Here is a 144,179-nt window from a genome sequence, read left to right on the forward strand (position 1 = left end):
CACTTTAAACATTTCCGAATGTTGGCTAGTAAGACTGATAGTTCATCATTAAGGTTATCATTTGAGGCTATGCTAAAAGATGTGGTGCAAGCTCAGCAACATTTTCTTTACAAATATGGAGATCCAAAGTTTTACAAGAAAGTAAGGCTAAAGATTTTAAGGGCGGCCTTAGAGACTTGGGCCTATTTAAGAAAGAGAATGAAGATTCCATACTATGCAGCACAGGCCCAATCTAGGACTCCCTAGGTACTTCCGAATGCTTGAGAGACCAACTAAGTCAGACGTTAAGGGCGGGAGGTATAAATTACTGGGGAGAGTTAAAAAAGGAAGCTAATTTAGTAAGTTGGGAAGTGCTCAATAACTTAACAAGAGTAACATTGACGAGGTTTAAATATTATCAGATGTCCTCTTGGTGGGCAACACAAAGCTGGCCTCAGGAGGAGGAAAATCCGAAACTGGATCAAGTAACCAGAACAGACAAGTGGAAAAAAGAAATATCTTTCTGGTACTGGACCCTATTGGATGCAGAGGATAATGTGGAAAGTGAAACTATAAAACTCTGGGATAAAGAACACAGAGATGACGACATCAATAGATTCTGGTCTGATTTGTTTACCATGTTACAGACTGTAGTAAAACCAGCCTTGCCTAAGAGGAATCACTTGTATACAGCCTACAGAGTCTACTGGTCTCCACAAAAGTTATCTGAAGTTACAGGTAATGCCTATAATTGTCCAAGGTGCAAGTATCCCATAGCAGATGACATACATATGTTTATGGAGTGTCCAGGAATTTAACCCTACTGGATGGGGGTATGTAACTTTTTGGAAGAAGTGCTGGGGATACCAATGGAAGTAAGTACCAGTCTGATATTCTTTGGTAGTACGAATGACTATCAGTTGAATTCACCTAGATCAAAGTTTACGTTTTATGTGATAATTTTAGCGAGACGAGAGATATGTCGGATGTGGAAATCAGAAACTCCCCCAACCTGTGCTGAATGCTTAAAGAACATCATCTACACAAGTGAATCAGACATGGCGTGTGACCAAAGAAGTAAAGCTAGGATCTGGTCTGCATTGATGGATTGGAGGGAGAAGGCAAGTGAGTCCTATGATTAAGCCAAGCTTACTGTTGGTCTTGGCCTCCTTAGTAACACTCCGGGACTCCTAAAGTGAACAGGAGATGGAAATGGAAACTGTATTATTCTTCGTAGGGAAGCTCTGTTCTCTCTATTTCCTCTGAGGGTTGGTACAGGTTGATATGGAGAGATAGGAGGAATCCTAACAAGAGGTTTGGCAGTATGAGGACACAAAAAAAATGTAAAACAAAAAAAATACAACACTGTTGGATGTAACTGATCCAGCGTTTAGGGACAAACAAATTCCTGTCATCTGGACCCAATTTAATACCTACCAGTCCCTTTCACGCTGGGTGAGTTTGAACCAAATCTTACCAATTTTCTCATTACTTATTTATCCTCTTCCTTTACTGATGAATCTTTGATAGTGGTTAGGGATTGGTAAATAATATTCAGAATTCAAAGAAATATCATAATTTAGAAATAATCATTCAAAATAACTAAATGACTCTAATAAAGACAAACCGTTTATGAGTCAAAATGCTTTATCTAAATATGGGAATTTCTCATTAAGTACAATAAAGCTTGAATCATAGATCATCACACAAGAAACAGCAATGATAACAAAACAAAACTCAATAGTACATCTCAATTGTCAGCGCAATGAGTGAGTGGATAGGTGAAAACACAAAAGGATAAAGACATTTGCAAATAAGATTTATGCAAATTCAGAATATCATACTAACTAATCACACAAAGCTCTAAAAATCAGAAAAGCTACCCTCTGGCCATGAGAGTTAGCTGGGCACTTCAAGAAGAATTGAAGTGCAAAGATCAAAGAGTCAGGATCAGCAGAACATCAGCCAGCCAATGAATTTAGGAAACAGCAACACAGCTCTCTCCTCTCACAAAGTAGGAAAAAAATGCACCCTCTTTCTACTAATACTTATACCCTAAATTCACTTAAGATCAAACCCCTCATGTATCATCACACATAGGAACCTCATCTTTCATTTGTTAAAAACAGGGGGTGTCTAGTCACTCCACTCTCGATGTGCCTAACTTTTCAACAGTTCCTTTGTCTTTAGCAGCTCACGTCGTCTGTCATTCAGCAAAGGAAGTACAGTTATTGTCTCTTCCATGGCTTGTTCATTTCGCCATCTCAAAATGTTATTAACCCTGCAGTACAAGTGTCCACAAAGTCTGCTCCGCAAAGAAGTTCCATTCAAAATGTTCATTGTTTCCTCTACGCAACCTTGGGGGGAACAGCCATTACAACGCGGTTTTTACCACACGCAGCTTTTACATCGCATGCGTTACAACGCAATGCCATTACATCGACTTGCGCTAGATGGCGTGCTAACATTACAAATAGTGTAGTGTACTATCCCAACACCTTCCCTACTGTTACGTGGACTGGAGTTGGAATAGTAAATTACACTTTTCTAATGTTAGCACGCCATCTAGTGCAAGTCGATGTAAAGACTTGCGTTGTAATGGCATAGCGTTGAAACATCGCATGCGTTGTAACGCATGCGATGTAACTGCACGCGTTGTAATAACACGCGTTGTAATGTCATACATCCTTTCCTCTACGCAACCTTGGCCATTCTCAGGAACTCACGAAGGACAAATTACAATTTATTTTTCAACATTCTAGTAAGCAAACTAAACCTAAAGACTTTTGAAGCCTTCTCTGCAGAGCAGAAAAATGCACTCTAGTAAAACAAATACAAGTATGAGTATCACAGTTTATTTTTATAAAACTCCACTATTAAACGCTCTAAGAATGCTTTTTGTTTAAATTTTCTAACGCTCTGCACATTTATTTTCAAACAGTTAGTGAAAAGAAACTTGCGGGGTTTGGTTGTTATTCTTCTACATTAATTATGTGCATTTTGCGGCCTACATTAACACTCCCAGCACACGCTAGCGCAGTTTCATTTTTACCCCTTTTAATTTTACGCTCTTCATTTTCACACCATTTTATTAATAATTCACATAATGAGGAGTTCAGCTGAGCAGGTTTTATTTAGCAAAAACCCTGCTCCATCAATCCCCCTTTGATGGTGTCTTGAGTCATTGATCCAGCGCGAGACTGGGGAGGAAGATAAAGAGAGAGAGAAGGAAGGCAAATTTACAACTATCCCTTCTTGCATAGCAGACCCGTCGTCACACTAGATCATTCTCACACGCATTCATTGGTGGGGCCCATAACACCAACACTCACACATTGTCCACTCACGAGTCTGCACACAGGAGGGATGATGGTTTCGCGCTGGACATGTGGGGGGGTACCTTATTACCTATAGGGAAGAAAGGTTATTTTACAGAATATACATTAGCATTCACCACCTATAGATTCCTAATCCTAAACATCAAGGCACTCCACCACTTGGTTGACGGACCAATTAGTTGGATTGGTTGAAGACTCAGAATCCTTTACTCTTTTCATTGAAAAACAACAAACTCGTAATTTCTGTTATTCATATTTGTTTATCTAAATATTATTTGCAATTAATATCAACATTTATGGTTAATCAAAGTTTAGAATTTTATCCAATTAATAAAAATCGCAGGACATTTATATTGACCTATTCTTGATATCTGGATTTTTCTCTAATTCATTTGGCTCTGCATGACCGAATTTAGCTGTTAAATTGTCCAAATAAAGCAGACCAAAGCTCAAAGTCCAAAAGTTCTTTGCTCAGCACGTTACAGTCCCAAAGATCTCCAAATGACCAGATATCGTGCAAGCATCTGTCATCGTCTGTGGGGTCGATAGAGGCGTGCAGTCATCGAAACCGCGGAATGCCTAGAACGCCCCTCCCTATTCTACTACTCTTTTTATAATAAATTTCGGGATAACATGAAACATTTTTAGGCTAAGAAAGACGGTGATTGGCTGGTTGGGGAACGTCTGATTTTTATTCTATGAGGTTCTCATGGATTTTGCTGGTTCATTTCCTCTGTCGGTGTTGCCCTTATGCAACATTGTTGAAGATTTGCTTGTTTGTCCCAATTGTTCATTTAGACCAGATTTTACTGACTGAAGTTTGGCAGTCTTCCATGTTCCTATCCTTGACCAGGGAACACTGTGAATTGGGGTCGTCGGGAAGTTCACGGAGCCATCCGAGTCTGCGCAGAAGGTATCGCACTCACGAGACGGTGGCCACTTCTGAACTTCATTTCGGACACCATATTTTGGTAGGCCCAAATGTCAACTTAAGCGAAACAAACACAAAAGAATAATTAATACAAAGAAATGAAGATTCTAATGTTAAACCCTCACTAATCCCTTTATGTATTAGTATTCTTCTAGCCTTTAGCGACATTTAAAGCGATAATACTCACCTTTAGGATCCAAACAGGAACGCAAACGTCACATAAGCAACATAAATCATGCGATATCCTATTACCACATTTACTACTATTAATATGCGTACATATTTAAGTTATTAGAATTATTTTGCCATGCAAATAGCAGTAAGTCCCACGTGTAATTGGTGAATGCAAATGGTTGGTTTAGTTTAGAATTAATACTAGAATAATCACACATGTTACTGGAAATATTATCTTACCATAAAGGTACTACCTAGTTTTAGTAAAAAGTCTTTAATAGTAGAAAACTTTTTTCCAATCTTTTCCCAAATACCTTCAACCTCCAGTGGAACAATCTCCTCATGCAAATCAGTTATATTCTTTATGTACGTCTTTAAATCTTGACTTTCGTCAGGAATATAAGTACAACAATGTTAAACTTTCAGCATCCTATAGACTCCACCCTTCTTTGCCAAAATTATATCAAGGGCAAGTCGATTTTGCATCACCATGGCTCGCATGGCAACCATTTCAGTATTTACCAATAAAAATCCTCCAGCAGTGCTTGTTGACAAGCGATCTACTACTGTTGATAATTTTCTAATTTTATGTGCATTCAGAGATATTCCAACTGCTGGTATCAACGCTCCAAAAATGTCTCCTAAAATTTCTGACCAAGATTATCTTCCTCTATGTGTTAGTTGTCTACCTATCTCATTTGCACCATCTTTTCCTCTTCCCACATGAAATATCTTTGGGAAAACCAGGCCTAGATAACATGTGCCATACCAATGGTCAGGTAATCAATAATAAGCTTTGTTCCCGCAGATAAAATATAATCCAGGAAAAACCGGATAATTTCCTCCTTTAAATCCCCATCCACCCATGATTCTATAAGTATCATGGTAATCACTTGCGCCTACAAAATAGTTATCATATGCAGTTTGATTTCTTCTAATACACAACTTCCCTTTCTGAGGCCAATCTAGAGCCATTGTTGGACTAGCTTCTCCTTTCAAATGTTTTTCTCTTTCAACATCCCAAACTGTCTTTTCGTCTTTTCCCTCAGGTACCTTCTTTTGCATTTTTAGTCTCCTTTCTTCTACCATATCTAAGAAAGTCTTTTCCTCTCTTTTCAGACTACAAGTTAGATTATTTCTGAATATTGACTCTAATGTTAATTCTTTAGTTTCTAAGAAAAATTCACCTAATACTTTAGCAGGTTTTACTTTATTCAGTTTATTGACTACAGGTACTTGTGAAAATATGTTATCTACATCTGAAAAATAATATTCTAGTTCCCCTATTTTATAAAGCAAACTTGCTAATACACTACATGTTATTCCATATGTCACTGGGAGGTGATGGTATGTCGCTCCCTCAGACACCGATGCAGGCAACTGCATACATACGTAGCAGTCTCTCACATCCATTGTTTTAACATATTCATACAATAATTTTGAAAAAACATTGTTAGAAAAATCAGTTATGGACCTATCTTTATTTAAATAATTTCTATCTATTTTAGTTGGATAAATCTTCTGAATCTTTTCTACATGAGTCTTATTCTCACTATGACCTTCTATTGTTTCTAATGTAAGTTTAAATGAGACCATTAAAGCTAACGCACTCCACAAAAGCATTAGTAATCCTGTACAACAACACATTTTGCATCATCTTCGAAGGAACACACATGCTGATTTTCTACTTTCTGTGTTTGCCATTTTGGAAAATGATCAGTGTCTTTTGACTTAGCCTCGTCTACTTCACAACTAGTTTTGTCTAAACCCAAAGCTCTAAGCACCTACTTGGTTCTTTTTCTGTTATTTCTTTTATTTAGTAATTTTCAAGTTTCACTTTCTAGAGCACTTTCATCCTCTTCAGTTTGGCATTTGATCGTCTTTCACTTTTCTTTCACAATCTTGATTCAGAATTTCCTGAATATCCGTCTCTTCCCCGATGTCGGACAAGACAACTCTCAGGATTTCCGATTCTTCGTCGTCCTCAACCACTTCTGGTATAGTCACCTCTAGATCTCCTTGGCTGTCTGCCGCTTCTCGTACTTCAGGAAGTGCCACATATGATCATTCTGGTGACTTATACTTCTGGTTAGGTTTTCTTTTTCGCTTGTTTTCTTCTGATGGTGTCTGTTCAACGTCTTTTGATTTCTCTTGGCTAGACACCTCATTCACTTGTTCAGCTCTAGATGAATTTACTCGTGTCAATCTGTATCTCAATCTCCTAATCTTGTTTGGCCAAATTTCATCCTTTGCTGGCCTTTTTTGCTTACTTCCCTTTTCATTTCTCTCAGTTCTCCATGCTGTTTTCCTCAGGACTCGACCTTCTGGTACTTCTTCATCACTGTCCTCCGATTCGGTTCCAACTTGACTCTTACTTTCAATAATTCTTCTTTCCACCACTTTCTTTTTCTCATCTACTTCTGTCCCTCCTCGTGGTTCTTCCACACAATCTTGCTGCTGACTAACTGTCCCTTCTACCTGGATGTATGGTTTCCCTACATCCCCTCGGGGGTCTTCGGCAAAAATCTTTACCCCACTCTCTGTATCTGGTACCTTACCATCTATTTCTGTTATTTCAGGTGGAATTTCTCTTGATTTTTCATTCGGAACTTCTTTATCAAGAATTTCTTTGACAGTCTCTTCTCTATTTTTATTTTCACTCTCATGTGCTTGTACTGGTTCAGTGTCTGATTCTGAGCTGGTGTCAGAAATCTGCAATTTTCTTCCTAATGGAAGATTCTCTGGTGCTATAGCTGGACTTGGTTCCGACTCCCCCCTTTCAGGAGTTTGTCTTGCTCTTATTTCTTCAGCATCTGATTCGGAACTTGTATCTGATTCTTCAAAGTATTCTCCTTCCTTGTTATCCACTGGATTTGGAATTCACAAGGTGTGGCTAGCATGAATCCAGTTCTTCACTCCTGCACATTTTACAGCTGTTGTCGTGGTCAGGATCACCTGACGTGGTTTACCCCACCTTGGGACCAAACAATTTCTTCTTCTATGCACTTTTATTCTCACTCAGTCACCTGGGCTTAGATCATGAGCTGGCTTCTTTTCAAGGGTGGTGGCATCCGATCCAACCTGATGAAACACAGAATGAACGGAATCAGCCAACCCCTTGCAATAATCCAACACCAAGCCATCAGATATAGGCAATAGCTTGTTGACTGATATGAAAACATGTCGCATTGCTCTCCTCATCACAATTTCATGAGGACTCAAGCCTGAATTCCTATCTGGAATAGATCTTATAGTCATGAGTACCAGAGGCAAGACATCAGGTCATTTCAAACCTGTGGCTAAACACATTTTTCCTAATCTGTTTTTAATGGTGCCATTTACTTGTTCCACCACACCATAGGCACAATGTAGTTTCTGTTGTACATTCAACGCTTCACAAATTAATTTCATGATTTCATTATGGAAATGTTTTCCTCTATCTGACTCGATCGTGACTGGAAAACCAAATCTCGGAATGAACTCTCTCAATAGTAGCTTGGCTACTGTAATTCCATCACTCCTTCTAGTTGGGTATGCTTCCACCCATCGAGAGAACAGACAAACCATCACTAGAACATACCTCAACCTGTTGCAGGGGGGCCTTTCAATGAAGTCAATCTGCATTCTTGTAAAAGGCCCTCCTTCTCGTCCTATCGTTCCCAGACTTACCACTGTTTTTCTTCCAGGATTGAATTGCTGACATATATTTATCTTTGACAAAGGCTTTCAGCTACAAGTCTAAATTTTGCATTATACCATGTCTGTTTGAAAAGTCTGATCATAGCATCTCTTCCTACATGTGCTTGTCCATGATACATCCGTGCCATGGTAGAAACCATGCTATCAGGCATAACTGGTCTTCCATCCTGATAAACTCACACATAATCTGTTTCCCGTGGTGCACATCCTGCTTTTACCCACTGTCTCATTTCCTCATCTCCTGCTTCTTCCTGCAACTGCCTCACTTCTTCCCATGTATTCACAGTGTTAGTAAACAACAAGGGACATGAATTCATTTCTTTTTCTCTCCCACGATTCACTGAGTTCTGATTTTGTGCACAATACTGAGCCATGTCGTTGACAAACCAGATGCCCGCTGAAATATAATCAGCGGACTTGGAATGCGCAGCACATTTCTCCACCGCTAACTGCTTAGGTAGCTGTATCGCCTCAAGCAATTTTCCAACCACTTCAGCATTCCTTATAGGAGTTCCACTCGATGTCAAAAACCCGCTTTGGGACCAGATTTGCCCAAAGTCATGCACTACACCGAAGCCGTATTGACTATTGGTTATCACAGTCACTCTCACATTCTTCCCCAACTTGCATGCTCTTGTAAATGCTAAAAGTTCAGCAACTTGGGCTGATTTTACTCCTTTCAGACAAGATGCTTCCAGTACAGCTGCTACCGTACATACTGCATATGCTGCGCTCAGAATTCCCTCATCTGTTCTCAAGCATGATCCATCCACGAATATCACATAGTCACTTTCTGTCAAAGGTACATCTTTTATATCAGGACGTGGTTTGGTACAGAAATCAAGTACTTCCAAACAGTCATGATCCACATCATCTCTGACTTCCACATTCTCAGCGTCAGGTAATAATGTTGAAGGATTCACATTCAGAAATCTCACAAGGCTCACATTCGTTGCACCTAAGATTACTTTCTCGTATTTAGTCAGATGACTATGCGTCATGAACTGAGTGCGGCTCCTTGTTAAAAGGATTGCCACATCATGAGGTACAAACACTCTGACAGGATATCCCATCACAATTCCTTCACTCTGTTCCAGACTCTTACAAGTAGCTGCTACAGCTTTCAAACAACCAGGCAATGCTACAGCTACAGGGTCTAACATAGCTGAAAAATATGCAATTGGTCTCCTCAATTTTCTATGTTTCTGTATTAACACAGAAAGTGCACATCCATTTCTTTCGCTGCAATAGAGCTCAAATTCTTTCTCATAGTCAGGCATGCCAATAGCTGGTGCTTCACGCAACCCATCTCTCAATTGTTTAAAAGCCTTCACCTCTTCTTTATTTAATTCAATGGGATCTTTTACATCACTCCTTGTCAAGCGTACCAAAGGTTTTGCAATCAAGGAAAAATTACTAATACACTGCCGACAATATCCAACCATTCCAAGAAACATTTTCACTTCTGTTTGAGTCATTGGGGCTCTCATTCCTTTTATTATCTTGATTCTACCTGCAGTTACTTTTCTTAATCCTTTTTCAATTTTGTGGCCTAAATATTGTACTTCTTTCTGACAAAATTGCAATTTCGATGAGGATACTTTAAGTCCTCCATCTGCCAAATGATTCAACAATGCAATGGTATCCACTACACAAGCCACAAGTGTCCTACACATGCCACAAGTAGGTCATCGATATATTGGACCAATACCGAACTTTCAGGCATTTTTAAATCTTCTAAAGACTTTTTCAGAATCTGATTAAATATCGAGGGACTCTCTGTATACCCCTGTGGGATTCGGCACCATGCCAAAATACGTTCGCCAAACCGGAACGGAAAAATCTGTTGTCTGTCAGGGTGCAATGGAATGGAAAAGAAAGCATGACACAAATCAATCACTGTATACCATTGTGCATCATGAGGAATCTCATACAAAATCACAGATGGATTTGGTACAATGGGACAACATGATACAATGATTTTATTTATTTTTCTTAGGTCTTGTACTATTTTAAAAGTTCTGTTAGGCTTTTTCAGACCCATAATTGGTGAATTACATGGACTGCTCATTATTTCCCTCAAAATACCTTGTTCAATCATTCTCTCTATTACAGGAGTGACTCCTGCAATTATCTCGGGTGTCAATTTGTACTGCGGAATATTTGGGTAACTTACTCCTTCCTTTACAGCAATTTTTACGGGATCTACATTTTTCATTAATCCCACATCTTCTCCTGTGAAATTCCATACCTCCGTTTTTACTGTTTTCTTCAATTCTTGAGGCAATTCCTCTGGGTCAAATACAGCAAATACCTCGGTAATTTCAGGTTCCATATTAGCTATAGTCATTTTATACAGTACGTCCTCATCAGGAGTCTCAAAAGCTATACCATCCGTAGTACAGAATATTGTGCAGTTCATTTTGCACAGCAAATCTCTCCCTAACAAATTTACAGGGCTTGAATCGCACACGACAAAACGGTGCATTTCAGAAAACTTCCCTATGTTAACTTTAACGGGTTCAGTGAGATACGTTTTTATCTGTCTCTTGGATACTCCAAGTACTTGGATCGTTTCATCCGAGAGAGGAAGATTTTTGACATCAGCTGACCTAACAGTTGAACGAGTAGCACCAGTATCTACTAGGAAAGTAATGTTTTCGTCATTTACCTTTCCATCCACAAAAGGGCCTGTCTGGTCTACTTCTAGAGTTGCGCCAAGTACACACTCTTCTTCCCCCCCTCGTCACCGCCAATAGCTTTCTTCTGACTCACGCTCAAGTTGAAGCCAATACTGCGAAACAGCACTAGCGCGTGGCAGCTTAGTTACCTGTTCTTCGTTGTAGAATCCTGTCTCATTACTGTATTTCTGAGGATTTACGCTCTGTGGAAAAGGCGGTTTTGGTGCCTGACACTGTTGGGCAACAACCTGCTGCTGTCGCTGCGGTTGACAACTCACCTCATTCTGCACCTGTGGATTCAATGATGCATTATCACCATTAGCACTTGGTGGAAATGTACACTCTGTTCTCCAATGCCCTATTCTTCTGCAATTATGACATGGCCATTTCTTTTTGGCCTCTTCTAGACTAATCTGTCCTTTCCCTTTCCCAATGTTGGGTTTTTGTCTCATGCTCGTACCATTTGCTTGTTCAATCAATTGAGCTTCCTGTCATTCTGCCACTTTTACTTGAGCCCACATGGCTTTTTCTTTTAATTTACGCTGCTTTGCTTCAATCTCATCACTAAAATATTTTGCATGTCTCAGTACTTCATCTATCTTTTTATTTTGCCAAGCTACTGTATGCTGTTTAATCATTTCACTTACTTCAGGAAGCAACCCATACACAAATCAATATACAAAATGACTTAAATCCTTCTCACTCAAATTTTCATCACCACTGTATTGCTTAAAAGCTAGTAACAATCTCTCATAATATGCGTGTACAGACTCTTTCACTTCTTGATGAGTTCTATTTATTTTTATCCAATCAGTTTCTTTAGGAGGCACTTTATTTTTCAGAAAGGTAACTACTTATTCATATTTTCTCATTACTTCTGGATCAGGAGCACCTGTTTTTGGATCTCTAGGGTATTCTTGAGTAGGCCAACCTATTGTAATTTTACATTCTGCCCATAGGTCTGCGGGTACAATTATGTCAAATAAACTATTCAAATCAATCCATAGTACTTTTGATAATTTTACAAACCTGTCTAACCTGCCTGTACCATTCAACCGGCTTCTCGTGCAAGCGAGGAAAGTCATTGGTGAATGATAAAATATCTTGTCTGGTCCAGGGAACATGCACATAGCCTCCACCTGGAATCTCCCTCATGGGACATACAGTCACCACTTTTTCTTTTTCTCTTACTGGATAAGCTGCAAACGTTTTGTCTGTTGCATCGTCTCATTTTTGAAACCATCTACTTTTCCATTTGTCTACATCGCCCCATTTTCTCAGTAAAATAATTAAGTCTTTATTCTGAGTTGTTCGTCCTGCAGTATTCAAATTTTCAATATCTTTTTCAGAAAAGTCTACTCTGTATGGTTTTTGTAATTACTTTACCTTTTCAAAGTCGATACCCATTTCACTTGCTACTTCTTCTAATCTTTCATGTAAATTCCTTGCTCTCCACGTTATACTTTTGCATAGAAACATTAATTCTTCATCCTGATAGGCTTTTAACTTTTCGGTTGGAATAGTTCCTACTATTAATTCTTCTAAAACTAATTTTAATTTGGACACATCTAAAGGTCGAGGCTCAGCATGTTTTTGCTGTAAACTCCTTAACCATTCACTTAATTCATCAGAAGTAGGACCTACAGGAACCATTTCATTTCGTGTTTGTTCTAAACTTTTTGGTGACCCTGGTACTGATTCTGTCATCATTATTGCTCTATTCGCTAGACTCTGATTTATTGTCAAATTTTTAGGAGTACTTAGTTCAGAAATTCCTACCGCTTGTCCCCATGGATTTTCTCTTGAACCTCTTCTTTGCATTTCATTTTCTTTATTACTGTTATAAGGAATCGTCAGACAATGCTCACTATCCTTTTGTTTATCAAAAATAGGCATTACAGGTCCTATTGTTACAGGAACAGTTACATCTTCCATGTTTTTAGTCAATTCCCTAATCTTTTCAGTTAACTCTAAAGTAGTTCTGGCTAATTCAGCTGAATTTTCATTTGCCATTTTACCAGGTTGTGTATTTTCTGTTTCTCTAAGGGGATTATTTCTTCCTCCCTCATGTGGTATTGATTCAAATTTTATATTCTGTGATGATTCTTTTACTGGGGCACTTGGTGTCAATAATGTGGAATTTGGTTGATACAGGGGTGGATTTTTATAAAACATGTCCTCAAGAACATCATCCTCTGACTCATGCACACCATACTTATAACCTTCTTATCCTGTATTATTTCTCTTTTCTGTACATTTTCTGCTATTGGTCTCTTCGGCACTTCTCATAGGGAACATACCATCAGTCATATTTGCACTTCGCCATCTCCTCATTCTATCATCATGATTCTCTTGTCCACACGGTCTACCAAACATATATTTGTACCTTCCGCCACTTCGCTGTCGTTCTCTGTCATACATCTCATCTTCCCATTATGTCAATGCTTCAAACTGAGTAGGTCTAGCTCTCGGTTCTAGTTTCATCATTCTTTGTCTCAAATTCCTCAATACCGCTAAATGAAATGAACCTTGTTCCGGAAATGCTAAAACTCCATCATCCTTTGTATACTTTGCCCAATTGTCTAACCAAATACATGTATGATTGCCATATTTCGCAACCATAAAGGATGCAGGTGATTTCGGTGAAGGAAGCAACTGTCCCTCTCTAGTCACAATCGGTTTGTCCTTTTTAAATAAGTTCTTGATCTTTCCGAACCAGGACTTTTTCTCTTTCTCTGGTGGATAGTAATATATCATTTTCTCTTCTCAGTATCGCTAGATTTCTCCTACGACTATTGTGTTGTCTTATCCAATCTTAGCGCGACTCACACTAACGCACCAATCCGGAGCGTCTATGTCACTTTTGCAATTCTCCAATCCCAGCGCGACTCTCACTAACGCACCAATCCGGAGCGTCTACCTCACCCTGTAATTCTCCACTCCTAGGGTGGCGCACACCAACGCACCAATCAGGAGCGTCTATGTTTCTTACTGACTGGCCAATCCCAGGGCGGTCTTTTCTGACATCAGCTTTTCTCGCTACTCCTGCTTCTGCTGACCCCTCCTTTACAAAATTTATCGGCAAACTTTCTTACATTCTCTTTTACTCAAATTCTGTTAGTAACAACATAAAGAACGCCACCATTATCTGTTTCGCTAACAAAAGAGATAGTCTTGACCTTTTTCACAAGAATTCCGTCTTTCCTGAGAGCAGCGCTTACTACGGAATCATTACATCTGTCGATAAAGTAGCACTTCCCTCTACCTTACCCTTCTAGCAAGCATTAACTAACCGTTTCTCTGGAAATAAGACACCTGTTGGAGACGCACTGCTCCTGAGAAATAAGACCAGAGTTTCACAATTAAGTTGAATGCTATTTCATTTACACACATTCATACAGAAAATGTAGTTTATTCACACAGAATACTGTCTTTCCCGAGAGCAGCGCTTACCTCTGCCCTACTACTGAATTATTACATTTGTTAATAAAGTAGCATATCTACTTTACCCTTCTATCAAGCTTAGGGAACACCTATTACCTTTCCAGTGATAAGGGTAATCAGAGGTCACGTGGACTCCTGTTACTAGAGACCAAAATTTCACAGGTAGCCTTCGCTACCCATACACCTCTTTCACACAGAAATGTCCCTAACGATAACACACGATGATGTTACCAAATCGAACCCAGACAATGCGTCGTGCAACTTCAATCGTTACACGTTTTCCCCGTGTACCAACAGGGCAACAAACAATTCACCATGTGACTTCACTTGCCACAAGGCATCCGACTTCCTACATCCCAGAAGTCTTCAAAAACAACATAGAACGCAATGCGACTCAACATAGAGTGTTAGTACATAAACCAATACTCACCCAAACATCCGCAATCAATAATTAATATTCAAAAATAGGAAATCAATAAGCAGTGATCAAATCTATAAGCAATAATCACCAAACCAATGCAATAAAACCATCATTCTGCTGCCAGAAAAACTGAACCAGCGCGAGACCGGGGGGGAAGATAAAGAGAGAGAGAAGGAAGGGACATTTACAACTATCCCTTCTTGCGTCGCAGACCCGTCATCACACTAGCTCATTCTCACATGCATTCATTGGTGGGGCCCATAACACCAACACTCACACGTTGCCCACTCACGAGTCTGCCCACAGGAGGGATGATGGTTTTGCACTGGACATGTGGGGGGGTACCCTATTACCTATAGGGAAGAAAGGTTAATTTACAGAATATACATTAGCATTCACCACCTATAGATTCCTAATCCTAAACATCAAGGCACTCCACCTCTTGGTCGACGGACCAATTAGTTGGATTGGTTGATGGTGATTTAGAACCAGCTAAAACACATTTAAGACTCAGAATCCTTTACTCTTTTCATTGAAAAACCACAAACTCGTAATTTCTGTTATTCATATTTGTTTATCTAAATATTATTTGCAATTAATATCAACATTTATGGTTAATCAAAGTTTAGAATTTTATCCAATTAATACAAATCGCAGGACATTTATATTTACCTATTCTTGCTATCCGGATTTTTCTCTAATTCATTTGGCTCTGCATGACCGAATTTAGCCATTAAATTGTCCAAATAAAGCAGGCCAAAGCTCAAAGTCAAAAGTTCTTTGCTCAGCACGTTACAGTCCCCAAGATCTCCATAGGACCAGAAATCGTGCAAGCATCTGTCATCGTCTGTGGGGTCGATAGAGGTGTGCAGTCATCGAAACCGCGGAATGCCTAGAACGCCCCTCCCTATTCTACTACTCTTTTTATAATAAATTTAGGGATAACATGAAAAAATTTTAGGCTAAGAAAGACGGTGATTGGCTGTTTGGGGAACGTCCGATTTTTATTCTATGAGGTTCTCATGGATTTTGCTAGTTCATTTCCTCTGTCAGTGTTGCCCTTATGTAACATGGTTGAAGATTTGCTTGTATGTCCCAATTGTTCATTTAGACCAGATTTTACTGACTGAAGTTTGGCAGTCTTCCATGTTCCTATCCTTGACCAGGAACACTGTGAATTGGGGTCATTGGGAAGTTCACGGAGCCATCCAAGTCTGCGCAGTAGGCATCGCGCTCACGAGACAGTGGCCACTTCTGAACTCCATTTTGGACACCATATTTTGGTAGGCCCAAATGTCAACTTAAGCGAAACAAACACAAAAGAATAATTAATACAAAGAAATGAAGATTCTAATGTTAAACCCTCACTAATCCCTTTATGTATTAGTATTCTTCAAGCCTTTAGCGACATTTAAAGTGTTAATACTCACCTTTAGGATCCAAACAGGAACGCAAACGTCACATAAGCAACATAAATCATGCGATATCCTATTGCCACATGTACTACTATTAATATGCGTAGATATTTTAGTTATTAGAATTATTTTGCCATGCAAATAGCAGTAAGTCCCACGTGTAATTGATGTAGGCAAATGGTTGGTTTAGTTTAACACAGCAAACCATTAGTAAAATTATAATAAGTGGGTTATATAGTTAGTATTTTCATGCAAAATAGAGGAGTTATACACATTTTTTTCTACCTGCTCCATCACCATCATAAAAAACCAACCCTTAAATCTGATTGTCATCATGTTTATACTATTTAGAAAGCAGTAGTCTTCTTCTGTTTCAACATAACTCCATCTATATCCTTTACTATTTCATTTTAATTCTCTCTTCTCTCTTCTAATTTTATTTCTTCTCTCTTTCTTGCTCTATGTTTAGTATCTAGTGTTTGTATCTTGCACCTGCAACACTCATATATTAATACGAGCATTAGTATCCCTGTAGCAACAGCAACTATTGGTGTTAGTATTCTTCCTAACAAGATATTACCAAAAATAGCAAACCAATTACCTACTGAGGACAAACCCTTACCAAGTCTTCCAAGCAACATCAACCTTCAGTTCAGTTAAGTCTTCCCATAAATGTGTAATATTCGTAATATATCCTTCTAGGATCTGACTTTTGTCAGGGATATAAGTACAACACTGTTGAATTTTCAACATGCTACAGACTCCGCCCTCTTTTGCCAATAATACATCAAGAGCAAGTCTATTAGATCTTATAGCAACCATTTCTGTATCAATCATTAAGAACCCACCAGCAGTGTCTGTTGATAATCGATCAACCACTAAGGACAATTTTCTAATTTTGTGTGAATTTAAATTTACCCCAACTGAAGGTATCAATGCTTCAAAGTTATCACCCACAATTTTTGCGACACTAATTCCCCTTTTATTTTGTGTTAGTTCACTCTTCTTTTCATTGATTCCATGACTTTTATCCAAATGGTAGACTTTGGGAAAGACTATCCCCATATAACAACATCCATACCAATGTGCAGGCAGCCTATAGTAGGCATTCTTACCACACACATAATATATATTTCAGGAAAAACAGGATCCGTACCACCTCTTATTCCCCAACCTTCCGTAATTAGGAAAATATTATCACATTCACTAGAACCAATGAAATAATTATTGAAATCAGTTTTCTGTCTTAGTAAGCAAAGCTTCCCCTTATGGTGCCAGTCCATAGTCATTGCAGCATATGTCTCACCTTTTTTGTAATCACCCTCTCTAAAAGCCCAAGGAAGTATATGGGACTTTTGCTCGGCAGCTTTCTTCTTGAAGCTCTGTCTCCTATCTTCCACTAGATTTATAAATTCAATCTCTTACTGACACAAACTAAAGGTTAAATGATTATGATGTGCATACACAGTACCTATTGTTTTAGTAGTATGAAAAGTATTCAGCATTTTTTGCACTATTCACCATATTCATATTCTTTCTAATAGGCACTTCAGAAAATACTAAATCATAATTTGAGTACTAATACTGCAAATTTCCAATTTCATTAAACAAACTTGCTAATACACTACACAAAACTACATAAGTTAAAGGCAGGTGATGATAGGTCACCCCCTCCGACACAGACAAAGGTAATTGCATACACACATAACAATTTCTCGCATCCATAGTATCAACATTCACATACAACAATTTTCTAAAAACATTTAATGAAAAATCATTAATGGAGTTATCCTGGTGAAACATATTATCATCTGTTATTTTCTCAATATTAGTTTGTGGTTCCTCTTTAAGACTTCCCACATCTACCTTTCACTTAACATACTATTAGTAATATTATGCTTAGTAGGGTACTTAAAATAAGGCACAACAACAATCAGTGTTGACTAAATTAACATTAGTAGTAAAACACTTATAAAGCAAGCATTAATACATCTACGTTTATAGCTTTGGTTATGATATCCAGTCTCTAGTAAATTTGCCTTTTCCATTTACTCGAAAAATCAAAAATTTGCAAAAAACTAAAAAACTAAAGTACTAAAAACAGTGAAAAATGTGTGTATGGTATGTCCAAGCAATTCTTAAGCCTTCTTGCTTCATCCCTCTCCTTTCTTTATATATATCTTTACAGCCTTTATTTCAATTCCAGCTTACTTTCCTGCGCTCTTCAGAGTGATCTTTTCAATCTTCTGCACCCCAATTTTGACACAGTCCATTTAGGGTGCTCATAACAGTTCTTTTGACTCGACACTGCAACAGTCTTTTTCCCGCACTGCTCTGTGTTTTCAGCTGCTTCAGCCACCACATATGTCCATTCAAGTGCTGTGTACTTTCTATTCGGAACTCTTGCTCTTTTTTTTCTCCATCCTGTATCTTCTTCATGTTCACTTTATTCTGTTTAGCTAAATACCTCAACTATTGTGTTTCCCACGAGAGTGTATTTCAGTCTTTTCACTCTGTTCACAACTTCTTTTGTTTGCTTCTTTTCTTGTTTGCACTTCTTCTTGAATCAAATTTTCTCCATCAGTGACATTAACAACACTCTCATATGACCCATTAGCTGGTGTCTACTTTATTCGACTTTGTTCAGGTTCAGGCTCTCCTTGACTCGCAACCTATTCTCACTCTTTTTCTTCATTCATTTCTGGTCTTTCAAGTGGGCTTGGGACTCTTCTTGTGTACCTTGCGTATATACAATTCGGTAAGCCACCACACTTCACTGTTGGCGTCGTCACCAGTATCACCTGGTATGGCCCATGCCAACGTGGTTGCAAACACGACTTTCTCACATGTTTCTTCACCAGAATCCACTAACCTGGACTTGGGTCATGTGCTTGTTCTTGCTGTGTTGTGGTTGCACCTTCTCCAACTTGATGAGGCACAGACCGCACCACATCAGCCAATCCTTTGCAATAATCAAGCACTAGATCATCAGTTATATTCATCAGTTTATTTGCTGGAATTATTGGCTGCCTCATTGCTCTCCCCATAATCACTTCATGGGGCGATAATCCAGTCTATTTTTATCAGGAATACTTCTCAGACTCATCAAAACTAAAGGTAAAGCATCTAGCCATTTCAGTGCTGTAAATGCTCATAATTTTGAGAGTCTTGACTTAATAGTGCCATTAATTTGCCCGACCGCACCATATGCTTCTGGTCGATAGGCACAATGTAGTTTTTGCTCAATTTGCAATGATGCACAAATCATCCAAATTATTTAATTATTAAAATTAGTATCCCTATCTGTTTCAAAAGAGACTAGAAAACCAAACCTTGGTATCATCTCTCTTAATAGCAATTTAGCAACTGTTAGACTATCATTTCTTCTTGTTGGATAAGCTTCTACCCAAAGAGAGAACTCACGAAGGACAAATTACATTTTCTTTTTCTACATTCTAGTAAGCCAACTAAACCTAAAGACGTTTGAGGCCTTCTCTGCAGAGCAGTAAAATGCACTCTAGGAAAACAAATACAAGTTTGAGTATCACAGTTTATTTTATAAAACTCCACTATTAAACGCTTTAAGAATGCTTTTTGTTTACATTTTCCAACACTATGCGCATTTATTTTCAAACAGTTAGTGAAAAGAAACTCGCGGGTTTGGCTGTTATTCTTTTACTTTAATCATGTGCATTTTGCAGCCTACATTAACTCTTCCAGCACATGCTTGCGCAGTTTCATTTTTACCCCTTTTAGTTTTACGCTGTTAATTTTCACACCATTTTGATAATAAATTCACCCAATGAGGAGTTCAATCCGGGCAGGTTTTTTTTCGCGAAAACCCTGCTCCATCATAACTAAAGAGAGCTATATTTAACCAAAGTATAATCCAAATGTGAGACACAACTTTCTGCCATCCGGGTCCATGATGGGGGTATATCACTGCAGTTAAGGACTCTCAGACCTAATCAAAATGCCTTTTGCCAAGTTTGTCAGAATTATTTGTCAGTGGAAGAGTATGAATTGGAATTTCCCCTCCAGTGCCCAGTTCCTGCAGGTCCACTTCGTAATCCTGAATATGGAATAAATTCAGATTAAACAACCACATTAAGCCAGATGTTTAAGAATATAGTATTCGAAACGTTCTCGACCCGCCAATGCACCCCTAGTTTCTACCACTACTTTCCTACTAATGTGAGGCCATTTAGTAAACTGACTCTTTAAGAAGCACTTTCCTTTTCCACAAATGCAAAGTCTTCAGTGAGGTGATGTTAATGTCCAGTGTTCCTAATCTGAAAATAGTTCCAGCACTGTAGGCTCTTGGCCCCAGGGGGGCCTTCTCCGCTATGGCAGACGAACATCGCCACACTACAAAAATAAACTGATAATAAAACCAATTTATTCTCAGTTTATTTTTCTTACCTTATTGCCAGCCGAGGTTAGGGTGGTGGCGGGGCCTTGCTGGCGAGGGGACGTCAGCAGTAGGAAGGAGTGGTAAGCACTTATAATTGCGCATGTCAGTTTGGCCGGCTGTCTTAGGCTGGCCAAACAGAAAGGCGCACTTAGGTTACTCCAACCCAGCTATGTTGTACAGCTGGGTTGGAGAAAATCTGCAGGCTCCCTGTGCCTGAGCGAGCATTAAACAAGCCCGCTCAGGCCAATCTAGGTGCCGCTCTTATGCTAGGTATAGCATAAGAACAGCATCTGGATTGGGTGGGGAGCCTGTGCAGTGAAGCCCATCCACTTCCGGGATGAAAGGAGTAATGAGCCGGGCGGAAGCGGAGTGGCAGGTAAGTCTTTTTATTTTTTTTTATTTTTTTAAAGCCAACCCCAAGTCCTCCCCTTCCCCAGCCCTATCACTTTACTATAGTGGCGCTACTGCTGGGCCCATTTTAGCCAGTGACTGCAGATTTTTTTTTAAATGTGGGAGGCCCATGCCACGGTCTGAGTGAGGTTGAGGAAAGAAGAAAAAGTGAAAAATGGGAAAAGTTTACATAGACTGTCATTGGTTTTTTTTTGCATTGTGTTGATGGTTTGTTTAATTGTGTTTGCAGTTATATGGTATTACCCGACTGTTCCCTTCACTTTGCCCGTACCTCAGACCTTACGTCCAGCTTTCCATGGAGTATGGCCCTTAGAATCTGTTTACAACGTGCTAGAGTCTGGGAAGCATATTGCTTAGTAGTAAATAAGGCAGACACAGTCTCTGAAACGTAGGTCCAGAAATGAGACCAGCGATTAGTTGTAATTTTCCTTCATATGGCAAATATTGGAGTTGGCTTGCAAGCCAATAAGCATTTTCTGTGACAAGGTGGAAGGATTTTTATTTGTATGTCTTCAGTCACCAAGATGCAAATGTAATTGTTATTTTCAGCAGGGAGAACAGTGATAGAAACTTGCAAAGACTAAAGGCAAGCTTATTTACCCATACAGGGGTCTATTCAAAAAGCCATACCTCATCACACATTAGGCAAATGAGTTACCAATGGATTGAATTGAAGGCTGCACTATCCAAAGCCTGAGAATGCTCTGCCGTGTTTAAATACTCGATAATGGCAAGTTGTTACCTCAAGGGTTGCTCTACCATGTACGGCAGAGACTCTCGGCAGGTGGGTACTTCAAGCTTCATGCGGTGTTGAAATAAGTCATTCATTGTTTGGAGGCCATTGTGCGCTGTGTATGCCTTGCTAAAGTATGAGAAGATCATGTGAGCATAGATTAACATTTCTGAACTTGCAGCGTTCTTCATCTGTCACAAACCAACCTCCGTTGAATGCGGCTGCAGCCACTTGCTTATCACACAATACAGCTTAAACCTCACATATGAAGCCTTGTGTATATGCAAACAGATAGTTACCTGATAGCACAGGCTGCTGCAATGGGATGAGGATGCACCATCACTGAGTGTGCTGTGACTGTCATGTTGTCCATGCTTTATATGCTGTGTTTTGTAGTTTGCCCATATTGTCCATGTCCATGGGCATGGGCACCAAATCTTGTTCCTGGTTGCTCTTTGTACACTGTGGCTTCTTCACCAACAGTTCATAAATTTATGGAACTACCATGCTGTAGAAATAGTGGTGACTTGGTATCTCTCATCACAGGGCCAAGACATTAATCAGCAGTCAGAATCTTCTGAACTCCACAGTGAAAAAATGGCAACAGGTCTGTAGCCAACATTCTTTCAGCAGGGCAATTAAGATGACATACCAAAGGATGCATTTCTTTTATAATGTGTCCAGCAAGCTAACACTTTGTGCAAAGTTGGCTAGGACGAGATTCCAGGGTTTTTCAATGATAGTGGTGGTGGTGAACGTAATGCTGACTACTTTTCTTGCATTATCTCCGATGCTAACCTCCCCCTTCCCCATCATGACCTGTTGCCTTGATCATTTTCCTGTTCTGGACTGACATGTGATCATGGATGTCTAAGGGCAAACTACATTCCTCATAAGTCCACTGAACCTTTACAATGTTTGAAAATTGTGGTGGCCATTTTGAAAATACAGGGTATGTTTCCTCATGGTTCAGAGCCTCTTTGATAGTCAGTCAAAATATTTATTCCAGTAGCCAGCAGTGGCGGCTCCTTTGCTAAGGTGGAGGAGCATCGCCCCACTGCTCGTTGAGCAGTGCAAAAGAAAAGTAAAATGATAATAACAACAAGAAGTTATTATCATTTTCTTTTTCTCTGCCACTGAAAGCCATGAAGGTTCGGTGCTGGTCTGGGCTGGGCTGGGCCCCCTGCCATCAGAGGGTTCAGGACTGGTTTGCACTCCCCAAGTGTGCAAGACAGCCTGGCCGGGTCTCCTGGGCCATCCAAGCCGTCATGCACCCTTAGCATGTTCTCCACTGGGCTGTGTTGCACAGCCTGGTGGAGAGCATGCCCTGGGAGCCTGAATGGACCAATCACGATGCTGCTCATGCAGCGTTGTGATTGGCTAGGAGATTACGTTAGCCTGGGTTTTTTCTGCGCTGCTGGCAGCGTGAGGAAAGGGGGCAGGCGTGCTGCAGGGAAGAAGGTAAGTATATTTGTTATTTTCTTTCATCCCACCCCACCACCCCAGTTCCGAGGCAGCCACCACTAATAGCCAGGATGTTGTTGTCCGAACCTAGGAGTACATAATTTGCTATGTCTTGAGAAGAGGACTCTATGCAAGGATAGGTCTTAAAGAAGTCAATTTTTCATTTAAATATCACTGTGAACCAGTATATTCACATAGTGGATGCCAGTGCGCAACTCAAAGTGGCAATATCCAGTGTTTCATTCTCTTATTCCATTCTCCTGTCTGCACAACCACTGCGAACCAACAGAGCATTTCTGTGTATGTTTGGCTGTAGATCTAGAGAAATGTGGAAAAGTTCAGTGCTCCCTTTGGCTCCTGAATTTACAGTTGTGCATTGTGACATCCAGCAGCCAATATTGTGCCCATTGCTCCAGTTAAATTGCTTCTATTAGCTTCATCTCAAACAGACCTGTGGTGATTTTTGCAGGCGGTCAATTTGTGGTGATATGCTTAAATGTCCACCTAACATACCAAAATGCCAACAGTCTAAAAACAAAAGAAGCAAATTCTAATAAAGGTTTGCTTTTGACAATGGTAAGTTAGTTCCAGACTGGGGATTTGCCAGAAGAGAGGGCTGCAGTGCCCCGCCATAGATTAGAGGTGGTATGTTCCTGACCTTCAGATTGGACCAAACACATTCACCATAATTGACATAAGCAATGTACAGTTTTCTGAGAAATAGGACAGAGGTGCTAACTTGAGAATCAATTTAGCAATTCTAATGCTGATGTCTTAGGCATCATCATTTTCTAAAGAAATGTTCTTCACATTCTAAATCATCAGTGCCCTTTTTGTCATGTTGCTGACTTTCGGCTGACTTGGGCACCCACTCAGAACTTGAAGAGCAAAATGTTTGCCTCACTTCTTCCGTTCTGCCAGCAACACCATCTGAGCCCACCTCCTCTGCTGACTTTGATTTGGAATTGCATCTACTTCTAGAGTCATTGCTCTGGATAAGCAAAGCAAAAGAAGCAGCTGTTGAAAAGTTGAAAAATGTGATGGCATGGATCCTGTGCTGACATGCAAAGGTAAAAGGAAGTTCACAACCGAGGATGACAAGAAAATATTTTATTGACTCTTTTACCACAATGTGAAGTGATGAGTATGCCTTAATGTTTAAACTGTAATGGATGGATAAGGGTTCAGCTTGGATCACCGCATATATTTCCTCTAACATCAATGTTTACATGTCATTCATAAAGGTTTCACATTGGTTGAGTTTGGGTGTCTCAATATTCTTCCCCTAAAGTATATGTGTACATTCTATCACAAGGGTTTTATGAGTTGGTTTCCTTCTTTCATCTTCTTCCTTTCTCTTATTCTTGAGGCTTTCTACATGGTTAAATAAGACAATGAGTCTCATATTCTCTGCATAAAAGAGGATCTTCCATCAATTCTCATCCTGTCCATTCCGCATTGCCTCCTTTCTCCCAAATTAACTCCTTCCTGAGGAACACTTCTATGGCTCCACGCATGGAAGTGGGTGGAGTGGCACAAGGCACGCATTCTGGAAGGCAGGGAGGGCAGGACCCTGTGAAGTAGAGACATGGAGATAGCTGGTGTGGTGTGTCATACTTCTACCACCTGAGTTATAGGCGTCAGGCCACTGGGTTTGGAAGAGCCCCACTCTAGTTTCCTTTGCTGTAATCTCATTAGGGCTCCTACCCGTTGGTTGACCCCTTGCCCGATAGAATAAAAATACTGGGTCTTATCGGTCAGGAGGCAAAATGTTTGATTTATTAGAGATATGGGATATTTAATAGCTGTTATTGCTTCTCCTTTGGCATTCTCATTCTCATTAGAAGCTGAAGTCTTCTTCTACAATAGCTCCCAGAACTTGCCTTTGGCCATGGGATCATTGTGTCGAGGTGCAGAGCATCCTCCTGTGCTCTGGGACTGCCGTGGGTAACGACAGCAATTGGCTTCTCTCTTCTGGCATTTTATCTCTCCATTGGACTCTTCGCCACGTTGGATCCCGGTCCAGTATTCAGGATGCAGTCTTCCTCTGTCTCACCGGTTTATCGAGGCATCAACGGATTTGCCATTCACGTGTATTTTTTTCGGTACTTCTACCGCCTTGGTCCCAGTACATGAGACTCTTTGGCGGCTGTACCCTATTCCATTGGTTCTCCAGCATTTACTTTTTCCGGACACTGTCGGGCAATGTGTTCCTACTCCCTACAGTGGAAACATTGAGGTCCTTGAATCAGCCCAGTCCCTTGAACTGGTGGTTTGACTGAGCTTTTCTGTGAGCCACATCCCCTACAAACAAACGGGGTACAACTCCTTCTACCCTGAAACTTTGAACTTCCCCCTATGGACCGGGGAATAGGTGATCTAAATTCAAGTGAACTATGAAACACGCAGGCTAGATCCACTGCTGATGTTACTGTGAGATTGGGATATTTCTTCACCCAGGCTCTAGTTTGCAATGGTAAAGCCTCAAGGTATTGTTCTAAATATATTTTTTCTGTGACTTCTTCCATCATGGAGGTAGTGGATTGCAACCACTGACTCCCATGGCCTCTTATCCTATGATATAATACCCTTGGATTGTCACCAGTTGCCCATTTCTCTTTGCAAGATTTTCCCCTGTAATATTCGGGCTCACAGTCCAAGCGTTCAAGGATAGCCAGTTTAATCTCCTGGTAGGGAGTAGTTCCATCAGGGTTTGCCACTTGATACGCGGCCCCTAGTTCTCTGGAAAGCAATGGTGCTAGATATTGACCTCAGCGTTCCCATGGCCATGCCTCGGTTGTGGCCACCCTTTCAAAGTTAACAAACAAATAGTCCAGATTATCTCCATTCTGAAGTTTCTGTAATACTGAACCCGTGACATTGGAATGCACTCTGGTGACGTTGATTAATCTTAATAATATTGCAGCATCCTGGACATTTTGTTATGTAGTTAATAGAGCAACTTGTTCCTTTAGGGCTGCCTGAAATGCCTCTCTTTTTGAGATTCCTGGGCCTGTTTTGCATAACCAGCTAGAGGTGTCTCTGTCCCTCTGAGAATTGTGCTACCATTGCCTCCATTGTGATGTCTTGTTTCATGATGGCAGACACTATCTTATCCCACTTCTGGCACCACTGTAATCTAGTCAGGGCTCCCACCCATCTTGGTTGACCTCTTTCCCGATAGTCAGAATAAAAATACTGGGTCATAGCAGTCAGAAGGCAAAATGCTTGGTTTATTAGAGGTTACTATACAGGATATTTAATAGCTATTATTTCTTTTCCTTTGACATTTTAATTTGAAGCTAAAGTCTTCTTCTTTAATAGCTGGCAGTACAGGAGTACGCAGTTACCCTCTGGAGGTCCCGGCCCAGGTGTAGAGTGACCCTGTAAAGCAAACAAAACAGTTCTTGTCAGAGTTAATGACAAAGCTTCAAAACATGAGTTATCTTATTAACTACAGTGCCCGTCACCACCAAGCTTAGTGCTATGTGTTATGGGTACAAAAAAATTCAAACACAAGTGCTGGTGTTTCCATTACTGTATACTCTCAGGGCTCGACTGAAGCTATGACCACCACCGGGGCTTTAAGTTGAATGGAAAAACTAAGGGATCTCTCAAATGGGCGTGGCCAATGCAATTAAAAGTGTGGCTTAAAATACACTCGCTAAAAATCTGTGCTTAGCATATTGTGCCACCCGGCTGGTATTTTGCTGCTTCTGTCATTGAATACAGATATATAATACAACAAGTAACATTACACCTACAACAAGTCAGGGCTATTGGCTTTGCCAATGGTTGTTAGTTGCATAAGATAAATAAGCAACAACTATGGCTATGCTGTATATACTAATATTGAAAATACTTTATTGCTGAAGTGATGAGACTGTGAAAGAACTATAGAGAGTTTCTTTGAAGTTACCTCAAAGGCAGGGAAGGGTGGCACTGCTTCAGAGGTAAGATTTTTATTTCACCGTAGGGGCAAAAATGGAGAGCCCGATAGGGACCCGTCTCAGCACCTGCTTTTTAGAACTGCAGGGGCTGAGCACCGGCAGGACCCGGCACACTTAAAGCCCTGACCACCACCTTCTTAGCACAGTCGCGGCAGGCATCACTCGGCGGTGGGGGGCAGGGGGGTCGCGCAGGAAGGGGGGGTTAATTAAAAAAAAGAAAAAAGTAAAACTTATCTTATCTTCGCCTCCCATCTCATGTCGAGTCTCCTTCTCTCTTTGCTCCGAGTCCCAGAAAGCAGGCAGCCTCCCTCTCCTTCCCCAAGACAATCACAACGCTGCAATGGCAGCGTTGTGATTTGCTGGGATGCCGACTGTCAAACCCAATGGATGGTAGCTGCTCCTAAAGGGGGAGAACTCTTCAATTGTAGTTGAGAGGTAGTGTTGTCGTAGTCCCCAACAGTGAGACCGGTGGGATCTAGGTGAAGGTGGAGGAATTCCTCCTTTTGGAATTAGTGCCCTCACTCACCCTTGCGGGTGTCGTGCTTTATCATCGGGCTGGCTCCTCGTGGGGGGGACGCTGCTGTCCCCCATGGGCTCCGCAAGAGGGCTCTTTATCTGAGATCTTTTGTAGGAGGTGCTGCAGTTGTGCATGCGGGGGTGTGGGCCTAGTGAAAAGGTGTGTGTGTGAGGATAAAATTACCTAACCGATACCCGAGCACAATTTTATTCAGGGGTCCAGAAGGTAAGGTTAAAAACGCTAGAGACTGGAGCCTATCCTTAAAACAAATATGTAGGAGGGATAAGTATACTCCCACTGCTCTCAGTCCGTGAAAGTGCAGTGTGGTCAACATGTTTCGCGCATCAAGCAGGTCCCTAATGGATCTGTGTGCTTTTTTTTAGGACCGTGAAAGACAATATTAAAATAATATAAAAAGTGGAAGACACCCTGTAATCCCATCGTACCTATAATAAGGTAAAGTGCGTCTTAGCGCTAGGAGACACGTATTGTCCGTGTTCTAGTTATCCCAACCTGGTGCAGACACAGAGAAAAGACAGAAAAAATACCAAACAAAGAAATTAAAAAGCATTCAATATGAGCATTAGCTGAAGGTTCATGGTCACACAATACTACAGAGCATGCTCATTGTAACATGCCTTAGTATTTGTGCTCAGGCACTTATGTGCGTAGCAGTGGTCTGCACGCAATTGCGGCCAGTGTGAAAACATTTTCCCACAGGCAGTTGTGTCACCATATAGCAGCGATATAATGGTGACATGTAATAGCATGCATGCATCATTTGTGGACAATCAGGCTATATGACAGGATAAAGATGGTGATTTAAATGAAAGGTAGGGATGCCTATGTGGTAGGGGTAGACCGTTACCTTATACTGATATCAAGCGCGGCGTGGTCTATATAATCCCCCGGTAAACGTGTGCTCAAAGCGGTACATGGACTAGTGACAGAGGAATGATGAGGACTGGAGTCTCTGTTAAGGTACCACGATTACATGCAAGTGTGCTAATAGCCACTTGTGAATGTCGTATGTTCTGTACCAGCACCTTTATTCACCTTTCCACTCTGTCATCGTTGCTTTGACCACCCTAACCAGCCGCTACCGGTCGGGTTGTATATATTGTTTTGACATTCACGAGCTGCCATTAGGGGGGTTATATAGACCCCCCCCCCCCAATGGCGCTTGATATCAGTATTCTTGGGAGCACTGGTGCTGGATCTTTTTCTCTCTTTAATCGCTCCCTGTCCCTCCCTCTCTACATTGTGTTACGATGGGATGCCGACTGCACAGGCGTCTATGGGGAAGCCGTTTTCTCTATGCTGTCTGCATGCAGCCTACAGGGAGGAAACGGGAGAGTGCGTATGATGGATTTGGTCGGCCCTGGGGCAGTCAGCGCCAGGGCCGGCCTTAACACTAGTGACGCCCTGTGCGGCAATGTCTTTTTGCGCCCCCCCCCATGACCATCTCTGCCACGGATTCCTTCACTAGCACCCTTTAACAGTGCCCCCTCAAGTCTCCGTAACCACTGACTCTCAGATTCATTTGGTTTTATAGCACCACTCATACCAGTGTAAGGTGTCAGAGCACTTTACATCACACACACATTGCACAGAGACAACCATATGTGTGTATATTAGTGTATAGGAAATATTACATCAGACAGTAGTACAAGGTGTAGTGTAGGAGTGACATGTCATCGATACTGGTAGGCAATACAGTTTAAGAGTCCTTATTCTGGTAAAGCGCAAATTCAGAATGTAAAACATAACATCATTGTTAGGGGGTCTCTTTAATAATAAGAAATGTTTTCTAACCAAATGAACCCTTTTGGCAAGATTAGGATAATGAAAGACTGGACAAAAAAACATATAGCTTTAACATATACCTTGCAGTTTGCATGCAGCTCTTTGATGACAGTTAAGAACTCAACGTTCTATATTAGAATTTTGACTTTTAAACGACAAGTAACAAACAAGCTCTCTTACAAAAGCAGAAACCCACTGACCTATTTACATTATATGCACTTTATCTGCATGGTACACGTTCTTAGAAGCAGGCATTTTAAACCTCTACGCTACCTTAAGACGAGTCAAAACTTCCACTAGACAAACCTCCCGTCTCTTTTCAGGAAGACGATGTGATCTTGACATTTTAATTGTTGCCTGAAAATGGCTGGAGGCCAGGAATGAAGCAGCAGGTGCAATGATAATATACTTAGGAAAATGACGCCCCACCCCAAGTCAGCGCCCAGTGCGGTGGCACCGATCGCACCACCCTCGAGCCGGCCCTGGTCAGCGCCCACAACAGTGGGCAAGCCACTTTTCCCCTGCCCTGCAGCAGGACCAAACCAACCAAACCCTTCTTTCTGCTTTCTCGCAGTGCAATAAGCAGAAACATAAAATGGTATTCATAATACCATTTTATGTTTCTGTTTCTCGCAGTGCGAAAAAGCAGTGGGGTGAAGCTTCTCCGCCACATGGAGGAGCCGCCCCTGCTTTAGCACCCGGTCCCTTCCCGGTACTTGCTTTAGCCACTGTCCCCAGGGATTGTGGCGTCGGGGTACAGAGCGTCGTCCTGTGCTCAGGGACTGCCACCGGTGACAACAGCATTGTGATTCTTCCTCCTGGTGTTTTCGCTCTCCTGTTGGACTCTTCGCCTCGTTGGATCTCAGTCTGGTATTCAGGACAATGTCTCCATTCCGCTGGTATCTTGAGCCGCAGAACAAACTTCCTTCTCTTCCCTTCTGTCTTTTACTGGCACCATATCTGGTGTGTTTTGCAGGATGTATTGCGACGGCCAGCTTGGGATTCCCCACTTCCATAGAATCCGGATCATACTTGCTTTCTCTTGTGCTCCTCCACTTGCTGGGTTAGAGGGGACCCACATTCCAGAAGGTGGGCCTAACAGCTAGGGCAGTCGACCTCAAATCTGGGTAACTGCGGGTTCAAGTCTCGGCAATGACACTGAACATCCTGTGATTCTTGGCAAATCACTTAATCTCCCCGTGCCTAACAAAAATGAATGTGTCCTCATGAGCTCTCTGCTACCCGATTCGCGTCAAGTTTGCGCTATATAAAACACCGTTAATTTTTTTTTTTTTTTAGTGGGAATGTGTGGGGAAAAGAAACAATACGTAGCACTGGCTGGGGAAAATAACCACAACCACCGCTTGCACAATCACACATCCCCACCCACCCCACTAAGGTTTCCAGCCGGTTGTGACAGCAGTGTGCTTCTCTGCTTTTTCCTGACTTTGAGTGTTGCTCCCAAGGTAGGGTTTGACCTGACAAGTGTCTGCTAAGAAGTGATCATCTTTATGTACTATTCTACGGCTGCTTAATTAAAAAAGAGGTGTTGCATTCTGCAGATGTCAGTGCATAGCAGAAACAGTCCCATCAGATGGAATTATTCTGTCAAGGGTGATATATTCAAAACGGGCACGTTCTCAAATGTCCCGAGCCTTCTTCACATTCCACGATTGTTTCCAAATCATTTCATATCTGTGCGAGCTGTGTTAGCTGCTAAGCAAGAGCTCCTACAAGGGAGGGCTGTATGGGAAACAGATTATTGTAAAACTATTCCAGGCCTTTCCCTGAAGCCGTACCTGTTCACACCCCTGTAAATAAGTGAGGTGCAAGAGGGATCTGTGCATACCAGTTGTTTTAATAAAAAATGTCATAAACCCATCATTGTGCTGAAATCTACTGCACCTTTTAGAATAACACGTTCAATCTGAGGCTATTATGTGATTTGGGTTAAGTCAGTCACAGAGAACTCAAAACAGAGATTCATAAGTAAAGTTTTTTAATGGTTATTCTCTTGTACAACTAAAGCCAACATGTGTTTCGTGAGTTTTTAATTGTAATGCCGCTTCCTCAGACCAAAGTCACGAGGTTTTGCTGCTTTAATGCAATTTCATTGCTTTGTTCCATTGAATGAAAAGAATCTTAACGCAGTCAGTTGGACCAACAATGTGAAGGGAGCTTTTAAAAAAATCCAACTCGGGTCAATAACTAAAAAGTAAACGAAAAACAGCTGAATCATTTTGTAGGTGGCGGGCTGCATCAAAAGCTTTTTTTTTTGTCTCTAACCATATGACACAGCACAGAGATGCTGTGCTACATGGCTACAACCATTGGAAAAGCCAGTAGGCCACAAAGGCCTATTACATTTGTCAATGCTTGTTTTACATATTTATTTTTGCACATTCGATTGCAATTTTCCCTGCTAAATGCCTTACAGAGAAATCATTGACCAATGTTGTTAGGTAAGTGTTTTTTGCTGAACGGTGTTTGGCAGGCAGTGATACAACTGCACTGCTAGCCACTTCTTAACCATGCTCACACTGGGTTCCTTTGCCTACTCTCAAAGGAGGGGGTCCCGGCAAGCAGCAGAAGCTTCAAACATGAACTAAACAGTGCGATGACCAGAGACCCTTGTTTGCCTTTTGAGAAAAAGACTCCCAGAGCAGAGTTACTAACATTTTGCATAGAGATAGTGTCACAAATGTGACACAAACCAGAGCAAAATGTTTATTTGGATTTTACATTCCAGAGTAAAACATAATTGGCCCTGTAAAGTATCCCTAAAGTAATGCAAAGTAATGCTAGCATTGCTTTGCCTTGGTTTGCATCAAGGGGCAGTACTATGGGTGGTACATGGAAGTTCTCATACAACTCCATAGTTTTTTATGCAAAACCCCAGTGGATCCCTGCTTGGGGATCGTCCCAGGAGGGTGATCCCCAAGCAGGGATCCACCCACTAGACACCAGGAAGGGGGGAGCGGCCCCTTGGGCAAGGGCCTTTGCTCCCCCCAAAGAAATTTGGTATCATTTAGTTTTTTTGCCCCCCCGGGGGGCAAAAAGCCCACTATACGCCTGGGAATTTTTAGTGCCACTTTTTTTGCGCATATATTATTAGGGTGGGGGCTGCCCATAAAGGGCATGTCCATGTCCCCACCCCCGCAAAATTTACAGCCTTTCTGCTCCCCCGGGGGGGGGGGGGGGGGGGGCAAAAAGCTCACTATGCGCCAGGGATTTTTTATTGCCAAATTAAATTAGGTTGGGGGCTTCCCAAAACGGGCATGCCGATGCCCCCACCCCCGGCCTAAAAAACTTACAGTCTTTCTGCAGTAGCCCCCAATATGCCCCCAGGGGGGCAGAAAGCCCACTAGATACCAGGTATTTTTAAAAAAAAATTATAATTAGTGGTGGGGGCTGCCCAATATGGGCATGCCCTCACCCCCCACACAAATTACAGTCTTTCAGCCCCCCTGGGGGGCAGAATGGGGCAGGAGCCCACTAGACGCCAGGGATTTTTTGGGTCAAATCTGAATTAGGGTGGGGGCTGCCCAAAATGGGCACGACAATGCCCTCACCCCTCCCCCCCAAAAAATAACAGCCTTTCTGCCCCCCCCCACGACAGGCAAGGGCCCAAAACGTATCGAATAGGTGACATCAAAATTGCCTATCACAAAACGACCTGGTTTTGCAAGGGCGGTCACCTGGATTTATGGCCCTGTGCTCAGCAGCCAGCTAGGGAAACCTACCAAACCCACACCTTTCTGATAACTAGACACCCCGAGGATTCCAGGGAGGTATGGATTGCATGGGAATATCAGGCCGCTATCAAAAGCTACCACAAAGCCATACGGCTAGCCTGTACTGCCTTCTTCACTAATCAGATTGCATCCAGCAATAATCCCTCAAAATGTATATTCAAGATCCTCAATGATCTGAAAAAGAGGAAAGATCCACTCACTTCGCATATTACTTCCGGAAAACAATGCGATGAACTGGCAACCTATTTCGTTCAAAAAGTTGCAAATATCTACAAATCTTTCTCCAACTGCCTCGGGATGCCAGAACATCTCTCAATCCCTACATCCTATTCCTCCCTGGAGAGCATCCCTCCTATCTCACAAGAAGAGTTCCTTGCTCTCAGCACCAAAGCCAAATCAGGGTCTCCTCTCGACCCTATGAGACCAGCTTTATACCGAGAGTGCCTTTCGGTTCTCCTTTTGCCTATACTCTCGACCATCAATTCCTCATTCAGCAAGGCTCTGGTTCCCCTGGCTTGGAAACAGGCCAAGGTGCTTCCACTGCTGAAAAAACCTCTTCTGGACCCCACCAAGCCCGAGAATTTCCGACCGATCTCTCTTCTAACGTGGGTGGCCAAAGTAGAGGAGGCACATGCCAATAAAGTTCTTTCTGAACATATAACCAAAAATAAGATTCTAGACCAATCCCAGAATGGCTTCCGTGCGGGCTGCAACACCGAAACCGCCCTTCAAGCTGTGAGCGAAAACCTACGTTCCATCCTTGACAAAGGCCAAACAGCGGCACTCGTATTGCTCGACCTGTTCGACACGGTCTCCCATCGGATCCTCCTGCGCCGGCTAGAAAAAGCTGGAATAAAAGATCTTGCCCTTGAATGGTTCCACTCCTTCCTGACAGACAGATCTTTTCAAATTTTTGCCCCCCCTTTCGCTTCCTCCATCAAACCCATTGAGCAGGGGGTTCCACAGGGCTCGACGTTAAGTCTGGCCCTGTTTAACCTCTATGTACAACCCTTAGCTGCAGTCGCCCATCACCATGGTCTTTCCATGGTCTCTTACGCGGACGACACCCAGCTTATGGTAGCTCTCTCGGACGACCATGTTCACGATGCCTCTCATTTCCGGATAGGCCTTGAGGCTATCGCGGGCTGGCTGACAGAGAATTGTCTCCAGCTTAATGCCAGTAAATCCGAGGTTCTTTTGGTAGGCAGGGACAGGGAGCTTTGGAACTCCCATTGGTGGCCTCCGTCCCTGGGGCCTGCCCCCTCCCCCAAATTGGTGGTAAAGAACCTCGGGTTTCTGTTCGATTCGACCCTGAGCTTTCAAGAACACACCAAAAAAATAGCTGGCACTTGCTTTGGTCTTCTACGTGCCTTAAGACCCACGCTCCGGTTCTTCGACCCGGCTACACGCCAACTTATAGTCCAGGCCACTATTCTCTCGAGACTAGACTACGCCAACTCTCTGCTGCTAGGCGCCAATAAGGCGGAACTGAATCGTCTTCAGCGTACTCAGAACTCAGCAGCTCGTGCCATCCTTGATCTCTCGAGATTGTGCTCAGGAGCAGGGGCTGTCCAACGCCTTCATTGGTTGCCGATTTCCAAAAGAGTTGACTACAAATCCCTCTGTCTCACCTTCAAAATTCTTAAACTCTCCACCCCGAGATCCTGTCTGACTTGATCACCCCGTACATCCCTAGCCGTACGCTGCGCTCTTCTGAATTGATGCTAGCTTCTGTTCCCAGAGTCAAGAGATCGAGAGCTGGGGGCAAGTCTTTCCGTCTTTTGGCGGCCAAGCTATGGAACCCCCTGCCGCTGAAGATCCGCAGCCTGGACTGTCTGACCTCTTTCCGAAAAGCTATTAAGACCTTTCTCTTCCCTATGGCTTAATCATTCTTCCTCTTGAGACTGCTACTAGCGCTGGGGCGCCACTTCGTTGGGGCAGCTATGCGCTTTATAAATGATTTTAACATAACATAACATAACATGGATCACCCAACATTTTCTTACCCAGAATCCCCTGCAAACCTCAAATTTAGCTGAAAAAAATCACTTTTTCCACCCATTTTTGTGTGGGAAAGTTGTGGCATCACTGGGCTGACACAAATTTCCTCCCACCCAGGGTTCCCCTAGGTCTCCCGATAAAAAAGGTGCCTCGCTCGTGTGGGAGGCACAAGTACCCGCAACAGCAATGTTTGCTGTTGATAAATAGCACCATATAATTCTTCAACTACTCAGCAGTAAAATCCAAGGCCCTCGGAGGACACCCTTGCCTGCAAACCCATCTACGAGTAACTTGTGATCAAGAAAAAATTGCACATGAACTCGCTGGGTTAACCATGCAAAGTGCAGAACTGGACAGGAAGCTAACACCGCCTGCAATAACAGTCATCTCCTCCCCATGCCTCATCTGCTTTACTCAGAGTCCTCCAACACTGAACCACTGCATTCTATATACTGTTTCCAATGCTTTAATTTTGGTTATTAGAGAGTTTTATCAAGCGCAAACATGAACCAAGGGTATCAGAGTGCTCTACAGAAATTAAAAAAGAAAGAAACCCGGTTACTTCACATATATTATCAATCAACAGCAACAGAACACAAAACATCAGGTGCGTCATCCATGGTCAGCCTACAGGAGGCCAAGAATAACAAGGCACTTTACATAGGAATAACCACAACTCCTTGCATAACATATATTATCAAGCAGCAACAAACCAAACACCAGACAGAAACACTCATAGGATCTATTTTGGCGAGAGGGTACTCCAGGTGTCAGGAGGTCTTAAGCTTATCTTAGGTCCAGCTTGTTTTGGCAGACATCTGTTTAGGAAAATGATTTTAACCTCTTTCTTGAAAGCAGCACTTGCTGCAAAATATCATGGGACTAGCACCCACCAGACAAAGGAATGACCAACAAACTAGGTGCTGACTAGAACCATCACACCTAATGCAAAATCAGAAGAGAAAATCAAAATAATTGACACAACACCTAACACAACCTGGGTCCAGTTAAGATGAAATTTGGGTGCACATAATGTTTGGACTTCCATCTCCCTATCCTCTGGACCTATCCTGATTCGCACCATACCTCAATATGCAGCCAAATTTGCATCATCAATCCTAGATGAATCAGAAATGAAGTTAGATGGATCAATACTCACGGCATGGATGTACAAAAACAGTACCCTGTTAAACTGGGACTTGGAGAGAGACCCCACTGGAAAGTATAAGTAGTGTTGTGGCCTGGCTCACGTGGATAAATTAGACAGTGCCACCACCAGGTAGCAAGCGTGACCTGCTTTTCCCAGGACTAAAGGGTCCATAGATTCTTTCAACCAGTGCACTTTGGCAAGCTGTAACCACCCTCCCCCCATGCAAGTCTTATTTGGAACTATCCACCAACTTCCCAACCCTAAATGCTTGTGAAAGGTTGGGCAAAAGACTGTTTTAAATAGGGGCACTTCATATGTCAATTTACCAACTTGACCAATCTGCCCGTGTCTAAAGGCCTCCAGGAGCCCTGCCTCTTGTCACTGAGTTTTTCCCAACCCGGAAGACCTTCTAGAGAAGCAAGTTACTGTAATACTGTGGCTCAGCTACCAGCTATGTTGCAGACCTCCCCTCTCCCCAAAGATGCATCAGCAAATGAACCCAAGTCTCAAGTGTAACTAACTCTTCCTTATTGCCCTCCTCAAAAAACCCAAATAGCTCTCGAAGGTCACACTTGGAGCCTTGGAGTCTTCGTTCATGGGGGCTAGACTGGCGGAGATGGGAATACAGTGGACCATATTTCCAGAGATCTGTAGAAAATGTAATGGCTTCTTTTGCTGCATCTGGATAAAAACATCTGTAATCCTGCATCTGAGATTGAGACAAAGCATGGGAGTATTATCCATTACACCATGCACATGTGCAGACCTAAATATTATATTGTTCTTTCGTAAACGGAGCACCGCTTCTTTCAACAACCACAGCACCATTGTCCACTTAGCAGGCTTCCCAATAATGAACTTAACCACAAAAATATAGTCTGGCCAAAACACCACAGACTGATTTTGGAAGTGATCAGCCCAGACCTGCAGCGCCATAAGGATGGGGAAAGTTCAAGAAATATAACATTCTTAATCATCCCAGAGTCTAACCAATCCAAGAGCCATGTTTGGGCACACCACTCTGCCACTACAATGGCGCCAAAACCAATGCTACCAGCTACATCATTGAACAGACCCATCTCCTGCCTCGATACCAAGGGCGCAGGCCAAACTTTGCTGCATTAAAGGTATTGAAAAAGAAAAGCAAATATTACCCGGTCTTGCACTCTTCAGTGGAAATCAAGTTCTATGCTGCTTGGCCTTTATGCCTGTCACATCTTTGGGAAATTGATCTCGAAAAACGGTGACCTATTGTGGTGATATCTAAAGTATGCAGTTTTGAATAGTGAGAGTCTGAACGTGTAAGAGCGCTGTACATAAGAAATGGACATTACATAAGAAAACATATATAAACAGGTTCAGCAAAGTAATACTATATAGTGAGGTACAGGATATTTGAGAACGAAGCTCTCATTGAAAAGCAGGGTTACTGGGGTGCACACGTCATCAGTGAAAGGCATGGACCAGCGAAAACCGAACCAAAGGAGGGGGCTTCACTCCAAGCCCCAGTTTGCTTCGCTGCAGGAAGCCGCCTACACCATAGTCAGTGCCCGGAGGTGCCTATTTACCCCCGCAGGGGCTCCGGCTGCACAGGACAGTGAAGATCAAACTGACAGAGGGGGCCAGACTCCAAGCCCCATTTTGCTTCATGGCAGGAAGCCACCTATGATGTAGTCAGCACTCGGAGGCGTCTATTTACCCCCGCAGGGGCTTCCGCTGTGCGGGACGCTGCGGGCCAAGAGCAGGCCAGTCTGTGCTGGTCTGCGGCTGGATGAGGCTGGGCGGGACCCCCCTCTATCTATCTATATATATAATTAATTTTTACAATAACGACTTCACTAATGTAAGTAACACTAAATTCCCAATTTTGTTAGAATACATCTCATCATTACAGTGCGCCGTAGGCGATAGAGGTCAGCTAGCTGGCTTTTATTTGGGTGGAATTTTTATGCCAGGTTGAGTTTAGCAAGCACCCCCTTACATTCACCATTGTTTGCACTTACACTACCACCTGCGTACAGAATAGATCTGATGACAAAGGATCCGAGTTGGCATCATTCTTGGCAACTTGTGAATTGGTTAATGTCATGAATATTATAGGTAATTGTACAGAGGCTCCACCCACTTTTAGGGGACAAGGTTATACGTCCACAATTGACTACTTTTCTATAATCCCTAATTTAGAGGGACTATTGTTATCAGGAAAAGTTATTTCCTCTAGCTACGGCAACCACAACCCAACAACAACCCAATTGATGTAGCCCCCTCCTAACCCCTAAACCACACTACAGGAGGGAAATCGGAGCTAGTAGCCTTAAACCCTCATCAGATGGCCTTAGATTAATATGGGGAGCAGTTACATTCGCATGGCTATTCAGAAAGTGATTAAAGAGAACATCTTGGTGGTCATGGAATGCCTTAGCAAACAACATATGGTTTTCCCAGCGGTCATGGCCTTTGGCCAGCTCTGCTCCCTAATTAGGAAAGTGCTTATGAGACTGTTATACCTGCTGCTCAGCCAGTGTGACTGTGGTGGTGGAATGTTGGTGTGAGAGGTGGTTGTGGAATGTTGGTGAGTATGAGAGTCATTTGGAGGATGGGCTGAGCAGCAAGGAGGCTGCTCCTGGTGGGGCTCTACATTGTAACATCTATCCTGAATAAATCAACCATCTTAATATCTACATGGATCAGGCGTGTTTTATTACAACATATTTTGGTGACGATTTTGAAAAGAGCTATGTGTGCAAGTGGCCTGACAGAGGAAACTATCGGACCTGAACCTACATGAAAAAAGCTGAGGAATCTACTGACAGAAGGAAAAATTTAAGGATCCTTGGGAACTTGAGGTGCTGAGAAAGACAGTATGCCCTCTAGACCATATTATAGGCGGCATGTGAGGTGAGTCAACATTACAGTTCAACTGCTGCAGAGCATTTTCAAATGCAGACATGAGAATTTTTTAGCATGCGCAATCCTACCTTCACATTGAAGCCGGGCGCTCCACCTTGAGGATCTTTTATGACGATGTGCCCGCCCTCCCACCATGTCAAAACTGGCTGTGCAACACTGTTTCGTGCAAGCAAGCATCTAGAGCCACCTGGCATGTTTCTACTGTGAGTGCCTCCATTGTGTTGTAGCCCCAGTTAGCAAGCAAGTTGAAGACTGTGCGAGCGGTGCACCATCCAGCTTATTGATGTTCAGTCTGTTCGGCCGGCGCTCGCGTGAAGAAAGATTTAATGACACTGTTGCACAGTCACCCGAAAAACGCAATACATGGAGTCCGTCCCGCAGCAGTTTTTCAAGAGTCACAGATGCTTTGCTAACCGGAGGGCGTATTTGTGGACAGAAGGCAAGGTACACTACAGGTTATGCCCACTATGAGGGAGACTTTGGATTTTTGCTGTTAATAGGAGACATAAACATGATCTGGTCAGAGCTTTTCTTTGAATAGCCGGTTTGTGATCCAAGACGTTTATGACTTTGAACACAGCTGGGATATCAATATGTAGTATGATGTTTCCTTTTAACTTTGCAGTTAATTGTGGCCTTTTACCACTTGGGCTAGAGTCATGTTTCATTTTCAGGGTCATGTTAGAGTGAAACTTACGGACGTTTTGCAGTTCATGGTTTGACTACTGGATGTGTTCTCCAATACTACTTAGGTTATGCCTTTAAGTTCTTCTCATTTACAATATATTGGCATGCTTTGTGTCTGTAGTGTTTTTCGACCCAGCCTCCAGGTTCATGGTGTTGGGTATAGAGTAAGTCAGTTTTTTTGGTTTTTCTTTTGAAGTGTGAGTGTTGTACCGATGTTTGTAGTTTCCACCCTTACTACGGGTAAGGGTGAAAGTCAGATAGGAAGTTGGAAGCCGAATTTTTAACTTTGAGTAAAGCTATTTTTTTTCATTTTGTGTGTGGTTTTTTGTTCCACACCTACCACCCTTACTTCAGGTAAGGGTGAAGGGCAGTCGAGATGCAGAATTTTGTTAGTGTTGTGTGGCAGTGTGAAGCTACAGCACTTGAGTTTTTAGTGTTTTCCCACCCAGCCTATGGGCTTAGGGTGAAGGGCAGAGAGTGAGCCGGGTTTCTTTGGTGTGAATGTTTTATCACTGGTGATTGCTGTTTCTATTTTACAACAAGATTGTGTGTAGAGCTGTGTAGTTCTTTCTTGGTTCATGTGGATTGCTTTTCCACACTTTCCACCCTTACTATGGGTTTGGGTGAAGGGCAGTTAGATGTTGCATGTTTGTTTGGGGTGGAGAACCACACATTCTTGTTTTGGATGGTTCCCTACCGCACCCCGTGATAAGTTCTCTTTGTACCACTTTTGTGTTAGCCTGGCCACTGGCATGTTTGTAGTTATTAGGGTTTGATTTGTTGTTTTGTGGTGTGGTAGTGTGTGTGTGTCCTTCGTTTGGTTAGCTAAGGAGATGATGTGATTGTATTCTCTTTACCTTTCACTGTGATTTTCTTTGCTGGTTTCATTGTATATTTCTTGTGCGTGAAATGTTTCCATCTGTAGTTTGATGCATTTGCATTAGTCCTTTGCTACATTGTTTATGTGCTTGCAATTGTTCTAATGCTATTCTTTTGCATGCATTAGTTCTAATGTCATTCTTTTGTATGCATTAGTTTGTATGACATTCTTTCTAGAATTCCATTGTCATTTGTATAAAAGAAAGGAGATGTGTTATACCCGCTGCTCAGCCAGTGTAACTGTGGTGGTAGAATGTTGGTGTGAGAGGTGGCTGTGGAATATTGGTGAGTGAGAGAGTCAGTTGGAGGAGGGGCTGAGCAGCAGGAAGGCTGCTCCTGGTGGGGCTCTACATTGTAACATCTATCCTGAATAAATCACCCATCTTAATATCTACATGGACCAGGTGTATTTCATTACAACAGAGACCTATAAAACCCTATAGTTATAAACCAAAATGGGTTAGTCATGAGTGCTCTACCACTAATCGCCAACTGAGACCGGCACTTAAAGCCTCCCCGAGGAACACACTAGCAGTAAGAGAACTATGTAAGATATACAAGAAGGTAACTGTAGCTAGAAAAAACCAAGTATTATATCGCAGTGGGACTCCTTAGTCTTAACAGCTAACAACGAGAACAGCAAACTCTTCTGGATAGCAGTGAAAAAGATGAAGCAGTTTAACCAAGTAAAGTCAAAGATCAGCTGTAATATTACAAGCGAGGCCTGGGAAGAGCAGTTTCTATGCACCTATCTCCACTGGCACTGATTATATGTATCGGAATCATATTTCGTGTCAATGCAGATAACCTTGGGGGAAGCTGAGGATGCAATAAACCAGAGCATTGGGGGCAAGGCCCATTGGGGACCAACTGATTTTTTTTAAACAGAACCCCTGATTTTGGGCCCTGATGTTATTGAATGATTTTAACAGTTTAGGGCACTCCCCTTTACCACGTACATGATTTACATCAATTATAGTCCCCATTTTCAAGAAGGGTGATCGTTTGCAGCCTAGCTGTTACAGGCCCATTTCCCTAATTGATTGAACACTAAAAAACCTGGGAAGGGTCCTATACAAAAGGATAAAAGAATGAACAAATAAGAAGTCCATTTTTACCCCTGTCAGTATGGTTTCAGATCCAAGATTGGTACAGTAGAGCAGAGTTTCAACCTAAACTTATTGATTGGAAGATATACCATAGCACAAAACTTCCCAATATATCTGGCATTTATGGACCTGACCACAGCGTTCAACAGTATAAACCTTTCGAAGCTGTGGTCCATCCTTTTAGCACCTGGCATGGATTAAAAACGTGTGAACTTTATAGCTTATTTGCTCAGGGACATGAAGGCCAGAATAAAAATAAAAACTCAAGGGGCGGTGTCTCAGCCCATTGGAATTTTTAGGGGATTGAGCCAAGGAGGTGTTTTAGCCCCACTTTCAGTTATTTTATATGTAAACGATCTCCACCCTTTTTATTAACTGTGATCCCTGATGTCCCTAAAGTAAAAAATATTTTACTCATTTTTACCATCACTGCTATACGCTGATGATGCTGTACTAATGGCTCGCACCCCGAGGGCCCTATGACAGTCAGTACAAGGCTTCATAAATTTTATATCACTGGATTTACGTACCAATTAAAAAAAATCTTATATAATGACTTATGGCCCGCAGAAACATAATTTGGTATCACTCAAAGTGAGTGAGACCACTTTAAAATGTACTCGTCCTTTCTCCTATTTGGAATTAATCTTCGCTGACAACAGCTCATGGACACATGTTGCACAAAGTAGTAACAAATTATCAAGAGCGATTAATTCGCTATTTAGTTTACCACAACCAAGGAGGGGTTGAGCTCTTCTCCCACTCCTGCATATTTTTAAATTGCAATGCCTACCGACAGCTACATACTGGGCTGAGATATGGGGTATTAACAAGTGCAACTCAATTCAAGTAGAAGAAAATTGATTTTGCAGAAGAGTCCTAGGGGTCCCTGTTCCTACCATCAACTTTATCTGCCATAATGAATTGAATATCCCTTTCATTGAAGACTATATTTATGTTCGTCCCCTGATTCTTTGGCTATCAATATGGAGAAACCCGGAGGCAAGCCTCACCAGAGATATTATTTCAGACTGTCTCGCCTGCAAAAAAGGCAGGAGTATTCCATGGTTGGCGACAGTGGATTCACGTTTACAAAAGGTAGGCTGCTGTCAGGGTTGCTTACAGTTCCGCAGGAGCGATATAATAGGTTATAGGTCCCTACACCCCACCAGTAGCTCACTGCACCCAACAATGTCAAAGTGCCAGTAGGAGACTAGGGGAAGGAGGGAAGAAAACAAAGGGGAAGTGTTGACCAACGTTCACAGTTTAAGCACAGGACTCAGTGGTTTGAGAATACTCTAAAAGGAAAGAAAGAATAGTGTAGGTATCAGACAAACAGTGTAAGGGAGGAGTATGTATGGACAGACAAATGTCATATTCCTCACTAAACTACCTCATTATTTCTCTTCTTCCATTTAGTCCTTGGTCAACTGGGTGGCTGATGTGTCAAGTACGTCTGTGGATAAGGAGAGATGGTATGGTGGTGTTTAGAGACCAATAACAAAACAAAAATATAGGGAAAGAAGATAACAATGTAATTAAAGAAACCCACCTAAATCAGTCTTATGGGTATTCTCTGGAAGAGTCTTCATCTAAAGGTTAAACAGTCCTTATTATATTCACTTAACCTGACTAGGACTGAAAACTCGGAAAAAACTATATATATAGTCTTTCTTATGCTGCATACTAAAAATAAGTAAAGATGTCCCATTTTATTTGCAGGGGTAATAAACAAAAAGCAACAAAAAGGAAACTGATCTTCACAGAGAAGGGCAACTCAGCAGATAAGTATAATCTCTTCATGTATCTCAACTGAACATTAGTAGTAATTTATATGTGCCCATTATAAGGTGGGGAACTAGTTTTATATTCCTTTTATTTTTATTCCAGGGAAATTAGCCATGGTTGTCCCGAACACCGCCACGACCCAGGATGAACATAGGGGCAACAGGAACTCACCGCCGCAACCAGGGTTGTCAAAATTTGCTAGCGCTGCTGGGATTGCTGAGAGGGTCACTGCCGCAGCCTTGAGTGTAAAGTAGTCACTGCCGCTGCCAGGATCATGAGGAGAATCACCGGCGTGACCAGGGATCGTCGGAAATCACCACCACGACTGGGGTCATCAGAAGTCACCGCCGCAGCCACCAGGACGATCAGGTAAGTGTTGAAGAGGTAAAAACGAAGACCGAAGAAAGCTAAGGAGCTGCAGGATTCCAGAGATCATAACCGGAAGCGGATAGCTCGTCGTCAGGAAACAGACGCAGCCTTCCTCCATAAACACTAGAACGCGAAGCGTTCTGTGTTGGAAGCAAGGACTTTTATACCTCGCTGCCAGGCGTACTGCCGAACGCAAAGCTGAAGGCACGACAGTTGCCAACTGATGTTTGAAAACCCTGATGGTCTATTCACCACTAGCAAAAAACAGTTACAAGCAGTTTTATATATATCCCTACAGGCCGCTAGATTAACATCGGAGACTCTGGAGCAGAGTGTGGCAACCTATATGAATATTGGAGTTAACAAATCGATCGTGGTGTATTTAACAACATTTATGGGATGATGGGAGAAAAGTTTTCTGTTTCCCTTCGGATTCCAGGCAAATCTGGACATTTCCCCCTGCCCCTGTAATGGAAGCTCAGGTCAATCTTTGTTGCATTTCTTGTTCTTCTGTGGTGTTTATTCTATGTTTACAAAAAATAATTTTACTCCCACTAAATAAGAAACTTGCCATTAGTGATTTTAGAGAAGCTCATAGTAAGCTGCTCCAACTCACTGACAATGAGAGTAATTTTTATGTGGGCATGTTTCTGAAAATTGCCGTCTGGACTTGTTTGACAATGAACATTAATTAGAATGATCTTACAGTTTTTTTTATAGCTTAATGAAATATTTTACAATTTTACTCTTATTTTTATGAAGTATCAGCTTTAATATTGCCTGTGATTTTAAAATGCACTTTTATGGATACATTTGTCTCTGAATAAAGATATATTTGATTTAATTTGATTTGAGGTAAAGACATAAGCCTCAAAACAAGAGACAGTGTGAACTCTAAAACCACCAGTCTTAGTGGGTAAAAGAAAAATTCTCTAAGATGTCTTTTGAACAGAATGATCTTCAGTTCAGATTTAAAGATTGCCAGTGAGGTAGTGCTGTGTAAGCCCAGAGGTAAAGAGTTACAGACTCTGGCTGTACTCCCTGAGAATGATTGAGCTATATATATAATTTCTTATTAAATGTCAGGCAGTTGGGGTTCCAGAAGCATAGATTCAGCATTTCATGATGTTGTGGACCCACCAGATAACTTTAGCTAGGTAATTTTAGCAGCTGGCCAATAGATACCTGAAACTGGAGCAAAGTCAGCATCTCCACCTGCAGGCAGTGTGTGATTGATTCCCTGAATGCAATAATCAAAGCTACTAGCAAACAGTATGCTCCATTCACTGTATCAATTTTGATAGTCAAAAAAATCAAAGTGGTGGCTGTGCCAGTGGACCTCTCCTCTGCCAGTGAGACACCTAACTTTCACATATGATCGATGAATGCTGACAAACATCTCACACTGAGGAGAGCCAATTGCACCCAGCAGTAGACTTAAAGATAATGTATGAATACCAATTAAAGGAAAGTGCTGAATCACTCATAATAGTCACGTGTATCAAAAAAATACAGAGCTCTTGAATTGGAAACATAAGACGTTGAAATCCTCTGGGTGCACTGGCAATAGCCTAAATACAGACTCAATATTGAATTTCGCCAGAATCGTTTCTTTTCCGAGGGACCTAAGCATGGCGGTGACATGGTTTGAAGGAAGCTTATTTGACAGAGCATAGCTATGGCTCAATTGCATTATTCATTAATTACCTCCTGGGCTCTATTTAAATTGAGGATCAGTCTGAACTCACACACCTTTTATTTTTTTGTAACGATACTCAGTAGGGAGCAAGACTCTCAAAAGATTCCTTGTGAAAAGGACAGTCCACCCAACCTAAAATCATTTTCAGTCTTTCTCTTAGCCACCTCCCAGTTTGCCATTAAAGACTACTGGTTCTTAAAAACTCTCAACCCCTTCATCCCCAGAGCTGGGATTCTGAAGCAGAAGTGAAAACCAAAGTATATTTGTTGTTGGAATATAAATTAGGCCTATATGTCAACTGTTGAAGAAACTTGAGAATGGCACTGAACCTGTAGCCTACTTCTGACCTCCCTTGTCTTCAGACTGCTTGAAACTCTTGAAGTTGAGATGGAAAAGGGGCCCGCAAGTTGAAGCAGTCATTTAGATCTTACATGTACTTCCTGGATGAGTGCAAGCTTTCTAGCTATATTCTCAACAAGCCTCATCTTCTTTTGTGGTGATTGAGATGCCTGAAAGGACTAACTCCCATCACTTTAACTCTTCTTCGGCATAATAGACTTCAACCATGCATTAACATCAGTTTGTTCCCAGCACATGTCCAGGTTAGAGGCATTCTTCAAGTGAAAGGCATGGTCATACTTCTTCCAATCAACCCACCAAATTTCTCTTGGGCACAAGCTAACTTTTTCTAGTAATAAGACATCTGGAGACACTACTTTGGCCAACACAATGTACTGGTATATCAAAAACCGTTTTAGCCACTTGATCAGAGATAACTCCTTAGATAGTATCCTCCATTGCTGGCTTATCAAATATTAAATATCTCCATAAAAACCCCTGTAAAATATTTCATATCATATCTTCAGACAAATGCAGCGTCATTTACTCCCTAGATGGAGGAAAATATTTTGATACTGGCAAGGCTAATGATTTACCCTCCCCTGTCTTCTCATTCTACTTGTCCTCCAGCTTCCTCTGCCCAGGAGTTGTGACTGAAGAGGGCTGCAACTGCCCAAAGCACATGGACACCAACACATGACCCATGGGTCTGGCTAGGAACTACTGTCCTAGCCACACTTGAACGTAGTCTCCCAATTCATTTCTGCATATCGGCCACCAATTATGTCACTAACTTCCTTGCTGTGACAGGCTGCCCTAGCCAGCTACTGTGGCAGGACTACCTGTATTAGCAACAGCTGCTACATCCCCAAACCCCCCATTTTGGAAAACCAAGGAATTAGCTGAGTAAACCTAGAGACTTGTTCTGTTGGTTCCCAGGCTCATTCTCAAGCACCGGTGTTGCAGCTGCCTCATTTGCCCTAGTAGCTACCAGAGGAGGTACAGAGGGCATGGCCTCAACTACTGGAGTACCGGAGGGACTGCAGCTAATACTAGTGTATCAGGTACTCTTACAGACTCTACCTAGTACCCCTTTTTTGAGGGGGTGCTTCCAGAGCATCTTGGGAATGGGTGAAAAGGACACCTTAGGAGGCAAACCTGACCCTCTAGGTCCTCTTCCTTGCCCCACAACCAATGACCTCATCGCTATAGCTAACCGTGGCTATGGTGATAGACGTTTAGCACCCAGCAAGGACCAAAGCAACAGATCTTCTGTGCAGTCTAGCCTTCTGATTACTTGGGTGATATTCATTCCCCTCCCTGTTTGAATAGACTTCTTTTTCACTTGCCTTGGGCTATGCCACCCTACAAAATACTCCACTGGACGAATTGTGCATGCTGGGAGTATTATGAGCACACTTTTTCCATCAGAATAAACTAAATAACCAATGCAACTAATCAAACACAGAGAGAACCCCAAGCCGATCAATTGAAATGTTCAAATTGGAAGCGAGATCCAACAAAGTGATCCACAACAATGAAGAAAAAAACAGTGAAATCAAAACAGTTCATGCAAACACAGTAAAATTAGGAGCCAATAAATATGATGAAAGCAAGCAATGGAACCGTATACAAAGTTACAGATTAAAACCCAGAGCCTGAAAAATAAAAGCAATTCTCCTCCAAATGTTTTCGCCTGCACGCAGAGGGCATTTGAGTTAAAACAGGTGATATCTGACCCTTTCTTGCTCTTACTGACACTGGCGCCTGCCTACCCACCCTAGCTAAATTGGGATAGTAAAGATCTTAAATATTATAAATTGTTTGGTATTTTCCTCCCTGCCGGCCTAATGTTATAGCACAGGATCCTACCAGCTCACCTGAAACTTGTGTGCCACACCGAGTGCCACCGACCAGTAAGGAAGGCCCAAAAGTGGCCTGTGTCATAGAGATACCCAGAGCCCTGCACCTCTCAAGAAGGAAATTAAAGGATATCTTCTCTAGAGCCATTTGAGAAGAGTCCAGGAGTGGTGCCCAGGACTAGCGAGGGTTAGGGTAGAAGGAGCCAAACCACGAGGAGGAGCCTTCAAGGAACAAAGAACACCCGGCACCCAGGCTGCTGGAGAGCAGGAAGAAGCTGTGGGGTCAGGGGCACATAGGCCAGCTGAACTTTGCTCTGCCCTTAAGAAGCCAATTATGACCTACCCCAAACCACCTCTGCCCCTCACCTCCCACACGACCTTCCCCACCTACCCCACGACCCTCGTCTTCCAGCAGAAGGTCCGTTTCACAGGCTACTGCCCTTGGCCAAGAAATTATACCCCGACATCCATTGCTGTGAAGTCCCCTCTGCGACCAAGCCTTCTACTAACAAGACCCAATTTTAGGAGTGCTTTGTTTCAAACTTTAGTTCTATGGCAGACAAGTAAAAGAAGGTGAAGCCAGTAGGGGATCATCAACACCCTCACCGCCCTAATTGTGCATCAGACCATCAGGGCCAGACTGGGAACCCAAAACAGCCCTGCTGGCAATGTTGGCAGAACAGCCCCCCTGCTGCTTGTGTTACTTGAGGCAAATATAGCAGCACCGCTGCAAAACCTACCTCCAGTAACAAAAATTGCCCCCACCACTGCAAAATCGGCCCCCACCCTTCCAGCCTCTGGGGAAACGCCCATGCATGCTATGGCTAGTCTGGCCCTGCCGTCAATGAATGGACATAACGTGGTCAACATTGTGGTTTCATAAATATGTTCACTTCAAAACAGTACAGTCAAAATAAAATGTACGAAGTCACGAATGAGTTACTGATGTGTTAGCATATACTTTTTTTATATTTGCTAGAGTACCCAATACTAAATAATATTTACAGCTTACAGCGTGGAGGGAGTCACTCCCCTTTGGTTTCACCCATCCCCTCTTATTTCCACTCTTGTCCCCTACACCTCTATTGATCATACATCCTACCTCTGAAAGAGGTTCACCTCCTCCTCAGCTTCTCTGCCAGCTGTCTCCCCTGTGCAGGGTGAATAGTGAAACCAAAATAAAGTAAATGGGAAATACATTGGCAAAGGGTAAAACTACGATTTCGATTAGCTGTGTATTCGTAGTTTGAGTCTGTTGTGAAGGAACTTCTGATGGTTCTTTTTCATCTTCTTTCCATGAGATGTATTGAACTGTGACACATTTCACATTGACTGCTGCCTGAATAACAGCATTTGGATATTTTTTTTTAACAACGTGTCAATTCCGTAAACTACTTTTAATTGGTTGCTCATCATTATTCTGATCTTTCGTTGTTTAATTGTATATTGTTGCTGTATACCATTTTTTAAATGTATGCGGTGTTACATATGTCTCATTGCACAAAATGGCACACAAGATTTCAAGGTCCCTATCTGTATCCTCTGTAAGTTATTAGTTTATTATAAGCAGTTACAGTTCTCCATGAGAACTAAAAATCACACCAGAGCCTGCCCTAAAACAGAACTTTGAAGGTTTTGTAGCAACGACAGAACTTCTTTACCTCTATACTGTTTCCGATCAACACATCTACAAAACCAATTTCAAGGATTTTACTGCATTCCAATCTTAAGCATATGCCAGATGTTATTCTTATGGTGTATGTTTAATAATTGTAAAAGGTTAAATTATTTATGTCCAGTACATGCAGACATGCAGGGGTAAACCCACTTCACAATGAATTTAGTTTTATGGCAGTACATTACCAGAAACCTCTTGCTAGACTAGCTGACAAGCTTACACAGCTCTTCACTCCAAAAAATAAAAGAAAGTAACCGTGGGAAATACGATTACCCTCAAATCCTTATGGAAGCGCTTATCGCTGGTATAAACCCTAATAGTTTTGGCAGCATGTGTTTTCCTTACAAGAGATCAGTGCTGAGGCACAGGCCTTCACCCATCACCCCCAAAAGCCTTTTATGCGTGCCAGCTGTTAGGGTATATGAGTTACAACTATTAGATGGAGTCATAACAAGATGACTCAATAAGTCTAATTTGTTATTCATAAACCTTTTGGAGTAATGTGTTTTTTTTATTTCCCTACATTAACACAATCGGAGGCTAGCAAACCCCATAATCACCTTCACACTTTCTTGGAACTCTATCGATTCTTTAATTTTTAAAGACAAGAGGCCAAATGTACGACGGATTTTTGCATGCGCAAATGGATGTTAGACCTGTTTGCGCATGCAAAAATCCTGTGGGCCATGTACCAACCCTATTTTGCAAAATAGTGTTTAGCGGCTTGCTATTAAGAAGGGGTATTCCCTTCCTAATAGCGATCCATTTAAGAGTGTTGTGCGACTGCAATTGCGGTCTCAAAACGCTCGCAGTTTACCACCCTTCTCAAAAGGGTGGTAAAGCACTTGCAAACGGGAAGGGGTCCCCAGGGGACCCCTACCTTCCCCTTCGGTAATGCATGCGCAAACATTTTTTAAGGGCAGGCAGTGGTCATAGGGACCACTGCCTGCCCTTAAAAAATGAAAAGTTACATTTATATTTTTTAAATGCATCCCGTTTTCCTTTAAGGAAAACGGGCTGCATTAAAAACAAGCATTTACAATGCAATGGTCTCGGCATTGTTAAAGTTAGAGCTATTGGCATTGCTCACGACATTCTTTTTGGTTTTTACAATGTCAATAGCTTAATCTCTCTCAAATGCGAGACCTATTGCATTTGCACCCACACACAGAGCCACACACACACTTTCTGTGGTGCCGCTGCTTGCTTCCGGAACTCCCTCTGCGAGGAACTACAACTGCCCCCACTCTGCTGGTGTTCAGGAAAACAGAAAAAAACGGCTTTTCAGTAACACATCCACGTACCCTCTGACTAGAAGGCCACTCCCCGGAGGTGCAGTGTTATAAACATATCTATCGCTTCTGTGTACTGCAGTACTGTTACCAGGTGTCTGTGTGACCCGTGCAGCGCATTGATGCCTCGGGCAACAGGGCGCTATATATAAAATTAATAATTCTATAAATAGATTAGGAAGGGGGCAGATGTTTCAGGCAGGAAGTAGGACGTTGATAAGGCTATACAGAATAAAAGACTGCCAGTAGATACTTAAGACAGCCTGTGCAGAGATTTCTTCCAGTTCCGGGTCAAGAAAGCTCTTCCTCGAGGCACCGATTGTCTCGGGATCTGATCTAGACAGGGTTATCGAGCTAGAAACAACCTTCAAATGTGCAGCTCGAGCCCACCCCGTCCTGTGAACTCCTGCGACTGTCAACACAATATAAATAGAGTCAATTGTTGTTGAATGGCAACAGTGCAAGGCAATAAAACGGAGCCGGCTATTGGGAAGTTCTGATGAACAATGAGAGCTGTGCTTCCCTGGCCGGGATACGAGAGGGAGGGGCCTCAGCCCCCACCGCTGCACTGGGAGCAGAGCATCTGGCTGTCTAGCAACACTGACATTCAGAAGTCAGTCAGTCCTGAATATAAAGAGCCGTAATGCCTCCGTTTCCGAAGAATATCCGCCATTATTTGGAGTAGGATAAGAATAACACCATCTCCATGAGAAATGAATCCTGGGAAGAACCCTTCTGGGGTCAGTGGGACGTGATTGTGTCCCTGTTTGCACTAGTGACACTCAAGAGCTGAATGGAAACTGTGTTTGCTCCGGTGTAGCGCCGGCACTTGCTTGGAAGCTGTCCGCTTAAATATTAAAAATGTACAAGGGAAGCAAAATGAGCTTAAAGCATTCGCACAATCCTATTTTTGCACGCACAGGGCTAAATCGAGCACAAAGCATACTGCGCAAATATATGCCCTAATATGTTTGCACACGGAATCTGCACCGTGGTGAGGGTGATCCAATTTCTTAAATTCAGGTAATGGTTTATTTTTCATTTACCGCCTGCACCGGGCCAATCAGTGCACACCTTTCAAACCTCTCACACATTGAGCAATGAACAGGCGGGCTATGTTCTAATTGAGAACTGTACACTTGCACATTGTGTGATCCTGGACTCATTTCTCAGTGCCTGAGTTACCTTATCCGTCACGATAGGTATAGCTCAGAAATGGGCGAACCCCACGCTTTAGGACAATGTAAACATCGGGCCTTATAAGAGCCCACTCTGCAGCTGTCTTTTCTGCGTCACCTCTTGGAGCTGAAGTGACAGATGAACTACTTGCATCCTGCCCGTGCCTGCGCCCTGCGGGTCCGTGGTTTCAGCCACAGCATTCGGGGGTCAAGAATAGCAGTCCGGAGTCCGCGCTGCACATTTAAAGCAGCCACAGATGACTTCAAGCGGGACAGATGGGTTTCTGGAGATAATAATAATATTATTAATATTCATTAATAAAGTTGGTGGTGACAAACAATCTGTTTCCACAGCTCTTACTACGACTCGAGTGGAGCTTCGAAGTGCTGTGAGCAGCAGGTGCTCTTGGGGCTGTATTCCCCGGCTCCACACATTTGAGCTCCCGCCTTCTCTGACTTTTGGCTGTCTCGCAGACGGCGCGCGCTCCCTGTTATTCTGCGCCATTTTCCCCTCAGGGAGGGGTCGTCTGAGCCGAAGTGTGCAGCTCCGAACCGCGGCCTCGGCTGTGACCGGGAAACAGGGTCCGCTCTCCGGCCCCGGAGGTGACACTCCTATTCCTACAGCGAGTGACACAAAACTGGAGTGAGCGAGGCTGGGGGAACCGAGGGGAGCGCAGGCCGCGAGAGGGAGGCGAGAAACGCCGTCTGCGCGGCATGTGTATGGAAGGAAGGGACGCGGGCATTACTGGAAGGGCAGAGAAGCGAAGCAACAGTATTCATAACACGACACCGATAACAAACTCAAACATAATAATAATAATAAGAAGAAGATTTTTCACAAACAGTCATTAGCACATGTACGTAGCAAATAATAATATACGTAAGCAGCCTGACGGTACATTACACGTCCACACAGGCGGACTCTGCCTTGGTTCCCGGTTGCCGCGGGCATCGCAGCGACTCAGCTAATCCCAGGTGTTCTTGGCGTCAGCCTCACGCAGGGGGGCACAAACCAGCGGGGTGGGCACCACGCGAGTCTACAGCGTGTCTTGCTCATGCTGCCTGCACAAGGGGCCAGTAGGCTCTCTGATTGGTTGACAAGGTCTACCAATCACAGTGCTTATTTGGTAGTTGCCAACCAATCAGAGAGCCGACTGGTGCGTGTAGGCAGCGTGAGCAAGACATGCCGTAGACTCGCTGTCTTATGGGCGTGTTTTAAAAAAGAGAAATAATCGAAAAAACACGCCCCGAATCCGAAAAGGACGGGGCTTGTTTGGAGAGACAAACCTCTTCTCCAATGGTTGACCAGTATTCAAGAGGCCAGCCAATGGAAAAGAGGAGAGAAGAGAGGCGGGTTCAAGCCCCTCTTCTCCAAGTCATTAAATCTCGCAAGCGAAACTGCGCAAGCGCAGCCTTTGCTAGCCGAGACCTAAAAACTGCTCTATTTAAAAGCAGTTCCAGACATGGAGGTCTGCTGACCCCAGCAGGCCATCATCCCTGGGGGTGCCCGCCATTCCCAATTGGGTCACAAATTGCGACAGCCTCATTAATATTCATGAGGCATGCAATTTGCGACCCCACTGGGAATCGCAATAGTATCTGCGAAACTGTTGTACATTGATGTTTGCGACTCGCAAATTGCGACTCGCAATTTAATGCAATTTGCGAGTCGTAAACATCAAAGTTCGTACATCTGGCCAGGCTGTTTTAAAGACAGTTGTCATCCCACATTTTTAGTCAATCATTTTTAATCAAATCTTGTTTAACAGATACAGCTATCTCCCATCTTAGCAATATCAATTTATCTGTTTTGGGCTTTGCCCTTCTTTGGAAATTTGGCAACAGGATTCCTACTGTTTCACAGTACACTTGAAATAAGAGTTTTTTTTATCTTCTTAGCCACGTACACATTCTGAATCACTGGCAGTCAGCCAGAGAACCATTCTGGAATACTACAGTGGAGGACAATTCTGAATTCCAGAATTCAGCTTGAATTCTTCAGTGTCAGAGGAAGAATGTTCCATACTCTTCTTGGGTAGGGGAAGCCTATTGGATGCTGGGTCAGCCAAGTGTCCACTACAAAGCTGGCTGGACATAATCTACCCACTCAATACTTTTAGAACTATAAGGATTTCCGGTGCACCTCTATCAAGAACTATTTACATCTGCTCCGCCTGACAAACCTCTGATCAAATAATGATTAAGGCAATTGAGTTGGACAGGAGGAATGGTACTTCCTTCAACACTCAAGTTAAATATCTACAAATGTGCCAGTTCAGGTATTAGCCAAAGACGCCATCTAAGGTTTGTGGTTGTTTCCACAGTAGTTCGCAGACATTAAAACATCAGACAGAAAATCTGGGGCCTACCATTGCTATCAAATTCTCAGGTGGTAGTAGTGTAGGGAAGGATAGTTCTAAGCACTTGAAAATGTAGGGCCATGTTGTCATGTTTGTATACAACTCTGCCCCCACAGGACCCATATAAAGCGTGACTGAAGCTCATGTTTCATGTTTGGGAGCGTGTGAAATCTATCTTGCTATTGCTTAATATATCTTCCCGCTGATAATAGAATGTAATCATAAAGATGCTTCATGGAACCTATGTGGAACCTGGTATCCATGGAGCTTTAGGCCATCATTTGAATCTGTAGTCCTTACATTCCATTGATGACCTAAAGCTGCAACCAATGTAGTGATAACAATGTTTTGCATTCAGAACTCAATGACGCACCACATACTCTTGCATAATGAGCCAAAACATTTTTCCACCTCCTCCATTTTATGAGAGGTTCACTGAGATTAATTAAAAAAATGGAGGAGGTGTTACATTCTGCATAATGGCCCAATAAGATAACTTACACATATTCTATTAATAATACACCTATGGGGAGAGAAAATAGCTAAAACCCAGTCTGTAAATCTAAAATATGCATGTAAGAAAGCAAATGGTTAATTTAAAAAAACTTGAAATCCCAGTCCTGTCTTAATAAACAATAAAAAAAACTAATAGTACTTGCATTGATTACCAAGACTACTTAAGATTCAAGATTTTTATTAAAGTTTTTGATCTATAAAGAGATCAACAGTAAAACACCAACAAGATAAATGAATGGATAAGATGATAGCCACAATGTGCTATAGATGTCAACCCATTTACAAAAGTGGGGGCATGGCTTCACCTGGCTGCAAGATGGCTGCACTCTGAGTGGGCTCTGTCGCTGAGCACACAATCCAGCATGATCCTATGGTCAGGAGTCCAGCAAACTGCCCTGTGGCATAGGCTGTTACTATCACACTGGTGCTGGGCATACCTGTAACGCTGTTGCGAGTGACGAGAGCCCGCATCAATGCCACAGCCTAGCAGCCTTTTGCCAAACTGCAGGCTACTCCAGCCTTGGAGGCCTTCCTGTGTCCTGGTGGGCCGGGCGGCTCCCCGCGGCTGGCGGTCGCCCACGGAGTGGAGGGCGGTTTGTGAAGACAGTGATGCCCACTGGCGGCGTCTGATGAGTTGCGGAGATGCCGGCTGGAGACCGTGCATGCCTGGATCTGCGGCCTGAGACGAAGCAGTGAAGGGGCATTGTGGAGCCAGGGCCCACGTGGCTCTGACCCACACGAGTCTGCCCGGCAATATTGCGGGCAAGGAACCTCCCTTTTCCTTCAGCTCCTGCCTGGGCTTGAGAGAAACGAGCCGGTCAGCGCAGGAGCCTATACCAGGGGCTGGCCGCCAGCAACCACAACCAAGGCTCCATGGAGTGGAAATGCCCGGTTTTCCCTAGCGGCCCACGGGTGGGAGACACCCTGGGACTGAAAATCGGCAATAGGAGGTAGGGGGCGGCTCCTACCCTTGTGGTGCTCCTGTGCCTTATGGCGGGACCCATTCCTCTCCACGGTCCCTGGGGGCATGAGGGAGCCTGGGAGAGGCCAGAAACCCACTCACCTGAGGAATAGACTACCCCCAGGAAGTGGGGGCAACTGCTGTGCTGGGCGTAGCTCTAAACATTTCATTCCCGACGCACTGCCTCCACAAGTTGCAGTGCCTGAGTCACACGTGTTGGCTAGAGGAGGAGAGACTATTATAGCCTCACCGGTCTCTCGGAGCTGCAGCCTAGGCTGGCGAGAAAGATGCAAATAAACTCCAACTGGCCAGCACCCATAGACTCGACCATATAAACACCATTGTACATCATGCTCTACGAGATGTGACATTCAGGGAAGAAACCCGGCCAGCCATAACAGATTACTTTGCACTCAACGCCGGCACGGTGCAATCGCCCTCCATGTTGTGGGAGGCTTTTAAGGCAGTGATACGGGGGTGTGCATTGCTAAACAGTCAGGGGTACTAGAGGCGTTCCAAGGCACACTCAGTAGATTGGAGTGGGAAATCCAGGCCCTAGAACGGGAAAACACTCTTAACCCTCAACCCTCTGTGTTAGCGGATATTAGAGAGAAATTAGCTAAATACTGAGAGGAGGCAGACAGGGAGGTGAACTACCTGGGAAAGGAGACGCAAGCACACAGGTATGGCTAGAGTGACCGCCCTGGGACGACACTGGCAGGATTGCTGCGGAGGCCCCATGTGTCTGCATACGTGACTCCCCCTCGGCGTTGGTGGAGGTCATGTCCGCTTTTTTCGCTATGCTCTACACAGCAATCCCCAGCAGGTCTACAGGAGTACTTGGACACTATCCAGCTGGTGTGGCTGAACCCGGCTCACCGAGAGTACCTGACTCCCCCATAGCATAAGTTAGCCAAGGTCATCTCGAGCCTTCCGGGCGATAAGGCACCCAGCCTGGACGGGCAAACACTGGCCTTCTATAAAGAATATGCCCCCCTACCAATCCCGCATCTCATGGACATGTTCCTGACTCGATTGTTCAAGGTCACCTCCCACTGACTCTCCGTGAGGCGGTGATAGTGACCCTATTAAAACCTGATAAACCTGCCAATCACTGTGACTCATAGGTACTGGCTAACCGCTTGTCGCCTCTCGAGCCCCTCCTCGTGAGACCAGATCAGTCCGGTTTCATCCCTGGCCAGGCCATGTCATATTATCTACGTACTATATTTACAGTAATGCACCACATAGAACCCTCCATTCTGGCAGTGGCAGTCCTGTCAGATGCCACTGCCAGAATGGAGGCACCAAGGCACCAAGGCATTTGGAGTGGTCATTCCTATTCCCGGGGCTCCACTGTTTGGGTCTCAGTTCTACTTCTATTCAACAGATACAGCTCTTGTATGTCCTTCCCACAGCCCGTATTAGACTAAACTGGCACGTTTCAGATCAGATGGCTATTGCACGTGCCACGAGGCAGGGATGCCCTTTATCCTTGCTTCTATTTGCTATAGTGATGGAGCCAATGGCAGCTAGATTATCTCGGCATCATGCCAATAGAGGTATAGGCTTAACTTCTCGCGGACTAGTGGTTTCTATGTATGCTGACGATGTCACCCTCTTTATCTGAGACCCTGAGGCAAACTTGGAACCGGTGAATTGAGTGGTACGCTTTGGAGGGCATTCCGGAATTCAGATAAATTGGAGCAAATCAGTCTTGTTCCAGCTCACTGAGGACACTACACCATAGGCTACTGAATTTCCGCTAAGGTGGGCAACGGAACCGACCAGTTACTAGGGGATACGGCTTAGCAGAAGCCCAGAGGAACTATGTCATGCCAATTTCGGCTGTGCGATGGATTGGTTGGAGGAACGCATCCCTCTATGGACTAAGCTGCCGTTATCCTTAGACAGCCGCATAGCCATAGCAAGAGGGTTGTACTGCCCAAATTCTTATACCTCTTGGTTAATGTCCCACCGCCGCTTACAACACACTTCTTTAAACGGCTGATATCAGACATGATCACGCTAGTATGGGCGGGTAGACAACCCAAAGCATCCTACTAACTACTAACGATACCGCTCAATCGGGGGGACTTGGGGCGCCAGATCTGCAACTATATGCCCTATGTGCCCAGGCTCACTTCCTCCATTACTGGCTCCACCTCACTCTGTTCGAACCACACATGGCAGTGGCCAGGTATCCCCGTGGCTGCTTACGACTGCATTATTCCAAACCTACAGGAAGCCCCACGCAGAAATCCACACATCAGAGTGTATGAGGTGGACCTGGGATGGCCTCCTTAGGTGGGCCGGCCTGTCAGACATGTACGTGCCTTCAATACCCTTGGTTGAACACCCCCTGTTCTCGCCCGTACAGGATAAAGGTGCACAGACTACATCCTCCTCGGGGACCTAAACTTCCACCCCGAGAACATCACCAACTCCACCACCTTGATCGACCAACCTCGGACTCAGACAACTCGTCACAACACCCACCCACTCTGCCGGCCACATGCTTGACCCCATCTTCTCCACAAGCTCCCACGTCTCCTTCAACCACACCACCGAACTCCACTGGACCGACCATCGCTGCATCCACTTCATCTTCCAGAAACCCACCATGCACCACCGCACCCAAAAGATCCCTCGCCGCTGCTGGAACAAAGTCACCGAAGACCAGCTTACCACCACCCTTGCCCGGAGCCCACCCACCGACCCCACCGACCCCGCAACCGCCGCCCGCAACCTCAGACAATGGATCGACGACTGCGCCAACACCCTCGCCCCGATCAAGAAACCCTCCAACAGACACACCAGCAAGAAAGCCAGCTGGTTCACCGAGGACCTCCAGGCCTCCAAGCAAACCTGCCGAAAACTAGAGAGGAAATGGCACCGTGAACAGACACCGGACAGCTACGCAGCCCACAAGAACGCCACCCGCAGACACCATCACCTCATCAGATCTGCCAAAAGGGCCTCCTTCAAAGACCGCCTAGACAACAACGCACACAACAGCAAAGAGCTCTTCAACATCGTGAAGGAACTCTCCAACCCCAGCTCCAACACCAACGACATCCCACCTTCGCAAGACCTGTGCGACTCCCTTGCCACCTTCTTCCATCGCAAGATTGCAGACATCCATGACACCTTCAATGCGACGACCGCCACGACAGCCACTGAGACCTCTGTCCCCACGACCACCTGCACCGACCCCCTGCTCTCCTGGACCAACATAAGGAACGACGACACCATCAAAATCATGAACACCATCCACTCCGGATCTCCGTCAGACCCATGCCCACACCACATCTTCAACAAAGCCAGCACCACCATCGCACCCCACCTCTGGAAAGCCATCAACATCTCCTTCGAGACAGCAACCATTCAGGAGAGCTGGAAGCACGCCGAGATCAACGCCTTACTCAAAAAACCCAAGACTGACCCCAAGGACCTCAAGAACGTCCGGCCCATCTCCCTGCTCCCGTTCCCGGCGTAGGTCATCGAGAAGACAGTCAACAGACAACTGATCCGCTACCTCGAGGAGAACAGCATCCTGGACCCGTCCCAGTCCGGGTTCCGCAGCAACCACAGCACCGAAACTGCCCTCAGTGCTGCCATCGATGACATCAGGGCCCTGCTGAACAACGGCAAAACCACGGCCTTCATCCTCCGGGACCTGTCAGCAGCCTTCGACACTGTCTGCCACCACACACTATGCACACGCCACCATGACGCTGGGATTCGAGACAAGGCTCTGGACTGGACCACCTCCTTTCTCTCCGGCAGAACTCAGAGCGTCCACCTCCCCCCTTCAGCTCCGAAGCCACCGAGATCATCTGCGGCATACCCCAGGGCTCATCCCTCAGCCCGACATTGTTCAACATCTACATGGCACCGCTCGCCCACGTCGCCCGACTGCATGACCTCAACATCATCTCCCATGCCGATGACACCCAGCTGATCCTCTCCCTCACCAAAGATCCCCTCACTGCCAAAACCAACCTCCACGAAGGAATGAAAGCCATCACCGAGTGGATGAAGACCAGCGGTCTGAAGCTAAACTCGGACAAGACGGAAGTCCTCATCCTCGGCCCCACCCCCTCGACCTGGGACGACTCTTGGTGGCCAACCACACTGGGAACAGCACCAACACCCACCGACCACGCACGCAACCTGGGGTTCATCCTCGACTTGACTCTCTCCATGACAAAGCAGGTCAACGCCTTCTCGTCCTCCTGCTTCAACACCCTCCGCATGCTCCGCAAGAACTACAGGTGGATCCCCACCGAAACAAGAATGGTCACCCAGGCCCTCGTCAGCAGCAGGTTGGACTACGGAAACGCCCTCTATGCAGGAGCCTCTGCCAAACTCCTGAAACGACTTCAACACATTCAGAACGCCTCTGCACGACTGATCCTCGACATCCCTCACCGCAGCCACATCGAATCCCACCTGAGAGACCTGCACTTGCTCCCCGTCAACAAGGGGATCACCTTCAAGCTCCTCACACATGCACACAAGGCAGGCACTCCACAACACCGGACCAGCATACCTCAACAGACAACTCACCTGCTACAACCCCAACCGCCAGCTCCGCTCTGCCGACCTCGCCCTCACCACCGTCCCCCCCATCCGAAGAATGACCTCCGGTGACAGATTGTTCTACCACCTTGCCGCCAAGACCTGGAACACCCTCCCCATCCTCCTACGGCAGACCCAGGACATGCTAACCTTCAGAAGACTTCTGAAGACCTGGCTATTCGAGCAGTAGCAACTCTCCCCCCCTCCCCCCCCCCAGTGCCTTGAGACCCCCACGGGTGAGTAGTGCACTCTACAAATGTTCTGATAGATTGATTGATAGTTCGTTCTCCGCTGGCCTCCCTCCCTATGAAATTTAATTACTTTACTTTTATTTACATTTTAATTGCTAAATAATTGTATTTAGTTTACTGGTTACCAGTCACTGAAGGTTTATACAAAGTAAGCTCAAACTGTGGTTACTTCCTAAACTGAAAGCATACGGGCCAGAAAAAGAGGGTCACTGTTAACATGTTTGCTATCAAATACATGTAGAAGTAAAGTTGAAACAGTGTCTAACTAAAGTAAAAATCTATTTCATTTAAAACAAGGGCGTGTACATTGTATGGTATATCTCAATCGTGCTAATTCAAACTGAAATTAGATTTGCTACACTAGTATATAGACATGAAAGAGTCATGTTGTGGATGACTTAAACATGCCTTTTTGTCACAATTTATTGCTTACGTATGTGGATACAGTATGCATCTCAGCTAACCATCTAATGCACTACTTTCTAGCATTATTCACACAAGTTGCATAATATGTTGAAGTGCATAAACTTGATTTTAGAGCCCTTCTAGTTGTTATAAGGCATTTTGTTATTCAGTGTAATGTTGAGCATTACAAGGAATGGATTTACTCCAGTGTAAGAGCAGCTTACATTAACCATACAGACATTTCGAGTGTCTTGACCTTAACTTTAAAAAATATTGAAGTTACAAAATGTGTTACATTACATGGTAAACCACTCTAGACTTCTACTACTGATGAGAACTTCAACTCCCTTCCTTCAAAATAAAAACAGAACTAGGGAAATAGTCCTAGGCAGGTCAGTAATGTGGTACAATATTCTTAATATCATAATCCACAGTCTCACAAAATTACATCTAACCAAGTTAGTATTTAAACATTTCATTGTGACATTAACTTTTAAGCAATGTCTATTCGCATAAGCTTCTAAACAATGAAGACGCATCTGCAAACTTTTAGGGATCAGGTCCAGTAATATGATATCATCGGCATATAGGAGAGTCTCTATTGGGTAGGACCCAACCGTTTGAGAATCTCCTCCCACAAGGTCCATCTGCCATGGCAAATCAGCCACATATAATGAAAAATGAAAAAGTGCTAGTAAACAGCCTTGTTTTAAGCCATTTTTTGTTTAAATCTTTGGCGTGAGGCCATGATTGCCCCCACCAACATTACTTAACACCATGTGGCTATTCAGGGCTATGGTGGTATGCAGGGCTATTATCAGTTGTAAAAGATCTTCTGGGATACCTGGATCCATTAGATTCCTTCACGGGGTATGCCTGCCCATGTGGTCGAAGGCTGCAGAGAAATTAATAATTGCCAAGTACACTGACATACCCCGTTTCTGGACATGCTTTTCTACAATAAAATGTAGGATGGATATACTATCTAGGGTTGAGCAATTTGGTCGAAAGTCAGCCTGTTCCAAGGGCAAAATCTGCATTTCTTTTAACCGGTCTTGTCGATGATTTAATACGGAATTCACAAAGATTTTTCCAGTTGAATCTAAGAGCATGGTTTGTCTATAATTACTGGGTATATTATTGATTATTGGGGTCTTTTTTATGCAATGGGAGTATAATACTGGCCCTCCAGAAGTTCGGTATTTCCCCAGATTTGTAGCAGAATTTGAACAAAGCCGCCAAATTGATCGTCTATAAGTCACCCTCTAACTTAATAACAGTGATAGGCAATTGATCTGGCCCTCTTGCCCCTGTACACCTTGCCCCCAGAATGATTTTCTTAATTTGTGACTTAGATGAATAAGGAAGGATCGCCTCATCCCTACATCTGATACTGGAATTCGGCAAGCTAGCATCCATTAAAAGGTTCCATGAATTATTCGAAGTTTACAGTGAGGAGATATACTAGCGCCAATCTTCACTAGAGATGTTATTATCTTTGGACTTACAATTTTTCTGCTTGACAGCTTTTGTGTTTTCTACCCATCTCCTATCAGCATCTTTCCTTTTTAGTGTCAATAGCCATCTAGTTCTCCTCCCTCTAAGACAGTTTATGACTATATTACGTTTCTTTGAATAAAAAATAAATTGACATCTTTGTAGTTTATCAACCTATTGAGAGTAAAACCCTTACTTAAACTCTCCCCCTGCATCTTGGTTTTATTGCATGCATTCTATGAAATAGTTGAATTAGCCCTTACGAATCTTTCTATATCTTTTTTAAGAGAATCTGCTGAAATCCAACCTTGTTCAGGAATTGCCTCTACTTCTCTTCTTAGATCGCTAGTTAAGTATAGTTTATTTACTGAATTCCAGGCTACCCTACCATTAGCAGCCTTTAATAGCCTCAGGTTTACCCTTAATGGAGGAAGATAGAATACTTTGATCACTCCACTTATTATCAAATACTGCAATAGCCTCTATGAGAGTAAAGGCCAAATAAGGACTTATGATGTAGTCAATTATCGATGAACCATTGGGTGTTCTACAAGTTTGGTGAGCCGGCATATCAGTATCTATTTTACCAATGATGGCCACTAACTCCCGACATGACTCCAGCATTAGAGACCCTCTCTTGTATACTTTAGACCCCAATAGAAAGGATAGCCTTGGAATATTCAAGGCTTCCTCTCGTTCATCATCAGTAAAAAGTCTTATCATGTGGTTGGAGATAGTGGCATTGAGGTCACCAACCGCAGTTATATTATTGATCTGTACTTTCTCTGCAATTGATTAAATAAAATAGAATCTATCTTTTAAGAGTAAGTCATTCTCTTTGAAAGGCGGTATATACATGTTAGCCAAGATAAACTGGGGCATGGAATAATCTCTCCCTTTGTAATTACAAAAGAGTGTTCAATTAAGTAAATTCAGAGGATGATAGAACACTTAATAAAACCACGAGCATGTTAGTTCTCAGCAATGTGGCTATACCACCGCTTCCATGCCCTGTTCTAGACTTCTTTGCAGGTCTTCTAATAAAAAAATAATCTTTCACCTCAATTGTATCAGTTACCCATGTCTCTAGTATACATATTCTGTCTAGGTTTAAAGGGCCAAGATTCAAGATTTTCTCAACAATTTTGAAACAGCCCACTAAGTTCCAGGACAAAATATTAATTTGATTGTTAAATAGATTGACTGCACTGGGTTGGCCTTGAACCCTTATCATTTGGAGGTTTTGCCACCCACTGCCACTGCAACAGATCATGATCACGTGGCTCAGGGATTAAATTCTGCTTTACAAGTGATACCTTTCTGCTCCCCACTTTACAAGAGATTGCAGTCAACTTCACACTGCGCTCCATCTCCCCAGGATCGATCATGTCATTATTTAAAGGGGTACACAGATTCATACCCCTATAGTTATTTATCGCAGGCGTATAGGATCTTGGAAGGTACAGTACTATATCAACCCCTTTTGAAAGGGGCCTCACTTTTTTCACTTGTTACACTCTTGTAAAACCCTCTCACATGCATTCACCTAGCGCATCCTCGTATTAGAAGATTTCCGACAAAGAGGCCCCAGGCCCGTCAGCCATTGCAGCGCCGGCCAGACGAGGAGCGCCCAATGATGAAGCATGACACCCTAACAGGTGTGTGTGAGCATCAAGATTTGATCTTCAGGTCTCCCTGCGACAGGAGTATCAGCCACGTAGTTCAATACCGTGTGACCCCCAGGCCTATGAGGAACTACCCCGACCTTGATAATTATTGAGTTTATCTTTGGGAGGAGCGTAGGTGTAGGACATTGGTAAAATATTGAGCTCTTCCTTACCTACTTTGATTTTTTATTTTTTTTTGCAGTGTTTTATATAGCGTGAACTTGACCCGAATCCAATCAGGTATCAGAGCGCTTTACAAAGCACCAGTTACGTTACATGAGGACACACATTCATTTTTTGTTAGGCACTGGAGATTAAGTGATTTGCCCAGAATTACAGGATGCTTAGCGTCATTACCGAGACTCGAACCCAGTTCCCCCAGGTCCGAGGTCGAGCGCCCTAACCGTTAGGCCAACTCTTCTCCCCAATTTATAGGTCTATGTGCGGCAGCTGAGCCATGGGAATTTCAGTACACCTTCTCACCTTATTAATTTTGCAGCTCGTATGCACCGGGACACTCATCCATAAGGCTTGTACCATTTGATTAGACCTACCACAACAGCTTGCAACATTAAGCTCACTTTCCATTCTCCCTTCTTCCGACTAAATGGATATGCAAGGTCTCAGTTTTAATGATGACATGGTAGCTAAAATATTGTGATCCACATCACTGTTGAGCAATGATGGGAATGATCCATCCTGGAGTAGAACTGATGACTGGAATTCAGTTTCAGCCCAAAAGAAGCTACACACTAAGACTGCACTTCACAGCGCACCGATGATGGAATATTTACGAGCTAACATAGCTCCCAATGGGCTCCTGGTCACTACAGCACCTCGTATCTTCTTGGAAGATATTGGTTTCACACGGGAATGGTCACAGATCGCATGGAAGTGCACATGCGAATGGTTAATACTCATCGTTAACACAGCTAAATGCATCTCTGATGACCTACTGATATTAAAAAGCAGGCATCAATATTTCCACTTTCAAAAACAGACTTGCTGAAATCAACTCTGAAATGGAGGAACACAAAGACCATTTGATGCGACAGAAGATTAGTAAAATACCGAAAGACATCAAAAAGTTTAGCAAAGAGAAGGTCTACCCATACATCAGAGAAGACTTTCAAGCTCCAGGGGGTGATAGATCCTCGGATGAAGGCTCTACTAACAGCCGTCCACGAAGGGTTCATTCAGCAGCTCCTCGAGCAATGAAAGCTGGAATAGGCACAGAAACAACCGAGGACATCCACCACAACCCATCTTTGGATACCCAATGGGCCCCTTCTTTGGAAAACCAACCCCCATGGAACCCAATGTTCCAAATGCCCCAGCCACATTTACCTCCCCTTTATCAACACAACCCAAATCAGCAACCTTTTTTAGGAAGAGGCCAGGGCAGGGGCAGAGGCAGAAGAACACAAACATGTCCAGTGGCAAGACCAACTGGAAACACAGTCTCTACTACAAATGGAGCTCAGGAGCAAGAACAACCCATGAAGCTAATGGTGAATCTTTATTCCAGGGTGCTGACCCCGATAGAACAAAGAGTGTTAGAAAGAGGCCTTGGGTTTGTACCGACTCACCATGAAGATCTCTTTCGACTCACCAAAGAACTACATGGACTCTTCAGGAAATTGAGACTCAGAGCCTACTTCCAGGACAAGGAACGTAACATCAAAGAGGACACAGGCCTCAGAGCCCCTCCAAATGTACCCTTCATGAAGGCATGACGGCGCATGAAATCCTGACTTTCTAACATGCTGTCATTAAGGACATTCAGTCTTTGGATACCAGAAGCCAATTCAACAATATTTCATTCCAGGAAAGGAAAGCAATTAAGCGACTGACGGATGATGATTCTATCATCAGTAAGCCGGCGGACAAAGGGGGAGCGATTGTCATTTTACAGACCACAGATTACAATAACAAATGCTTACGCCAAGTGTCTGAGGAAAGACACTACAGATGAATCACCATCGATCCAACAGACTCTCTTTCAACAAGGATAAAGTACCTGTGGACTCAGCTGAATCACAGGGCTGGATATCGTAAAATGAAGCAGGGTTCCTCATCAACACAGAACCTAGGGCCCCCTATTTTTACATCTTACCAAAGATCACATGGGGACCCTACCGCCTCCTGGTCACCCCTTTGTCTCAGGTATAGGATCCTTCTTGGAACCTCTGAGTAAATTTTGTGATCACTTTCTGCAACCCCTAATGAAGAAAATTCCTTCTTACCTCCAAGATACCAGAGATGTTCTCAACATGATCACTGAGACTGAGAAAAGTGACGAGATTGCCCATCTGATGACCCTAGACGTGGAGGCGCTATAGACCAACATCCCCCAGGGAGCCACTCTGACTGTTGTAGAGTTGTACATGTCAACTGAGAACTGGACTTCACAAACTTTGTAATTTTCATCATGGAATGTGCCACTATAGCCATGCGAGAGAATGTCTTCTTGTTTAAGAAAACCATGTACCATTAGATCCAGGGGACATCTATGGGGAGCACCTTTGACCCAAGCCTGGCATGACTTTGCATAGCTGAGTTTGAACGCATCCAAATCTACAACAACAACCCTTACTTGACTAATATCATGACATGGCGCCGTTACATAGATGACATCATCATCTTTTGGAAAGGCGATGAAGAGACCTGCATCTCCTTCTATGAATGGATTAATACACTCAATCCTTTCCTGAGGTTCACACGGACAGTCTCAGCTACAGAAATCAACTTCCTGGACCTCACCATTACATTGAGGAATGGCCAGCTGTCGACCAACATGTTCAGAAAACCCACAGATTGCAACAACTTACTGCGCTACGAGAGCCACCATCCGAAGGCACTTTGGGACAACCTTCCTTTGGCCAGTTCTTACGCTTCTGCAGTAACTGTAGCTCCATCTCCAACTTCCACAAAGAAGCTACTCTACTGAGAAAGAACCTGAAAGCCCGGAACTACCCTGCATATGTAATAAAGAAATCCCATAAGAGGGTTCAAAACAATAACAGAGAGGCACTGTTGGAACTGAGGAATAAAGAGGAGGAGGACATGATTATTTGCATGACAAAATACACACCCAACTCCAATAGGATACAGACAGTGAAACGGAAACACTGGTGGATCGTACAATCGGACAACTTGAACATCCCAATGCCACGCTTTGCTTTTAAATGCACCAGCAACCTGCATGATATGTTGGTCCACACCCATCCTCCCATCAAGCATAAACCATCACAAAGGACACTCAGGAATACAACTCCTGTTACAGGACATTATCCCTGCGACCAGTGCGGAGTTTGCCATGTGACAAAATACTCGACTGAAGTGATCTTGAACAATAACCAGATCTGGACCCAACACACACACACAAATTGCAAAACCAAAAATTGCAAATACCTTATTGGATATCCATGCTCCCTGAGGTACATTGGCATGACCACACGAGTATTCAAGACCGAAATAATTGAACACCGGAACAATATCCGATGCCAAAGAAACACCACCAAAATGAGTGCACATTTCATCGACCACCACCACATTCCTGATGACATGTGCTGGATGGTGCTGGAAACCAACATATCTTGGCAGACGAAAAAACTCTTTGACATGGAGCAATGCTGGATTTTCCGCCTTTCCACACAAAAAGACAGCCTGAATGATGAAATCCCATAGCATGACTTAAACATGAAATTGTGGTGGCCCGGTACAGGCCACGCGTGTTGGGTGCTGGGACAGTAACCACAGGGAGGCTAGGTGCGGCTTAACCGGAAAGACCCCAAGCGGTCTTCCATATCTTTATTTATACCCTCGAGGCGAGCCCGCCTCGAGGGGTGGGGGATGCATGTATAGCGTTATACAATGTAGGGTAGAGGCCGAGTGGCTCTCTACATCCCTCCAACATTTTAGATAATGTCAATCATTTAAGTTCTCCCTCAAGGCGAGGGGCACATAAAGTCTCTGAGTCTTTGGCTTGGAGCAGGATTACCTCGCAACCGGGAGCCTGCTCCTCTGCTGGAACCACCTCTGTCCTCCAGGTTCCGGGAAACGGACTCTTCTCCTTGAGCTCGGTTTTCCTGGCGGCTGCCTGCGGTTGGCTCTGGTTCGCCTGGTGGTCCGCCTTCGCTTCGCCTTGGGGATCCCCTCTCTGGGGCGGCCGACCAGTCTGGGGACACGTCGTACTCCATTCCTGCTTCTTCGCTGTCCTGTTCTTCTGCTAGTTCCCCGTCAACCTTCTTGAAGTACGATGCATTCCTCGTCACTCTCACATCGCCTCTTCTAGCCGTGATCATAGTTCCTTTTGTTGATAGCACTGTCCACACCTCTGGTTCGAAAGGTGTACGGAACTTCCAGCCAGGGTGCCGATCTTTTACTACCACCTTGTCTCCAGCCACTAGGTGATGTTCTCGGGCTCTCCGGTATTCACTGGCCTTCTTGTTCGTCTGTACCCTTCGATCTTGCACCACTTCATCGTCATGTACTGGTGGACTCCAGGACGGATCGATCAGTATCCCGTCTCGCGGGGCTTCTTTGAAAAGGAGGTGGGCTGGTGCACACTTCGTCGTGCAGTGAGGCGTGTGTTGATAGGCGTCGAGGAACTTGGTCAATGCTACCTCCACATCTTGTCCTTGTTCGACTGCAATGCGCAGGGCTCTGTTCAGAGTGCGCATCAGCCGCTCGACGTCCCCATTTGCCTGCGGCCACAGAGGGGTTATCCACCTGTGTTTGATCGCTCGCTTCGCCATGTACTCTCTGAATTCTTGGCCGTGGAAAGGTGGACCATTGTCCGATCGGATTACCTTCGGGTTCCCCAGCATGGCGAAAGTCTTTTCCAGAGCCATCCGTATGTGTTGGAACAACGTGGATTCCACCACCTCCACCACTGGGAATTTTGTGTAGGCATCTACAAGTACTAGCATCTGTCTACCATCCGGAAAACTGCCGAAATCCACACTCACATTGGACCACGGGTGATGGCATGGTTCCTCGGTGATGACCGGCGCTGATGGTGGGTCACCTCCTGTGATCGTGCATGCTCGGCACCGCCGTACTAGCTCTTCTACTTTTGCATCCATGGTTGGAAACCAGACCTTGTTCCTGAGACGTGCCTTGGTCTTCGCCATGCCCTGATGGCCTTCGTGTGCCAGGTGCAGACAACGCTCTTGCAGCGCTCTTGTGACGACTAGGAGATGGCCTCTTAGGACTGCGCCACACTCCCCTATGCTTAGCTCATGACGAGCTTGCCACATCTGTTTCTGCTCGTGTTTTACTTCTCCCGTGAGTGCCTGGTTACCTTCCAAGAACCTCTTCCAGTCGTGAGATGCCAGGGCCTTCTTGACTTTGGTCAGGGTCTCGTCCTGGTCCGTGGCTTGACCAACTTCTTCCAGGGTCATGGCATCTGGGCAGGCGTCCCGGCCTATCATCCCCACGTAGGCGTCGGAGTATCTGACGTCCGTGGGGACGCATGCCGGGGGAAGGTCTTCTGGGTGCCGGGATAGGTAGTCTGCAGGGTTGTGTGCCCCTGGGCGAAACAGTACCATGAACCGGTATTGCTACAGCTGTACTGCCCACCATTCAATGCGGGGTAGTGCCAGCCGTGTGGTGCCTCCAAACAGTGGGACCAAAGGCTTGTGGTCCGTGATCACGTTGAAGTCTTGTCCAAACAAGTATAAATGAAAATGTTGGCACGCCCACTTTATTGCTAATGCTTCTCTTTCAATTTGTGCGTACCTCGTCTCCGTATCAGATAGCGCCCGACTGGCATATGCAACTGGTTTCCACGTGCCTCGTTCGTGTTCCTGTAGCAGCACTGCTCCAAGACCCACCGGACTTGCGTCCACGACGAGCTCAGTCGGCCTTCCAGGGTGGAAGTACGCCATGACAGTCTTATCTTGCAATGCCGCCTTGATCTTCACAAATGCTGCATTGGCTTCCACCGTCCATATCCAGGGCTGGTCACTTCGCGTGAGGACGCGAAGGGGTTCAGACAGGGCGGCTAAGTTTGGGATGAACCTCCCACAATACGTTGCCATCCCGAGGAAACTCCACCTCGGTAGGTGACTTGGGGATGCTTGTCGACCGCAGGGCAAGTGCCTTCTTCGGATCCACCTCAAGGCCTTCTCGCATGAACGTGTAACCGAAGAAGTCAATCGATTCTTGATAAAACACACACTTCTCCTTGTGTAGTGTTAGGCCATGGTCTCTGAGCCGTTGGAGTGTTGCTCTCAACTGGGCATGATGGTCTTCTAGCGTACCCGAAAATACCAGGATATCGTCGCTTAGATTGATTACTCCTGTCAGGCCTGACAGGTTTTCCTTAATGGCGTTATGAAATACCTCCGCCGCCGAGGATACTCCAAAGCTGAGTCACTTATACCATCTGAGGCCTACATGTGTAGCGAAGGTCGTAATGTACCTGCTGTTTGGTTCCAGCTCCAGCTGGTGGTACCCCGCGTTAAGGTCTAATTTTGAAAAACATTTAGCGCCGTTTAGGTCCGCTACAATGTCATCCATGGTTGGTGTTACATGGCGCTCTCTCATGACAGCAGCATTGGGTAGCCTCATATCGACGCACAGTCGAATCGCTCCCGGTTGTTTTGGCTTAGGAGCGACCATGAGCGGGGATACCCAGGGCGTGGGACCAGTGACTTTCTCGATGACGTCCAGCGCTTCGAGCTTTGCCAACTCTGCTTCGACCTGAGGCCTTAAGTTGTACGGTACCCTTCGGTGCTGCAGGGCTACCGGTTTGACTGTAGGATCTATGTAGAACCGAAATTGTTTTCCTTTCAGCTTTCCTAACCCTACAAACAGTTCGGGGAACTCCTTCATCATGTCCTCGGCGTGTGCTTCATGTACTTCGTTTGTGAAGAACACAAGTCCCAAGCCCTCGGCTGTATGGCAGCTTAGGAGGGTGCCCTTCCTTCCTTCTGTTACATGAAATCTGGCCGCGGTGGTGAGAGACCCGCTGGTGACCGTTGTCTCAAAGGTACCTCTTAAGGGAAGAGGGTCGACTCCTCCAAATGCGTATATTCTCGCTTTGGTTGGTAGCAGAGGGGGTCGGTGTGCCAGTGCTTCGAACTGTTGGGAGTCCATGACGTTCACCGTTGCCCCGGTGTCTATGAGGGCCCGGAGATCAGTACCAAATATCCTGACTGAGCACATGGGCGGCGGCCTTCGCCGGCTCCCTGATTGGCCTACAAAAGAGACATAGTATACCTCGTCGTCTTCTTCCTCCAGGTCAAGGTTCGGGTGGTGCGTCGCCCCCTTCTCTGCGTCACCTGGGTCGGCGATCGACAGTTGCCGAACTCGTTGTGTGAACCCTCTCGGTCTCCTTGGGGCAAACCGTTGTTGACCACTGCGGCACACCTTGGCGTAGTGGTTCAATTTCCCGCAGCGGGAGCACTCTCGCCCTTTTGCTCCGCACGTGGCCGTGGGAGGGTGATCTTCTCCGCAATTCCCACAGGGTCCTCAAGGTGGCAGTCTTGCCCTGACTGGTGCGGGCGTCGGTCGCCTTCGGATCACGTCGACGCGTTCCTCTTTGATCTGAGGAGACCGTGCGGTACTCTGTGCCGGGGGCGGTTTCTGGAGGGCTGCAGCCATCTCTTCCGCCCTGACGTCCGAGAGTTCATGTGACCTGGCCAGCACCAGGATCTGATCCAGCGTGATGTCGGGCTGACGCAGTATCAGCTTCCTGAGCAGTATTGATTTGCATCCCAGTATGATCTGGCTTCTTATCTCCTCCCTCTGGTCGGCAAATCCGCACGTGGCCGCTAGCTTCCGCAGGCGCACATGAAACATGTCAACGGACTCGTCCTCTAACTGAAGGGAGCGTCGGAATTTGAATTTCTCAAAGTCCGGGTTGAGTTGCGGATCGAAGTGTTGATTGAGTGCCGCCACTGCTGCGTTGTAGTCATCCGCGTTACCTGTGTTCGGAAGAGTCTCAAATAGATCATATATTTCTGGTCCCCCATAGAAGATTAGCAGGGAACACTTCACCTTGCCGTCCGTTTCACGGGTCCCCGTGAAATAGTTGTTGAGCTGGCCGACCCACGCTCTCCATCGGGGGGCTGCAGTGGCTGGATCCGCCATCTCACTGAAAAGAGGAAGTGGGTTAACTGTTGCATGATTGTGGCGCGGGTCGGTCGCCCTTCCCCCTCCTCCTTGGGCCACCTGCTGGGGCGGTGGGGCGTTGTTGCCTGCTACTGGTGGGACGCTCATGCTCTTAGGCGGGTCGCGCTGGCGCGCCTAGCGCCTCGCACGTGATGAGCAGCTGGGCTGGGAGAAGCGGGCGGCTTGCGGGTGTGGCGCGTGCAGGTTGGTGTACTCACTCCGTCGTAGGAAGTTCCAAAGCCCCTCTCCGCCGGCAGCTCCTGGCATCAGGTAGGGAGGGGAAAGCACCCCCACACCCGGCCGGTAAGGTCCAGCAAACCGGAGGGGTCTCACAGCAGCAGATGGGGGACTTGCCGTTGCCAATGCTTTTTGGAAGCAGGGGTTCTTGCATTTGCCAATGCCTGTTGAATGGGGAAGCTGCACACGCTCGTTCAGGCCGTCTCGGCTGCCTGCCAGGCCGTTATCTCCCAGCGCGCTGGGACACGCAGCCTCCGCTCCGCTGACATCGGGGGCGGGGCGCCCTGGCAGCCACGTGGAGGGGCAGACTCCTGCAGGCGAGGGTCCCTGGGCTCAGCAAAGGCAGCCGGTGGCGCTGACGCAGCGCGCCTGGGGCACACGGCGGAAAGCTGGCAATGACGCGCCCTGCCCCTGGAGCGTGTCTCCGGCCGGGAGGGAGACACGCGGGCAGGCGCGGAGGAGCAGGGCGGCTGGGGCGCCGCTGCTGGGACACGCAGCCAGGCCGGATGAACGCCGGCAGCGAAGGAGCATCGCGGGTGGGCTCCGCTGATGCCGTGGCAACAGCTGCAACTCGCTGGTGGCACGCAGCGGGACCTCCGGCCTCGTCGCCAGTGTGGTGGCCCGGTACAGGCCACGCGTGTTGGGTGCTGGGACAGTAACCACAGGTAGGCTAGGTGCGGCTTAACCGGAAAGACCCCGAGCAGTCTTCCGTATCTTAATTTATACCCTCGAGGCGAGCCCGCCTCGAGGGGTGGGGGATGCATGTATAGCGTTATACAATGTAGGGTAGAGGCCGAGTGGCTCTCTACAGAAATCATCTCTTCTGAGCATTCTCCATCTGCTGTACCTCTTTCATTTCAGTGCTCCAGTCATCATAACTAGTGTGGAGCGCATACACATCATAATTTCCACTAGGTCTCTGTTTCCCTAGTTGATAGAATACACTTCCCAAGGGGCCAATCCTTATTCTCCATCAGGGACATGGATGTTACATAGTTCACTAACCAATCCTTAGTTGTCTTACGTCTGCCATAGTCAGTGGTTTATATTCTTTTTCACTCTACCTCATTGTGTTATCTTGAAATACGACACATCAGTCCCCCCACTAACAAATATTCAATCCCATACAGTACCAATATATCTAACCTTCCCAATATAGCCACTGAGCTAGCCGATATTTAATATCCAATATTCACACTATATTATCTTTGATTGGCTTCATTGCACCGAGTCACTTCACAAACTGACTAGGACCATGTGCAACCTCACCACCCCTTTTCAGCTATGCCCCTTGCACTCCTCCAATATGGCCGCTGTGTCAGCTGCCAATGTACATTGTATCTCACATACCTCGTTAGTTACACGATCACGTGACCGGCACTACCAGATGGACGCTGCCTCACTGTCTCTGAGTTCTAGGCTATCTTAACTGTATGCGGTCGGGTGTAAATATGGATTTTTATGATCAGTTATGTCCCCTATCTTGGACCCCAACGGTTTCATGTATAGATCATAAGTACATGTATGTTTCCTCCAGTTCCAGTTATGAAGACGCAAACACATGTGCGTCCACCGTCAACATGTTCTCTTTCAGACCCGCCATGAATGGGCCGGATACTCTATTCCTAAGTATGAAAGGCCACCGGCTTTATATGGTTCACTTCCCACATTTCTTACAGTCCAGGCGAGTAGGCCCTGATTCTGCCATCAAGCCTCTTCTGCCTTCTGCCTCTGAAAGCTCCAGTCTGAGCTCGCATCTGTATCCATGAACTTTGTCCTACTCCCTGTGCGGCTAACGGTGCCTGACTCGACCTGTCTGCTTGCCAAAAACTGCGTTTCACCTTCAAGATTATCTGCTCTGCTCCGCTCTTCACCCAATGCATTCCTGTCTAGTAGTTTAAGTAAACATTCTTTCAGCTACCGAGCAAAAGGCCCGGCTTCTCTGTCTTTATGCAAGTAATTCATAGCCCTGTTACTATGGAAGATTTTCTACCCTCGCATCTAGTGTAGACACTTAGACGCTTGTACACGCACTAACAGTCAGTATAGTCAGTATAGAATAAGATTCTATACTAAGAGACCTTTCTTTTTGGATAACACAGTTCTTTAAACATAGGATGTTAGATATGATTTGGGATTAGGTTGACATAACCCCAGACTTCTGTCTCCACATGTAGAGCTAAATGTCAAGTCCCTTTCACCCCCTAGTTGCTCGTCAATCACACGTCATGCTGCTGCGCGCGCATCTCTGCCAAGTATTTCTGCTGACATTGCGAAATTCTTCCGTGGAACCACCCATTTATGACATCATATCCAATGACGTTCTTTAAGTTACGCCCAGTTACACCTATTTTAGTTACGCATGTATGTTCTTATCTTTATTATCAACTGTTACGCCTCCTGCATCTGTTTCACTGTAATGCCTATTGTATAAAAATGATTACTTGTCAATAAAGTTGATTCTTCACTTCCTGAACCTTCGTGGTGATGGAATATGGAGTCCATCGATTCGAATCGATTTTGGAATAAAGCCCGTTCCGAACCTCTAATACCACGGATTCTGCCTCTTATTTTACTGAGCTATTATTATAGATTTTCCGCATCAAACTAAGTCCCGGTAATTAAATTATTTACCACATAAATGGCGCCCGAACAGGGACACTTTCTCATCTCACGCGCCGGAGGTGCGTTGCAGGCCCGGTCTCCTGTCACAGCTGGACGGACAACAACGCGTACCCACAGGATTTCCTGTATCTCCCTCCTGCCGAGCGGGGGTAACTGAGGCTGCGATCAACACCCAGACGAGGCGGTGAGAAGTGCGAAGTATCCCGACCAGAGCCTAGCTGAGAGAGCAAGATCCGAGGTATACAGAGGCCCACCAGGTTCCGAAGTTCCGAAGTTCCGAAGTTCCGAAGTTTCGAGTCGAGTCCAGTCCGGTCCGAGTCCAGTTCAGTTCAGTTCCGAGGCCTTCCGTTCCGAGCTACCCGGTGAGTACCATTGTCGGGGAGGCGTTCTGACGTGCACATAGGTTGTGCCGGTCAAGACGGGTTTGGGTACACAAATCCGGTCTGCACTGTTTCAGCAGTGTATCTGTACTGTTTAGCAGTATATCAAGTATGTCTAGTATATAATCCAGAATTACCTAGTTAGTGCCGAGTATCATGTTTAGTGACTAGTTCCTCAAATGACCATCATTGCTGTTCATTAAATGTTAAATGTTAAAATGTTTTAAATACGTTCTGCATATTGTGGTGTGAATGACTGTTCAATATTGTGTTTTGTTGTATTAAACGTGTTCAGAATTAGGTATCAGATCAGATCAGTTCTCAAAAATGCCGCTCTTTTCGAAATTAAGACAGATAAAAACTAGAAAAGGGGTACTCGAAGAAGCTGTTCCCATTCCTCCTAGGGACACTCCAGGGTACTTCATGTATCATAAACATGGCCTAGACGCTGTGAGAAGTTGGCCTGATATGTAGTGCTCACTATTCTAGTGATCACTGTGTATCATTCCAAACGACCCTTATTGATGATTGGTTGTAAGTCAACCTTTTAGACCAGCTATCCTAGTAGCGTGGATACGAGCAGTCTTAGGCTAAACTCTAGAGGGCGTGTTAAGCCAGCTGTTTACCATCACATATACCCCTTGAACACCAAGTGAAAGGACACCACACAAGTTGTTATGAAAATAAAAGGATATTTATTTATAACAAGACTACCCTGGCTCTTTATGAGTCAGGGAGCTAAGCACACGACAAAACTCTTAGGAAAATACTTCAGTTGCACAATTTACACAAATGCCCGAGGGGCACGAGAAACCATCTACACTAACAGTGAAATGCGAATGGTTAGAGTCTGGAGGTACTGATTCCGGAGTGATCCGATCAGTGGGACTAAACGAAAAAGGAACTGGACACTTGTAGAGCGAACCTGCGATGGAGCACCGAGATGCTCGAGTTACCTAGCCCGGAGGCTGCGGCTGCGTGAAGTTCGTCAAGTTGTCGGGAGTCCTCGTGTAGTCTCAGGAGCCTGAAAGAAGAAGTTGCTGGCAGGCGACCAGTGACGATGTTCGGAGCGATCCAAGCCTGGATCGGTGATGAAGGAAACCTGAAAGCAGAGGGGACTCAGTTCTCAACCGCTAGCCAGCGATCGTGTGGGTACCAGGAGGGTACCGGCTGAAGTCACCTCGACCAGGTGAGTGGGTGACGTCGGACTCGGCTGTTCCTCGGACCAGGAGGCGCGGCGGCGACCAGGATGGAGGGCGAGCTGTCCCACGAAGGTGTCTGCTGTCGATGATGCTGGGCCCAGGCAGGGGCAGCGGATCTTGGCAGTGGCAACCCAAGCGGGGGAGTCAAGATGGCGTCGGGAGTGGACCAGGAGGGTCCGTGGTACTCCTCTGTTGAAGGGGAGCAAGAGCCAGTCTGGAGCAACCAGACTAGTGATGAAACAATCGTGGTGCGTCGTGAAGAGGGCCACAAGCCGGTCGGCAAGTGGTCGAACAACGCGGTGAACAACAAGGAGCGGAAGGGCCCCCACGCAGATCTCGGGGATGCTGGGAGGCAGACTTCGATGCTGGAGCTGCTCAGGGTTAGGGCTTCTCAAACCCTAGGTGCACTCACTCGAGGGTCCCTCGGTGGGCGTGCTAGATAAGCGTCGTGCAGGTTCTGAAGATAGCCGGTCCCGCAGGTCTCGTCACACCTACGACTCTCAGCTGAGCTGATGAGGGAGGTAAAAGGTCAGAGATGGCAGGGCACTCGGGTCTCGTCGAGCTGGGCAGTCTTGATCCGTAGGAGAGACTTACAGCAAACCGCAAGCGCTTAGATGGTGCCTGCTGGTGCAGGGTGGCTACTCCTTAGCCACAAGGGAGAGTCTTCAGAAATAGTCAAGAGTTCCTTTCGTGGAAAGTAGTTCGTGATTCGGAGTTATCCGATTATCTGATTATCCAATTTGGGAAGGGGACTCGCTCCTACCTTTATTCTAAGAAAAAGGGGCTGGCCCGTGACTAGGTTCTACCTATGGGTGGAGCCAGGAGGGGGGTGGTTACACCCCTATCCTTTGTCCGGCTTCGCGCCAGCTCAGGGGCTGGTGTGCCCCCGAAACTGGTTTGAGCCGGGCTATGCACAGTGAGCACCGGGGTGCCACTTGCAATCACCTTCCTTTCAGCCCTGCCTACCTGGGATACACAAACCCTGTCTGGGACGGTGCTAACACCGCCCTCGACAGGAAACCCTTTGTCCAAGCTCCCCTTGCTGGAAGGTCCCCCAGCAGCAGGAGGTCAGACTTGTGTCTGGTGGCAGCATCCATTTTGTGATGCTGAGGCTTGAGTCAACTTTAACCGGGGTTCAAGGTTACTTCCATGTCGTGTCCCTCTAAAAGGGGGGAATGCTAACCCCGTCACCAGGACTGGCGAGGGGTTCGTATTCCCATTCGTATGACACCTTACTCGACATGTATAGGTGATGCGATGCCAAAGTTAGCAAATAACCGCAAGGATTATAATGCATTAAAAGTAGTTGGCCCGCGTCACCATGGAACGGCTATTAGGGCTTGGTTCCGCAAGCCGTCGACGGGCTCAGCTCGCGCCAGAGCACCGTCCCACATGATTCCCTGCACTCTGCCTTCAGGATTGATAAGGCCTGCTATAGGAGTGACTGATAGGAATCCATGTGTCCATTTTAGGGTTTAGGTGTAGGAATACTACACCTACAGCAACGGGTGATTACACCACGTGGCCCCAGCTGTCGTGCAGCCAGTTGTGTCAGATTTGGGCGGCCATTCCAGGGGTGGCATAATACATGCTTCAGCCCCTGGTAGGCCCTGGGTACACCGATGCCCTGGATACCTGTGGTATGCTGAGACAGGGACTGACAAGGTGGCCCAGTTCCAATTAGTGGATGCACCTAACGTACATGTGTGTTAATTTCGAGAGAGAACAGCTAGGCTGTGGGTCTGATTGGCAGGCCCACAGCCGGAGAAAGTCGTAAACCAATGAAGCAAAAGCAAAAAATCTGGGTGATCATAGGATTGCAGACCCTACTCTCCTACATGACCCCCCCCCAAACTTTGGGACAATAAGCTAACCTTGACCAGGTGAGTCTTCTTGCTCTAAGTGGAAATACCTGGAGAGCCCATCTGCATTGCCATGATCAGTGCCAGGTCTATGCTCCACTGTGAAGTCCATACCCTGTAGGGAAATGGACCACCTAAGTAGTTTGGGGTTTTCACCCTTCATTTGATTTAGCCACAAGAGGGGCTTATGGTCGGTCTGAATCTTGAAGTGAGTGCCAAACAAGTATGGCCTCAACTTCTTCAGGGCCCAAACCACAGCAAAGGCCTCCCTCTCAATAGCTGACCAATTCTTCTCTCTGGGGGTCAGCCTCCTGCTAATAAAAGCTATGGGCTGGTCATGACCATCAAAATTCAGTTGCGATAGAACAGCTCCCACACCCAGCTCCGAAGCGTCTGTTTGGACAATGAATGGTTTGGAGTAGTCTGGACTCTTTAGGATAGGTGCTGTGCACATGGCCCGCTTTAGGTCATCGAATGCCTTCTGACAGCTTGCTGTCCACTGAACTTTTTTTGGCATCTTTTTACTTGTCAGGTCGTTTAGCGGGGTCACAATGGATCCATAATTTCTGACAAATTTCCGGTAATAACCAGTCAGGCCCAAGAAAGCTCGAACCTGAGTCTGGGTGGTTGGAGGGGCCCAGTCCTGGATGGCCTGTATTTTGCTCTCCAACGGTTGAACCTGGCCTCCACCTACAAGGTGGCCCAGGTATACAACCTGTGTCTGCCCTATCTGGCACTTGGTGGCCTTGATAGTGAGGCCTGCCTTCTGCAGGGCCTCTAACACTTTCCTCAGGTGGACCAGGTGATCCTCCCAGGTGGAGCTAAAGACAGCGATATCGTCCAGATACGCCGCACAGAAGTCGTCCAACCCAGTGAGAACTCGATTCACCAGCCTTTGGAAGGTGGCAGGTGCATTTTTCAAACCAAAGGGCATTACCACGAACTGATAATGCCCACCCGGGGTAGAAAATGCTGTTTTGGGCTTGGCCTCCTCAGCTAACCTGATTTGCCAATACCCAGCTGTCAGGTCAAACGTACTTAAGTAGTTGGCCGAGGCCAACCGGTCGATAAGTTCGTCTGCTCTTGGTATCGGGTGGGCGTCGGTCTTAGTGACCGCATTGAGACCTCTGTAGTCCACGCAAAACCTCATCTCTTTCTTACCGCCCTGGGTGTGAGGTTTCGGCACGAGCACTACGGGACTAGCCCAGGGGCTGTCCGAGGGTTCAATGACTCCCAGCTCCAACATTTTCTGCACCTCTGTCTTGATGCAGTCTCTGACATGATCAGGTTGCCGATAGATTTTACTCTTTACGGGCAGACTGTCCCCAGTGTCGACCTCGTGGGTACACCACTTGGTCTGACTGGGTGTCAGAGAGAACATATGTCGAAAGGATTGAAGAACCTGTTTACAATCCTCTTGTTGATGTCCAGAGAGGCTGCCACAAAAGACAACACCATCTACTGATCCATCGTCAGGGTTCTGAGAGAGCAGGTCTGGGAGAGGGTCACTCTCCTCCTCCTGTCCCTCATCTGTGGCCATGAGCAAGCCCATGCCCTCCCTGTCGACATATGCCTTGAGCCTGTTTACATGGAGCACCCTGTGGGGGCTCCGGGGAGTTCCCAGGTCTACCAGGTAGGTGACCTCTCCCTTTTGCTCAATGATCGTGTGGGGCCCAGACCATTTGTCTTTGAGTGCTGCTGGGGCCACTGGCTCCAGCACCCACACCTTCTGTCCAGGCTGGTACACAGTCAGGACAGCCTTTTGGTCGTGCCAAGCTTTCTGTAATTCTTGGCTTGCCTCAAGGTTTTTAGACGCCTTTTCCATGTACTCCGCCATCCGCGAGCGGAGACCGAGCACATAGTCCACAATGTTTGATGCCGGCTTTCTGAGAGGTCTCTCCCATCCTTCCTTTACCAAACAAAGGGGTCCCCTTACAGGATGTCCGAACAGAAGCTCAAAAGGGCTGTAGCCAACCCCCTTCTGCGGGACCTCTCTGTAGGCGAACAAGAGGCAGGGTATCAGGACATCCCATCTCCGCCGAAGCTTTTCAGGTAGTCCGTGAATCATCCCTTTCAGGGTCCTGTTGAATCTCTCAACAAGCCCATTGCATTGTGGGTGATAGGGTGTGGTGAACTTGTAGTTGACACCACATTCCTTCCACATAGCAGTCAGATATCCCGACATGAAGTTTGCACCTCTGTCTGAGACGACCTCCTTAGGGAAGCCCACTCTGGAGAACACTCCAAGTAGGGCCCGTGCCACCACAGGTGCCGTAGTGGTCCTTAGGGGAATAGCTTCAGGATACCTGGTGGCGTGGTCCACCACCACCAGTATAAACTTGTGCCCTGATGCTGTCTGGGGTTCCATTGGTCCGACAATGTCGATCCCCACTCGTTCAAAGGGTACCCCCACCACTGGTAGTGGTATGAGGGGGGCCTTTGTCGTGCCACCTGACTTACCACTGGCTTGGCAAGTGACACAGGAGCGGCAAAACTCCTTCGTATCTTCGGACATGTGGGGCCAGTGAAAGTGTGGAACAATTCTGTCCCAAGTCTTATTCTGGCCTAAGTGACCTGCAAGGGGAATCTCGTGGGCCAAGGTGAGAAGGAAACCTCTCAGAGACAAGGGAATGACCAGCCTCCTGGTCGCACCAGGTTTGGGGTCTCTTGCCTCAGAGTACAGGAGTCCATCGTCCCAGTACACTTTGTGGGTACCTGTGGCGTTCCCTGCAGCCTCAGCAGCGGCCTGCTGTCTGAGGGGTTCAAGTGAGGGGCAGTCTAACTGTGCCTTCCCCAGGTCTTCCCTGGAGGGTCCCCCTGAGCCCAGAAACTCAACCTGACCAGGTTCAAGCTCTTGCGGCTCAGTTTCCCTCAGTTCTTTAAGGTCAGCCTCCTCGGAGACTTGATCCACGACCTGGGGCAAGGGGGAAGGCGAAGCCTTACCCTTACTGCTCCTTTTCTTGGAAGGTGTCTGGTCCGTTCTTCCAGGATCCAGCACCTGTTCAGTGGGGCATCTTTTGGCCTGTGACCTGGTCACAGCAAGGACATGTGCTGGCAAACCTAACATTTCCATGTGAGTCCTCTGCTCCACTTCTGACCATTGTGACGTTTCCAAATCATTGCCCAACAGACATTCTACGGGGAGGTCTGAACTAACCACAACCTTTTTCGGGCCACTTACCCCTCCCCAGGAGAAATCAACAACTGCCATACTGTGATTGGTAGTGACGTTGCTGGCATTGGTCACTAGGTAACTGGTACCTAGCATGATCTGTCCAGGGTCCACGAAGTTAGGCGTCACCATGGTGACACTGGCACACGTGTCCCTGTAGGCCTGAGCCACTTTTCCATTTATCAAAGGTGTCTGCCTGTATTTGCCCAAAGTATTGGGACTGGCATCAGGGGACATATCCATATCCCCTGTACAGACAAGGACGGCCTGAGTGAGCGTGCCGACTAAGTCGTCACTCCCCTCGGTTCCCAAGGTTAACCCAACTAATGCCTTGGGAGGCGCACTACCACTGCTGACTGTACTAGGGGGCGCAGGTGCCTTAGGGGCTGCAGTGGTAGGAGTTTGCCCTCCTTTCTTGGTGCACTCACTAAACCAGTGAGTCTTACTTTTACAGTATTGGCACCACCTTTTTGACTGGCCTTCTTGAGTCTTCTTCTTCTGTGAAGCCTGACCCCCACCCTCTTTGGTTTGTTGGGGACCTGTCGAAGACTTCTGGTCATTTTGTTCGTTCTTGTTACCCTTTTGGTCTGCTTTCTTCTGACCACCCTGGTTCTGATTCTGGTTCTGCTTGACCCTTGTTCTGACCCATCTGTCTGCCTTCTTTCCCAATTCTTGGGGAGAGGTCAGATCCGAGTCGACAAGGTGCTGATGCAACAATTGGTTCTGACAGTTGTTTAAAATCTGTTCTCGCATGATAAGATTGTACAATCCTGTGTAATCAGTAACCTTGCTACCCAGCAACCAGCCTTCCAAAGCCTTAGTGGCACAATCGACAAAGTCAGCCCAATCCTGAGACTGAATTTTCTGGGTGTCCCGGAACAGCACCCGGTACTGTTCCGTGGTTAAGCCGAACCCATCAATCAGTGTGTTCTTCAGGACTTGGTAGTTGTTAGCATCCTCAGCTCTTGTAGTGAGGAGCTTGTCCCTTCCTTTACCTTCAAAGGAAAGCCACAGTATAGCTGCCCACTGACTTGGGGGGACGCACTGGACAGTGCAGGCCCTCTCCAAGGCAGTTATCCACTTGTGGATGTCGTCCCCTTGTTTAAAGGGGGGCACTATTTTACTCAGGTGTCTAGTGTCTATACCCCTGTCTTTCTCTCTATTGAGAATGCTGCCACCAGTGGGATCTAACCCACTTAATTTCTGCTCTCGGGCTAAGGCAAGTCTTTCTTTGGCGAGGGCAAGTTCTTCCCGCTCGATCCTCAGATTGACCTCCCGCATCTTCGCTTCATGCTCCCTCCTCTGAGGGGAAGTCATTCCTCTCTGAGAAGGTGCCTGAGAGACATGTGTATGAACCGATCTGCCAGAGCCTCTGGAGAGAGACCTAGCTCGTCCGTTCCCAAGGTTAAGCCTGCTTGAGCGTGGGCCCGGGGCTCCCCCAGTTCCATTCTCATGCCTGCTTAAGTTGGTCCTTGTAAGCCTGCCGACTACCACTGGACCTTTGTCTGCCTCGTCTCCCGATAACTCGTCCTCGTCCTCCTCCTCTGTGTGGAGGTCGAGGTCTGGGTCACCGAGGGTTCCCTCTAAGGGAGGCATGTTCCCATCTGCACTGGGGGGACCTGGGTTAGAGGACCTCCTAGCATCGTACGCCTCTAAGAGACCTATCAGTATTGCGATGGTAGGGTTAGAACCCTGGTTTAGCTTCCTGGAGGCACACAGTTGTCTCATCTCCTTGAAGCTAAGAGTTGCATATCGTGACACGACCTGTGGAGGGTCACTGACCACTAGGGGAGTCCCTGCAGACTCTCCGTGGACCGACATGCTTTTCTAGTGAGGTGTAAGTGTTGCACCTACCTACACTATGGGTTTACCTACTGATCCCTTGCTAAGAGTTGTAGTCAGGGTGTGCTAAGCCCTGTTACACTACAACAGCCGGTTCAGTAGAACTCGGAGTATTCTAAGTTAAGTTATATGTACCTGGGTACTTATGTGATCTTTCACTGCGATATTCTTAGGATACGTGTGTGGTAAAACAACAGCAAGCTCAAATCCCAACCGCTGCTCACCAATGTGAGAAGTTGGCCTGATATGTAGTGCTCACTATTCTAGTGATCACTGTGTATCATTCCAAACGACCCTTATTGATGATTGGTTGTAAGTCAACCTTTTAGACCAGCTATCCTAGTAGCGTGGATACGAGCAGTCTTAGGCTAAACTCTAGAGGGCGTGTTAAGCCAGCTGTTTACCATCACATATACCCCTTGAACACCAAGTGAAAGGACACCACACAAGTTGTTATGAAAATAAAAGGATATTTATTTATAACAAGACTACCCTGGCTCTTTATGAGTCAGGGAGCTAAGCACACGACAAAACTCTTAGGAAAATACTTCAGTTGCACAATTTACACAAATGCCCGAGGGGCACGAGAAACCATCTACACTAACAGTGAAATGCAAATGGTTAGAGTCTGGAGGTACTGATTCCGGAGTGATCCGATCAGTGGGACTAAACGAAAAAGGAACTGGACACTTGTAGAGAGAACCTGCGATGGAGCACCGAGATGCTCGAGTTACCTAGCCCGGAGGCTGCGGCTGCGTGAAGTTCGTCAAGATGTCGGGAGTCCTCGTGTAGTCTCAGGAGCCTGAAAGAAGAAGTTGCTGGCAGGCGACCAGTGACGATGTTCGGAGCGATCCAAGCCTGGATCGGTGATGAAGGAAACCTGAAAGCAGAGGGGACTCAGTTCTCAACCGCTAGCCAGCGATCGTGTGGGTACCAGGAGGGTACCGGCTGAAGTCACCTCGACCAGGTGAGTGGGTGACGTCGGACTCGGCTGTTCCTCGGACCAGGAGGCGCGGCGGCGACCAGGATGGAGGGCGAGCTGTCCCACGAAGGTGTCTGCTGTCGATGATGCTGGGCCCAGGCAGGGGCAGCGGATCTTGGCAGTGGCAACCCAAGCGGGGGAGTCAAGATGGCGTCGGGAGTGGACCAGGAGGGTCCGTGGTACTCCTCTGTTGAAGGGGAGCAAGAGCCAGTCTGGAGCAACCAGACTAGTGATGAAACAATCGTGGTGCGTCGTGAAGAGGGCCACAAGCCGGTCGGCAAGTGGTCGAACAACGCGGTGAACAACAAGGAGCGGAAGGGCCCCCACGCAGATCTCGGGGATGCTGGGGAGGCAGACTTCGATGCTGGAGCTGCTCAGGGTTAGGGCTTCTCAAACCCTAGGTGCACTCACTCGAGGGTCCCTCGGTGGGCGTGCTAGATAAGCGTCGTGCAGGTTCTGAAGATAGCCGGTCCCGCAGGTCTCGTCACACCTACGACTCTCAGCTGAGCTGATGAGGGAGGTAAAAGGTCAGAGATGGCAGGGCACTCGGGTCTCGTCGAGCTGGGCAGTCTTGATCCGTAGGAGAGACTTACAGCAAACCGCAAGCGCTTAGATGGTGCCTGCTGGTGCAGGGTGGCTACTCCTTAGCCACAAGGGAGAGTCTTCAGAAATAGTCAAGAGTTCCTTTCGTGGAAAGTAGTTCGTGATTCGGAGTTATCCGATTATCTGATTATCCAATTTGGGAAGGGGACTCGCTCCTACCTTTATTCTAAGAAAAAGGGGCTGGCCCGTGACTAGGTTCTACCTATGGGTGGAGCCAGGAGGGGGGTGGTTACACCCCTATCCTTTGTCCGGCTTCGCGCCAGCTCAGGGGCTGGTGTGCCCCCGAAACTGGTTTGAGCCGGGCTATGCACAGTGAGCACCGGGGTGCCACTTGCAATCACCTTCCTTTCAGCCCTGCCTACCTGGGATACACAAACCCTGTCTGGGACGGTGCTAACACCGCCCTCGACAGGAAACCCTTTGTCCAAGCTCCCCTTGCTGGAAGGTCCCCCAGCAGCAGGAGGTCAGACTTGTGTCTGGTGGCAGCATCCATTTTGTGATGCTGAGGCTTGAGTCAACTTTAACCGGGGTTCAAGGTTACTTCCATGTCGTGTCCCTCTAAAAGGGGGGAATGCTAACCCCGTCACCAGGACTGGCGAGGGGTTCGTATTCCCATTCGTATGACACCTTACTCGACATGTATAGGTGATGCGATGCCAAAGTTAGCAAATAACCGCAAGGATTATAATGCATTAAAAGTAGTTGGCCCGCGTCACCATGGAACGGCTATTAGGGCTTGGTTTCGCAAGCCGTCGACGGGCTCAGCTCGCGCCAGAGCACCGTCCCACATGATTCCCTGCACTCTGCCTTCAGGATTGATAAGGCCTGCTATAGGAGTGACTGATAGGAATCCATGTGTCCATTTTAGGGTTTAGGTGTAGGAATACTACACCTACAGCAACGGGTGATTACACCACGTGGCCCCAGCTGTCGTGCAGCCAGTTGTGTCAGATTTGGGCGGCCATTCCAGGGGTGGCATAATACATGCTTCAGCCCCTGGTAGGCCCTGGGTACACCGATGCCCTGGATACCTGTGGTATGCTGAGACAGGGACTGACAAGGTGGCCCAGTTCCAATTAGTGGATGCACCTAACGTACATGTGTGTTAATTTCGAGAGAGAACAGCTAGGCTGTGGGTCTGATTGGCAGGCCCACAGCCGGAGAAAGTCGTAAACCAATGAAGCAAAAGCAAAAAATCTGGGTGATCATAGGATTGCAGACCCTACTCTCCTACAGACGCCATATTATTTCTTGATTTATGGGTAGACTACACCAAGGAATTACCAGAAAGTCAGAGGTGGCCCGCAGCTGGGACCTGGGATGCAGATTGCATCGTGAAAATAGAGGAAGAATTATGGAAAAAGAAAGCTAGACAATCACAGAAAGATGCCATTGAATTATGGCGTAAAGAATCGTATAGACGTACAGAAAAAGCACGTAGACAGGAAGAGAAGAGTAAGGAGAATTCAAATAAAGTTCGAGAAAATCTATTAATTGAAGAAGGTACTCGAGTAAAATCAGAACAAGTAGACAGACAACGAAATGCCCTTATGAATGGTATGTATCCTCTTTTGGCCGAAGGGTTACCTAAGGCTACTCCGGAGATACCAAAAGACTTGCCACCCCCATTGTTCCCGATAAAAGTACATCCCAAAGGGCATCCCAGAACCGCAGAAGATGTTTTTCTTTCCTCTTATTTAGACGACGCAGCTCCCGAGTATGCTAGTGCTGCGCCACATAGACCGCCTGCCGAGGGGGTTCAACGCCAAGACCCTCCTCCGTCTGTACCTCCGCAACAACAAACTCCGACACAAGTTCCGGCAAGCACATCTGTTTCTACAGCTGTACCCACATCTATGGTTGCCATATCACGTTCAACGAATCCTTTCACATCCAGCACCCCAGGTGGTGCTACAGGAGGTACAACAAACATTTTTTCCACGCCACCCAGAGTAAATAAACTTTCCTTTCAAGAATTAGCCCACCAACGTACGCCCAAACTAGTAACTCCCGACGCGCTTAAGGAACTTCTAATAGATTGTAGATATGACCCGGTGCCCGGAAAAGGGGACGAAATGCTGCTGGCATCATTACGTATCCGACGAGCTGCAATATATTTAGGGAGGCTACCAGGAATGACTACACATTTAGAAAATATATATCACTTTGTCCAGTCAGGACGAGATTCCGAAAGTATTAATAGAGCCTTGGAGTACCAGAAAGTGGAGATACAGGGGGAACTGTTACGTTACCTCATAAATTGTGTGATCAGAAATCAAGACCGACCAGGGGTAAATCCGGAAGAAATGCAAATTCTTACCACCTGGAGTCGGAATATATCAGAGGGGAGACATGATAAACGATCATGTATAGTAGCTATGTGCCGCAAGATCCGCAAAGAAGTAGAACGAATACACGAAGAAAGATTAGCAGTAGACGAGCCTGAACAAACCGAGGAGGAGGAAGAATTAGAACTGCCCACAGGACAGTTAGAAACTATGGCCTATGTAGGTAGAGGGAAATATTGTAATAATACTAGATGCTTTACTGATCCGATACGTCCGATACGTCCAGATAATAACAGAAACTTCCAAAACCCAATAATAAATATAAGGTCCCCCGAACATTCGTTCCAAGCCGCTGACAAATTGCTCCGAGAACGAAGGGGTTATCATATACTTGATTCTATGGACGAACAAGAATTAGCCAGGTCAGCCGTTCATTGGGTTGACAGTCCCGGAAAATATAGTGATGATACACTAGCACACACGTTTTTGAACCTCACCCCAGATGAACAACGTTTAGCTGGTATCTATATGGTTCAACAACTCCTTATATTATATAAAAGCCAACACTCCGATCCTGGTCCATTACCTAATATATTGACTGAATTACTCACAAATAAATGGAGAGGTTCAGGTACTGAGTTAATTAGAGAAATACTAGAATCCAGAAAGCAGTATATTCTTTTTGTATGCCCCGAACATGTCTCACTGCCCATCAAGGAAAGAACGACGTACTATATGGATAGACAGAATCCCTTACGCGAAGTGCACCCGATAAAAGGTGATGACAATCAGTTTAAACGTGTGTTTGTATACACACCCATATCTAAAATAGAACTATTAGAAATGAAGAAAGTGGTACCCAGTCATGACAAAGACCCAGCGGGTTTCCACCGTGAAATTAAAGACAAGTTGCTCATGGGAGAGTATACCTATCCAGACATTATGACGATATTGAAGGTATTAATGCCTGCGGGCATTTACGAAAAACTCAAGGAAAAGGACTGGGAGGTGGGAGACCAGAAGATAGATTGGACAGCATTAGAAAACGAAGAAAAAGCTCGAGGTCCAGGTTCAGGGCTTGGGGAAAAGACCAAAATACTACCAGGTTTACTAGTACAGGTATTGCCACGTTTATTAACTACGAAAAAGGAAGACTGGGGTGCAGTTTCAGCCTGTAAACAAAAGCAAGATGAAGACACTAGTGATTTCTATGCCCGATTCGAAAAATGTTTTGGTATAAATAGTGGAATAAAAGCAAGTAGCGAATCTTATCCACATCTGTTTGTGACAAAATTAGTTGAAAATGCCCTGCCCCAAGTTAAGAATAGAGTATTGAAATTCGAGAGTACCTGGCAAGGTAACTCTCCGTCACAAATGTTACAAATGCTACAGTACCATCACAATAGAATTAGAGAGGAACAAGAACATGAACAAAGACGCATGAAAGACACGAAAATGAAAATGCTAGTTTCCCAGACAGTTCCAGCTGACGGTCATCAAAAGGGTATGACACAGTCCAGTGTTTCAAGAGGTCCTGTAAAAGGGACATGCAACTATTGTAAACAGCCAGGCCATTATGTACACGATTTTCCAGTTTTAAAACATAATATCGCCATAGGTAATACTAAAGAAAGACCACGGCCACTTAGACAGGATCAGAACCAACAAGGAGCTCCGCAGCATGCACAGGCCATGCCAGCTCCGCAACAGTCTATGCCAGCTCCACCACCGCAGCCTATTGCTGCTACACCAACAACGACACGACAGATGTACCAGACTGCACAGTATGATTATCCTGATTATCAACGATACTCATGTACCAGCCTAGAGAGGGAAGTTGGCTTACCCCTTATCGAGGTCCCTGTAGATCAAGAAGGACCTTATGTACACAGTGAACTATTAGGCCAAGATAGAAAATTTTTACTTGATACAGGGGCAAGCCGAACAACAATAAAACGTAGTGAAGTTCCAGGGGCACCCCTCTCAGGCTCACAGAATATTTCCCTTGGGTTTTCAGGAAAACCTATCATTAACGAAGTATCACAGCCTCTTCCCCTTACGATTGGTCCTTTGACACGAACTACAGATTTATTGCTTACTAAATCATGTCCAGAAAACCTGTTAGGTATCAAAACATTGAAAGCTCTAGGAGCTATAATATGTTGTTCTCCGGAAGGAGTAAGATTGTTTTTACGTGATTTCAAAGGGCACTATGTGTCCCGAGACATGGATCCCCGACTGCAGACTTTACCCACACATTTATGGGCACAAGGCCCTACAGATGTTGGTTGCATGAACATTACACCATATCGAGTCACACTAAAGGCAGGAGTGGTACTACCACAAATGCGACAATACAAGTTACCCCCAGATGCTGTAGTGGCTTTACTGCAAATCATTGACGAGCTTATTGGCCAAGGAGTGGTTGTGGAAACCGACTCCAATGTATGTAATTCCCCGATAATCCCGATTCTTAAACGAACTGATCCAAAAGCCCCGTCAGTATATCGATTGGTTATTGATCTGCGCGAATTAAATAAATGTATTGTACCACAATACCCCGTAGTTCCAGACATTTCTTCATTACTGACAGCCATTGATTCCGAAGCAACATTCTTTACTGTAATTGATCTCAAGAATGCCTTTTTCAGCGTCCCAATAGATCCGGAAAGCCAATACTTGTTCGGATTTAGTTTAAATGGACGAAGCTTTAAATTCACACGCGCACCTCAAGGATTCACAGAAAGCCCCAGCATCTATAGCCAAGCACTGAAACGAGAACTTGACAGTATCCACATGCCAGTCAACACTGCCCTGCTTCAATATGTCGATGATCTGCTGATCACCGCCCGAAGCGAACCTGAATGTGAAAAAGCCTCACTGACGGTTTTACATTTTTTGGCCGAAAAGGGGCACAAGGTGTCCCCTTCTAAGCTGCAATTCTGTGTCCAGCGAGTTGTTTACCTTGGTCACTCGCTGTCCAAGGAGGGAAGGCAGCTTACACCCGACCGCATACAGTTAATTGATAACATGTCAGTACCCAAGACACAAAAGGAGGTGCGGGCTTTTATAGGCCTCACTTCATATTGTAGGCAGTGGATCCCTCAGTATGCATTTCTAGCAAAACCACTCATTCAGTTGACAACACAGGAGGCAGCCACATCGACTGTCCTCCCTTGGACTCAGGAACATACACACGCCTTTGAAAGTTTAAAGAAAGCTTTATGTCAAGCACCTGTCCTAGCAACACCATGTTACAGCAAACAGTTTACGCTCTTTGTTACAGAACGCGAAGGTACTGCTTTGTCAGTACTCACACAGGAACAAGCAGGATCACACAAACCATGTGCTTATTTTTCTAGTACATTAGATCCCGTAGCTCAGGCTCTGCCTGCGTGCCTGAAGTCAGTGGCAGCGACAGCTTTAGCAATCAGACAAAGCGATGCCATAGTGTTAGGACATCCATTGACAGTACAAGTACCACACGCAGTAGAGGTTCTCTTGAACCGCACACAAACACAACACTTGACTATAGCGAGACTCACCGGTTACGAATTAACATTGTTTCAGCCACACATAGAAATCAGACGTTGTAGTACATTGAATCCTGCCACTCTTTTGCCAGTAAACGGAACAGACCCATTAGCACATGATTGTATTGAAGTTATTACTATCACAACGAAACCCAGACAAGACTTGACAGACGTCCCATTGACAGATTCAGACCTGACGTTGTATGTAGATGGTTCATGTATGAGAACAAGTACAGGAGAGCTAGTGGCCGCGTATGCAGTCACAACAGACACTGAAGTCATTGAAACAAATCGTATTAATACCTTGTCAGCTCAAGCAGCAGAGCTCATCGCTCTGACACAAGCCTGTATTCAAGCCACAAATAAGAAAGTCAACATATACACAGATTCACGTTATGCATTCGGAGTCGTCCATGACTTCGGCGTGCTGTGGCGAGAGAGAGGTTATTTAACTTCTCACGGTGCCCACATTCAGCACGGACCCCTCATTCATGCCCTATTAGATGCAATACATCTACCCGCTGCAATATCAATTATGAAATGTAAAGCTCATACGAAAGTTACTGATATCATTTCCCAAGGCAATGATCTAGCTGACAAAACAGCTAAACAGACTGCTCAAACTCACACATCTGACATGACAAAGACAATAGTTCCGACACCAACACATTGCATGATGGTTAAGGATCCCGCTCTTGACGTAATTGACATACAGACACATGCTACACCAGAAGAAATAAAGAAATGGACTGAATTAGGAGGGATCCAAACTGATCAGGGATGGATGACGAAGGAAAAATCTATATGGTTTCTTCCCGACTCAATGGTCCAAGTTATCATAAATACAATACATAGTCCTGCCCACTTAGGAGAAAAAGCTATGCTAGACAGCATTCAACACATTTGGTTCAACAAACATTTACGAGCAGCAGCTAAACAAAAAGTCCGTACCTGTATGATCTGTTGTCAGTTTAACCCAGGTAAAAGCATTCCCGTAGAACAGGGTGGATTTCAGCCTCCTGATCACCCTTTTGAAGTCCTCCAGATGGATTATATCCAGATGGAACGATGTCGAGGATTCAAATACGTTCTTGTAGTTGTTTGTGCTCTTTCCCGTTGGACAGAGGCATACCCGGTTTCAGATTACACTGCCCCGACTACTGCCAAACAGTTAGTTCGAGAATTCTTCCCACGGTACGGTTTACCACGTGCTGTCTACTCAGATAACGGCCAGCCGTTCTCATCCGAACTAATGAAATACGTTTCACTTTTGTTAGGTTATCAATGGAGATTTCACTGTGTCCGACACCCCGAGGCAGCAGGTCTCGTGGAACGACATAATCAAACTCTGAAAATTAGATTGTCCAAAATATGTAGAGAGAAAGGTGTCGACTGGGTAGTAGCCTTACCAGTTGCACTCTTTTACATGAGAATGGTAGCGCACTCTCGAACAGGGCTATCCCCTTATGAGGTGATCTTCGGTAGACCACCAAATATGTGGGGGACGCCTATACCTCGTAAAATAACTGACGTTGACTGTAATATGCTGACAGATTACCTGGCTTCCTTGATGTCTGCACTACAATCTTGTCGTTCACAGGTAGCTGCAGCCTTTCCCGACAACACCGAGGTGAAACCCCATGACGTGGTTCCTGGTGACCTGGTGTTAGTGCGGAATTTTGATCGGAAGTCTCAGCTGGATCCTAGGTGGAAATCGCCTCAACTCGTACTGTTAACCACGAGGACAGCCGTGAAGATCGAAGGTCGAAAAGGCTGGATACATTCAAGTCATATCAAGAAATTTCATGGACTACCATCCGATATAGAGACTAAACCCTGTATTTCCTCAAAGACAGACTCAAAGCTTCCTTTGGTTGAACAAACAAACTCAGAACAATATAGACTAAAACTACGGTCCAATAAGTCAGACAATTTGATTGTTTAAGTCCTCTCCAAGGTGAATCGGTTGAATTTGTCTCTGACATGTATCCTCTGGACCGGAATAGAGAAGGAGATAATCAAATACAGTTGAAAAAACATGCGTACTGTAAATCACTGCGTAGTCATTGTACAGTGACGTTATTAATTTTGTTTTTCTTATGTCTTTTAATAATAGCTGCAAGTATATTGTTGCACATATATTATCCTATTTCTAAACATGTTTATAATGTTACTGCTGAACATTCTTTTAGTGAATTTCCCCCGCATGAGTTGTCATATAGATTTGCGCTGCGCAATAACACTTTTATTAGTATGTTACATCATTCCCATCAGGCTAGCAATGCTACAAATTGTTGGATATGTGGCCGACTCCCTCCCTATCAGAACTATAATGGAATTTTGCCTCTCTTTCCATATCCGTTCACACACAATGGCTCCTGTGGAGCATGGTTTAGTTTAATTAATTCCCTAGATTCGAATTCCGCAGTTTATCAAGACAACTGGGTTTGGGGAAACCTGAACTTAGTCTTGCTTAAAGCCTGTTACCCTAACAAGGAGGGACTTCCCAAAAGAACAGGAACTGATCTAGAAAATGAAGTATATGGATTAGGTAATTTCACGCTTAATCTCATGATCCTGAATGTCGAATCCGAAGCTGCACCAATTTTGCCCGCTATGTCAGTATTTCCAGTTAAAGGTGAACTGTGTATAAGAAAGAATGGCTCCATACACATGGGCCATAGTAAATGCATCACTGTAATAGAATTCAGTGATCAAGGCAAGTCTACATTTAGAGCTTCTCGCCATTCCTACTTTGTATGTGGTCAGACTGCATATATACGTCTGCCTCTAGATTGGGATGGTACCTGTTACATCGGATTTCTTTTGCCACCTGTTTTCCTAGCTCCTCCTGATTATCATAGAAATACTCATTTAGTACACAATAGAGAACAGAGAGATCTCCCAATAGTCGATTATACTGAAACAGCATGGGAGAAATACACAGATTTCAATAAAGGTTTCTTTCCTTATATAGGTACAGTCACTAATAGTAAGCTGATACGTAGATTAACCAGAACCCTTGAAGCAGTAGTAAACGAAACTATTTCCGCCTTAGGCAATTTAACAGAAGAACAGTCTGCTATGCGGATTGTTGTGCTTCAAAATCGTCTTGTCCTTGACGTCATTCTGGCCGATAGGGGCGGAGCTTGTAGGGTCATCGGATCAAATTGTTGCATTTTCATACCAGAAAATTCGCCATCTGTATATAAAGCCATAACTCGCCTTCATAAGATTGTAAGCCAGATACACCAGAATCCAGGCACCTGGACTTGGTCCGGTTGGTTTTGGAGTGTATTATCTACCTTTGGATGGAGGGTCCTATCCTTCCTAGGTATTGGCCTTCTCATACTATTCAGTTGCTGCTTATGCCTACAATGTGGACCAGCGATTTGTGGTCTATGTGCCACCTCGTGTATCCCACATCCAAGTTTTCATTCAAGATTCCGGAAGAAGAAAGAAGAACAAATGATGTTATATGAACAAATCAACGGATTGATGAAGATTGATATCTCTTAAGGGCAAGTAGGGGACAAGGAGGGAATGTGGAAATATGGATTTTTATGATCAGTTATGTCCCCTATCTTGGACCCCAACGGTTTCATGTATAGATCATAAGTACATGTATGTTTCCTCCAGTTCCAGTTATGAAGACGCAAACACATGTGCGTCCACCGTCAACATGTCCTCTTTCAGACCCGCCATGAATGGGCCGGATACTCTATTCCTAAGTATGAAAGGCCACCGGCTTTATATGGTTCACTTCCCACATTTCTTACAGTCCAGGCGAGTAGGCCCTGATTCTGCCATCAAGCCTCTTCTGCCTTCTGCCTCTGAAAGCTCCAGTCTGAGCTCGCATCTGTATCCATGAACTTTGTCCTACTCCCTGTGCGGCTAACGGTGCCTGACTCGACCTGTCTGCTTGCCAAAAACTGCGTTTCACCTTCAAGATTATCTGCTCTGCTCCGCTCTTCACCCAATGCATTCCTGTCTAGTAGTTTAAGTAAACATTCTTTCAGCTACCGAGCAAAAGGCCCGGCTTCTCTGTCTTTATGCAAGTAATTCATAGCCCTGTTACTATGGAAGATTTTCTACCCTCGCATCTAGTGTAGACACTTAGACGCTTGTACACGCACTAACAGTCAGTATAGTCAGTATAGAATAAGATTCTATCCTAAGAGACCTTTCTTTTTGGATAACACAGTTCTTTAAACATAGGATGTTAGATATGATTTGGGATTAGGTTGACATAACCCCAGACTTCTGTCTCCACATGTAGAGCTAAATGTCAAGTCCCTTTCACCCCCTAGTTGCTCGTCAATCACACGTCATGCTGCTGCGCGCGCATCTCTGCCAAGTATTTCTGCTGACATTGCGAAATTCTTCCGTGGAACCACCCATTTATGACATCATATCCAATGACGTTCTTTAAGTTACGCCCAGTTACACCTATTTTAGTTACGCATGTATGTTCTTATCTTTATTATCAACTGTTACGCCTCCTGCATCTGTTTCACTGTAATGCCTATTGTATAAAAATGATTACTTGTCAATAAAGTTGGTTCTTCACTTCCTGAACCTTCGTGGTGATGGAATATGGAGTCCATCGATTCGAATCGATTTTGGAATAAAGCCCGTTCCGAACCTCTAATACCACGGATTCTGCCTCTTATTTTACTGAGCTATTATTATAGATTTTCCGCATCAAATTAAGTCCCGGTAATTAAATTATTTACCACAGGAGGCAGGGAGTTCACTTAGCAGTGTCCTTCCTGAGTGCCTAACAAGTAAGCCAATGAAAGCAGGGACTTCGCTTTTTAATATGCAAAGGCTCAACTCTCTAAACAGGGTATTGACCATTACGGCGACATCATTTTTCTCCCCACACTCCCCTTGTCCGATCACTACTCCACATTATCGAGTGCCGTTGCATGGCAGCACTACCATCACAGTTCTATGAACTTCATGGTTGAGTACTATGGCTGACGTGGGTATGTCGGAACAAGTGCAATATGAATCAATGTGTTTCAACTCCCATTACTAGTCGGAGAACACAAAGCATTTCGGGCATTTCTTACTATTACGGTGAACTGGAGCATGCATAGGTTTTTGCGCTCAGAAACACGGTGTGCACCTTTTTGCCTGGACCTTAATACGGTGCAAATAAGTGTCAATTTCTCAGCTAAAGTGAGCACCCGGCACATTGTTTTTATATCAAAAAAGCACTGTCAATCGCTAAAGTGGCTAAAAGCATTGCCTAGATACCCCCGTCTATAACCACACACTTCTAGTGGATGAGCCGTGCACACCCATATCCCAATTACGCTTATCCACTTGAAGACACCTGTCACAGAATTCCAGATGTTTGTTTGTGGGAATCCTCGGCATATCTTTGTTTTAAACAGTTACCTTGGTCGCTCCTTTTTCTTTCTAACCAAGGTGTCCCGCAGTTTGCCCGGGACCCTCCTACTTGCCCAAGGAGCAGTACTCTGCTCATCTTGGGGTAAGTTGCGACTGCGCCTGAACAAACTTCATGTTACATCATGTGTATATGCCTGTTGGCGACCGCGCAACGTGATTTGGTCTGATGCATGAATCCGCACCATGGTGCCTCTGTGTTGCGAAATTTCTTAATGATTTTGACATTTTTTTGAGTGCCTGTTGAACTTTTGTTGTGAGAAACTGTCACCTTACTCTCCAGCTAAGCAGGTTCACACCACTAATTTCGAGTGTGTCCATGAATGCATCATTGTACCAACATGGTGGATCCAGCTCTGTATTTGTAACAACCTATCGCATGTGCTTTTATACCTTTTGTCTCCCTCTCCTCTAGGTGGAACTGTTGGCCTTTAACCATTCAGGTGCATGTTCTTGAACTTTGAACGGTCATCCTTTATTAGAAGGGAGGCCTCAAACCCCTGATAGGGGAACAAAATCAAAATGTTCTGGTCCTGACGAAGTGCCGCCCGACCCTTGGGCTTATCAGGCACAAAACATGTTAACCACACCTTGTTAATAGCTGGTACTTGAAGGCCACATGATGGCACCACTGTTTTCACTTAGTCCTGGTACCCTTCTCCTATAAATAATTGGCTTTAGGATACCAGAGCCTATTTTAGATAACACTCACTTTTTTCACTTGTTGCACTCGCGAAAAGCCCTCTCACATGTATTCACCAAACGGTGTCTTCAGATCAAAAGATCTCTGACAAAGAGCCCCTAAGCCCGTCGGGCAATGTAGCGCCGGCCAGACAAGGAGCGCCCAATGAAGCATGACAACCTAACAGGTATATGAGGGCATCAAGAGCTGATCTTCAGGTCTCCCTGCGACAGGAATATCAGCCAAGTGGTTCGATCCCTTGTGACCACCAGGACTATGAGGAACTACCCCGACCTTGATAATTATTGAGTTTATCTTTGGGAGGAGCATAGGTGTCGGACCTCGGTAAAACATCGAGCTCTTCCTTTCCTCCTTCGATTTATAGTCCTTTATAATAGTGTCATGTAAAAGAACCATATCATATTTAGTGCTCAGCAATAGTGCATTTTCCCAAATCTTGTCATTAGCAGTTGCATTTACTGAAAGGAATACTCCAAAGTTTAATTACTTACATCCTTAAGTTCATTTATCCCTGTTTGTATAAGGACAGCTGATCTTAAGGCAATCAAAGTATGTGCCTTTTAAATTATATGATATGATCTATTTCTTTTTTAATATGTTCTCAAACACCACGAGCACCAGAATGAAGTCAATGGATTGATGTACTGCATTTGCCTCATTTCTGCCAATAAATTAAGAGGCAGATTTATCAGGCAGTTGTGTCGTCCTTGTTCCACGCAGTGGGGTCAAGGGCGATGCAACTACTAAGTGAGATTTATCAAGCACACACACAGAAAGAGGAAAATGCCTCAGAGGATTGTTGTTGTACAGGAAGGTCTCTCTTCCAGCACAAAAACAATTCTGCTTACAACGAAGGAACCCTTGCACCATAGTGTAAGGGTGCCCGAGTTGGCGCTAGGCAGCACATTGTGCACCAGAGCAAGTAAAAGACGGTATAATGTTAAACACCGGGCATTCCTATCCTTTCCCTTTTACGCAGTGCGGCTCGTAAAAGGGATGAACCCATTTGAGCTTCTTCGGGTGATGGCTTGCTGTGCGAAAGTTTGATAAATGTAGCCCTGTGTGTCTCTTTTCCTTAATTGAAAACATTGATTGTATTCTGAAGTGTTCAATATGTTATCACATGGAGCCAATGTCGCATATATGCAAATAATACATTGGGCACTCTCTTAGAAGAACCATACAGATGCCTAAAAAAAGGTGCAATTTAATTTCTACAAAATATGTTGTGCAGCTTTGAGATTGGAAAAAAAAGTTTCTACCTTTGGGAAAAACACCTTCAACCTAATGAATGGAATTGTGCTACTGAATATTGAACAAGAGGTCGCCAGCATGGTGGGGGAAGGCTATATAGCCTCCCCCCAGAACAAAGAACCCCCGGAAGTGACGCCCCTCGCATCACCACCGGGCAGGAAGAGGAGGGGACACCGACCGGAGTCCCTGCCCCCAAGAGGGGGGGGGGGGCGGGGAGGGGTGGCCGGTACCCAGGCGATACTAGGGCGCCAACCGCTCTAGTGGCCCCCTGTGGGTGCCGCGGTCAGCGGCATAGTATCGTAATAAGCATCCCTCTGTCCACCCCCCCAACCAATATACATTTCCCAATAATAAACACACAACACAGACTGTTTGATTGGGTACAATTGCTGCAGGTTTAATACATACACCGTTATGTAATAGGTGGGTTATCTTACGTGCAATCCAAGGGCAGGCAACAAACTGGGCCGCCTGCTGAGCCGGGCAGCACTGGGGCGAACCCCACCTTTGCTGCCCTCCAAGTGATTCTCTTACAGGATCACGTGACTGTTGGTAACTTCTACTCACGCCCCTTCCCGGGGCGGAGCGTCGCATAGCAAACCCCCGGTTGTTCAGGCCCACAACCGCCCAAAGGTCTAGCGGGGCGCCGACACGGCTTCCAGGACCCTCCCATGAGGCTCCTCGGATTTGGCTCTGGCACCCCCTATGGTGCCGCGCAGAGGTACCCTTGGTACCGGCCTGCTTCCAGATCACCCTGTAACTCCGCCACAGCTCTGGAGGTGGCCCCCGTCACCGCCAGGGCCCCCCACCACAGCTATAGTCTACCTGCAACCTGTCATCTCTAGTATCTCGCTTAGGTCTAAAAGGAAAAGGTCCATGCCTACTGGCGATAAGTGAACTCCATCGTCCTCAAAGTAACCCTTCACGTTCTCTTTGATCATCTCGTGCCTGATGAAGCCCAGGCCCCTCTGGTCAGTGAACTTGCGCATTGCCCCATTGAGTCGCTTCCGTGAATGCTCAACCGCCTCGCCCGATTTGGCCCCTCGCCAGGTTCTGCGTTGGATCATCTCTGACCAGAGAACGTCGCACTGCCCTACGCGCTTGCAAATCTCGCCTAGGTCGCTTTTCATGGCCTGCAGGAGAAGCCTTCTAGCCATGGTTATGAGGTAATTCCCACCCAGGTGAATCACTAAAATATTTGGTGGAGCCCCCAGCGCCGCCAGTCTCTGTTCCAGTTTGTTCCTGAGCCAGCTCCATCTCATGCCAGGGAAACCCATCCACTCAAACTGTGTCTGTGGGAAGTGCCGCATCCAATTCTGGTGCGCCGCCCACTGAGCCACCCTGGAGATATATGAATGCCCGATCACCCATACCGGTCGCCCTAATAAAACAAGAGACACAGTTTCACTCTCTAGTCATTTAATCTTGTCAAAACACACAAAATAAGACAATCACCACTGCAATACACTGCAAACAATAAATGATAAGGTACATCACGGGCGAACGTATCGTTTGTAGCAATCCGACTCCCACAGCCCCACCTTCTTCACACTCCCGGGCTCTGGGTCTGCCCTGAAAGCAGCCGTGGCCGCCCTGATCCTGAATGAGTGACTGGAGTATCTCTTATCTGGATGGGCCAGACCTGCTCTGGACAAACTAGCCCTGATCATTCTCTCCATCTGATACCTGGTCAGGGGCCCCTGGTCCACGTGCATCAGTAAGTAGCCGGGGGCAGGGGGGCGACACTCCAAGTATTCCCTGACCTAGTGGACCGGACAAAACCGCGGGTCCCTGAGGACCACATCCACCCCCCGCCCAGCCTGGTCAGTCTTGGATCTCCGGAGGCGGTTGGACAGGGAATCAGAGAGGGACACATCTAGGATGCATCCCCGAACTGTCTGTCTTGGACCTAGCCACCAGCTAAGTAATGCGGAAGGCGCCAAAGAAAGCCAAACAGAAAGCGGCCGCAAAGAGGGTAGCCTCATACTTGGAGTAGGTGACCCCATCCAGTACCCCCAGCATGCCCATGAGGATGTTGAAATCGATGGGGGCCCTATTATCCGGGGCCCTCGGCTGGTCCCTAGCCCACCCCTTGAGAGCTGCCCTTATGGCAAAAGATTTGGTTGGGTCCATCTCTCCAGACAGCTTGGCGTCATGGCTTACGGCTGCCAGATGGCTGCACACCCATGAGTGGCTCCTCCCCTGCTCCCTGGCCCACACCACAAATGCCCGTACTCTACCCTCAATTGGTACAGAAGAGATACCCAAGGTGTGGGACACGGATTTGAAAGTGGCCAAGTGTGCCCCATAGCGCTTCCTGGTACCTGGAGCCAGTGCTCTCTCCCCCATGGTTCTTAGTCGTTGGTCCACTGCAGTATCCTCCAAGGGAGCGCCGGGAAGGGGGTCATCTGTGCTCTCGCCCGCGGCCAGGCCTCCCTGAAGCAGAGTCACTGAAAGCGAGAAAGAGCATCAGCTGCCACATTCTTTACCCCCTCAATGTGTCTAGCCCTGCATCCCACATTACATCGCAGGCAAGCCCTGACCAGTTCCCTAAGCAGGCAGAGGACCAACTGGCACCAGGCTGTTTGCCCATTGATGCCCTGGACTACCGCCATGTTGTCCGACCAGAATAGGACCTTTCTGTCTGACAGGGTCTCCGGCCAAAGGTGTAATGCAATGACGATGGGGAAGAGTTCCAGTACAGTGATGTTCGTAGCGATGTTGCGCCTGCACCAGGCATTGGGCCACCCCTGAGTGCACCAGTCCTCACCTAGGATGGCCCCAAAGCCCTCCCTGCTCGAGGCATCCGTGAATAGGCATAGCTCCTGACTATCCACCCAGGGATCCTGCCAGATCACCGTCCCGTTAAACTGCGAGAGGAAGTCCCCCCACATGGCGAGGTCCTGCTTCTAACCTGACCCCAGACGGACCCAGTGGTGCTTCTTCTTGACCTTTGATGTGGCCCTGGCTAGTCTACGAGCAAGCACCCTCCCAACAGGGATGACCCTAGCTGCAAAGTTTAGTTTGCCCAAGAGGCATTGGATGTCACCCAGAGTGGCCTTGTCTTTCCCCAGCAATGCCTGAATGTCCTGGCGCAGCGCCTGTACCTTATCCACAGGGAGTCTGGACTCACCCTTGACTGTGTCTAACTCGATACCTAAAAAAGTCAGTACTTGCTCCGGACCCTCAGTCTTGCCAGGTGCTAACGGCACCCCTAGGTGTTTAGCCAAGTCCTGAAAGCACTGCAGGGCTCTCATGCACTCCAGCGTGTCAGCACCCCCGATAAACAGGAAGTCATCAAGGTAGTGTGTCACTCCCTCAACCTTGAACTTACTCATTAGCACCCATTGAAGGAACGAGCTGAACGCCTCGAAGTATGCACAAGAAACTAAGCAGCCCATGGGCATGCACCTGTCATAGAAGACTTTCCCCTGCCACTTGAAGCCCAAGAGGTGTTGGCTGTCGGGGTGGACCGGCAGCAGTCGGAAAGCCGACTCAATGTCTGACTTAGCCAACCAGGCTCCCTTCCCCGCCCTCCTGACCAGATCCACTGCCAGGTCGAGGGAGCAGTAGGACACAGAACACCTCCCTTCCTCCAACCACGAGTTCACAGAGTCCCCCTCTGGGTACAACAGATCAGCCTAAAGGACCCAGGCTCTTTCTTGGGCACGACCCCCAGTGGTGAAATTACAAAGTGTGAGAGGGGGGGTAGGTTGAAAGGGCCCGCCACCCTCCCAGGGCCGCCTCCTTCTTTATTTTGGCCAGCACGATCTCTGGGTGGTCTCTAGCCGATTTGAGGTTCTCCGCGTCCCTGGTCACTAGGGGGCCAAGGTACGGAATTCTAAAACCTTCCACAAAGCCCTCCGCGATGAGCGATCCATCTTTGGTGTTGGGATACCCACGGATCAGGGGAAGGAGGTTGGCGATACTGATGGGGGAGGGACCCTTAGCCAGAAGGAGAAGTTTCGATCCACCCCTGGGGAGCACAGGGAAGTCTGTATCGCTGTTAGTAGAAAACTGGGGAAGGGATAGTGGGTGGGGAACATGGGAAGGGCAGGGATTACTTGTCATGTCTGGCAGGGGGCTGGGCCGGGCTGTCTCGCTTGGAGCAGGAGGGGGCAGGGTGGGCGGCACCACACTTTCTGCAGTTGTGTGTGAACCTGCATGCTTTCCCCCAAGAGCAGGAGCCCGCATTGAATAGCCTACAGGTTCCATTGGACATTGATCTAACTCCCTCCATGACCCCCACAAAAGGACTTTTTAGACTGGCCCTTCGCTTCCTGTTTCGTGTCCTTGGGCTTGTCACTATTGGAGGTGCTAGGCTTTGCTGTCCCCTCAACTGTGCGCTTCCCCATGTGCATGACCCAGAGCCTCATCTCTAATTGGTCCCACTCTAGTTCGGGGCACATGGCCATTTTCTTCCTAAAATCGCAATCGTAGCGGTACCAGCCCATCCCCCCACTTGTCTCTGCCTCCTTAGTGATATTGCTAGTGTATTGGAACAGGCCCGGCCCTTGATCTGGAAATCTTTCCATGATTACCCCCGCCAGGAAGGCGAAGGCTTGCCCCCACGTGCCAATGTTCTTTTCGGGCCAGGACTGAAAGCGCACTTTCTTGTCATCATCTTTACCACCCATTTTTCTAGTGTCGACCCCCTCGGCCCCATGCATGAGGAGGGTGAAAATATCAATAAACTCTCTTCTCCATATACCTTCTTTAGCTGCCAAGGGCACTTCCCACCCCAAACAGCAGCGACCGGATAGCAACGGTGCCATGGTAACCAGAGGCTTTGGCACTACTGCGGTGGGTAATACTGCTGGTTTTGTGACCGTGGAGACCTCCGTGGGTGTGGCGGGCATGGTTGCCGCCATGGGCGGTGCCAGGGTGGGGGAGGGGGTACCCGTCAGCAAGGGGGCCGCGCCCGCTGGAAGCTGTCCTCCCAAGGACGAGGGGCTCGCCAGTGCTGGACCCCCCACCTGAACAGGCGGTACGCCAGGCAGGCTGCCCGCCCCACCCCAGACTTGCGTGAAAGCCGGGACCGCTGGTGCCACAGCAGGGGGGGGGCAGAAGCAATCCCAACCAAGCTGGCCGGGCTGGCCAAAGCTAGGCCCGCTCTAACCTCAGACATGAAGCTCCGCAGAGTGTCTTAGAGCTTACCAAGGTCATCCGATGTGGCGTAAGCCACAGAGGGCAGGCAGCTGGCCAGAGCGGGCACTGGTCCAGGAGCCAGCACTGGGGGTGCAGGTAAGGGGGCGGTGCCCCGGGTGGGGGCCAAAGCCCAGCTCTTCGCAGGCAACTGCTCGGCCGGGAAGTCTCTGACTGTGGGCCTGCGGATCCTCTTAGACCTGGAGGGGCCAGCCTCCTCATTGGGCTCGTGTTCTGCGGCCGTGGCCTCGATGGCGATTCCGGAGTCCTCAGGATTGTTGGCTTTCAAAAGTTCGGTGGCCCAAGCCAAACCCTTGGTCTTGGCCAGTTCTAGAAAAGCTGCGATCCGTGCATCCTCGGAGATGCCAGTCTGGGTCTCCTCGACTTGGGACCTCATCGAGAAAAGCGGTGGGGATCCATGACTATCCATCGCGTGTGCCTCCCAATCTGGAAGGATAAGGGAAAAGTGTTTAGCCCACGAAGCCACACCCGGGGACACCAGTAGCCAAGGTCAATGCCCAGGGGCCCCACTCTGGCCCCCCTGTTGCTCAGTACTTACTTACAACTAGGAGAGCAAGGACGGAGCGTCTGGCTGGGCGGACGGGCTTCGGCGGCACTGTGCGGGAGATGAAGGATAAGTTAGCCGGTGCCCCCTTACCTCCCTGCCCCACCCTTAAGACCCACCACCCCGCCAGGGCTCAGCGATGGCCCCGCTCTGCCCCCCCCCCAGTCGACAGGGCCAGGCAGAAGAACTTCACGCTCGCAGGTGCAATTGGTGTCCCTCGGGCATTCGAGGACCCTCCCCAGTACCCGTACCTGCTGCCTTCGTATGTCCCTTTACGAAACCTGCGTCGAGAGCACTGCTCGTCTCGCGAGGACCTGCTTGTGGGAGATAAAACCCAGTGTGAGGCGCCGGGGGAAAGGTGCTCCCAAAACTACCACCGCGAACCATGGCAACTACACTGTGCCAGGGGCGGTGGGGGGCCAGCTGCACCCTACGCGGCAAGCCAGAGCCCCCAAGGGCCCAATGTTATCTGGCCGCCCCAATTGGTTACCTTAACCTTGGATCCCGACGTGCACTCCGTCACTATTCCTTTGAACCTGGAGTGCCGCAGTAGCTGTAAAACAAGATATGAAAGGCATGTTAGCTGCAAGAATCGTCGCTGGACTCTTCCCTGGGTCCCGGGCGATTCACATGGTGCAGCACAAGCGTGTTTACACAGGGTGGGCGTTGGTACCTGTTGACCCTAGGGCCCCGGCCATGCTATGCACCCTAGAGGTGTGAAAATATTTCCCCACCTTACTGAAGTAAATACCATTGCCTACACCTTATACTGAGCAAACAGTGACATTGAAAGACCAGGGATTGAACACCTAATCTTCAGAGTAAGAGTCTAAGACCTTAACCATTAGGTCAGAGTGAGCGCTTCCCCCAAGCCCCCTCCACAGGGGCCGCGATTCCATGTATTGTCCAGGGCCTCCCGTGGGACCAACCCGTGCGCGCATGCTGGGTGTGGGCTGCACTGCCGGGCTGGTCCTGAGACCTTGTACCCTGTCCAATTATCCTGTGCCGCGATGGATGGATGACCAGGGAAGACGCCCTCCCAGTTGTGGCCCCTTCACGGCTGACATCTTGAGCCCGCCCCTAGCACTGTGCAATACGCGGCCCGACCGTGCGTTAATAAGGCAGAGGCTATAAAGTGATTTGCAATGTAATCCCTCTATGTTCTTGGTCAGATGCCGGAGCTGGGATTTGAACGGGGTCTCGGTTTGCATGGCCGGCTATTAATCCACACGACTCCAACCCCTCCTGAATTGCCTGCAAAAGTTTAAAGGTATTACCATACCCATTTTTAAAACACTCCCAACTGAGACTAGAACCCGTTTCCCCATGGCCAAAGTCGGCAGCTTTGTTTGTTACGCTACAGACACTGTTAATGTCCCACTTCCGCCGTTGACGGGCAGGGGGAGGAGCAGATGCCTGTGCGGCGGTGACCGTGCTTAGCAGCCCGGTTGCATGGCCGCACGTCTCCTCCCCAACATTTAGCCCCGGATCCGATCGCATTGCACCATGAAGCCCGGGCGGCCCCTTACGATGAACGCGCACCCTGCCGGGCGTCATTAGCCCCGTCAAGTACAGGGCGGGGGTGGCCTGAGTAAGCAACTACCCCCGCACCCCCCTCCGCCATTGTGATCTGGTGCATCCAGCCCGCAGCAAGCCAAAGCCGGTGTGCGGACAGCGTTTAAAAATCGCAGCCCGCAAACCCCCTCGGATGCAGAAAGGGCAGGCGCCCCGTTCCGCGGTAAGGGGCCGTGGCAAAGGTGGGGGCGGCGCGACCCCTGAGCAGGGTCACCGGCAAAGTGGCACACCCCAGGGCCCACAAGGATCTGCCGACCCCCTCCCCTACGGGCGTGCACCCCCCGAACCGCTGGCTTTTTTCCCTGAGGGAGCGCGTGATCCCCACCGGACTGGGGCTCTAGGGGCTAAAGCGGGCTAAACGCCACTGTGCTCGCGCCCCCCCCACCCATGGCAGTCGATGCCACAGGGCCCCGTTCAACCTGGTACTGCCCAGGGGGGGGGTCGGAGCTGGACTCATCGTAGCGGCTCGAAGAGAACGGACGGCAGGACCTGCAATGCGGTGTGCGAGGCGATCAAGAGGTCGCCAGCATGGAGGGGGAGGGCTATATAGCCTCCCCCAGAACAAAGAAGCCCAGGAAGTGACGCCCCTCGCGTCACCACCGGGCAGGAAGAGGAGGGGACACCGACCCGAGTCCCTGCCCCCAAGAGGGGTGGCGGGGAGGGATGACCGGTGCCCAGGCGATACTAGGGCGCCGACCGCTCTAGTGGCCCCCTGTGGGTGCCACGGTCAGCAGCATTCCTATCCTTTCCCTTTTACGCAGTGCGGCTCGTAAAAGGGATGAACCCAATTGATCTTCTTCGGGTGATGTCTTGCTGTGCGAAAGTTTGATAAATGTAGCCCTGTGTGTCTCTTTTCCTTAATTGAAAACATTGATTGTATTCTGAAGTGTTCAATATGTTATCACATGGAGCCAATGTCGCATATATGCAAATAATACATTAGACACTCTCTTAGAAGAACCATACAGATGCCTAAATAAAGGCGCAATTTAATTTCTACAAAATATGTTGTGCAGCTTTGAGATTGGGAAAAAAAGTTTCTACCTTTGGGGAAAACACCTTCAACCTAATGAATGGAATGGTGCTACTAAATATTGAAATCCATCTCAATCTGATGTGGCTTGTGAGTGAAGTGCACGTTAAGGTTATTGGTGGATATGAAATTAAGAAATCTGTCTAAGTCTCACTTAGTCCCATTTCATCAAGACTAAGATGGATTTCTTGGATGTATGTGTCTGGGATGAGAACAATATCATTCAAACCAGCTTACACTGGAAAAAGATTTCAAGTAACAGTGTTGTACATGCCTGCAGTCACCACCCGATACCCGATAACCAATTCTGAGTCCCCCTCCATTAGACACACAGTTAACAAACACTGGCCCCTGGTCAGGGGTGACCCAGGTATAGGAGGTAAGATCACCCCTTATCCTTTGATAACATAATTACACTCAAGGTCCCTTACGGGACATGCTGGTCAGGAATTACTTGGACAAGAAAAACTAGGTAGTTTGGCTGCAGGAACAACGAGGCTTCCACAAATGTGGACACTGCAAGGCATGTAAATGCATTAAGAACATAAGAACTTTTCAGTTACCAACTGGGAAAACAGGTAATATTTAGAAATGTATCACAATTAACAGTGATTACTTCTTTTATGTCTTTCTGAGCCCTTGTGGTCTCCAATATGTGTGGAGAACAATCTTCCCAGTAAAAAAGAGTAGTTTGAGCCCCTAAGGGCCATCACAAATGCTGATATGACTTATTCAACTGCTAGACATTGGTACAAGTTTAATGAGAAAAATGCTGATACTGTATTTTTTTCTGAAATTTGCAGAGTGGCCTTGCCACCAAGAGGGGGCAACAGGGACAAGAAGCTAAGGATCCTCGAATCTGAGTGCATCATTCTCCTTGACAGCATGTCTCCAAGTGGTTTGAACGAGGATGAGGAAATGCTTGTGCATATCGTATGAGTACCTGTTTATCCTAATATTTCTGGACACCAGAAATTATAGTTGTTTTTACTGCTCTTACTGTTGTGTGGTTTGAAACCCTTCCTCACCCACCAGTATCTCCAGTTGAAATATTAATTGGAAGTTAGGTGTTGTTTGCCCGCCCTCATAGTGAGCCTTATTCCTGTTGAGTACTCATCTGTTTTTATTTCCCCATCCTACACGAGCACGGTGTCCTAATATATATTCTTTTACCCTGCCAAGTGGTACCACCCCAGTCCTGGATCCTTGGAGACAGTCATAAGGTGCTTACCAGCGGAACTGACACATCTTCTCTGCTGAACGGCATATCCTCAAGCCAAATCCATACATCTCCTTGACTGAACGGCGCATCCTCGAGCAGAACCGACATATCTCCATTGCTGCGAGAATTGACCCCGACACAGAACATACACATCAACCTTGCATCTTCAGAACTGATGCATCACCGACAGCGTGGAACATTTCTGACCCAGGTCCTTGTATCGCTCATTGATGAAGGTTCAGTGACAACGCCAGCCTCCGCATCGCAGCTTCACAGCTCCTTGGAACCGACAAATCGCCTCAGCTGCGCTTTGCATGCCCTACGCTTGGACTTCTCATCACAAGCCCCGTCAATGGGATCCTCGACGCCACCGCAAAGGACCTCGCACTGCAGCCTTGCTGCATCTCAGAACCCATGCATCGCTTCGACTGTGCACTGCTTTTTGCCTTGAATGCATGCAATGCTCTGCAAGTAAGATTTACGGCACTTTATTTAGTGGGACAAACCCGGTCCCTCTAGCTGGCCGGCACTCCATCACAGTCAGCTTGAACTTGTGACTTTGTCCCGGTCCAGCACAACCAGCTATCTCTTGTTGGTGCTTTGTGCTTTTTGGCGCTATTTTACCTTAAAACTTTAAAATAAAATACCTCAGATTTTCCTGATAAGATTTTTGTCATTTTGGTCTTGTTTTCTTTACTAAAATCTACTCAGGTTGTTAAATCTGGTGTGGGATCTTTTGGTGTGGTGATTATACTTTTTTACTGTTTAAAGTGTTGCACAAATACTTTACGAATTGCCTTCAAGTTAAGCCTGACTGCTCTATTCCAATCTAACAGACGGTGAGCACAGGTTAATTTGGGGTTTGCTTGTGCCTTGACTTGACTAGAATTGAGATTACTGCTTGACCAGGTTTCACACCCCAGTCAACCAGAGACCCAATTTCTAACAACGCTTTTGTCATTTTGGTCTTGTTTTCTTTATTAAAATCTACTCCATTTTTAGGTCTCGCCTGACCCAGCGCATGCGCTGGTCTGGCGAGACATTTTGTGAGGGCTCCAAAAAGTGCTACCAGGCCAGCCTAGAGCCACAGTGCATGTGCGCGGGCGCGCGCGCGCTTGACCGCGATTACTTTCACTTTCACGGCCGCTTTGATGTTTGATCGCGATCACTTTCGGGGCCGCACGGCCGCTTTGATGTTCTCCGTGAGGCTTCAATAGATTGCAGCAGTTAAAACAAGCATTGGCATAGCCAATAGGTCTCGCTTTTGGGACCTTATAAGTGTTTAGTTATCCAACTGTTGCATGGCTAAACACTTATAAGGTCCCAAAGGCGAGACCTATTGGCTATGCCAATGCTTGTTTAAACCTGGTGTGAAATCTTTTGGTGTGGTAATTTTACTGTTTTACTGTTTGAAGTATTGCACAAATACTTTACGAATTGCCTTCAAGTTAAACCTGATTGCTCTATTCCAAGCTAACAGATGGTGAGCACAGGTTAATTTAGGGTTTGCTCGTGCCTTAACTTGACTAGGATTGAGATTGCTGCTTGACCAGGTTTCACACCCCAGTCAACCAGAGACCCAATTTCTAACAACGTTTATTCTTCAACCGTCAGCAACCAATTCCAAGCAGTAACTGACTCTGCAGGAGTCTTGGTTGTACTGCATTCCAATACAACTACCACCAACCAACAGTCTACAATGCAAAGCAGTAAGTATCCCAACACACCGCCTTCCTTCACAAAAAAAACAGATAAGGGCAATGTCAATAGAGCCGCCTTTAAAGGAATGTATGGTAATGTGAAGCGTGGGAATAGATATGTATTTGTACGAAAGCAAAGAACTGTGGAGTAACATAGGTGTCGTTTAAAAGATCAGGTGACAGTTGCACTATAAGGCTGGACCTAGAAATCCATGCAGGTTAATGGCTGCCTTCCTCCCTTATGTGCTGCTGCCAGAGAAAAACAACATACATCATCTAATTATCTAAGACTCTTAAACAGGATCCGAATGTTTGTGTGTGCACCTGGAAGTTCAAGATTGGGCAGCTGAACAAATATACAAAATTATCACAGCTACGTGAACTGCAAGCACTTTTTTGTAAAAGTACACACCTTCTGCTCATTCAAACTATGTACTCCTGGTTCTCAACATGTGAGTGGAGTCAAACTCCCTCTAGCGATGCTCACATAATTGTCTGGCAACAGCTTCACTGTCAAGACAGACATAAAAACAACTACATTTGAAAACCTATGTTCAATCAAACAAACTAGTAACATCGAAACAACTTGTTCAGTTTGGATCCAGCAATCCTTCCTCTTAACAAGGTGAAAGGAGTCACTCCTGTGCTGATATGAGGTGAAGTTCTCCTGGTCTATAGCATATCCCTAACTACGGACTTTCATCCTAAACTGTTTGCCAAAGCTGACTTCAGTTGTTCCTTAATAATGCAATTAACCCTCTCCACCAATCCATTACTGAGGGATGATACAGAGATGTGTTTCATTCCAGCGATGTGCAGGAACTTTCTCATTTGTTTAGACACAAACTGGGTACCATTGTCGGTCATTGATTCTTCAAGATATCCTTCCCTTAAAAAAACTTCTTTGAACAAATCAATGACCACACTGGGATTCACACTCTCAACAACCTGTATTATGGCCATTTGCAAGAATAGTCAATCAAAACAAGGGCAATATTTGGTGGATTGCCGAAAAGCTCCATTTGGCCCTGAAGTAATATGCCAACCTACACCACGGTGAGTTAGGTGTGACTTAGGGATTAATGGGACTGGGACAAGCCACTTGAGTATTGTCATTAAGAACACATGCACTACAGTCCTGGACATAATGCTCCACAGTTCTGTCAGTTCTCGGCTACCAGAAATCTTTCCTCACTCTGTGTTTCATGGCACAAACCCCGATATGATCTTCATGAACTAAAGTTAACATTTTGTCTCAAAGACTCAAAGGAAGTCCACATCTATCCAAAATCCTATTTACAATAAGTAACACCTGAGATACTCTCTTGTAAGTAATTAGGTTGTCTTGAATATCCTTGGTATCGGGCCAACTACTGGTGACAAATATCATAACCAATTGTATTTTAATATCACCTGCTAATGCATTCATCCAGTTCCCTTCAGAGAGGACATCATTCATGAATTTCCTAGCAACCTCCACAGAACAAATTGCACACTCCAGTTCCAGATCATCATTCACTTCATATTGGGATCAATCTCTTTCAACAGCAATCTTGACAAACAACCAGAAGCAAAATTATGTGTGCTATTCACATACTCCAGTTTATAATGGAATACCTGCAATCTATATTGCCATTTGGCAACGCAAGGAGTAGCTCTTCCACCACTGCTCATGCTGAATATGTCAACCAAAGGTTTATTGCCCATTCCCAACATGAACTTGTTGCACCATAAAAAAGTTCTAAAATACTGAACACCCTACCACAAACCAAAAGCCTCCCTTTCTATGATGGAATATGCGCCCTGCACACCCCACAAAGCCCTTGAAATAAACAGTAGCGGCCAGTGTGGTGGCGAAGGGGGCCAAGATAGGGGGGTATAAGGGTCGCAGGTGCAACAAAAAAAATAATTAAAGAAAACAATTTCTGCAGCCGTCCCCGTCACGCTCTTCAACTCCTCTTCACTGCAGGAAGAGAAGGCACAGGCTCCCAGAATGCCATGTGGCCAATCGTGAAGCTGCTCTCATGCATGAAAGCAGCTTCAGGATTGGCCTGAGTACCCTCAATTTGCACTCCAGGACAGACTGTGAGTCTGTGCCTGCTCTCTCCGACCCAGCTGCGTTGATGGGTTGGAGAGAGCTTTCACTGTGCATGCCGGTTTGGATGGCCTGAGACAGCTGGCCAAACCATCAGGCGTAGTGATGGGAGTGCTCTACCACTCCCTTCAGTGCCAGTCACTCCCAGACCCCGACCCCAAGACTTGGCAGGAAGTAAAGGAAAAATTAAACGAGTGTTAATTATTGTTTTATTTTTCCTTTCCTGATGTTTTGGTGAGGAGGGCGCTCCTCCACCATAGCCGAGGAGCCGCCATTGGAAGTAAATGCTGTGATTTCCTCACATCTATTATGTCTCCTTTGCATAAGTACTGAACCAGGGCTCATATTGATCGTATCAGTAGAAATAATGCCCGTCATTTGTGTCAAAAGGTTTGAGAGGGTAAGGAGACATGATTTTACCTTTGATAGACTCAAAAGCTTCATCACACTTATCCCCCCATGAATACTTCATATTTCTCTTGTGCAACTTCCCTAACGATGTTTTAGTTGCACAATTCCCCACAAACTTGGCATAGTAGTCAATTAAACTCATAAAGATTGGAGCTCACCCTCAACAGTGGATCCAGGTGCCCTCTATTACTTCCAAAATCTTGATCTTGGGTTCGTCTCTTCTCCTAGCCATTTGATGTCCTACACAATCTACCCCACTCTGAAAATAACTCCACTTGTCAAATCGTTGATGCGAACCCACTAGACTTATGATCTCCAGGACATTCCTTAACCTACTGTCATGCTCGTCTTTAGCATACATCAAGATGTCGTCTTGGATGTAGGTGACACCTGCCATATCCTTCAAAAAATTAATTATCAGCCTCTGGAATACTGCCAACACGGGTGCCAAATGTAAAGGCATGTGATTATAACAATATGCTCCTTAAAGTGTTACAAAAGATGCAAGATGTCTAGACATCTGACACATCTCTACCTGGTGATATGCTGTAGACATGTCCAGAGATGTTCAAAACACTGCCCCTTTAAGTGTTGCCAACACCTCATTTATGTTGGATAGCAGTTGATGATCAATCCAAATATTAGAATGCAAATCCTTAACATCTACACATAATCTAAATTATTTATAGGATTTATGTGCAAACACAACAAGAGCAAGTAAAACTGAGCCTTCAGTAGGCTAAATTAAACCCAGCTTATACAACTTCTCAAGTTGAGATTTCACTTCACTCCGTAAACCCAAAGGTACCTTGCAAGCCTTATGCACAACTGCATGAGCATTGTCCTCTAAAACAATGTGGTGTTGAAAACCCTTCAGTTTGCCTTTCTCTTCTTTGAAAATCCTTTACATTGATTAGTGTAAAAGGAGACCATGAATCCATCATAAATTTCAATATTTTGTTATTAAGAGCAATTTCAAACAAAGCTAGTTTCCTTTCATGAATACCTTTCATTTGGAGATATTTCCACCACATCGCCCCAGTCATGTTCTGAGGAAGACAACATCAGTATGAAATTGTTATCATCGTCAGAAGAAACATCTTCAAGTGTCTGCATAGTCATGGATCTATGAGGTTTTTGTCCTGATGTTGATTTACAGACAATTGCGAAATGCCCCTTCTTTACACACTTAAAATAAGTCTAAATCACAGCTGCACAAAACTTGGTGTTGCCTATTTGATTTACTACCACACCGGAAATATAACATGTTGCTCTTTTCGCGATTGCCCTTTGTGCTGAAATTAAAAGTTTATGTGGATACTTTTCACTCCCTACCTTTGCAGGTTGCTTTTCCAGTTGTTTTGAAATGTGCCTAATCTCACAAGATCTGGTATTACTGTTAATATCCTTCATGAACAGCTCAGAGTGTTGGATACTTCTAGCTAACCATAAGCAGCTTCTACATTTGGATCCTCTATAGCTAAAAGTGTTTCAGAAACCTTCCTATTGATGGGTATTCCTATAAATTGGTCACAAATAATTTCATCTTTGAAATTCCAATAACTGCAAGTGGCTGCAATTGTTCGTAATGAGGCTACACAAATCATCCATTGACTCTCCAGGAAGCTGTGAACATTGTAAGAACTAATGATGCTCTAAGATGGTTTTCTTTTTTGGTTTGAACCTTTTGTGAAGAGTTTTAATAATAGAAGTGCATAACATCAACAGCGCCACCGTCTTTACCATTAACCATACCAACATTGATAACTTCCAAAGGAAGTGTTTTCAAAATGCTTCTACCTTCAGGGCCCAATTTGTATATCAGAAGTGCTTTTTTTTCTAGAGGTGACTCCAAAAAGCTTAAAAAGCTTCCTGTCACTGTTGTTAATTAAGTGGGGGAGTACCAGGAACAACTAGAAATGGTGGAGGGGCTGCCATCTTCTCCTTGAGAGTGATCCTGCATGGGTTGGCCGACACAACACTCCCAGCACGAGGGCCAGATTTACGACAACACACCACATGCTGCAAAGATGACGAAAGGACCGACTTGGTGCTAGCGGCAACTCATCACCACTGAAGAGAAGATACACATGTATGTGTAAAACAAGTTTATTCTCCAAGCGTCAGCAACCACGTCCAGGCAGCAACTGACTCTGCAGGACTCTTCGTTGCCCTGCATTCCATTAGAACAACCATCAACCAACATTCGACAATGCAATGTAGTAAGCATCTCAACAGGATCTCTCCTGAAATGGGGCATTGTGACCTTGACCGCTTGTTAAGTTTTGATATGCTATGCCAATTTGTATAGCACACTAATCACCCGTGAGGGTATTGAGGTGCTTGAGCAGGTGTGTAGGTGGTTGTCCCCCCAGAGTTACTCAAAGAGCCAAGTCTTCAGTTTCTTGGGGAACATCAAGAAGTGAGGAGGAGGCTCTGATGCATGCTGGACCAGTGTTGTGTAAGGCTTTGTACTTGTGTGTGAGGAGTTGTAATCAGCTGCTTTTGTGAATGGGGAGCACCTCTCTTGGGTGTGCTGAGGTTTCGGCGTGGAAGTTCAAGTTTGAGCCTTATGGCGGCATTCTGGGTGGAGAGAAGTCTGTCTAGGAACTGCTTGGAGATTCCGGCATATAATGTGTTGTCCTTAATGGGTCTGCTTGTGATCAGTGGTTGTGAGATGGTACATCTGGTGTTCTGTGGCAGCCACTTGAAGATCTTCAGTAGCATATGTAGGATTTGGAAGCAGGCAGCGCTGATTGCTAATATTTGTACCATCACGTTGAGCTTCTCATCCAGGATGATCCCTAGATTCCTAATGTGGCTGGTGGGTGTAGAGGTTGGTCCTAGCTCAGTTACCCACCAACTGTTTTGTTCTGTTTTTTAGTAACTTTTGACCTGATTGACCTAGGAACAATTGTTTGGTTACAGTTTGCAGATTGTGATGCAAATGATGGATAAGTGGTAAATGTAGCAAATCCATAATTATGCAGAGCACGCCACCGATGCACAATAGCATAATTCCAGTGGCCCTGGTTATGGCCCACAAAATTGCTAGGAGAGAATTTATCTTCAAGTTTATGCTATGCTGCCTGATCTTCTCAATCGTCAAGGACTTCACAACACCCTCAGCCTCCATCAACAACAAAACCCCCTGACAGAATCTCTGTGATGATCTACCAAACTTTTACCACAGAAAACTGCTAACATCTACAGCAACTTCACACATCATCCCAAAACCAGCTATCTCATTGCCAACCAAGACGGCCACTTGACCGAATGGACAACCCTCACCAAAGATGATACAGTGAAAGTCCTGCTGATCAACCACTCAGGGGCGCCAGCAGATCCATGTCTCTACCATGTCTACAACCTGGGAACATAACCAATCAGCGCTGTCCTCACTCACATAATCAAAGCCTCCCTCACATCCACCACATTCCAGAAAGACTGGAAAACAACGCCCTTCTCAAAAAGCTACTGGCCATCCCAACCTGACCCAACTGAGCAACTTCTAACCTATCTCCCTGCACCGTTACCCAGTCAAAGTGATAGAGAAGGCCATCAACGCACCTAGAGGTCCACCACTGACAGGCCAAAACTCAATCTGGATTAAGAAAGAATCACAGCACTGAAACAGCACTCATCCCAGCCACCAACAATATCCAGACCATCATGGACCGAGGAGAAACAGCTATCCTCATCCTGCTAGGATTCTCAGCGGCATTTGAACCTGTCTTCAACAAAACACTCATCAGAAGATTCCACGAGATTGTCATCCAAGAACCCGCATTCAACTGGATCTGCTTCTTCCTCACAGGAAGAACCCAAAGAGTCAGACTTCCACCTTCACGTCGGTGACCAAGACCTGATCTGCTCACCAACATCATCCAATTCTAAAGCATTAACATCTTCTCCTATGCAGACGACACCCAATTCATCCTCTCCCTCACAAACAAGACAACTACTGCCAGAATCAACTTCACTAACTGCATGACAGTATTGTTTCCTGATGATAAAGCAAAAGTGGTCTTTTTACTATCACATTTGATCAAGGATACAAAGGCATTGTCTACACACGTAACCCCTGACTAGTTAATTATCCACAGTTCCATGCTCTGTTTTGGAAAACCTCAGAAAAAACAAACAAAGTCCCTTAACAGGAGACAATAATGTATATTAAGAGCGCCCAGTTTGCAAAAAATATCTTGGGGAATGGATCATGTGCTATGTTTCTTGTCACTCTCAAAGAACAATTTAAAAGATTTTGAACAAACATCATTTTATCTGCTGTGAATTTAAATCAAAAACTACTTAAAAATGGAAATGTACAATAAATTGTTTATTTAAAAAAAAATCAACTCTCGAAAAATCAAAAGCATAACAATCAATATATATTAAAAATTTCTCTTCACAGAGAAGACATAGTACGTAATTTAATTTTTTACAAATAAACATTTTGTTATGAAAAAGTGTGTCGACGCGGCGTTTTGGTGAGCAATTTCCATTTTTTCACTTCCTTCAGGATGTAATTTTCAACTCAATCTAAATGACAAAAAAACATTTATTACAAACTTGTATTATTCATAACACAGCAGTCATTTAACAAAGACCCTATTAGTTTTGTAAACATAGTCCTGTATTACTTTTAATATTAGTCAACATTTCATCACATGAGCCATACTGCCATTGAGATAATGTAAGGCATTAATTTCAATTGTTAAGGCAAACTAATCCCTTAACCTGATAACACATGATAACACATGATCCATAATTTTAATAAAATAATATCATTAGGAAAAGGTATTTAATACACCCACCTAATCAAATGAGACCCAAAGTCTAAGTCATCTCGAGCAATTCAATGGCTCCAAAACCCCCAGTCAAGAGTATATGTAGGGAATGTCTATTCAAAAAGAAAAACTTTATTGATACGTCACCAAAGAGAGTTTATAGTCTATATGAATAACCGGAGTAGAGTTTAGGACATACCTATATAGTAGAGCAAAACCTTAAATGTTTCTGATAGAGCAGCGAATAACCGAGAATTACAATTTATTTTAAAAAGCAACTGAGATGTGGGCATTCGTTCCTAAGGGGAAACGGAAACAAAACAATTATCCAAAGTTTGGCCCACTACTGTATTGCTCGTGATCCATTCCTAACTATATGGGAAGAGTCTTACCGCTTTAGTTTTAGAGCTCGATATCAGCTGTATATTAAATTGCAGCCATTTTCAATTATTTCGAGCCTTTTCTCAATGTGGCCTTGAACTGTAACAAAATAAATGATATGCAAAACTTTAAATGAACTCCTTATTTAGAATTTAGGTCATCAACCTACAGAGTTTGTGAAGTTTTATCACCACTCCATCCAGTCAGTAAGGAAAGACTCTGTGCTTGAACCAGGCTATGTTTGAGGCTATCACAATGTCGTGAATCAAGTTCTGCAAAATAATTTGTTCGTGAATCACTTAGAGTTTAATTCTGTATCTTTAATCTGCTTACGTTATTATTAAACTTAATTGTATCCATAGACTGTTATTTGCATCAGTCCTATCGTCTATATTGCAGTATTTAGGAGTGATGTTTTAATTTTTAATTATTTAAGAAGAAGGAAAGTTTATCGCTATCTAATCCTTCTTTTATTTTCCTTTATAGCGCGCCTGTTCTTTGAATATTTCCCAAACTGGAATACAACCCATAAGCCGCGACAAATGGGCTTAAATTAAACCTACCCCCGTATTTGATCTATCTACACTTTAAAAATACGGCAAAATTAGCGCTAGTATGCTTAGCAAGAACAAACTAACAGCTTGAAAGTTAAACGTGCCTGTTTTTCAATACTATTCATACTGGGATACAACCCATCAGATGCGGCAGTAGAACACAAAGTTAAACTACCCCCCGGACGTAAACTATCTATACATAAAGTTGCAGCAGATTTAGCGGTGGTGTGCTAGGCAAAAATAAACTTACGGCCTGACACATGGTTCAAATACGCTCTCACTGTATTATGAAGAAACTGCCTCCCTTCTCTATCAGTATCTCCGGGTGAAAATATATGTAATCAGTGTGCGCGATCCTCGTCTATATTCGTCGGTTTCAAGGAGAACCGCGTAGGGGGTGACGTTGGAATGCGGCCCGTTAACCTCTAGACCACAGACTATTATTATAGGTCGCCATGTTGGAATATTTTTGTTGATATAAATCGGCGATGGAAATACTTTTAGGATAAGGAATACTTTTTTACAAAAGGGTGAACCTAGTGCCTATTTATAGATAAGTCTGCAATTTGGTTACTTTGTGTAATGTGGGATATTCTTAATTTCACTCACATACCGGCCATCTCAAGATGGTATCATTTGTTTAAGGGGTCGTTCTATTGCCCTCATGGATCTCTACTCGTAAAACCATATCTCCGTTTTGGCTTGGATTGCGACTCAAATTTTCTAAGTATTATGGATATAGAAATGTTTTTAATTCCTAAATATGGTGACCATAATTATCATTATTATTCATAGTTCTCCCTCTTCTTGGAGGCCATCTGAGTGGTAACATCAGACATGGGAAATTCTATCCTCATGAGATTCATTTGTAACACTATGCTAGAATTATAAAACTGCCTATCTACCAATTCAGAATGCCTCGATGCATGAGAAGAAGAGGGAATAGTGAGATTAAATCAGCCTCTCCCACTCCTCTCTGCTGTTTAAGCCATTTCTATATGTATTGAACTTGGACATGTAGAATTGCTCTCGGTTCTTTCTCTTAACTGTGAGGTCCACTCCATGTGTATTTACTTGGACAGCCTCAATAATGCACCATCTCAAATCCTCTACTATGTGATTCCTTTCTAACCTATGGTCCACTAGCAGTGCATTCCTCTTTTTATTCCGGATGGCAGATTTATGTTCAGTAACTCTTGCCCTAGCTTATCTTGAGGTCTCACCTAGGTATCCCATATTGCAGGGACATAGTATAAAATAGACAACATTTTTGGTTCGGCAGTTCACTGGGTTTTTCACCTTATGAGTGGTACTGTTATATGTAATTAAAGATCCTTTAATCATATTGGCGCAGTTATTACATGTACTGCAAGGAAAGTTTCCTTGAAGAGTAAGACCATTGGTAATACTCAATTGTTTCCCTGTTACATCACTCCTCTAGGTGTGTACGAGGCTATTTTTAATCATACGGTTCCTCCTAAATGAGAAAATAGGTTTTTGTAAAATAGCCGCATATTTCTTGTTTAGAAGATGCCAGTTTCTGTTTATCAAATTCTTTATTTTATTGCTGATGTTACTGAAATTAGTGACAAAAGTTATTGGTGCTTTTCTAATGTCTGCATTGTTGACTTTAGGTTCAAATAGCGAGTCTCTATTGTGATTATTTTTTAATTCTGGATTACCGGCTGCTCTATCAGAAACATTTAAGGTTTTGCTCTACTATATAGGTATTTTCTAAACTCTAATCTGGTTATTCATATAGACTATAAACTCTCTTTCAAGATGTATCAATAAAGTTTTTCTTTTTGAATAGACATTCCCTACATATACTCTTGACTGGGAGTTTTGGAGCCATTGAATTGCTCGAGACGACTTAGTCATTGGGTCTCATTTCATTAGGTAGGTGTATTAAATACCTTTTCCTAATGATATTATTTTATTAAAATTATGGATCATGTGTTATCATGTGTTATCAGGTTAAGGGGTTAGTTTGCCCTAACAATTGGAATTAATGCCTTACATTATCTCAATGGCATTATGGATCATGTGATAAAATGTTAACTGATATTAAAAGTAATAGAGGACTCTGTTTAGATAACTAATAGGGTCTTTGGTAAATGACTGCTGTGTTATGAAAGATATAAGTTTGTAATAAAAGTTTTTGTAAATGTTTTTTTGTAATTTAGATTGAGTTGAAAATTATGTCCTTAAGAGGGTGAAAAAATAGAAATTGCTCATCGAAACGCCGCTCCGACACACTTTTTCATTACACAAATTTTATTTGTAATAAATTCCATTATGTACTATGTCTTCTCTGTGAGGAGATATTTTTAATATATATTGATTGTTATGCTTTTGATTTCTCAAGAGTTGAAAAGACTTTTTTAAATAAACAAATAATTTATTGTACATTTCCATTGTTAAGTTGTTTTTGATTTAAATTCACAGCAGATAAAATGATGTTTGTTTAAATTTTTTTAAATTGTTCTTTGAGAGTGACAAGAAACATAGCACATGATCCATTCCCAAGATAATTTTTGCAAACTGGGCCCTCTTAACATACAATATAGTCTCGTGGTCAGGGACTTTCTTTGTTTTTTCTGAGATCATTACCCGTCACTTCTCGCTGAATTAGGATATCTCCCTTCAAATTTGATCTGTTTTGGAAAACAACAGATGATGAAAACAGCTGATACAGTTTTTTTGCCACAAAGACAGGGGTCAAGAAACCTGCTACCCAAGTTACACATATGGCTGGTGTAAAGTTAAATGATGCAGGCCCAACTATGGTGAATGAGCCCCAAATATTTTTCCACATCACATATCAGAAATAACCTTATGCAGGGAGAGTGGGGACTCACTCAAGTGATATGTCTGTTGTAGACCACTAATTCAAATGGACATTAGTCTGGCCTGCTTGTTATTACTGATAGCACACACAAACACACACATACACAAACAGACACTGTCTCCCCTATCACACAACACTGTTAAACACTCAATGCTCTTCCACACACAATCACACAAAGCCTATCACGGTGGTTGGTGGTTTTGGTGGAAGTAGTGTGATAATGCTGGTGTTGATGGTGGCAGTAGTAGTACTAGTAGTGGTGATGGTAGCAGTGGTGGTCATGCTGAGAGCAGTGGTCATGGTGATGTAGTTGTTGTGATGGTGTTGATGGTGTTGGCTACAGTAGGTGTGGTGATGGTAGAAGTAGTAATAGTGGCAGCGATGGTGGTAGTAGTAATGGTGGTAGTAATGGTTGTAATAATGGTGGAAGTGGCACAGTTTGTAATAGTGTGGTGGTGGTGTTAATGGTAATGGTGGTGGAGATAATGACAATAGTGGTGGTTGTGGTAGTAGTAGTGGTGATGGTGGTGGTAGTGGATTATTCTCTACTGTACATGCAATCAACCTCCTATCACAGTGGCACGAGTTTTGAGCCACCCAGCAATGAGGGGTGGTAAAGACTGTGAAAATAATCAAGAAAGACACCAGGGTATCTAAGAACAGTGTATTAATTGCTTTACATTAGAAAAAGCTTATCAAATGAGCTGTCTGCTGCTGTCAGGAAGGAGATATTTCTTCTGAAGATGAATGTTATGAAGAGCTCAGAAAGAGGGGAGGATACATCTCAAGCTTTGAATGCAATGAATTTTTCATGGCGAAGGTAGGCCAGAGCATAAATTTGAACATCAATGGAAACTTTGTCTGTCAGCGCATGTCTCTTTGGGATGCAGAAGCAGACAGTAAACAGGCAAATATTGTCAATCATACCTCCTGGCAAGTGAAACGTCAAATGTCTGTCCTGTGGGCTGAAACTACATAGAACTATCATTGCCTACAAACTAATAGCTGCAATGTTCTAACTCAAACTTCCACTCTATGGCCTCTGTCTTCTGGGTTAAACCAAAGTGCTAATGACACTCTAACAAAACAATGGCTGAAGACGACAGAACAAAAGTCACTTTCTGTAAGTATTGTTACTAAGAATGTAATTTATTCATTTTTTAGATTAAAATACACTGTCCTTCAGCTTTGGCAGCCATATACACTCGCTCCAGACTAAGAGTTTCTCTCAGCATTCATCGTCTAAATGAATCTGACGAGCATCCATCAATAACTCTAAAACGTATAGTTCTTCATCATTAAATTAATTAAACTTACAGTGTTTGATAAGTGTGTTGAGTATCTCCACAAATTCATTAATGGTTTCACTAACTTTCTGTTGTTCTTGACTGAAAATGTATCTTTTGTAATCTACATTGGGCATTGGACTGAATTTGCGATTCAAAGTTTCTTTAATCTGACGGTATGTGATTTCTTCAGCAGTTCGCAACATAATCCTTATGACTTCTTTTAAACCATCACCAGAAAGATTTTTGAGGTATTTGATAATCTATTTGTTATCAGTCTCAATGAAATAATGAAATGTCTCTATCCACACAGTCCATCTATTACTAATATTTTGCTTTTTGGCGGTATCGTAAGGTGGTGGTTTCAGGAAGGCAGCTGCGTTGTAGACAAGTGTGGAACATACAGACACCACTGGTGGATCACTGTATCTTGATTTAGGCAACTCATCTGTGAGGCTTTGAGAGGGGCTGGCCTTGGAATCATCTTTAGTGATAGCTGGAAACTTAACTTTCTGAGCTGCCATCTGAAAACTTTCACTATTCCAACAGCTGCTCTCGGCTCTTTATTCTTCAAAGACCTGTGAAGTTGTTCTGAGCCAACCTCAGCAGTTTTGGTGGCTGGCCACTTCAGGTATGGAGGGCTCAGTAAGCACAACCGTGGGCACGTATCCTTGAGCCACTTCACTGTGTGCAGCAGTACAAAGACTCTCTCTAATGAGTTTGGTAAGTCAATTATTTCTTATTTTCCGAATATCAGTTTGCACTTTCTGACACCTAATTTGTCTCCACCTTGCAGCGCTTCTGTTCGCAGCTTTATTTTGTAATTTTCGATTATCAACGACTACTCTTTGAAAACCTGGTTGTGCCCGCCTTCACTGTTGAAACTCTGTATATAGAATGACTGTATATTGCGTGGCAGCATGGTACCTTTATGTATGGCCTGACCCAGCAGGTTCTCGGCCGATGACGTGTTGATTCTCTGCAATGCTTTTGTTATCTTCAACTGCTTCACAGCGGCTGGAGCTGTGCATTGACTCCACATGCACTAATCATCGATTCCATACTTCGACAACGGCATACATGGCAAGCACAAGCAGTTCGCTTGGACCACAGCAAACTCTCTAGCAAAGCACTGTCGACCTTCAGGTTGCTTAGCCCATCTTGCTCGCCATTTGTACAGTCTTCCACAGCCTGGGTAGCCGCCAATGACTACACCACACATGGAGCTTAGTATTACATGTCTTGTTTCTTCTGCCTGTAACTGCAAATTTAACATCTTAAATCAGCCTTCATCGCATTCTGCTCAAATACCTACGTCACAGCTCTATAGAGTTCATCAGGTGCCAAAAGTGTTCCGGCATTGCTAACTCGCAAGACATTACAGGTGCTGCCGCAAGGAAGGATTGGGCCTCAAAAGCACCAGCTGCACCTGCACTCCCTGTGCCTGACACAGAAGGTGCAATAGCTGCAATAAAACAGCAGGGTGGTACAAAGAGGAGACGCCTCCCCTAACACCACCCTCACCAGGAAAGGATATGTGGTGCAGTGTGCCTCGAAAACTCCAGGGTTAGGCAGGGGCATATCAGATAAACCCAGGGTGTTCTATCCCTCCCCTATGCACAGAGGCAGAGACTGCATAGTGGCGCACCAAAGAAAGGGTGCTTATCTCAGAGAGGCCCAACAATTGCAGAGCTAGGTCGTGACAAGGGTAAATTCTTTACAGAGGCACAAGGCCAAATTCCAAAAGGGGGAAGCACCCCTTATGCCCACACAACCTAAACTTAGGATAATAAATAGCCCCAATTTACAGAAGGGGCACAAGTGATCAAAGGACTTGGAACAACCTACAAGCAGATATGAAAGCTCCTGAGCCTGGACGGGAAACGGCCGCCAAGGAGGATATAAGCATAGGGGACATAAAGCCAATGGAGCACAATGTTCACCTATTGCACCTCCCACAGTTTCACCCACAATGGTGAGTCCAACAGGAAACAGACAGCAATGCAGGAGGCCAATGGAGTAGAAGGGATGGAGCTTCTAATTGAGAAGGGTGAAAGCAGCAACTAGGAAGCATGAACTGCACTGGTTCATCAAGCAGATGCTGTGTTAGCCAGCCCCAGACCAACAAATCAAAAGTGGAGAACGGGGGGCAAGTAAGGATCTAACCACACCCCACAAAAGCAGGAGAAATGACAGATCAACCTAAAACTGCAGCATGTGGCTATGCCGGCTGGGGCCGATCAAGAGGTGGTAAGCAGAACAAGGATGGTGGCACAGCATCTCAAGCCAGCATGGCTATGTCACAACACAGCTAGCCCCTCCAGGGAGCACTGGCCACACAACAGAATGAGCATATAATTGTGGCCATGCATATGCCACTATGGGCAATGGACTATGTCACCCCTGGCAAGTCATGGGTGGCAACATGTTGGTGTGTAACAATTTTGGCATCCAAATGGGCATTTTAAATTGTGTGCAGCAGGCACCCTTCCAGTCAGGAGGGCCAGGGCAGCCAGTGGCTATGATGGCACTTGAGCCAGCAATAGACACAAGTGCACATGGGACATGCAGGCACATTAGCTGTTAGCTGGAATCAGCTGCTCCAGGCATTAACACAGGCACAGATGACACATTCTGGAGCCAAATAGGTATGACAGAGTGCCCAGCATTGCCTCAGCCCTAGTCACAGATAAGAAACACAACGCAGACCCAAGACCAGACCCAGGCAAAGATATACATATGGGACCCACAGCAGCAAGCTAAGCAAATAGCAGGCCCCGAAGCAACCGCAATTTCAAGGACAACTCAGGCACATGACATAGCAAAGCCCAGAACAGCAGGCAACGCACACTGTATGCCTCTTTGGGCAGTCAGAAATAGAGGACACAACTGCTGGCAGTATTCAGGCCAGGCACCACTTTAAACCTGAGGCTATTTTCTTCAGGCCCAGAGTAACCATGGCCAGATAGCCATGGCTCAGCAATGAGGGGATAATGCGGGAATTGGAATAAGACAATTCTCTTTGATCAATGGGGAATTCAGGTCTACACAGGGCCCACACTACAAATAGTGAGCCTGGGGCAGTCAGAAACAGAATGGGTCAAGGACACCAGCCGTACAGAATATTCACACAAAATTATTGTGCCAGATGAAGGAGTTAACAAAAGCGAGCAGCCCGTTTGACTTTCACCCCCATGCCCTACCCCTTTTAAAGGGAAACATAATAGACATTCTGCCAGGGGAAACCCAAGAGACCAAGGGCCTCAAAAGGGCTGCAGTTATCTGCTGGAACTGAGAAAAAGGGGACTGCAAGGGGGGACCTTCATGCAAGTCAGGCATGTTTGCAGTACATGCTGGAGTAGTCAACCACGCAATGAATGTGGAAAAACTAAAGGGGCCCCAGAGAAGAGGGATGCTGTAAGAAATCAGTGAAGGAGAAGTACCCTGCCCTGACTAAGGCCAGTGGGAGGGCAAGGTTCACAGGAGCCAGGTCAGTCTAGGAAGGGGGGCCTGCAGATAGTGCCAACACCCATCTCGAAGATTTACTAAGGTTCCTACAAAATCATAAAACAGATTAGGCAGCTGATATCTTTGAAAATGGTTTCCTAATTTTTAGACCAGGCATCTTTTGGCATGTTTCCCCTGTCTTTTTGCCTTCGGACCTCCTGTTTTTGATGGTATGCTGAACTTTTTGCTGGTTTAGTGTCTCTGTGCACTTTTTCACTACTATTCATTGCTAAAGTGCAAGTGCTCCTACTGTAATTTGTATTATGATTGGTTTTCCATGATTGGAATATTTGATTTACTAGCATGTCCCTAGTACAGTGCACTGTGTGTGCCCAGGGCCTGTAAATGAAATGCTACTAGTGGGCTTGCAGCACTGGTTGTGCCACCCACACAAGTAGCCTTTCAATGGTGCCTCACACCTGCCACTGCAGGGTCTGCGTGCAGTTTTTACTACCATGTCGACCTGGCAGGTACACCCACTTGCCACGCTATAACTTTCCCTTTTCTTACATGTAAGGCAACCCCTCAGGTAGGCCTAAGGTACCCCCATGGGCAGAGTACAGTGTTTGTGCAAGGTATGACATGTACTGGTGTGTTTTACATGTCCTGATAGTGAAATATTGTGAATTTAATTGTTCTCTGCATGCATATGACTTCAAGGGCCCAACAGCCCCTGCACCCTGCACCGACCTCCGGAACCAACACCTTCTGACACCTTCTGGCACCAGCTCTTTGAAACTCATCGCAAGGTCCCTGATGCTCTGCATTTTTAAGGGTACAGTTTTGCAGATCTTCCCGGCTGCACAGCTGGTCCATGACGCTGCGGCCGGCTTGAATCGTTGGATTTGTTTGGTCACAACACCACGATAGCCCCAGACTGAGCTATTGACTAAAAGGAACTGTATTTAAAGCCTATTTTTACATTATTCATATCTTGATAACGGTATGTTCGATTTTTATTGTTTTGATCTTGTTTTACACAGATAAATATTGGGTATTTTTCTAAAACTGGTGTCGTGTCCATTTGTAGTGCTTTCACTGTATTACTGGGTGTTATGTCCAACTGCTTTACACATTGCCTCGGAGATAAGCCTGACTGATCATGCCATTCTAAGAGGGGGTGAGCAGGGGTTATTTATTTATAAGATGGAGGTGGCAATAGAATGGTTTTAAGTATATGTTTGAAAACTAGCACTTTTAATAACAACTTCTCAAAGCAGTGCTATAAGTGGGGTATTATCAAAGAATGAATTCACATGTCAATTAAATACATTTTTGACTTTTGAAGAGGCTTTTATTGAATGTGTGTGATGAAATAGGATTTTACAGGTTCTCCCCACTTTTTGCCTACAATTGGACTACAAGCTGCTGGTTTTTTCAGCTCTGAGAGTGCACTGAGGCCTGCTAACCAGACCTCAGTGCCAGTGTTCTAACCCCTTACAAAATGTATGTTGAATTGGCAACCCCAATTAGCATAAGTGGCTTACTTATAAGTCCCTAGTATACGGTACCAAGGGTACCCAGGGCCTGTGAGACAGAGTGTTACACACAGGGTGGCATAAACAGCGCTGCAGCCTTGGATGGACGAAGTACAAAATGCCACTGCAGCCCTGAAGAGTAGTTTTGAAACTGCTAGTTCGACTTTGCTATTTAAACCAATGGCAAAGTCCCTACATCAGTTAACAATATATGTAAGTGTTCATTAAGTAAGGCCTATGGAGCCTTAAGGCAGGGAACTATATATTATTAAGAAGGACATATACTTTAACCATGTCCTAACAGCAAACTTTCCAAATTACTGATTTTGCTGTGGATAAGTTAGCAGCCCTATATGCTCACACAGAGTTACAGGCTGACCACTCAGCCTGGCTAATGTCTGAATGGGACAACTAAAATGGGTACCTTAAGGTATCAAATCAATCGTAGCATTGAACCTGATTTGATACCCAAGTCAAACTTAGTGTCACTTTTAAGGAACGGCAACTCTTAGAAAGTTGCCACTCTGTGTTCAAGCCACCAGACAGCCTTCTGCCCTCCTGGGGAGTAGTGTGAACGACTTACATGCTCAGGCACAATAGTAACCTGCTACAGAGGGAGGCAGTCACCACCCCCTTGCAGAAGTAACTGGGGGTGTTGGCCCAAAAGGTGAGCTTCAAAGGCAAATCTGCCTTTGGTGGGCAAATGGTGATCACACTCATGAAGGTCTACCCCTTTGAAGAGAAAGGAGAGACCAGAGCCCAAACCAGTTTTCCAGTGGGCGTGTAGCCCACAGGTAGCCACACCTCTAGGGTGGGCTACCAACTGACTAACATCCAAGTAAGGGTTCAGACATTTTGAGAGTGGGCAACATTGTGCACTATGGTATTGCTAAATGTCACACATAGCTGGAAGTCATCAAAGGGCGGGAAGGATCCTGCTAGTCCATTGGCTAGTGACTGCATCGGCACCCCAAGGCACTTTCTGGGCATGAATATGGCACCCTGAACTTCAGATCACGATGAAACTGGAGAAAGGACTGAAGAAGGACTATCCTGCTGACCCCTGGATCTGGCACGCGAGGCTTCACCATCTGCGGGACTGCACCTGCTGTACCATGGGCTATCAAAGAAAGGACTGTCACTGTGGCATGCGGAAAAGTCTCTTGCAAGCCCCAGACCAAACAAAAGAGTCCATGGGTCGGTCAGCTGGAACCAGCACCAGGGCCATTGAAGGTAAAGAAGCCCATTCCGACAAGTCAGTAGGTACTTTCTTTGAATCGCCACTGACTGCCACTGGGTGACCCAAGAGACCAATCTTCGATGGCCAAAAGTTGCACCCTTGTCTGCTCGACCCAGTAGTGTCATTTGCGCCCAGATTGGTTGCCAAAGTGGGACACCAGGATTAACCAAAGGATACCGCTAGACCCGCTGTATACAGAGACTAGTAGCCCAGCCGCAGCTGACCTTCCACTGGTTCAAACAGGACTTCAAGCACCACGACCCCTTTGGCCAAAGTTGAGCCACCTTACTTACTTGTGGACTGAGAAATAACCCCAAGGACACCCCCATCGACCGCACAGGAGCATCTCTCAGCATCCTGCATCCCCAGCATCAGGATCACTCCATTGAAGTCTATGGCGGTCATGATGTAAAGTGTAGAACTGGACTTGAGACTGCTTTGGTGGCCACATAACCATCCAGATACTCCTTATTAACTCCCCTGACCTTCTCCCTGCCAGATTTGATTGCCCCACTCGGGCCAGAGTAGCCAAACACAACTCTTTCAAACTTTTTAAGCATGTCTAAACTTTACAGTTACCAATCCTTGTTTGCATTTGGGACTAAAAAGTTGAAATGTACATTTTACTTGAAAAGCTAGAGTTCCGGAACCCTCCAGTGGATTTTGCTTGTCTTGGTATCTAAAAATGCATAAATATATAATCTATTTTTATAAATTGGTGTTGGATTTCTTTAGTGCTGTGTGACTGTCTTATTTGTCTTATTTCGTTGTTTGGTGTTTCTAAATTACTTACACTAGTTCCTTTGTTTAAGCCTTGCTGCTTGAAAGTTTTACAAATGAGCCTGAATGGACTCAAGACAGATTTGAAAATGTTTTAGACGATAATGTCCCTCAACCATACCACATAATACACCACAGTTCTCACAATGTGTGTATGAAATTGTTTGTTACATGATTTACATGGCAAACATTTTCAGGGCTCAGCTCGCACACTGACTCCAAGAGCAAAGCCAGACTCTTGGCTCTGCTTGCCTTGCTTTTGTGTTGGCTCGCCCACCACTTTTCAGGACTGAACAATCAATACTGTATTAAAGAAAATGCAGTTACTCCCAAAGTTAGAGTACAGAAGGCAGTTTAAATATCCACTAGGAAAACAACATTGTTCCATGTCTTTGGGGCTATTGAAGGTGTTTTTTAAACTAATTCATGGCTCTTGGTACCCAAGATGGTGGCCACTGGGAAAAGACCAAACTAAAAGTAGCCAGTCTAGTCTTTGTGCACGGAGCGAAGTAAAGCTGTTATCGCGCTCAAGCACACTTCAACTGAATCCTTCTGAATAGAAGCAGAGTTCCAGTTTCACGCTTGCTTTGTGAGGTGGATTCTCCTCAGGAGAGTAGCGTCTTTCCTACTGCTCCTGAACTTCCAAGCAACGCATTGGTGTTCATGAAGGTGAATTCCTGTATGAGTCTCTCCTCAGCGCTTACACAAGAAGGAAGTTCAAGAATCCTGACGACGCAACCTTGAGTGAAGTCATCTCTTCTTTAGATATCCTTAGTTTGCAGAGAGTAGTACAAGGTTAGTTGTTAGTTGTTAAGGCATAAAAGAACTTGAAAAGACTTTCATAAATTTTTGAACACTGCCACTGGGACCGAGATGTACCCGGCTGATGAGCCCATACCTATGGCGAAACCGGTCCTCGTTTGCTTTTGTTCAGGTTCAGGGAGGACCTGGCTTCTATTCATCACTTTTTTGTATACTTTAATTAACTATATTGCAAGAAGGAGGGAGTAAGAAGTGACACAGGGTTTGCTCTCCTTCCCAAACATCTAACCATACAAAAACAACAGAAGGGAATCCATACTGTGCTTAGCCTATTTCTCCATACCAGCCCAATGGGATCACCCTATAGGTTTAACTGAGATTCCAAGTGGCATGCTTCTTCATAGAGTCCTCATCTAGATGCCTAGTGTATCTGGAAGGGGTCAACCTTGGTAGCCAAGGGAGGTCTTTGAAAATAAAATTAGCCCTCAGGACACCCTAGACTATTTTAAATCTAGGCTCCCATACAATAATCAAAGAGCACCTGACGGAGATAAAGAGAGGTGGGAATGCACTAAGTAAATTACTATCCTCTGTATTCCTAGGACAACATGTTTCAGCCATCACACCAATGCCTCACTGGGCTAGTTGTCTTTCTTCAGGACCTCACAAGGATCCCGTTAGTATCCTATTTGTGTGCATTCAATTGTGAAACTTCCACTCACCATTCTCATACATGTCACACATACCAGCCCATTTGGTCCCTACGTCCCATTTGTTTGGTAGGGTATGGAGGCAGGAGGACCTTGGAGTTAAACTTTCATCCAAGGTCTCTTCCCATCCGTGAACCTATTTGTTTCCTCCTTCCACCGCATTAAAGACCGGGAAGAGACCTTTAATGAAAGTTTGACTACAAGGTCCTCCTGCCTCCTTATGCTCATGGAGCTCTAAATCGGAGCCCGGTGAGACATTGGTGTGATGGCTGAAGCATGTTGATCCAGGGATACGGAGGATACTAGTTTCCTTAGTGCATCCCCACCTGTTTTAACTCCATCAGGGTGCCCTTTGAAAATAAAATTAACTCTCAGGACACTCTAGACTATTTTAAGTCTAGGATCCCACCCAATAACCAAAAAGCTCCCATGACTACCAAGTTTGAGTCATCCAGATACACTAGGTATCTGGACTAGGTCTCTATGATGAAGCATACCACTTGAAATTCCAGTGGGTGAGAGTACTTTTAATACCATAGGGTGATCCGCTGGGGTTGGTAAAGAGAGATAGGCTAAGCATGTTAGGGGCTCCCTCCTGTTGGTTTTGTATACTTTAGTTCACCCCTGGGTAGCATACAGAAGGGTGGACAGTCATTTTGCATGGACAATGCAACCCCAATAGTAAGTGAGGGGGCTCTCTAACCCACTGGACCGTAGGACGCCAGACAACAAGGTTCCTGGTGGATAAAAGAAGATGGGTAAGACACGGGGAAGGCTCTGCGCTTATGGCCCACGCCACATCAGACTCGGCCATTAAGCAGACATTGCTAACCAAATTAATCCTCAGTCCTGCAGAGGGTACCTTCAAGAGCTCAATACCTGATTGTTGGAAAGTGTAAATCAAAGAGTACGACACCTACGGGTGGGTGTGTTTGTTCAATGAATAAAAGTTAATAAGCTGCAGCTTTTTTCTCCAAAAAGCAACTCTGTGTGTCTTGAGGGAGGGAAGTAGGGTCGGTATGGTTGGGAAAGGTGGGAAGGCAGAGTGGGCACAAGTGACTGGGTTATGGAAAAGGACCAGCCAGAGTAGTGGGCATCATGGGGCTAGGAGGGCTAATCCAAGCCCAGGGCCAGAGGCCTGTTAGTTTGGTGGAGCCCAGATGGCTGTAGCACCATGGTTGTCGGGGCCCCAAATTGCTCACTTTGCGAAGAGAGAGAAGAGCATGAAAAGAAGCTCCTTTTGATTGGGCCCTTCAAACTGGCCAATCGAGGCAAGGGTGCTGTTCTACAACAGTGGTACCAAACCCCCAGAGAACTATATTTTATTTTATTAATACATTTTTATATTGCGCATGTAGGACTTTGCCTTTTTGGCTAAAGTTCCCTAAACTTTTTGCCTTCCCCCTCGACAGTTTTCCTGACCTAGACTTGTTTTTAGATGCTTTGGGTACTTTGACACTGCTGATCAGTGTCAAAGTACAAGTGTTCCCTATGTAAAGTGCAATGGTAATTATTTGGCCATGATTGATATGTTTGCCTTACTAGTAAAGTCCCTATTGATGTGTACTGTGTGTGCAAGGGCTAGTAATGCAAAGGCGCGCAGAGAAGGGAACTCAGGCCTTCAGTGTAGGGCCTGCGCGCAGTGTGCTAAAGTTAGCATGTTATCCTGACAACTGTAACCACTTATCAGGCCTTACTTTCCCTTTTGCATACACTGTGGGCACTCCTGTGGTAGGTCCCAGGTAACCCCTGGGCAGGGTGCAGTGTAAGTAAAAGGCAGGACATATACTGAGGTGTGTGTTATGTCCTGACAGTGAAAAACACTAAGGGCCTCATGTAGGTAGCCAAATACCGGTCGGTAACGGCCGATTTTCGGTAAATATGCCGTTACCGACCAGTATTCAGACAAGTGAGATGTAGGAGTCCAAAAACGACTTTTCGGTAAATATGAGGCGGTAAATACCGAATCATATTTACCGAATTCTAAAATACCGAATCATATTTACCGAATTCTAAAATACCGAATCAGATTTACCGAATACATACTTAACGAATCGGTAAATATGAAGTGGTAAATATGAAGTGGTAAAAATTAAAATGACATGTAGGAGCACTCGGTAATTAAGAAATCCAAGAAAATCGGTAAATAAGAGTCGGTAATTAACACGGATTGAAAGCAGGTGGTAACCATCAACAGTGCATATAAGCAATCCCAAAATGCAACAGCGTGGACAACATGGCCGCTATGTATGTCATTGCAAGGCGCCTACGTCTACAGGCAGCAGGACTGAGGGTTTGGCGACGGGAGGAACGCATCTACAGACAGCGCATCACACTATTCCACCTGACTGATGCAGAGATACATGAGAGGTACAGGCTACACCCCGAAACCATCATGGACTTAATCAGGGACCTTCACCCACTCCTGGACCAGCCAATAAGAAGGGCGCACGCCATACCCCCACATGTGCAGGTGCTCTGCAGCCTACATCTGCTGGCATCCGGCAGTTATCAGGTGGTGATAGCTGCGGTGGGTGGTGTATCCCAGAGTTGCCTGTCACGTTTCTTCAGGAAGTTCCTGGATGCCATGATGCAGAGAATGCACCACTACATCAGCTTCCCCAACACACAGGCTGCACTGCAGAAAACAAAAACAGACTTTTATCACATGGCACAGTTCCCCCATGTCATCGGCTGTATTGATGGTACACACATCCCAATCTGTCCACCAGCTGACACAGAGCACATCTACAGGAACAGGAAGTCCACCCACTTCATCAATGTGCAGGTGATCTGTGATGCAGGGAACATCATCACAGATATTGTTGCAAAGTTTCCTGGGAGCACCCACGACTCGTACATCTTCCAGAATAGTGGGATCTACACACGACTGAGTGCCGGAGAATTTGGAGAGAGATACCTGCTAGGTGAGTAACAGTGACGCCCCTTGCAACCTGCAAATCATAGTGTAAAGAAGCATGTGACTGATGTTTCCCTTTAACTCATCTAGGCGACAGTGCATATGCATGCCGGTCATTCATCCTCACTCCCTACCTACACCCAGCAACCCAGAGTGAGAGACGATACAACGTGGCACACAAAACAACACGCAATGTGGTGGAGCGCACGTTTGGACTACTGAAGAGCAGGTTCCGCTGCCTCCACAAGAGCGGAGGCGCACGCCAGTACACACCCATCACCTGCTGCAAGATTATTGCCACTTGTGCAATGCTGCACAACCTTGCCACGAAAAAAGGTACAGATGTGGAACTAACATATTTTGAGGACAACGAGGATGAGTCAGGCCAGCCACAGGGCAACGCAGCTAGAGTGCCAACTGCAATCGATGGGAGAGAGAGACGGACAGAGATCACATGCAACTATTTCTGAGTAAGTAAGGGGACACAGCCAGTTGTGATTAGTCATGACGTAGTTTTAATGTGGCACCCCCCACGAACACATGAACAAGCCAATCTGGCAATATACCATCTATACAAGGAGTATGTCCAGGGTTACGTCACCCATTGGGAAGTGGCTAAGCAGGGCCACATCAATGTTTGCGCATACGCGCTGCAGTGGTGGATGGCACGGCCTGTGCATCCTCACTAGAGCCAACCCCAAGCCGCCTGCTGCTCCTGCGTCCTTCTGGGACGGGGGGTGTGATGCTGCTCCTGCTGCTGGTGTCGATGCTCTCCGCAGCATCCCCTGCAGCAGTTGTCGACGCCTGACTAGTAAATAGCACCCCTAGTGCACTTGTCACCTGCACCATCCCCCGAGACAGGTCGCTGCAGCAGTGTGTTAGGCCCTCCTGCATCGTCACAGAGCGCCGGCACAGTAGAGAAGTCGCAGTTGCCAGACGGTTGAGTGCCCTGTTGGTAGTGTCCCTTCTCTGCCGTTCCCGGCGCCGTGCCTCGATGTCAGCATCTAATTTGCTGCACAACTGCTGGATTGACTGGGACATGTCCCGAATGCCCGCAGCCATGCCGCTGATGTTATTGTCCATGTTGACTAATGTAGTTTTCATCACCCGCATGTGCCTCTGGACTGTCATGACTGCCTTTGTTTGCAGGCGCTGTTGTTTCAACATTTGGCCCTCGAGACCCAAGAAGACACCATGGCCGTCAATGGGTGCTGGTGGACTCTGGACACGCGACCTGCGGCGCCCTCTTGCTCCCGTCTGTGCTGCCTGTGAGGTGTGGGGCACAGTGGCATGGCTCTCTTCCTGGGGCCTGGTGAGTTCTTCAGGGCCCATGCTGTCGTCTGACGAGGTGTCTAAGGCTCGTAGCCTGGCTGCTGGACGCCTCCTCATTCCCACACCTGCAAGCGGAGATGTGGCCGGTGATTCAAACATGAGTGGCGATGCTGGCTCTGGGTGAGGTGATGCTGGCTCTGGGTGAGGTGATGCTGGCTCTGGGTGAGGTGATGCTGGCTCTGGCTGCGGCGAGGCTGCCTGTGTTGGTGGTGCGGCTGCCAGTGGGCCTGCTCCCTGGTCTGAACTTGTGCTGGCTGGAGGTGATATTTGTGGCCGGTGTGCCGTCTCTCCTGCAGCATGCCCTGTCCTGCATGATGTCACATCTGTGGACAGAAATACAACATTGGCTCAGTGTCCCCGAAGGGCTGCATTGAAAGCGTCACAATAAATAATTTCACATTCCAAAATGTCCTCTGTCTCCTTGTGCCTCGAGTGCGTGACATGCCTTGTTGCCCTGTAACATTTACGTCATGGTTGGTGTTTCCCTGACTACATCTCCCGGAATGCATTGCCTGTCTGCACTGACACGTGTGGACTGCAGTGTGATTCTCGTTTCACAATGGGGGATGTGGGATAGGGATAGGGGGTGCTACATTGCTGTGCTTTCGTCTTACCTTGTTGTGTGGCGGCTCTGGCAGAGCTGTCGGCGTCCCCAAGACCCACGACGCTCTCTTGCTCGATTGTGGCCCCCACCAGCTCCTCCAGTTCGGTGAGGGCAGGTGCCCTGTTGGTTCCACCTCCAGTCTGGCTGGCCTCCTTCTGGATGTCGCCCATCTTCCTCTTGGTTACAATCCTCAGGTCATACCAGCGCTTCTTTAGGACCTCTATGTCCCTGTGGGTCACTCCCACAGCATTCACATGGGCCTGGATGGCCAGCCATATGTTGCGCTTTTCAGCCTCAGGCACTTGCAGGGATTGCCTTCCAAACAGCTTCTGGTGCTGCTTCACCACCTCCTCCACCAGCACCTGGAGTTCCTTGGGGCTAAATTTCAGCTTCCTCCTCCTTTCCCCTCCGTCTCTCTGTGTTCTCTGGCTGGACATGATGTTCGTTTTCCCGCTCGCACAGGCACCGGCTCCCTGCCTCTCCTCTGCACTCCAAGCCTCTCCAGGGTCGGCTAATTATGTACACCTGCCTGGGTGTGGCCACTTCCTGGTTGGGTGGGCTGTGGTTGCACAGGATTAGCTGTTTCGTCAAGTCATGTGATTTTATTTACCGATTCCGTACATACCGATTCGGTATTTTCCGATTCGGTAAATACCACCTTGGTATTTTCCGATTCGGTAAATACCACCTCGGTATTTTCCGATTCGGTAAATACCACCTCGGTATTTACCGATTCGGTGAATTCCGATTCGTGATTACCGAATGTTACCGAATCGGTAACTGTTACCGAATTTTTACCTACATATTACTTACCGATTCTAATTTACCGATTCGGTACGGCTCGGTATTTAAGAAACGGTAAAATTTATTTACCTACATGAGGCCCTAAATTTTGTTTTCACTGGTGAAAGGGCGTTCTGCCCATAGGACAGAATGGGGGAGCCTGGGTATTATATTTTGTTAGCCTAGTTTCCTGTAAGTTTAGAATGGAGAGGTGAAGTTTAGTATGTATGAACTCATAACACATCTTTCTAGGAAGGTGGTTTTGTGACTGTATGTTCAGAAACAGAAACCACTCTTTTAGAAAGTGGCTGTGTTTTGTGCTTTAAGCATTTCTGTGTGTCTCTGCTGAATGTGTATTGAATGTCTGGATCTGAGAGTTGCAAGGAGCTGGGAGAGGTCTTGACCCAGGGAGGGGTTGAGATGGCACCAGGCTGCCCTGCATCTGGAGAGTAGGGGGAGGAGAAGCCCGGGAGGTGAAAAGGCCTGGGCTGGTGCTATAAACAAATTGACCCATCTCCTGCTGAGTAATTAAGGATCCAGACGCCCAGTATCAAAGGGAGAAAGGTGACACTGGGAGGGAGACATCCAGAACTGATTTAGGCAGGGGTCAGGGACCCCTGAGCACAACAAACTTCAAAGACATTGAGAGGTATAACTATGAGAGCTGAAACCCCTGAACGTGGGAATGAAACAGAAATGGATTGGAACTGAAAAGGCTTGGCCCTGTTTTTGTGGTCAAGAGGAACCTCTGCTAAAGAAGGAGTAACTGAAGAGACTGCTGGGGAAGGAACAATTCTTGCTTCATGATCTGGGGTTGGTCTGCAGTTTGCTGCTCCAACCAAGGAAGAGGCTTTTGGGACAGTGCTTAGAGGTGCTGGGTCCCCCTGCTTGACAAAGACTGGGTCTTGTAACCCCAAGGGCCCGAGGTGAACTGGCTCCCTGTTTGGAAACACAGGAACATAAAAGTTTACAGAGAAATTTCAAGCGAAGCGGTGGGCGCGTGTTGTGGCAGCTTGAGGCCCTTGGAAAGTGTGTCCTGTGATCTTGGACACACGGAGGAGAAGTGAGACTCAGACGTGAGTGGTGCGTGTCGTGGTGCACATGAGGCGTTAGGAAGCGCACCTGGTCAACGTGTGCACCGAAGCTGAAGTGAATCTCGGACACGCTTGGTGCGTGTCGTGGTGCACCGCAAGCGTTAGTGAAGAGCACCTGGTCAGCGTGTGCACCGAAGCTGGAGTGAGACTCGGATGTGCAGGGTCCGTGTCGTGGTGCACTGCAAGCGCTAGTGAGGAACGTCTGGTCGGCGTGTGCATTGGAGGTGGAGTGAGTCTTGGATGTGTAGGGTGCGTGTCGTGGTGCACCAAAGGCATTGATGAGGAGCGCCTGACTAACGTGTGCATCGGAAGTGGAGTGAGCTTCGGACACGGAGGGTGTGTGTCGGGGTGCATCGAAGGCTTTAGTAAAGAGTGCCTGGTGATCGAGTGCACCGGAAGAGAAGTGAGGCTCGGACACGGTGAGCATGTTGAGGTGCAGCCGAACGCGTTGGTGAAGAGCGCCTGGATATCGGGGGTCCGGAGTTGGAGTAAGTCTCAGTGAAGCAGCGTGCGTGCTTTAGTGCAACCTGGGACTGTGGAGGTAATCGGCTGATTATCGTGTGCACCGGAAGAAAGTGAGTCTCTGAGCGTGTCTTGGTGCCAACTAAGACCGCAAGGAGGAGTGCCTGGTGAGTGTGCACTTGGATTCGACGTGAAGTCCCATCAGCGTTTTGTGTGTGGCTTCGTGCCAGAGGAGACCCGGAGGGTGCAGTGGTGAACGTGCACCCTGAGTAAAAGTAATCTCAGGGGCGTGAGGTACATGTGCCCTGCGGCCACCTGAGACCTTCCTAACAGTCGCGGCCCGGACCAGCAGCACCGGAAGAGCTGAGCTGCCAGGCCGAGCCGCTGAGGTCCGTTGAGAGAGTTCTGCACGGCAGGCCCAGTTCAAGGAAGGAGGAGAGGAGAGTGGGGTCGCGTCCCCAGGTAACGTGGATTACTACCTGGGCAGGGTGCGGGCTCGGAGGGACACTCTCTCGGCCTCTCAGTCCTTCTGACGATGTGAGCCTTTTGCTTCGGCTCAGACTGAGGCCTGTACTGACAATAGGAGTGGCAGTACAGAGGTCAGAGTAATAATCTGTACTCTGTGTCATTGTTAAACCGTGTGGGGGGCAACTGTTATCGAAGAGGCTGATTGTCCTAAAACACAGTGCAAATATTGCTGCTAACGAACTGCCGGACTGTCTTAGGATGCCTGACATTATTATTGCCTAACGAAGTACACGATTGTAGCGCTACACATTGCATTAATTCTCCCTTGCCAAGTACATGATTTTAGCGGCTCGCATTGCATTATTTCTTCTTTGCCATGTACATGATTGTCGTTTTGCATTGCATTATTCCTTAATTGCAAAGTACATGATTGTAGCGGCCAGCTTTGCATTGCAACGTACGTGATTGGGGTGTGACGCATTGCATTATTTCTTCATTGCACAGTACAGAAAGGTAGCGGTACGCATTGCATTATTTCTCCCATTGCAGGTGCCGGGGTGTATCGTTACGCATTGTATAATATCTCCTTTGCCCCGCACAGGATTTTATCGTTAGGCAGTGCACTATTGTTTGTCTATTGCAACGTGTGTGATTCTAGCATTGTGACCAGCATAGCATTTTGAAAGCGGTGGTTGAGATTTGAACCTACCAGCCAGCCAGAACAAATATTACCCTTTATTCTATGTTGGCTTATGTATCGTGTGGTCTGTTCGTATATCTTTTTGTATAAAGTTAAACTCATTTTTATCAAACTTGTGTGGAGTCCCGTTCTGGTGTCACCAGGGGATTGCTGTGGGCGTGGATGCACATACTGAACACTCGTGCCTTGTTGATAGGCCTGGCTGCTCGTGCCAAGCTACTAAGGGGGTGAGCAGGGCTATCTCAAATGGTGTCCTTACTTGGCCTAACGTTGATTGGGGAGCCCCGGGTCGCGCACTTGGTGACAGTAGTGTGGGACTGGGACTCCGACTTCCAACATTCGGCGGCAGAACAGTGAGATACGATCCTAACGTGATTAAAACGCGTATGTGCAAAAACACTCATGGTAATTGGTGTACACCATAAATTGATTGCAGACCACGACACAACAACATGCTGTTTTGATTTGGTGGTTCTATTGTTAAGAGACCTGTAAACCACACATCATGTCTCAGGAGGGGAGCCAGATAGCCACTGAGCCTGAGGCTGCAGAATTAGAGTTTAACATGGATGCATTATTTACCTACAAGGTTGATCAATTGAGGAAATTCTGCAGAACTTTGGAATGTCCCATGAAGTTTAGCGCCAAGACGGAGGAGCTGCAAGTGGCCTTGAGAGCCTGGTGGATTGCCAAAGAGACTCAGGAGGCGGATGATGTTGAGGTGGATGAGGATGACCCAGGGAATGGATTTGGTCACAGGTTATGCCAGTGGAGGGACCAGCTGCAGGGGCTGGAAGTAACCATTCAGGGAGGAGATTTTCACCAGAGGAGTTGGAGGAAAACCAAAGGGTCAGACTGCATGAGTTGGAGGTGTTAAAACTTAAAACTCAAGCAGAGGAGAGCAGGAACGCTCTTGCGTTGGAAGAGAAACGGATACTCTTCGCTCATGAGTTAAGTATGAGGGAACTGGACATTAAGAGTAAACAAACAGGGTCCAGTGTGATTGGTGGCAGCGCACAGCCAGTGCCAAGTGTGGATGAGTACGAACGTGCACTGGAAGATTGGGTAGTGGTTAGCATGGTAAATGATTTGGATGGGTTATCCGATTTGGCCCCAGGGGAGCCTAGGCTCAGAAATTATTTTCCAGGATTGCGCAACCCCGGGTTTGGGTGTGGGCTCCTTGATTCCCGGGAGCCTGCACGAGGACCAGACCCCTGGTCATGGGTTCAGGGGCCTGAAAGGGCCCCATAGAGGGAAGGAGGGCCAAGTGGCGCACAGAGATCCCAGAGTAGGGAGGAGGGGTTGCTGGCTAGCCCCTTGTCTCCAGAGAGGGGGAGGAAGAGTAAGCAGCAACCCCAGGGATCAGCAGCACCACCCAGGAAACTGGGGGGGGGGGGCTGTAGGAGAGCCCCCGGGTGAAGGCCTAGTGCCTACTTGCCAGAGGTGTGAGGAAGGACACCTAGCGTCAGGAGGGCGTGGGGAGTCGGTAGCCAGAGCTCCTGCCATCCTGCAGTTTGTGCGTGCCATTCCTAAGTGGCAGGCCCAGAAGACTAAATGGAAGATTAAGAGAGGGTTGTGTTCCCTGGTGGGGACACCAAGGGGACAGTGTCCAGCCAGTAGGGCTGGGTCCCCTAGTAGTGACCAAGTTAGACCCACTCGTAACCTAGAGGACAGGATGACTGGAGGTAGTATCCTGACCGATGGGCCTTTCCAGGGTACCCCTCCAGGGTGGGGTAGGCGAGAGACCAGCACCCCTGGAGAGGTCCCCCTGGCTGTGAGGGATCCATGGAACAGCATTGTTGGCTCAGGGGGTGGTGACCAAGAAGTCCCCCTGGGGTCAGGAAGGCGTGGAACAGGAGGGTGTCCCTGTGGTAGAGGGCCTGCGCCCTGGTTCTATCGCCTGAAGCCGGGAAGTCCATCAAGGTAATGATTTGTCTACCCTAGCTTTTGGCTGGGAGGGGGTTGTGTAGGACTTGGCCCTTTTGGCTAAAGATCCCTAAACTTTTTGCTTACTCCTAGACCGCTTTCCTGACTTAGACTTGTTTTTAGATGCTTTGGGTACTTTGCCACTGCTGATCAGTGTCAAAGTACAAGTGTTCCCTATGTAAAGTGTAATGGTAATTGGTTGGCCATAATTGATATGTTTGCCTTACTAGTAAAGTCCCTAGTGATGTGCACTGTATGTGCAAGGGCTAGTAATGCAAAGGCGCGCAAAGAAGGGAACTCAGGCCTTCAGCTTAGGGCCTGTGCGCAGAGTGCTAAGTTAGCATGTTGTCCTGACAAGTGTAACCACTTGTCAGGCCTTACTTTCCCTTTTGCGTACACCGTGGGCACCCCTATGGTAGGTCCCAGGTAACCCCTTGGCATTGTGCAGTGTAAGTAAAAGGCAGGACATATACTGAGGTGTGTGTTATGTCCTGACAGTGAAAAACACTCTATTTTGATTTCATTGGTGAAAGGCCATTCTGCCCATAGGACAGCATGGGGAAGGCTGGGTATTGTATTTTGTTAGCCTAGTTTCCTGTAAGTTTATAATGGAGAGGTGCAGTTTAGTATGTATGAACTCACAGTGTCATAACACATCTTTCTAGGAAGGTGGTTTTGTCACTGTGTGTTCAGAAACCACTCTTTTAGAAAGTGGCTGAGTTTTGTGCTTTAAGCATCTCTGTGTGTCTCTGCTGAATGTGTATTGAATGTCTGGATCTGAGAGGTGCGAGGAGCTGGGAGAGGTCTTGACCCAGGAAGGGGTTGAGATGGCACCAGGCTGCCCTGCATCTGGAGAGTAGGGGGAGGAGAAGCCCGGGAGGTGAAAAGGCCTGGGCTGGTGCTATAAACCAATTGACCCATCTCCTGCTGAGTGATTAAGGATCCAGACACCCAGTATCAAAGGGAGAAAGGTGACAATGGGAGGGATACACCCAGAACTGATTTAGGCAGGGGTCAGGGACCCCCGAGCACAACAAACTTCAAAGACATTGAGGTGCATAACTATGAGAGCTGAAACCCCTGAACGTGGGAATGAAACAGAAATGGGTTGAGACTGAAAAGGCTTGGACCCGTTTTTGTGGTCAAGAGGAACCTCTGCTAAAGAGGGAGTAACTGAAGAGACTGCTGGGGAAAGACCAGTCCTTGCTTCGTGATCTGGGGCTGGTCTGCAGTTTGCTGCTCTAATTAAGGAAGAATAGAAGTGGTCCCAGAGTATAAATGGAGATTAAAGAAAGATCAACAAAAATTGCAACAATTATAAGGCAAAACCATAGTGTTATTTAATCACACTAGGAACAGGCAAATAAATGCATACAGTAAATCACACTATTTACAGATGTGCAGGGTGCCACGGGGGTGGGAAGGGAGTGAAGGAATGGGTAGGGTATTTGAGTAAGTGACATAAACAATTTCAAAACAATGGTACAAATCAATTGTTGGGCACCTTAGTGGCGTGCCAAAGGTTCAAAAGTCATTCATGAACAAAATCAAATATTATTGTCAGGAAGCCATATACAAATGAGAGTTCACAGTGCTCAACGCACTATTGAGGGTACTGGCATGATGGGATGTCGACGTTTCGACCCCTCTTCAAAGGTAGGTAAATTAATTCCTTACAGGTGGGGTCTTCCTCAGGACGGAAGAGGATGGTGAACCGGGGAAGGTAGGCACCAGAGAAAAAAAGAAGGCATCAAGTCAGTGACAGCTTGGCATCTGGGCACAGGTCAGGTGGGAGTGAAAGTCACGTTTATTATTTGAAAAAAGGAGGAAACGAATACTCCATCGGAAACACACCGCTGTATAATCGGTATGTGGGGTGAGACGAATCACCAAAGAAACAGCCTCTAGAGACGGCGTACCAGACTGAGCTCGCTCGATTCTAACAGCTGTTAGAATCGACCTACCTTTGAAGAGGGGTCGAAACGTCGACATCCCATCATGCCAGTACCCTCAATAGTGCGTTGAGCACTGTGAACTCTCATTTGTATATGGCTTCCTGACAATAATATTTGATTTTGTTCATGAATGACTTTTGAACCTTTGGCACGCCACTAAGGTGCCCAACAATTGATTTGTACCATTGTTTTGAAATTGTTTATGTCACTTACTCAAATACCCTACCCATTCCTTCACTCCCTTCCCACCCCCGTGGCACCCTGCACATCTGTAAATAGTGTGATTTACTGTATGCATTTATTTGCCTGTTCCTAGTGTGATTAAATAACACTATGGTTTTGCCTTATAATTGTTGCAATTTTTGTTGATCTTTCTTTAATCTCCATTTATACTCTGGGACCACTTCTATTCCACTGTATGTTACCCAGGTCCCAGTGATTATTGGGTTTACCCTTAGTTCTAACGCTAATTAAGGAAGAGGCTATTGGGACAGTGCTTGGAGACGCTGGGTCCCCCTGCTTGACGAAGACTGTGCTTTGTGCTGTGTCTTGTAACCCCAAGGGCCCTAGGTGAGCTGGCTCCCTGTTTGGAAACACAGGAACATAAAAGTTTCCGGAGAAGTTTCAAGCGACGCTGTGGGCGTGTGTTGTGGCAGCTTGAGACCCTTGGAAGGTGTGCCCTGTGATCTTGGACACACGGAGGAGAAGTTAGAATGAGACGCGCGTGGTGCGTGTCGTGGTGCACAGGAGGCGTTAGGAAGAGCACCTGGTCAACATGTGCACTGAAGCTGAAGTGAGTCTCAGACGTGCTTGGTGTGTGTCGTTGTGCACCACAGGCTTTAGTGAAGAGCGCCTGGTCAGCGTGTGCACTGAAGCTGGAGTGAGACTCGGATGCGCAGGGTGTGTGTTGTGGTACACCACAGACGCTGGCGAGGAGCGTCTGGTCGGCGTGTGCATCGGAGGTGGAGTGTCGTGGTGCACAGGAGGCGTTGGTGAGGAGCGCCTGATCAAAGTGTGCATCGGAAGTGGACGCGCAGGGTGTGTGTCGGGGTGCATCGGAGGCGTTGGTGAAGAGCGTCTGGTAATCAAGTGCACCGGAGGAGAAGTGAGTCTCGGACACGGTGACCGTGTCTAGGTGCGGCCGAAGGCGTTGGTGAAGAGCGCCTGGATATCGGGGCACCTGAGTTGGAGTAAGTCTTAGTGAAGCAGCGTGCGTGCTTTGGTGCAACCTGGGACTGTGGAGGTGATCGGCTGATCATAGTGTGCACCGGAAGAAAGTGAGTCTCTACAGCGCAATAAGCAGGCCGTGCC

The sequence above is a fragment of the Triturus cristatus genome, chromosome 2_2, assembly GCF_964204655.1.
Source record: "Triturus cristatus chromosome 2_2, aTriCri1.1, whole genome shotgun sequence".
In the NCBI taxonomy this organism is placed as follows: domain Eukaryota; kingdom Metazoa; phylum Chordata; class Amphibia; order Caudata; family Salamandridae; genus Triturus; species Triturus cristatus.